We start from the raw sequence: 144,179 nt of genomic DNA on the forward strand, positions 1-144,179 counted from the left end.
AAAATACTTAATACTTCAAATACTTTAAGTAAAAGTACACAAAAAACTAATTAAGTACAGTTTCGTGAGTACATGTACAGTAATTTATTACTTTCCACCTCTGGTTTAGTTTGATTTCATTTGTAACAAAAAGCTTTTTGAACTTTTATTCCAGCTAGTTGTCTTATAATCTTTGCTACACCTAAACAATTCAACACGACTGTAATCAACCCCAGTCAACTCTACTGTAAATCTGGCTGTAATGTGACAATAGAAACATATTTACCTTTCAGAATGACAATTCGAAAGAAAGAAAGTTGTTGAAAGTTGTTTTCTTCACGTCCTGCTGTTTACACCTGGAAATTAATATTTTACACACATATCTTGAAAATAAAGTGTTAATGCCGATATCTGTCATTAAAGACTAATTACACAGGGAAAACTCCTACCGTTTTGCGCCTCCTCTTTGGCACACGGCATCCCCGCACCCAAGGCAGAGTCCTGATTGGTCAATCCTTCACGTGATCAGGTGTTGGATAAAACATGAAGCTTTAAAGTGTACAGCAAGTACAGCAATGTTGAAACAACTTTTAAAAAGCATAGCTGTATAATTTTTTTTTTAAATATTGCTTTGGTAAACCTTCCAAACTATTAGAAAATATCTTACTTTCGACTTTGTCCATTAATATTCAATTAATACTTATAAAATTATTTATTTTACAGAATCACAAAATCATATTTAATGCTTCGCAAACCAAAGACAACACACAAATAAAAATAAAGTGACATTTTGTTTATTTTTATTAGACAGAGATTTGTTTATGGAGCTGTATACGTTTTCTTCAAATTGATCTTTTGGCGTTAGGACCGGGAAAACATTTGACCCAACCTTCCGTGTTTTTAGTGCCATCTACAGGAAATACGACGGTACTGTCTGGGTAGATTTCAGACCGGGGGTTGGAATTAGGCACAACACCGGCAGTGTCAGTAAATATATACTTAGTATCCCATCGGTTTTAAAAGTCTCTGTTTTCAGAATAAAATTTTCTCTTCGCCATTGTGAGGGGCTTCACAATAACTGTACAATAGGGTTAAATACATCAACAGAAGCTCGACTTGATAGACGCTGGAATGTTCTCAGGAAGTCTAGCGTTCGGTAAGGCAGCTGAAGCGCTGCATTATGGGATCTGTAGTTTGTGTTATCAGCGCATCATATCGCCGGGCCATTAATACCAATAATAATAGATCTCTATAAAATCATCTCGCGGGCCGGATATAATTGTATGTCGGGTCAGATTTGACACTGAGTTTGACACCCCTGATCTATGTGAAGACACTGATCATGATGATTTATCACAATAATTATCAACAATGATTTAACAAGGTAGGAAACAGCTATTTTTTAGAAAAGGCTCGCGGGCACCTCTGGTGGTCACCTGATTCACACCATCATGGTCTAAAATAAATAATGATCTGTGCATACTGGAATCTATTTAAATTAAAACAGAACATACATGTGATCAACCGTGTTGCAATATATATTGCTTTATAATATATCTACATAAATATTAGGTAGAAGATATTTGATGTACAACCATTAATAACAACCACCTGAAATGTCTAAAACTACACCTTACCTACTGAGCTATCAGATGGCATGGCTACTTTTCCATACTTCAACACCATGCAACTCATATTAAAAGTAGGCCAAAAAAGCCTTTCAAAAAAAATAAAAAATAAATAAAGCAATCTTTTAAACAGGTCTCGTTAATTAACAAATCAATTTATAGTTTAATGTAACAAAGTAGACAAACTATTATATTTCAAAAGACAAAAAAAAGAATACTATGCCGATGTTGGGGCATGAACCCACAACCGTGTGGGGACCTGCTGACCAGTAAACCTACACCTTACCCACTAAGCTATCAGATCTGACTTGTGCATGCAGTCAATAAGCCTAATGATCCAGCATGGCTTCTTTTCCATACTTCAACACTATGTAACTCATTAAAAGCAGGCCAAAAAAGTCTTTCAAAAAAGACAAATACGTAAAGCAATCTTCAAAACAGGTCTCGTTAATTAACAAATTGATTTACAGTTTAATGTCACAAAGTAAATAAACTTATATTTCAAAAGAGAAATAAAAATTTAACCTCGGCGAAGCTGGGGCTTGAACCTATAACCTTGTGGGGACCTGCTGACCAGTAAACCTACACCTTACCCACTTTGCTACCAGATAAGACAGGTGCATGCAGTCAATAAGCCTAATGAACCAGCATGGCTTCTTTTCCATACTTAAACACTATGTAACTCATTAAAAGTTGGCCAAAAAAGTCTTTCTAAAAAGACAAATACATAAAGCAATCTTTAAAACAGGTCTTGTTAATTAACACATCGATTTACAATTTAATGTCACAAAGTAAATAAACTATTACATTTCAAAAGAGAAATGAAAGTTTTACCTGGGCAATGCTGGGGCTTGAACCTATAACCTTGTGGGGACCTGCTGACCAGTAAACCTACACCTTACCCACTTTGCTACCAGATAAGACAGGTGCATGCAGTCAATAAGCCTAATGAACCAGCATGGCTTCTTTTCCATACTTAAACACTATGTAACTCATTAAAAGTTGGCCAAAAAAGTCTTTCTAAAAAGACAAATACATAAAGCAATCTTTAAAACAGGTCTTGTTAATTAACACATCGATTTACAATTTAATGTCACAAAGTAAATAAACTATTACATTTCAAAAGAGAAATGAAAGTTTTACCTGGGCAATGCTGGGGCTTGAACACACAATCTTGGAGGGACCTGCTGACCAGTAAACCTAAGCCTTACCCACTGAGCTACCAGATCTGTCTTGAGCAACCAGTCAATAAGCCTAATGAACCAGCATGGCTTCTTTTCCATACATCAAAAACAAGTCTTTCAAAAAAGACAAAAAAATAAAGCAATCTTTAAAACAGGTCTCTCTAATTAACAAATCGATTTACAGTTCAATGTCACAAAGTAGACAAACTATTATATTTCAAAAGAGAAACAAAAAATTACCACGCCAATGTTGGGGCTTGAACCCACAACCTTGTGGGGACCTGCTGACCAGTAAACCTACGCTTTACCCACTGAGCCATAAGATCTGTCTTATGAACGCAGTCAATAAGCCTAATGAACCAGCATGGCTTCTTTTCTATACTTCAACACTATGTAACTCATATTAAAAGTAGGCCAAACAAGTTTTTAAAAAAAGACAAATAAATAAAGCAATCTTTTTAACAGGTCTTTCTAATTAACAAATCGATTTACAGATTAATATCACAAAGTAGACAAACTATTTTATTTAAAAAAAATTAAAAAACTACCACACCAATGCTGGGGCTTGAACCCACAACTATGTGGGGACCTGCTGATCAGAAACCCTATGCTTTCCCCACTGAGATATCAGATCTGTCTTGTACAAGCAGTCAATAAGCCTAATGAACCAGCATGGCTTCTTTTCCATACTTCAACACTATGTAACTCATATTAAAAGTAGGCCAAACAAGTTTTAAAAAAAAAGACAAATAAATAAAGCAATCTTTCAAACAGGTCTCCCTAATTAACAAATCTATTTACAGTTTAATATCACACAGCAGACAAACTATTATATTTAATTAAAAAAAAAAAGAAAAAGTACTACCATGCCAATGCTGGGGCTTGAACCCACAACCTTGTGGGGACCTGCTGACCAGTAAACCTACGCTTTACCCACTGAGCTATAAGATCTGTCTTATGAAGGCAGTCAATAAGCCTAATGAACCAGCATGGCTTCTTTTCTATACTTCAACACTATGTAACTCATATTAAAAGTAGGCCAAACAAGTTTTTAAAAAAAGACAAATAAATAAAGCAATCTTTTTAACAGGTCTCTCTAATTAACAAATCGATTTACAGATTAATATCACAAAGTAGACAAACTATTTTATTTAAAAAAAATTAAAAAAGTACCACACCAATGCTGGGGGTTGAACCCACAACTATGTGGGGACCTGCTGACCAGAAACCCTATGCTTTCCCCACTGAGCTATCAGATCTGTCTGATGCAAGCAGTCAATAAGCCTAATGAACCAGCATGGCTTCTTTTCCATACTTCAACACTATGTAACTCATATTAAAAGTAGGCCAAACAAGTTTTAAAAAAGACAAATAAATAAAGCAATCTTTTAACAGGTCTCTCTAATTAACAAATCGATTTACAGATTAATATCACAAAGTAGACAAACTATTTTATTTAAAAAAATTAAAAAGTACCACACCAATGCTGGGGTTGAACCCACAACTATGTGGGGACCTGCTGACCAGAAACCCTATGCTTTCCCCACTGAGCTATCAGATCTGTCTGATGCAAGCAGTCAATAAGCCTAATGAACCAAAATGGCTTCTTTTCCATACTTCAACACTATGTAACTCATATTAAAAGTAGGCCAAACAAGTCTTTCAAAAAAGACAAAGAAATAAAGCAATCTTTTAAACAGGTCTCTTTAATTAACAAATAGATTTACAGTTTAATTTTACAAAGTAGACAAACTATTAGATTTCAAAAGAAAATTAAAAATTTTACTTGGCAATGGCTGGGATTGAACCACAACCTTGTGGGGACCTGCTGATCGATAAACCAACACCTTACCACTGAGCTATCTTTTCTCCCTTGTGCAAGCAGTCAATGGGCCTAATGAACCAAAATGGCTTCTTTTCCTGTACTTCAACACCATGTACCTCAGAAGTAGGCCAAACAAGTCTTTCAAAAAAGACAAATAAATAAAGCAATCTTTTAAACAGGTCTCCCTAATTAACAAATCTATTTACAGTTTAATATCACAAAGCAGACAAACTATTATATTTAATAAAAAAAAAAAAAAGTACTACCATGCCAATGCTGGGGCTTGCACCCACAACCTTATGGGGACCTACTGACCAGTAAACCTATGCTTCACCCAATGAGCTATCAGATCTGTCTTGTGCAAGCAGTCAATAAGCCTAATGAACCAGCATGGCTATTAAAAGTAGGCCAAACAAGTTTAAAAAAAAAAAGACAAATAAATAAAGCAATCTTTCAAACAGGTCTCCCTAATTAACAAATCTATTTACAGTTTAATATCACACAGCAGACAAACTATTATATTTAATTAAAAAAAAAAAGAAAAAGTACTACCATGCCAATGCTGGGGCTTGAACCCACAACCTTGTGGGGACCTGCTGAACAGAAACCCTATGCTTTACCCACTGTGCTGTGAGATCTGCCTTCTGCAACCAGTCAATAAGCCTAATGAACCAGCATGGCTTCTTTTCCATACTTCAACACTATGTAACTCTTATTAAAAGTAGGCCAAACAAGTTTAAAAAAAAAAGACAAATAAATAAAGCAATCTTTCAAACAGGTCTCCCTAATTAACAAATCTATTTACAGTTTAATATCACAAAGCAGACAAACTATTATATTTAATAAAAAAAATAAAAATAAATAAAAATAAATGGTACAATGCCAAAGCTGGGGCTTGAACCCACAACCTTGTGGGGACCTGCTGACCAGTAAACCTATGCTTTAACCACTGAGCTATCAGATCAGTCTTGTACAAGCAGTCAATAAGCCTAATGAACCAGCATGGCTATTAAAAGTAGGCCAAACAAGTTTTAAAAAAAAAGACAAATAAATAAAGCAATCATTTAAACAGGTCTCTCTCATTAACAAATCGATTTACATATTAATATCACAAAGTACACAAACAATTATATTAAAAAATAAAAATAAAAATACTACCATGCCAATGCTGGGGCTTGAACCCACAACCAAGTGGGGACCTGCTGAACAGAAACCCTATGCTTTACCCACTGATCTATCAGATCTCCCTTGTGAAAGCAGTCAATAAGCCTAATGAACCAGCATGGCTTCTTTTCCATACTTCAACACTATGTAACTCATATTAAAAGTAGGCCAAACAAGTTTAAAAAAAAAAGACAAATAAATAAAGCAATCTTTCAAACAGGTCTCCCTAATTAAATAGAATAAATGCACTGAGCTATCAGATCTGCCTTGTGCAAGCAGTCAATAATTAAAAGTATTAAAAGTAGGCCAAACAAGTTTAAAAAAAAAGACAAATAAATAAAGCAATCTTTCAAACAGGTTTCTCTAATTAACAAATCGATTTACAGATTAATATCACAAAGTAGACAAACTATTATATTTAAAAATAAATAAATAAATGCTACAATGCCAAAGCTGGGGCTTGAACCCAGAACCTTGTGGGGACCTTCTGACCAGTAAACCTATGCTTTAGCCACTGAGCTATCAGATCTGTCTTGTACAAGCAGTCAATAAGCCTAATGAACCAGCATGGTTTCTTTTCCATACTTCAACACTATGTAACTCATATTAAAAGTAGGCCAAACAAGTTAAAAAAAGAGAATTAAATAAAGCAATCTTTCAAACAGGTCTCTTTAATTAACAAATCGATTTACATATTAATATCACAAAGTAGACAAACTATTATATTTAAAAATAAAAATAACAATACTACCATGCCAACGCTGGGGCTTGAACCAACAACCAAGTGGGGACCTGCTGAACAGAAACCCTATGCTTTACCCACTGAGCTATCAGATCTGCCTTGTGCAAGCAGTCAATAAGCCTAATGAACCAGCATGGCTTCTTTTCCATACTTCAACACTATGTAACTCATATTAAAAGTAGGCCAAACAAGTTAAAAAAAAAAGACAAATAAATAAAGCAATCTTTCAAACAGGTCTCCCTAATTAACAAATCGATTTACATATTAATATCACAAAGTAGACAAACAATTATATTAAAAAATAAAAATAAAAATACTACCATGCCAATGCTGGGGCTTGAACCCACAACCAAGTGGGGACCTGCTGAACAGAAACCCTATGCTTTACCCACTGATCTATCAGATCTCCCTTGTGAAAGCAGTCAATAAGCCTAATGAACCAGCATGGCTTCTTTTCCATACTTCAACACTATGTAACTCATATTAAAAGTAGGCCAAACAAGTTTAAAAAAAAAAGACAAATAAATAAAGCAATCTTTCAAACAGGTCTCCCTAATTAAATAGAATAAATGCACTGAGCTATCAGATCTGCCTTGTGCAAGCAGTCAATAATTAAAAGTATTAAAAGTAGGCCAAACAAGTTTAAAAAAAAAGACAAATAAATAAAGCAATCTTTCAAACAGGTTTCTCTAATTAACAAATCGATTTACAGATTAATATCACAAAGTAGACAAACTATTATATTTAAAAAATAAATAAATAAATGCTACAATGCCAAAGCTGGGGCTTGAACCCAGAACCTTGTGGGGACCTTCTGACCAGTAAACCTATGCTTTAGCCACTGAGCTATCAGATCTGTCTTGTACAAGCAGTCAATAAGCCTAATGAACCAGCATGGTTTCTTTTCCATACTTCAACACTATGTAACTCATATTAAAAGTAGGCCAAACAAGTTAAAAAAAAAAGAGAATTAAATAAAGCAATCTTTCAAACAGGTCTCTCTAATTAACAAATCGATTTACATATTAATATCACAAAGTACACAAACAATTATATTTAAAAATAAAAATAACAATACTACCATGCCAACGCTGGGGCTTGAACCAACAACCAAGTGGGGACCTGCTGAACAGAAACCCTATGCTTTACCCACTGAGCTATCAGATCTGCCTTGTGCAAGCAGTCAATAAGCCTAATGAACCAGCATGGCTTCTTTTCCATACTTCAACACTATGTAACTCATATTAAAAGTAGGCCAAACAAGTTAAAAAAAAAAGACAAATAAATAAAGCAATCTTTCAAACAGGTCTCTCTAATTAACAAATCGATTTACATATTAATATCACAAAGTACACAAACAATTATATTAAAAAATAAAAATAAAAATACTACCATGCCAATGCTGGGGCTTGAACCCACAACCAAGTGGGGACCTGCTGAACAGAAACCCTATGCTTTACCCACTGAGCTATCAGATCTGCCTTGTTCAAGCAGTCAATAAGCCTAATTAACCAGCATGGCTTCTTTTCCATACTTCAACACTATGTAACTCATTAAAAGTAGACCAAACAAGTTTTTAAAAAAAAGACAAATAAATAAAGCAATCTTTTAAACAGGTCTCCCTAATTACAAATCTATTTACAGTTTAATATCACAAAGCAGACAAACTATTATATTTAATTAAAAAAAAAAAAAAAAAAAAAAAAAGGACTATCATGCCAATACTGGGGCTTGAACCCAAAACCTTGGGGGGACCTGCTGACTAGTAAACCTATGCTTTACCCACTGAGCTATCAGATCTGTCTTGGGCAAGCACTCAATAAGCCTAATGAACCAGCATGGGTTCTTTTCCATACTTCAGCACTATGTAACTCATTAAAAGTAGGCCAAGCAAGTTTAAAAAAAAAAGACAAATAAATAAAGCAATCTTTCAAACAGGTTTCTCTAATTAACAAATAGATTTACAGATTAATATCACAAAGTAGACAAACTATTACATTTCCAAAAAAAATAAATAAATGCTACAATGCCAAAGCTGGGGCTTGAACCAACAACCTTGTGGAGACCTGCTGGCCAGTAAACCTATGCTTTAACCACTGAGCTATCAGATCTGTTTTGTGCAAGCAGGCAATAAGCCTAATGAACCAGCATGGCTTCTTTTCCATACTTCAACACTATGTAACTCATATTAAAAGTAGGCCAAACAAGTTTTTAAAAAAAAGACAAATAAATAAAGTAATCTTTTAAACAGGTCTCCCTAATGAACAAATCTATTTACAGTTTAATATCACAAAGCAGACAAACTATTATATTTAATTAAAAAAAAAAAAAAGTACTACCATGCCAATGCTGGGGCTTGAACCCACAACCAAGTGGGGACCTGCTGAACAGAAACCCTATGCTTTACCCACTGAGCTGTCAGATCTGCCTTCTGCAGCCAGTCAATAAGCCTAATGAACCAGCATGGCTTCTTTTCCATACTTCAACACTATGTAACTCTTATTAAAAAATAGGCCAAACAAGTTTAAAAAAAAAAGACAAATAAATAAAGCAATCTTTCAAACAGGTCTCCCTAATTAACAAATCTATTTACAGTTTAATATCACAAAGCAGACAAACTATTATATTTAATAAAAAAATTAAAAATAAATAAAAATAAATGGTACAATGCCAAAGCTGGGGCTTGAACCCACAACCTTGTGGGGACCTGCTGACCAGTAAACCTATGCTTTAACCACTGAGCTATCAGATCAGTCTTGTACAAGCAGTCAATAAGCCTAATGAACCAGCATGGCTATTAAAAGTAGGCCAAACAAGTTTAAAAAAAAAAGACAAATAAATAAAGCAATCTTTCAAACAGGTCTCCCTAATTAAATAGAATAAATGCACTGAGCTATCAGACCTGCCTTGTGCAAGGAGTCAATAATTAAAAGTATTAAAAGTAGGCCAAACAAGTTTAAAAAAAAAGACAAATAAATAAAGCAATCTTTCAAACAGGTTTCTCTAATTAACAAATCGATTTAAAGATTAATATCACAAAGTAGACAAACTATTAAATTTAAAAAATAAATAAAGTAATGCTACGATGCCAAAGATGGGGCTTGAACCCACAACCTTGTGGGGACCTGCTGAACAGTAAACCTATGCTTTAACCACTGAGCTATCAGATCTGTCTTGTGCAAGCAGTCAATAAGCCTAATGAACCAGCATGGCTTCGTTTCCATATTTCAACACTGTGTAACTCATATTAAAAGTAGGCCAAACAAGTAAAAAAAAAAAGACAAATAAATAAAGCAATCTTTTAAACAGGTCTCTCTCATTAACAAATCGATTTACATATTAATATCACAAAGTACACAAACAATTATATTAAAAAATAAAAATAAAAATACTACCATGCCAATGCTGGGGCTTGAACCCAACAACCAAGTGGGGACCTGCTGAACAGAAACCCTATGCTTTACCCACTGATCTGTCAGATCTCCCTTGTGCAAGCAGTCAATAAGCCTAATTAACCAGCATGGCTTCTTTTCCATACTTCAACACTATGTAACTCATATTAAAAGTAGGCCAAACAAGTTTTTAAAAAAAAGACAAATAAATAAAGCAATCTTTCAAACAGGTCTCCCTAATTAAATAGAATAAATGCACTGAGCTATCAGATCTGCCTTGTGCAAGCAGTCAATAATGAAAAGTATTAAAAGTAGGCCAAACAAGTTTAAAAAAAAGACAAATAAATAAAGCAATCTTTCAAACAGGTTTCTCTAATTAACAAATCGATTTACAGATTAATATCACAAAGTAGACAAACTATTATATTTAAAAAATAAATAAATAAATGCTACAATGCCAAAGCTGGGGCTTGAACCCACAACCTTGTGGGGACCTTCTGACCAGTAAACCTATGCTTTAGCCACTGAGCTATCAGATCTGTCTTGTACAAGCAGTCAATAAGCCTAATGAACCAGCATGGTTTCTTTTCCATACTTCAACACTATGTAACTCATATTAAAAGTAGGCCAAACAAGTTAAAAAAAAAAGAGAATTAAATAAAGCAATCTTTCAAACAGGTCTCTCTAATTAACAAATCGATTTACATATTAATATCACAAAGTACACAAACAATTATATTTAAAAATAAAAATAACAACACTACCATGCCAACGCTGGGGCTTGAACCAACAACCAAGTGGGGACCTGCTGAACAGAAACCCTATGCTTTACCCACTGAGCTATCAGATCTGCCTTGTGCAAGCAGTCAATAAGCCTAATGAACCAGCATGGCTTCTTTTCCATACTTCAACACTATGTAACTCATATTAAAAGTAGGCCAAACAAGTTAAAAAAAAAAGACAAATAAATAAAGCAATCTTTCAAACAGGTCTCCCTAATTAACAAATCTATTTACATATTAATATCACAAAGTACACAAACAATTATATTAAAAAATAAAAATAAAAATACTACCATGCCAATGATGGGGCTTGAACCAACAACCAAGCGGGGACCTGCTGAACAGAAACCCTATGCTTTACCCACTGAGGTATCAGATCTGGCTTGTACAAGCAGTCAATAAGCCTAATTAACCAGCATGGCTTCTTTTCCATACTTCAACACTATGTAACTCATTAAAAGTAGACCAAACAAGTTTTTAAAAAAAAGACAAATAAATAAAGCAATCTTTTAAACAGGTCTCCCTAATTACAAATCTATTTACAGTTTAATATCACAAAGCAGACAAACTATTATAATCAATTAATTAAAAAAAAAAGAAATGCTACGATGCCAAAGCTGGGGCTTGAACCCACAACCTTGTGGGGACCTGCTGAACAGAAACCCTATGCTTTACCCACTGAGCTATCAGATCTGGCTTGTACAAGCAGTCAATAAGCCTAATTAACCAGCATGGCTTCTTTTCCATACTTCAACACTATGTAACTCATTAAAAGTAGACCAAACAAGTTTTTAAAAAAAAGACAAATAAATAAAGCAATCTTTTAAACAGGTCTCCCTAATTACAAATCTATTTACAGTTTAATATCACAAAGCAGACAAACTATTATAATCAATTAATTAAAAAAAAAAAAAAAAAAAAAAAAAGGACTATCATGCCAATGCTGGGGCTTGAACCCAAAACCTTGGGGGGACCTGCTGACTAGTAAACCTATGCTTTACCCACTGAGCTATCAGATCTGTCTTGGGCAAGCAGTCAATAAGCCTAATGAACCAGCATGGGTTCTTTTCCATACTTCAACACTATGTAACTCATATTAAAAGTAGGCCAAGCAAGTTTAAAAAAAAAAGACCAATAAATAAAGCAATCTTTCAAACAAGTCTCCCTAATTAACAAATCTATTTACAGTTTAATATCACAAAGCAGACAAACAATTATATTAAAAAAATAAAAATAAAAATACTACCATGGCAAAGCTGGGGCTTGAACCAACAACCAAGTTGGGACCTGCTGAACAGAAAGCCTATGCTTTACCCACTGAGCTATCAGATCTGCCTTGGGCAAGCAGTCAATAAGCCTAATGAACCAGCATGGCTTCTTTTCCATACTTCAACACTATGTCACTCATATTAAAAGTAGGCCAAACAAGTTTAAAAAAAAAAGACAAATAAATAAAGCAATCTTTCAAAAAGGTTTCTCTAATTAACAAATCGATTTACAGATTAATATCACAAAGTAGACAAACTATTATATTTCCAAAAAAAATAAAAAATGCTATGATGCCAAAGCTGGGGCTTGAACCCACGACCTTGTGGGGACCTGCTGACCAGTAAACCTATGCTTTAACCACTGAGCTATCAGATCTGTCTTATGAAGGCAGTCAATAAGCCTAATGAACCAGCATGGCTTCTTTTCCATACTTCAACACTATGTAACTCATATTAAAAGTAGGCCAAACAAGTTAAAAAAAAAAAGACAAATAAATAAAGCAATCTTTTAAACAGGTCTCCCTAATTAACAAATCTATTTACAGTTTAATATTACAAAGCAGACAAACTATTATATTTAATTAAAAAAAAAAGTACTGCCATACCAATGCTGGGGCTTGCACCCACAACCTTGTGGGGACCTGCTGACCAGTAAACCTATGCTTCACCCAATGAGCTATCGGATCTGTCTTAAGCAAGCAGTCAATAAGCCTAATGAACCAGCATGGCTTCTTTTCCATACTTCAACACTATGTCACTCATATTAAAAGTAGGCCAAACAAGTTTAAAAAAAAAAGACAAATAAATAAAGCAATCTTTCAAACAGGTTTCTCTAATTAACAAATCGATTTACAGATTAATATCACAAAGTAGACAAACTATTATATTTCCAAAAAAAATAAAAAATGCTACAATGCCAAAGCTGGGGCTTGAACCCACAACCTTGTGGGGACCTGCTGACCAGTAAACCTATGCTTTAACCACTGAGCTATCAGATCTGTCTTGCGCAAGCAGTCAATAAGCCTAATGAACCAGCATGGCTTCTTTTCCATACTTCAACACTATGTAACTCATATTAAAAGTAGGCCAAACAAGTTAAAAAAAAAAAGACAAATAAATAAAGCAATCTTTTAAACAGGTCTTTTAATTAACAAATAGATTTACAGTTTAATATTACAAAGTAGACAAACTATTATATTTAATTAAAAAAAAAAGTACTGCCATACCAATGCTGGGACTTGCACCCACAACCTTGTGGGGACCTGCTGACCAGTAAACCTATGCTTCACCCAATGAGCTATCGGATCTGTCTTAAGCAAGCAGTCAATAAGCCTAATGAACCAGCATGGCTTCTTTTCCATACTTCAACACTATGTAACTCATATTAAAAATAGTCCAAACAAGTTAAAAAAAAAAAAGACAAATAAATAAAGCAATCTTTTAAACAGGTCTCCCTAATTAACAAATCTATTTACAGTTTAATATTACACAAGCAGACAAACTATTATATTTAATTAAAAAAAAAAAAAAAAAAAAGTACTACAATGCCAATGCAGGGGCTTGAACCCACAACCTTGTGGGGACCTGCTTGACCAGTAAACCTATGCTTTACCCACTGAGCTATCAGATCTGTCTTGAGCAAGCAGTCAATAAGCCTAATGAACCAGCATGGCTTCTTTTCCATACTTCAACACTATGTAACTCATATTAAAAATAGTCCAAACAAGTTAAAAAAAAAAAAGACAAATAAATAAAGCAATCTTTTAAACAGGTCTCCTAATTAACAAATCTAGATTTACAGTTTAATATTACACAAGCAGACAAACTATTATATTTAATTAAAAAAAAAAAAAAGTACTACCATGCCAATGCTGGGGCTTGAACCCACAACCTTGTGGGGACCTGCTTGACCAGTAAACCTATGCTTTACCCACTGAGCTATCAGATCTGTCTTGAGCAAGCAGTCAATAAGCCTAATGAACCAGCATGGCTTCATTTCCATACTTCAACACTATGTAACTCATATTAAAAGTAGGCCAAACAAGTTTAAAAAAAAAAGACAAATAAATAAAGCAATCTTTCAAACAGGTTTCTCTAATTAACAAATCGATTTACAGGTTAATATCACAAAGTAGACAAACTATTATATTTCCAAAAAAAAAAAAAAAATCCTACGATGCCAAAGCTGGGGCTTGAACCCACAACCTTGTGTGGACCTGCTGACCAGTAAAACTATGCTTTAACCACTGAGCTATCAGATCTGTCTGATGAACGCAGTCAATAAGCCTAATGAACCAGCATGGCTTCTTTTCCACACTTCAATACTATGTAACTCATATTAAAAGTAGGCCAAACAAGTTTTTAAAAAAAGACAAATAAATAAAGCAATCTTTTTAACAGGTCTCTCTAATTAACAAATCGATTTACAGATTAATATCACAAAGTAGACAAACTATTTTATTTAAAAAAAATTAAAAAACTACCACACCAATGCTGGGGGTTGAACCCACAACTATGTGGGGACCTGCTGACCAGAAACCCTATGCTTTCCCCACTGAGCTATCAGATCTGTCTGGTGCAAGCAGTCAATAAGCCTAATGAACCAGCATGGCTTCTTTTCCATACTTCAACACTATGTAACTCATATTAAAAGTAGGCCAAACAAGTTTTTAAAAAAAAGACAAATAAATAAAGCAATCTTTCAAACAGGTCTCCCTAATTAACAAATCTATTTACAGTTTAATATCACAAAGCAGACAAACTATTATATTTAATAAAATAAAAAAAAAAGTACTACTATGCCAATGATGGGGCTTGAACCCACAACCTTGTGGGGACCTGCTGACCAGTAAACCGATGCTTTACCCACTGAGCTATCAGATCTGTCTTGTGCAAGCAGTCAATAAGCCTAATAACCCAGCATAGCTTGTTTTCCATGCCTCAACACTATGTGACTCATATTAAAAGTAGGCAAAACTAGTTTAAAAAAAAAGACAAATAAATAAAGCAATCTTTCAAACAGGTCTCCCTAATTAACAAATCTATTTACAGTTTAATATCACAAAGCAGACAAACTATTATATTTAATAAAAAAAAAAAGAAAAAGTACTACCATGCCAACGCTGGGGCTTGAACCCATAACCTTGTGGGGACCTGCTGACCAGTAAACCTACACTTTACCCACTGAGCTATAAGATCTGTCTTATGAACGCAGTCAATACGCCTAATGAACCAGCATGGCTTCTTTTCCACACTTCAATACTATGTAACTCATATTAAAAGTAGGGCAAACAAGTTTTTAAAAAAAGACAAATAAATAAAGCAATCTTTTAAACAGTTCTCCCTAATTAACAAATCTATTTACAGATTAATATCACAAAGTAGACAAACTATCATATTTAAAAAATAAATAAATAAATGCTACGATGCCAAAGCTGGGGCTTGAACCAACAACCTTGTGGGGACCTGCTGGCCAGTAAACCTACACTTTACCCACTGAGCTATAAGATCTGTCTTATGAACGCAGTCAATACGCCTAATGAACCAGCATGGCTTCTTTTCCACAATTCAATACTATGTAACTCATATTAAAAGTAGGCCAAACACGTTTTTAAAAAAAGACAAATAAATAAAGTAATCTTTTAAACAGGTCTCCCTAATGAACAAATCTATTTACAGTTTAATATCACAAAGCAGACAAACTATTATATTTAATTAAAAAAAAAAAAAAGTACTACCATGCCAATGCTGGGGCTTGAACCCACAACCAAGTGGGGACCTGCTGAACAGAAACCCTATGCTTTACCCACTGAGCTGTCAGATCTGCCTTCTGCAACCAGTCAATAAGCCTAATGAACCAGCATGGCTTCTTTTCCATACTTCAACACTATGTAACTCTTATTAAAAGTAGGCCAAACAAGTTAAAAAAAAAAAGACAAATAAATAAAGCAATCTTTCAAACAGGTCTCCCTAATTAACAAATCTATTTACAGTTTAATATCACAAAGCAGACAAACTATTATATTTAATAAAAAAATTAAAAATAAATAAAATAAATGGTACAATGCCAAAGCTGGGGCTTGAACCCACAACCAAGTGGGGACCTGCTGACCAGTAAACCTATGCTTTACCCACTGAGCTGTCAGATCTGCCTTCTGCAACCAGTCAATAAGCCTAATGAACCAGCATGGCTTCTTTTCCATACTTCAACACTATGTAACTCTTATTAAAAGTAGGCCAAACAAGTTAAAAAAAAAAGACAAATAAATAAAGCAATCTTTCAAACAGGTCTCCCTAATTAACAAATCTATTTACAGTTTAATATCACAAAGCAGACAAACTATTATATTTAATAAAAAAATTAAAAATAAATAAAAATAAATGGTACAATGCCAAAGCTGGGGCTTGAACCCACAACCTTGTGGGGACCTGCTGACCAGTAAACCTATGCTTTAACCACTGAGCTATCAGATCAGTCTTGTACAAGCAGTCAATAAGCCTAATGAACCAGCATGGCTATTAAAAGTAGGCCAAACAAGTTTAAAAAAAAAAGACAAATAAATAAAGCAATCTTTCAAACAGGTCTCCCTAATTAAATAGAATAAATGCACTGAGCTATCAGACCTGTCTTGTGCAAGCAGTCAATAAGCCTAATGAACCAGCATGGCTTCTTTTCCATATTTCAACACTGTGTAACTCATATTAAAAGTAGGCCAAACAAGTAAAAAAAAAAAGACAAATAAATAAAGCAATCTTTTAAACAGGTCTCTCTCATTAACAAATCGATTTACATATTAATATCACAAAGTACACAAACAATTATATTAAAAAATAAAAATAAAAATACGACCATACCAATGCTGGGGCTTGAAACCACAACCAAGTGGGGACCGGCTGAACAGAAACCCGATGCTTTACCCACTGATCTGTCAGATCTCCCTTGTGCAAGCAGTCAATAAGCCTAATGAACCAGCATGGCTTCTTTTCCATACTTCAACACTATGTAACTCATATTAAAAGTAGGCCAAACAAGTTTAAAAAAAAAAGACAAATAAATAAAGCAATCTTTCAAACAGGTCTCCCTAATTAAATAGAATAAATGCACTGAGCTATCAGATCTGCCTTGTGCAAGCAGTCAATAATTAAAAGTATTAAAAGTAGGCCAAACAAGTTTAAAAAAAAAGACAAATAAATAAAGCAATCTTTCAAACAGGTTTCTCTAATTAACAAATCGATTTAAAGATTAATATCACAAAGTAGACAAACTATTATATTTAAACAATAAATAAATAAATGCTACAATGCCAAAGCTGGGGCTTGAACCCACAACCTTGTGGGGACCTTCTGACCAGTAAACCTATGCTTTAGCCACTGAGCTATCAGATCTGTCTTGTACAAGCAGTCAATAAGCCTAATGAACCAGCATGGTTTCTTTTCCATACTTCAACACTATGTAACTCATATTAAAAGTAGGCCAAACAAGTTAAAAAAAAAGAGAATTGAATAAAGCAATCTTTCAAACAGGTCTCTCTAATTAACAAATCGATTTACATATTAATATCACAAAGTACACAAACAATTATATTTAAAAATAAAAATAACAATACTACCATGCCAACGCTGGGGTTTGAACCCACAACCAAGTGGGGACCTGCTGAACAGAAACCCTATGCTTTAGCCACTGAGCTATCAGATCTGCCTTGTGCAAGCAGTCAATAAGCCTAATGAACCAGCATGGCTTCTTTTCCATACTTCAACACTATGTAACTCATATTAAAAGTAGGCCAAACAAGTTAAAAAAAAAAGACAAATAAATAAAGCAATCTTTCAAACAGGTCTCTCTAATTAACAAATCGATTTACAGATTAATATCACAAAGTACACAAACAATTATATTAAAAAATAAAAATAAAAATACTACCATGCCAATGCTGGGGCTTGAACCCACAACCTTGTGGGGACCTGCTGAACAGAAACCCTATGCTTTACCCACTGAGTTATCAGATCTGGCTTGTACAAGCAGTCAATAAGCCTAATTAACCAGCATGGCTTCTTTTCCATACTTCAACACTATGTAACTCATATTAAAAGTAGGCCAAACAAGTCTTTAAAAAAAAGACAAATAAATAAAGCAATCTTTCAAAAAAGTCTCTCTAATTAACAAATCGATTTACAGATTAATATCACAAAGTAGACAAACTATTATATTTCCAAAAAAAAAAAAAAATGCTACGAGGCCAATGCTGGGGCTTGAACCCACAACCAAGTGGGGACCTGCTGAACAGAAACCCTATGCTTTACCCACTGAGCTATCTGATCTGCCGTGCGCAAGCAGTCAATAAGCCTAATGAACCAGCATGGCTTCTTTTCCATACTTCAACACTATGTAACTCATATTAAAAGTAGGCCAAACAAGTTTAAAAAAAAAAGACTAATAAATAAAGCAGTCCTTCAAACAGGTTTCTCTAATTAACAAATCGATTTACAGATTAATATCACAAAGTAGACAAACTATTATATTTCCAAAAAAAATAAAAAATGCTACGATGCCAAAGCTGGGGCTTGAACCCACAAACTTGTGGGGAACTGCTGACAAGTAAACCTATGCTTTAACCACTGACCTATCAGATCTGTCTTGTGCAAGCAGTCAATAAGCCTAATGAACCAGCATGGCTTCTTTTCCATACTTCAACACTATGTAACTCATATTAAAAGTAGGCCAAACAAGTTAAAAAAAAAAAAGACAAATAAATAAAGCAATCTTTTAAACAGGTCTACCTAATTAACAAATCTATTTACAGTTTAATATTACAAAGCAGACAAACTATTATATTTAATTAAAAAAAAAAAAAAAAAAAAAAGGACTACCATGACAATGCTGGGGCTTGAACCCACAACCTTGTGGGGACCTGCTGACCAGTAAACCTATGCTTTACCCACTGAGCTATCAGATCTGTCGTCAGCAAGCAGTCAATAAGCCTAATGAACCAGCATGGCTTCTTTTCCATACTTCAACACTATGTAACTCATATTAAAAGTAGGCCAAACAAGTAAAAAAAATAAAGACAAATAAATAAAGCAATCTTTCAAACAGGTCTCTCTAATTAACAAATCGATTTACATATTAATATCACAAAGTACACAAACAATTATATTAAAAAATAAAAACACTACCATGCCAATGCTGGGGCTTGAACCCACAACCTTGTGGGGACCTGCTGACCAGTAAACCTATGCGTTAACCACTGAGCTATCAGATCTGCATTGTACAAGCAGTCAATACGCCTAATGAACCAGCATGGCTTCTTTTCAATACTTCAACACTATGTAACTCATATTAAAAGTAGGCCAAACAAGTTAAAAAAAAAAGACAAATAAATAAAGCAATCTTTCAAACAGGTCTCTGTAATTAACAAATCGATTTACATATTAATATCACAAAGTACACAAACAATTATATTAAAAAATAAAAATAAAAATACTACCATGCCAATGGTGGGGCTTGAACCCACAACCAAGTGGGGACCTGCTGAACAGAAACCCTATGCTTTACCCACTGAGCTATCAGATCTGCCTTGGGCAAGCAGTCAATAAGCCTAATGAACCAGCATGGGTTCTTTTCCATACTTCAACACTATGTAACTCATAGAAAAGTAGGCCAAACAAGTTTTTAAAAAAAAGACAAATAAATAAAGCAATCTTTCAAACAGGTTTCTCTAATTAACAAATCGATTTACAGATTAATATCACAAAGTAGACAAACTATTATATTTCCAAAAAAAATAAAAAATGCTACGATGCCAAAGCTGGGGCTTGAACCCACAACCTTGTGGGGACCTGCTGATCAGTAAACCTATGCTTTACCCACTGAGCTATCAGATCTGTTTTGGGCAAGCAGTCAATAAGCCTAATGAACCAGCATGGCTTCTTTTCCATACTTCAACACTATGTAACTCATATTAAAAGTAGGCCAAACAAGTTTTTTAAAAAAAAGACAAATAAATAAAGCAATCTTTCAAACAGGTTTCTCTAATTAACAAATCGATTTACAGATTAATATCACAAAGTAGACAAACTATTATATTTCCAAAAAAAAAAAAAAATGCTACAATGCCAAAGCTGGGGGTTGAACCCACAACGTTGTGGGGACCTGCTGACCCTTAAACCTATGCTTTACCCACTGAGCTATCACATATGTCTTGAGCAAACAGTCAATAAGCCTAATGAACCAGCATGGCTTCTTTTCCATACTTCAACACTATGTAACTCATAGAAAAGTAGGCCGAACAAGTTTTTAAAAAAAAGACAAATAAATAAAGCAATCTTTCAAACAGGTTTCTCTAATTAACAAATCGATTTACAGATTAATATCACAAAGTAGACAAACTATTATATTTCCAAAAAAAAAAAAAATTGCTACGATGCCAAAGCTGGGGCTTGAATCCACAACCTTGTGGGGACCTGCTGAGCTGTAAACCTATGCTTTAACCATTGAGCTATCAGATCCGTCTTGTACAAGCAGTCAATAAGCCTAATGAACCAGCATGGCTTCTTTTCAATACTTCAACACTATGTAACTCATATTAAAAGTAGGCCAACCAAGTTAAAAAAAAAAGACAAATAAATAAAGCAATATTTCAAACAGGTCTCTGTAATTAACAAATCGATTTACATATTAATATCACAAAGTACACAAACAATTATATAAAAAAAAAAAAAGTACTACCATGCCAATGCAGGGGCTTGAACCCACAAGCTTGTGGGGACCTGCTGACCAGTAAACCTATGCTTTACCATTGAGCTATCAGATCTGTCTTGATCAAGCAGTCAATAAGCCTAATGAACCAGCATGGCTTCTTTTCCATACTTCAACACTATGTAACTCATATTAAAAGTAGGCCAAACAAGTTAAAAAAAAAAAGACAAATAAATAAAGCAATCTTTCAAACAGGTTTCTCTAATTAACAAATCGATTTACAGATTAATATCACAAAGTAGACAAACTATTATATTTCCAAAAAAAATAAAAGATGCTACGATGCCAAAGCTGGGGCTTGAACCCACAACCTTGTGGGGACCTGCTGACCAGTAAACCTATGCTTTAACCACTGAGCTATAAGAACTGTCTTGTACGAGCAGTCAATAAGCCTAATGAACCAGCATGGCTTCTTTTCCATACTTCAACACTATGTAACTCATTAAAAGTAGGCCAAACAAGTTAAAAAAAAAAGACAAATAAATAAAGCAATCTTTCAAACAGGTCTCTGTAATTAACAAATCGATTTACATATTAATATCACAAAGCAGACAAACTATTATATTTAATTAAAAAAAAAAAAAAAAAAAGTACTACCATGCCAATGCAGGGGCTTGAACCCACAACCTTGTGGGGACCTGCTGACCAGTAAACCTATGCTTTAACCACTGAGCTATCAGATCTGTCTTATACAAGCAGTCAATAAGCCTAATGAACCAGCATGCCTTCTTTTCCATACTTCAACACTATGTAACTCATATTAAAAGTAGGCCAAAAAAGTAAAAAAAAAAAAAAGAGAAATAAATAAAGCAATTTTTCAAACAGGTCTCTGTAATTAACAAATCGATTTACATATTAATATCACAAAGTACACAAACAATTATATTAAAAAATAAAAATAAAAATACTAACATGCCAATGCTGGGGGTTGAACCCACAACCTTGGGGGGACCTGCTGAAAAGAAACCCTATGCTTTACCCACTGAGCTATCAGATCTGCCTTGTGCAAGCAGTCAATAAGCCTAATGAACCAGCATGGCTTCTTTTCCATACTTCAACACTATGTAACATATTAAAAGTAGGCCAAACAAGTTTTTAAAAAAAAGACAAATAAATAAAGCAATCTTTCAAACAGGTTTCTCTAATTAACAAATCGATTTACAGATTAATATCACAAAGTAGACAAACTATTATATTTCCAAAAAAAATAAAAAATGCTACGATGCCAAAGCTGGGGCTTGAACCCACAATCTTGTGGGGACCTGCTGACCAGTAAAACTATGCTTTAACCACTGAGCTATCAGATCTGTCTGCTGCAAGCAGTCAATAAGCCTAATGAACCAGCATGGCTTCTTTTCCATACTTCAACACTAACTCATATTAAAAGTAGGCCAAACAAGTTAAAAAAAAAAGACAAATAAATAAAGCAATCTTTCAAACAAGTCTCTCTAATTAACAAATCGATTTACAGATTAATATCACAAAGTAGACAAACTATTATATTTCCAAAAAAAAAAAAAAATGCTACGAGGCCAATGCTGGGGCTTGAACCCACAACCAAGTGGGGACCTGCTGAATAGAAACCCTATGCTTTACCCACTGAGCTATCTGATCTGCCGTGAGCAAGCAGTCAATAAGCCTAATGAACCAGCATGGCTTCTTTTCCATACTTCAACACTATGTAACTCATATTAAAAGTAGGCCAAACAAGTTTTTAAAAAAAAAGACAAATAAATAAAGCAATCTTTCAAACAGGTTTCTCTAATTAACAAATCAATTTACAGATTAATATCACAAAGTAGACAAACTATTAAATTTCCAAAAAAAATAAAAAATGCTACAATGCCAAAGCTGGGGCTTGAACCCACAACCTTGTGGGGACCTACTGACCAGTAAACCTATGCTTTACCCACTGAGCTATCACATCTGTCTTGAGCAAGCAGTCAATAAGCCTAATGAACCAGCATGGCTTCTTTTCCATACTTCAACACTATGTAACTCATAGAAAAGTAGGCGAACAAGTTTTTAAAAAAAAGACAAATAAATAAAGCAATCTTTCAAACAGGTTTCTCTAATTAACAAATCGATTTACAGATTAATATCACAAAGTAGACAAACTATTATATTTCCAAAAAAAAAAAAAAATGCTACGATGCCAAAGCTGGGGCTTGAACCCACAACCTTGTGGGGACCTGCTGACCAGTAAACCTATGCTTTAACCACTGAGCTATCAGATCTGTCTTATGCAAGCAGTCAATAAGCCTAATGAACCAGCATAGCTTCTTTTCCATACTTCAACACTATGTAACTCATATTAAAAGTAGGCCAAACAAGTTAAAAAAAAAAGACAAATAAATAAAGCAATCTTTCAAACAAGTCTCTAATTAACAAATCGATTTACATATTAATATCACAAAGTACACAAACAATTATATTAAAAAAAAAAAAGTACTACCATGCCAATGCAGGGGCTTGAACCCACAAGCTTGTGGGGACCTGCTGACCAGTAAACCTATGCTTTACCACTGAGCTATCAGATCTGTCTTGAGCAAGCAGTCAATAAGCCTAATGAACCAGCATGGCTTCTTTTCCATACTTCAACACTATGTAACTCATATTAAAAGTAGGCCAAACAAGTTAAAAAAAAAAAGACAAATAAATAAAGCAATCTTTTAAACAGGTCTCCCTAATTAACAAATCTATTTACAGTTTAATATTACAAAGCAGACAAACTATTATATTTAATTAAAAAAAAAAAAAAAAAAAAAGGACTACCATGCCAATGCTGGGGCTTGAACCCACAACCAAGTGGGGACCTGCTGAATAGAAACCCTATGCTTTACCCACTGAGCTATCTGATCTGCCGTGAGCAAGCAGTCAATAAGCCTAATGAACCAGCATGGCTTCTTTTCCATACTTCAACACTATGTAACTCATATTAAAAGTAGGCCAAACAAGTTTAAAAAAAAAGACAAATAAATAAAGCAATCTTTCAAACAGGTTTCTCTAATTAACAAATCAATTTACAGATTAATATCACAAAGTAGACAAACTATTATATTAAAAAAAAAAAAAAAATAAAAATGCTACAATGCCAAAGCTGGGGCTTGAACCCACAACCTTGTGGGGACCTGCTGACCAGTAAACCTATGCTTTACCCACTGAGCTATCAGATCTGTCTTGTGCAAGCAGTCAATAAGCCTAATGAACCAGCATGGCTTCTTTTCCATACTTCAACACTATGTAACTCATAGAAAAGTAGGCCAACAAGTTTTTAAAAAAAGACAAATAAATAAAGCAATCTTTCAAACAGGTTTCTCTAATTAACAAATCAATTTACAGATTAATATCACAAAGTAGACAAACTATTAAATTTCCAAAAAAAATAAAAAATGCTACAATGCCAAAGCTGGGGCTTGAACCCACAACCTTGTGGGGACCTACTGACCAGTAAACCTATGCTTTACCCACTGAGCTATCACATCTGTCTTGAGCAAGCAGTCAATAAGCCTAATGAACCAGCATGGCTTCTTTTCCATACTTCAACACTATGTAACTCATAGAAAAGTAGGCCGAACAAGTTTTTAAAAAAAAGACAAATAAATAAAGCAATCTTTCAAACAGGTTTCTCTAATTAACAAATCGATTTACAGATTAATATCACAAAGTAGACAAACTATTATATTTCCAAAAAAAAAAAAAAAATGCTACGATGCCAAAGCTGGGGCTTGAACCCACAACCTTGTGGGGACCTGCTGACCTGTAAACCTATGCTTTAACCACTGAGCTATCAGATCTGTCTTATGCAAGCAGTCAATAAGCCTAATGAACCAGCATAGCTTCTTTTCCATACTTCAACACTATGTAACTCATATTAAAAGTAGGCCAAACAAGTTAAAAAAAAAAGACAAATAAATAAAGCAATCTTTCAAACAAGTCTCTCTAATTAACAAATCGATTTACATATTAATATCACAAAGTACACAAACAATTATATTAAAAAAAAGTACTACCATGCCAATGCAGGGGCTTGAACCCACAAGCTTGTGGGGACCTGCTGACCAGTAAACCTATGCTTTACCACTGAGCTATCAGATCTGTCTTGAGCAAGCAGTCAATAAGCCTAATGAACCAGCATGGCTTCTTTTCCATACTTCAACACTATGTAACTCATATTAAAAGTAGGCCAAACAAGTTAAAAAAAAAAAGACAAATAAATAAAGCAATCTTTTAAACAGGTCTACCTAATTAACAAATCTATTTACAGTTTAATATTACAAAGCAGACAAACTATTATATTTAATTAAAAAAAAAAAAAAAAAAAAAGGACTACCATGCCAATGCTGGGGCTTGAACCCACAACCTTGTGGGGACCTGCTGACCAGTAAACCTATGCTTTACCCACTGCGCTATCAGATCTGTCTTGAGCAAGCAGTCAATAAGCCTAATGAACCAGCATGGCTTCTTTTCCATACTTCAACACTATGTAACTCATATTAAAAGTAGGCCAAACAAGTTAAAAAAAAAAGACAAATAAATAAAGCAATCTTTCAAACAGCTCTCTCTAATTAACAAATCGATTTACATATTAATATCACAAAGAACACAAACAATTATATTAAAAAATAAAAACACTACCATGCCAATGCTGGGGCTTGAACCCACAACCTTGTGGGGACCTGCTGACCAGTAAACCTATGCTTTAACCACTGAGCTATCAGATCTGTCTTGTACAAGCAGTCAATAAGCCTAATGAACCAGCATGGCTTCTTTTCCATACTTCAACACTATGTAACTCATATTAAAAGTAGGCCAAACAAGTAAAAAAAAAAAGAGAAATAAATAAAGCAATCTTTCAAACAGGTCTCTCTAATTAACAAATCGATTTACATATTAATATCACAAAGTACACAAACAATTATATTAAAAAAAAAAAAAAAAAATACTACCCGGCCAATGCTGGGGCTTGAACCAACAACCAAGTGGGGACCTGCTGAACAGAAACCCTATGCTTTACCCACTGAGCTATCAGATCAGCCTTGCGCAAGCAGTCGATAAGCCTAATGAACCAGCATGGCTTCTTTTCCATACTTCAACACTATGTAATCATATTAAAAGTAGGCCAAACAAGTAAAAAAAAAAAGACAAATAAATAAAGCAATCTTTTAAACAGGTCTCCCTAATTAACAAATCTATTTACAGTTTAATATCACAAAGCAGACAAACTATTATATTTAATAAAAAAAAAAAAAAGTACTACCATGCCAATGCTGGGGCTTGCACTCACAACCTTGTGGGGACCTGCTGACCAGTAAACCTATGCTTCACCCAATGAGCTATCAGATCTGTCTTGTGCAAGCAGTCAATAAGCCTAATGAACCAGCATTGCTTTTTTTCCATACTTCAACACTATGTAACTCATATTAAAAGTAGGCCAAACAAGTTTTAAAAAAAAGACAAATAAATAAAGCAATCTTTCAAACAGGTTTCTCTAATTAACAAATCGATTTACAGATTAATATTACAAAGTAGACAAACTATTATATTTAAAAAATAAATTAATTAATGCTACGATGCCAAAGCTGGGGCTTGAAACAACAACCTTGTGGGGACCTGCTGAACAGTAAACCTATGCTATAACCACTGAGCTATCAGATCTGTCTTGTGCAAGCAGTCAATAAGCCTAATGAACCAGCATGGCTTCTTTTCCATACTTCAACACTATGTAACTCATATTAAAAGTAGGCCAACAAGTTTTTAAAAAAAAGACAAATAAATAAAGCAATCTTTTAAACAGGTTTCTCTAATTAACAAATCGATTTACAGATTAATATCACAAAGTAGACAAACTATTATATTTCCAAAAAAAATAAAAAATGCTACGATGCCAAAGCTGGGGCTTGAACCCACAACCTTGTGGGGACCTGCTGACCAGTAAACCTATGCTTTACCCACTGAGCTATCAGATCTGTCTTGTGTAAGCAGTCAATAAGCCTAATGAACCAGCATGGCTTCTTTTCCATACTTCAACACTATGTAACTCATATTAAAAGTAGGCCAAACAAGTTTTTAAAAAAAAGACAAATAAATAAAGCAATCTTTCAAACAGGTCTCTCTAATTAACAAATCGATTTACATATTAATATCACAAAGTACACAAACAATTATATTAAAAAATAAAAAGTACTACCATGCCAATGCTGGGGGTTGAACCCACAACCTTGTGGGGACCTTCTGAACAGAAACCCTATGCTTTACCCACTGAGCTATCAGATCTGCCTTGTGCAAGCAGTCAATAAGCCTAATGAACCAGCATGGCTTCTTTTCCATACTTCAACACTATGTAACTCATATTTAAAGTAGGCCAAACAAGTTAAAAAAAAAAGACAAATAAATAAAGCAATCTTTTAAACAGGTCTCCCTAATTAACAAATCTATTTACAGTTTAATATCACAAAGCAGACAAACTATTATATTTAATTAAAAAAATTTTTTAAAAAAAAGTACTACCATGCCAATGCTGGGGCTTGAACCCACAACCTTGTGGGGACCTGCTGACCAGTAAACCTATGCTTTACCCACTGAGCTATCAGATCTGTCTTGAGCAAGCAATCAATAAGCCTAATGAACCAGCATGGCTTCTTTTCCATACTTCAACACTATGTAACTCATATTAAAAGTAGGCCAAACAAGTTTTAAAAAAAAAGATAAATAAATAAATAAAGCAATCTTTCAAACAGGTCTCTCTAATTAACAAATCGATTTACATATTAATATCACAAAGTACACAAACAATTATATTAAAAAATAAAAATAAAAATACTACCATGCCAATGCTGGGGCTTGAACCCACAACCAAGTGGGGACTTGCTGAACAGAAACCCTATGCTTTACCCACTCAGCTATCAGATCTGTCTTGTGCAAGTAGTCAATAATCCTAATGAACCAGCATGGCTTCTTTTCCATACTTCAACACTATGTAACTCATATTAAAAGTAGGCAAAACAAGTTTTAAAAAAAAAGACAAATAAATAAAGCAATCTTTCAAACAGGTCTCTGTAATTAACAAATCTATTTACAGTTTAATATCACAAAGCAGACAAACTATTATATTTAATAAAAAAAATAATAAATAAATAAAAATCAATGCTACGATGCCAAAACCGGGGCTTGAACCCACAACTTTGCGGGGACCTGCTGACCAGTAAACCTATGCTTTAACCCCTGAGCTATCAGATCTGTCATGTGCAAGCAGTCAATAAGCCTAATGAACCAGCATGGCTTCTTTTCCATACTTCAACACTATGTAACTCATATTAAAAGTAGGCCAAACAAGTAAAAAAAAAAAAGACAAATAAATAAAGCAATCTTTCAAACAGGTCTCTCTAATTAACAAATCGATTTACATATTAATATCACAAAGTACACAAACAATTATATTAAAAAATTAAAATTAAAATACTACCATACCAATGCTGGGGCTTGAACCCACAACCTTGGGGGGACCTGCTGACCAGTAAACCTATGCTTTACCCACTGAGCTAACAGATCTGTCTTGGGCAAGCAGTCAATAAGCCTAATGAACCAGCATGGCTTCTTTTCCATACTTCAACACTATGTAACATATTAAAAGTAGGCCAAACAAGTTTAAAAAAAAAGACAAATAAATAAAGCAATCTTTCAAACAAGTCTCTCTAATTAACAAATCGATTTACATATTAATATCACAAAGTACACAAACAATTATATTAAAAAATAAAAATAAAAACACTACCATGCCAATGCTGGGGCTTGAACCCACAACCAAGTGGGGACCCGCTGAACAGAAACCCTATGCTTTACCCACTGAGCTATCAGACCTGCCTTGTGCAAGCAGTCAATAAGCCTAATGAACCAGCATGGCTTCTTTTCCATACTTCAACACTATGTAACTCATATTAAAAGTAGGCCAAACAAGTTTTAAAAAAAAAGACAAATAAATAAAGCAATCTTTTAAACAGGTCTCCCTAATTAACAAATCTATTTACAGTTTAATATCACAAAGCAGACAAACTATTATATTTAATAAAAAAAATAATAAAAATAAAAACACTACCATGCCAATGCTGGGGCTTGAACCCACAACCAAGTTGGGACCTGCTGACCAGTAAACCTATGCTTTAACCACTGAGCTATCAGATCTGTCTTGCGCATCCGTGTAGTATTTATTTAATATCAGTGTGTATTTCTGTCTGTTTCAAACGGTTTTAAACAGCAATTTAAGTGATGAAAGTCTTTCAAATGCCCAAATATGTCTAGAGTCTTCAGTTTAGAGCAGAAAATGAAAAATCAGCATGAAGCCAAAAAGGTTGTCATAGCTATCGTACCATCTTCAACTTACAATATTTTTTACTTTCAATGGAGTCGTCGTAGCATACTTCCATCGTAAGTGGGGGACTTAACACCATTTGTATATATTAGAGTAAAATATCAAAAAGATAATCCAGTAGAGTTAAAATAGCAGCTGCCAATTTTAGGTACAACGATTGTATATTATCAGGACCTGGTGGTTTGTTAAACATTTTTTTCGAAGTTTATTAGTGATCTGTTGAAAGTAAACTCTTTGTGAACTCTTTGTTTTATGTATGCAGAAAGGCTCAGCCAGAAAGTGAAAAAGTGTATTATCATTTAATTATCATGAGTTAATAAAATTATAATAAATTACTACTAATAATAATAATGCTATATTTCATTAACCAAATTACATTAAAGTATTTTTTAACCTAAATTGATAATTAATGAATGTAGATTCCCCTGGCATACAACAGTCCATGCGAAATTAGGATTGAAAGACCTGGAGTTGGCAACCTCTTTTTGATTAATTTCCTATTGCCATTAATAATGAGTGTTTGAATATAGACAGATCCACAATAAATTACATTAAGGGCTTCAGTTTTTAAAGGTCAATTATATTCAAATTATTTAATGCATTTTCATGTAATCTAACAAAAATAATTTGCTTAGTAATAACATAATTTGTGGCTCAGTGTACCCTGAAGTTTCATTCCGGTGCATCAACAATAAATGTACTTAATTATGTTAATTTTATCAATTAATATACATTTATAAGTAAATAGTATAATAATCTATTGTGTAATATACATTACATTTATATTTTATCATTGACCGATAGATGGCGCTAGAGAGTGGGAAGGACGTGACACAAACTTCCAGAACAATGTAACAGTGGGGTCGGCAATACTGCGTGTGACCTCTCGGGGCACATAGATTACACAGTCACACAGATTTTGTCTTGAAAATGGACCCCATGGGGTCTTCAGAGAAAACCTCACTGGGCATGTCTAGACACGGTCTGGAAGGTGCTTGTATGGCTTTGTGGCGGGGACCCACGGAGGCATGGGTCCCCATGAGTCAGTTTACATTCAGGTCGAAGTCCCCACCGGGAAAGGAGAACAAGAACACACACACACACACGCACACACACGCACGCGCGCACACACACACACACACACACACACACACACACACAGGGATAATTTAGAGCAACCACAAGGAGCTGCATTGGGACAACGTGCCAAAGTCTGCATAAACAAAAAAGTGTGGGAGGTGACAAAATACATGCACTCCTGTTCCAGTACTTGAGTGCAGGGTTCTTACAGTACTTGTTTAGTATAATTAAATTCTGCTTTTAGGGGTTTTTTTTGTTTGTTTTTGGGTTTTTTTCATGAAACAAAGGTTTAATCCATGTAAACAGTAAACCAATCAAAAGACATTCGTTTTGATTCAAACTAAATAAATAACAAAAATAAAAATGTTTCCTAGCAAAAGTATACATTTCAACAAACAAATATTTAGCCATTATATCACTGACACAGTACAGTGGATGTATTAGTCTCACAAGATCTGGTGCATTATAGGGCCAAAATGGTTCTTGACACCTGACTAAAAGACGGTTGTGTGCAGCTTGAACATCCCACTTTAGACTTAGTTGCATCATTTCCTATTATAATAAGATTTACTCTACTACGAAAGCTTTTCCATTAATATTCAAGTGTGGCTGTGCAAATTTGCTCTCATTCAGCTACAAGATCATAAAAGAGGTCAGTGGCATTCAGTGTTTCATTCCATTTAATTCCAGAGGTGTTCAGTCGGGTGGAGGTCAGGGCTTTTTAAAGGCCACCTGAGTTCTTACACTTTAGCATGGGCACACTATGTTTTCATAGATCTCACTTTGTACACATGGGCATTTCATGCTGCAACATGTTTGTTCATATAAGTTCCAGTAAAGTAAAATTGTGCTACAGCATTGGAGAAGATGGTCATCATTGGTGTGATGGTCAGGTGTTAAAACACTTATTTGGCCATATAGAGATAATATAGACTCGGTTTTAGATGCTACAAAGGAAATTATGCAAGCAAAATATTGTACAACGTACAAAAGCATGTACATGAACCAATTAAACCGTCATTTCAATGTCCAAAGTAACTGTTTTGAAAAATATCAATGTCTAAAATCTAAAATATCTATAAAATACCTGCATAGTTAGATAACACAATGGTTAGTTAACACAATTATTATAAAAATTATATAATTAATTATATAATTATATATTTTAATTATTAAAGAATTAATTGTAGACATGTAAAATGTAATTTATAAAGTATTTAAGCAGTTGCTTACCAAGTGACTGACTTGTGTGTATATGTACTGAAATATTAAACAAAAAAATCTAAATCAAACAAAATTATGATAAGGTATTTATTTAAGCCCATTAAAATAATGCAGTGGCGTTTTACTCTTCAGAATTTAGGCTTCAGGAAAAAAAAAACAAGCACACTGAGCTTTGGCAGTAAAGTGGGTTTTTTTTTTACATTTCTTAAAAAACTTCTTGTTAATATAAAAACTACAGCTGTACCTGGTGTTCAGTGGCCATTTCAGTGACAGTAAGGCTGTTACACAAGAGAGGAGCACTATAGCTGAGTGCACTAAACTATGACGCTGCATTATTGCACACATGAGAAAATGACACTTTTATAACCGTTGAGTCAAATTATTCTGCCCTACATCCAAACAAATCAACATAATACAGAAACAGCAACCTTCATTTACCACCAGTATAATAACAGTTGATAGGTTTCTAATGATAAATAACAAATAGGGCAATTCAAACAATTGTTATTCATTCTTCGCTTTGACATTCTTCACGATCAAATACAGAACCTGACAGAACAGATAACATATTGCACTATAGTCCTTTAAGCATAACACAGCAGAGTGCAGCTTAACCCTAAAATATGAGTGCTAAATGCCTTACATCAATCCATTATAAAATGTAATAGAAATGTGCATTAGTGTTACTTTCATCTAAAGAATTTGTACCATTTAAAAGTCAAGAACCTTCTCAATTAGCATTCTGTGAACTTGCCATCTCTCAGTAGTGATTCATAAACATGTGTATTAAAAAGAGACATTGCTGCTTTGGTTACGTCAGTGTCCTGTTTGTTGGCACATGGGGTCTCAGCATGATAATGTAGGCGTGATCTCCAAAGAGCTACATCCTTTAGATGTCCTTAGCTGGAAGCTTGGTGAAATGTCTATGCGCTACAAAGACTGACCCAACAGCTTAGATTTCACACAGAAGAAGAAAAAAAAACACTTTTTGACACCAGTTGTTTCTTCATCTTGTGTTAGCCAACTTGCCACTAAGAAAGAAAATACACAGAAAGATTATGCAAATGAATCTAAACTACACACGTGGCTAAAGGTTTAAAGTTCAAATGAGATTTACCCGAAGTCCACCGCCTCCGGATGTTGACGTGCTCATAGCCTGTTTTTCTATCTCTTCTTGTTTCTTCTTTTTCCTTTCCACCGCTTCTGGGTTCTTGATGCCTCGGTGTGTGCTCTAAAAGCAGAAAAAAAGCCTTTTAGTTAGAGGGGAACCTCAGGCTAAAGTTTGGATTGAAATAAATATTTTTCTAAAAATATTATGTGAACTATGTAATATAACTGCATTTTATAAATAAAAAAAGCGTAAAGTATCATGTTATATAAGCTGGTGCGTATGTGTACTGTGCTCATCAAAGGCATGCTGAGAATGTGGGATGACACATGGAGATGAAAGTGAGCCTTTGTTTTGTGGGCAAGTAAAACTTGAGAAACGTGTGGTTAAAAGTAATTGCTCTGTTATCAGACTTGTTCACATCCAGTATAGAAAGTGTGACGCTGAATGAATACTCAGCGGATAAACTGTAGAGGTAAAAACAATGGTACTGTACTTACCGCGCTGCTTTAGCAGCTCGACGAGCTTTGAGTGCTGATGAAACTCTCTAAAGGGCCCACAGTGTATATGAGGTATATGAGGGGCAAACCAGCATCAATTTCAAGCCTTCTAATAAAATGTAATTGATGGAATGAACTGATATTATTTTTTTTTATTCTTTGAGTTGCGATAAAGGCATCAAATCAGAAAGACAAAAATGATGGTGCAGGTTTGATCCTCCATCCTTCATATAACAAATATCACTACATAGAATTATACGACCAATAATGCTCCCAGATTAAATGAGATGTCAGAAAGCCTGGATGTTGAGTTATTGTGAGCGACTTATTTTCAGCATGAACAGAAACGTCACGTCGGAAGCTCAAAAAATTCAACCGAAAAGAAATGTCCTTAAAAATGACAAGAGTCTCAGAGTAAAAGCAGGATCAAAAGATCAATAATCTGCTCTGTACTCAGAAAGCTGAAAGTAAATCTACTTTGCTACATCACACAAAAAAAAAATGAATTAGAAATAAGGCCATTACCTCTTTCTGTCGCTTCTCTGCTGCTTCTGCTAGCTGTCTCCTTTTTGTTTCCTGCACATAAAATTGAAAGGCGCATGAAGATGCCAAATAAATATTATTACACATTTCACTGTATGGAGAAGCAAACATGGGTGTGTCTGGGTCATTAAGGAAATTCACACACAAATACTGTTTGACTCCATGCTACCTACATTTTCTTAAGAAGCTATGGAAATCAGGTCTGATGCAAATACTGTAACAAACCCACATGACTACACCACAGAATGCAAAATTTTCACTAATACTAAAGAAAAATGTAAAATCATTAATGAATATACTGCAAATGTAAAGCAGGGGTCTCCAAATATTTGGTGCTGCACAGACAGAATAAACACTTTTTAGTTTTCCATTTTATTGATTTCCTATTGAATTTAATTAATTTTTACTTGTATAGCGCTCTTAACAATAAACATTGTCTCAAAGCAGCTTTACACAGGTAATGTGGTAATAAAAATTAATAAGATGTTCTTTAAAAGTGTAAGTTTGTCCCTAATGAGACGGTGGCGACTGTGGCAAGGAAAAACTCCCTGAGATGCCACAAGAAAGAAACCTTGAGAGGAACCAGACTCAGGAGGGAACCCATCCTCATCTGGGTTGCACGGAATGTCTGTTTATTACAGCTAAACCATGTCGAGATGTGCAGTGACTGTGATCAGAAGCAAACTGTGGTCCTGAGTGAGTATAGCAGACTGTTGACATTAACTACAGTCCAAATCCATCCTCAAAGCTCCTGTACAATTTCCTATTGAAAAAAAAGACCACTTTTTACTTGTGCAAATTTCCCTGCATTGTGTCAAATGCATTTCTTTTCTATGCCTCATTAAATTAAGCTCCAACTGATTTATTTTATTTTTAATATATATATGTAATTAAATTATATAACATGTATAATAGTAAAATAATATGCCCCATACACATACATACATACATACATATATAATATATACACACACACACACACACACACACACACACATAAATATATGTATAAATAATGTGTGTGAACGACAGACAAAAATTGTGTATATAAGATCTGATTTTCTCACAGGATCAGGATCAGGAGTTACCACGACGTCGTCCGCAGCTCCACCCAGGCAGGGCAAACACATCCCCATACTGCAGCCGGCAGCCGAGACAGTCACAGCACGGCGACAAAAAGTTTTCAACAACCACCAGGATTATTGACAACACTTATCAAAACACCGTCTATCAACAACCACTACTGCAATGCGTCAACTGTCTCTAAAAACACATTTCTCTGTACAGAAGTGTCTGGGAGTGCTAGTTTACTGAACTCTACACAGAGCCTGGCTGAGCTAATGTAAACACTACAGCTAGCGAACACATTCCACTACGAGACTACAAATTCCAACCAAACCTCTTCTTCATACGATCAGACATCTGGATTAAAAAACAGTATCCGACCTTAATTATATTGCCTGCATGCACTAATCTGGAATAAATTGAAAGCCGACAAGAAACAGGTTGGGATTATCAGATGTCAGGATGTCGCTGGTTACTGCAGTCCCGTTATAGTCAGACAGCGCCTCTGCTCGGTTACTCAGCAGCGCCACGCAGCGGCATGGAAGAGCAGGAGCTGCTTTCTAACATAAACATACCTTGAACCACACCCTCCCTGTACCCTGCACTACTCTGAGAGTAGCCATGTCAGGCAAGCATTCTCCAGTGCACTCAGGAAATGCAACCATGATCTATATAGGACTAGTGTTACACAAGACCATTCAGACACAAGGATTGTTCATGTTAACAACATTCATCTTTAAACAGTTTTTTTTTTCATATTTTCTTGGTGTAACTGATTAATGCTAAACTTTATAAAATAGGAAAGGACATTACTCATAATCTTACATTCCAGTTATGCTATGTCATGTTTCTGTAAAGTTTATTTCACCCAGTTAGTCTTTCTCACTTTGATGTTTTGGCTGACTTTTTGGGTTGTGCCATCTTAGCAATCTTTATAAAGACTGGTCTAAGTGCAAATTCCCATTATGTAAGAAACCACTCTTTTTTTCCAGTATGCCTCTGGCATGGACCACTATATTGTTAGAAGTCTGCTTGTCCCATAGAGTCTTTTTAAGTGTGTAAGACAGTGTGGTTTCAGATTATGTCCTGAGTGAAATGAGATGTCACTGATTACAAAGTCAGAGGTAAACTCAGATGAAATTATCCAAAGATTACAGCAGGGAGTCAAGAAAAACATCTACTTAGAGATAAAGCCTTTTCCAGTAGGTGTTAACGAAAAATGAATAATTGTGCAAGAAACCATAGTCAAATGGTCAGGTCTTCCTAAACCTTCAGATCTGCTAGTTCACAAATTGCTCACTGGGTGGCGATAGCAGCTTTAAATGGCAAAAATAAATAGAAGAAGAAGAAAAAGACGAAGACAGAAGAAGATAAAAGCTAAAGCAGGCGTCGTCTGTAGGGTTTCAGAAAAAGCAGATAAATTGTACATGACTGAAGACCTGCTGACATTACTAATCTAATCGAGCATAAGTAAAGAAGATATCTTCACAGAGCTGGTGTTGTCTTCATACCTATTCTCTCTACTCCGGGCTTCTGGAGTGTGGTAGGTTCACTTCAGTTAAATCACTGTGGTTTAGCTGTAGCCAAAGAGATTCTGTCATTCGTGTCATGTCTTGATGCACCAACAACCACGACATGGGAAAACAAAATCTTTCATGCACTTAGTATTTTACAGTAGTTACTAGAAAAGAACAAAATGGAAACAGAGCAGTGGTTTGAGCATTACTCGCTTTCTAACAGAGATCAGCAACCACCTGGAAATGCTCTAAAATTCTCAGAATTGTTGATCATAAACACACTTCACTGTTATATAAACTGATATAACGTCAACTACTGTACACAGACGGATACTAGCGATGAACTCGCAGTTCATGACCGCTAAAGCTTGAGACGTTTTACTATTTTAAGTAGAAAACTAGAAGAAAGCCATGGGAAGTCTGTAAGCCATTCTGTTTTTTTGTTCATGTTATTGTAGTGCATTAAAATCATCTTGTGATCAATATGATGCCCCCAAAAACAAAAACGTCATGTCCTGTTTTTCACTATATGGCAGATTTAACCACTTCAACATTAAATCTAATAAACATGAATGTCCATTTTGGTGTGTTAATTTGCTTTTTCTCTTTCTTTTGTCTTCCTCTGGATCTGAGTGCAGAGCAGATGGATGTGATCCGGTGTTTGCGCTCTCTCCTGGACCTCCATGTTCAGCTTCAGAGAGCTGTAGCCCTTCAGGGAGAGATCCAGGCACAGTTTCTTGCTCAGCTTTTACATCCAGACAATTTGAGCCCACAACAGCTGCCTCTGCCACAGCTGGACTTGACCGGAGATGATCTGGAGCTTTCCCTGTCTGTTTTTGAACGGGCTCTGGATGAAAGCAAACTCCCGAAGAGGCAGTGGGGTTCAAGGCTGGCAAAGCTTCTCTGTGTGAAGACATCTGATGAGGAAGATCATGAGCTGAGTTATGAAGCTGTGAAGACAGACGTGAGAAGGCAGGCATGTTCGTTGGAGTATCAGCGGTGGAGGGACTTTAACAAGGTCCGGTATGATCCTCACAGGGGCCTGCGGGAGCTTAAAGTTGGGGTGGAGGAAGCAGCAAAGAAATGGCTTCAGCCTGAAAGGTGCAGCTCTGAGGAAGTGGTGAGAAAAGTGGCCCTGCAGAAATTCCTCTCACTTCTCCCACCAGATGCGATCGAGAGGACAAGCGAGGAGCAGCCACAAAACATGGAGGAGGCTGCCATCATGGCAGCATCTTTCTTGGAAAATAACAGGGCTGACAGAGACAGAGACGAGCAACTTGATGATGCACATACTGAGCATGGCTACTCAAGGTAAGACACTGTCTGTATCGTACAGTGTGCTACAGAAGGGTACATTATTAAGGCCCTTTTTTCTCAACTACCATGTAGCCTGTCCCTCAATTTAACATTGCTAAATATGCTTAATATATTGGTAAAAAGAATAACGTAACATGTACAGATAATTAATGTAAAATATACAAAAACCTGTTTTTGATATTTGTTTAAAATATTTTCTTAATCAGTATGTGGTTACTAGTCATTATCCTATAACCTCCAGGAAACTCTGCATACAATACAAGTATTGTTTTGTTTATCTTGTGGGTAAAAACAAACATGTACTTGACTGGAATACAGGCAGTTCAGGATCTTGAATGCTGTACTGGTGTATCTTACCCTGTCCAGTATTTGTGTGTCTCTGTGTGTGTTTAGGGTGAAGGTGGGGATGTATTTAAATATGAATGTCCTTGACATATGACCTAAATTAATTTCAGGGATTATATTAACTCAGATGAGCCGAAGAAGTTGGATCCAGAACCAGTCTTCCCGTCTGACAGCAACAGCCTTGAAGTTACAGTTGGAGATGAGCATTTTGAAGAGGAAGAGTTTTCTGAAGCCATGCTTTCCCCATCAATGGTCGACATAAAGCCAGTCCTTAATACTGAAGGAACCCCTTTCATTACAAATGATTCTGAAGTTCTGTCTCATGGACCCTGCTATAGTGGTGAATCTAATAAGTCTTTACCAAGGCGAGCTAATAAGAATGGGAATATAAACACAGGAACAAAATTTAAACGTGTACTTGATTGCCCAGACTGTGGTAGCAAGTTCAAGAGGTTTGACTACCTAAGAAAGCACATATGTACTCCTGGGCAAAGTCTGGGGTGCCAACACTGCGATCTGCGCTTCCCCTCTCTCTCCCAGCTAACTAACCATCTCCGTGTCCATCGGAAAATGTTACACTGTCCTGAGTGCAACAAGGCTTTCAGAGACCGCTTCAATCTCCGCTGCCACCAGCGCACACACACAGGTATGTTAGAGATGCAACAGACACTGTGGTCTAATGCATTCGTAGATGATCTCATCGATTGATTTTCACATGATTCTTTTTAGTAGTAAATATGCAAACAATACCTGAAATGAAGCTATAATCATTATGTATATCATTATGTTGTCCCTGACAATGTGGCAGTTTTTATTCTTATTATGACTGTTCAAAATAAACACAATGATAAATGCTGCACTATTCTAGACACTCAGCATTCTAAACAGCTCTTGGCTTCCTCTGGCAGGTGAGCGCCCTCATATCTGCTCTGACTGCGGCTCTGCGTTTGCTCAGGAACGAGGGCTACAGGAGCATCGCAACATCCACACCGGCGAGAGACCCTTCCAGTGCCCAGTGTGTAGGAAAGGCTTCAGTCACAGCCGCACCCTTGCCAAACACGTTGTTGTCCATTCAGAAGCGAGGCCGTACATGTGCTCAGACTGTGGCAGAGCTTTTAAAATTAAAGACAACTTGCATCAGCATCAGAAGAAAATGCATCCTGGCAAATACTCGTGAACACACCCTGTAGCTAAAAAGACTGTTTACAAGCAAAGATGGTACAATATAGAGTTTATACTTTTAGGGATGTTTATGACTTCTCTATTCAAATACATTGAGGGGAAATAAGTATTTGGACAATTTTTTTTTATTTAATTTTTTTTTTTATTTACTGCCAGTGCATATATCAAATTTGCAAGCATAATGTTTTTTAATTATAAAAGAAAGTATGTTTTTGGAAACATATTCAAAGTTAAGTTCCAAAATGGAAGTGTATAGGGGGAAAAGTCTATCAGAATTTGGCCACTATAAATTATTAATGTTAGTACTTTGCTGCAAAGCTTTTGTTAGGGATTAAAGCTTAGGATCATCTGCGCTATAAAGTGCGTTTTTGCAGCTATGTAGTTTAATTTTGGCCCATTACTGTTGCCAAATTGCCTTCGATTCCTCAGTTATGAAGATCTTTTTGACTGACTTTTAAAATCCTTTGATGCATTTTCAAAATCCTCCATTAATAATGTTGGGAGCTGCAAGCCCCTTCACCTTCTTTTGAAAGGGGTTGAAGTCATCTTTTGGCTGTATCGGGTTTGCCTTATTGAAATGTTAATCTACCCAGATTTGGGTGAATGTGGTTAATATGTCTATTGGCTTTTAATTTGTTACAGTGTGCTGTTCATGTATTCTTCAAAGGCATGCCATTCCCAATACCAATTGTTAAGAAGGTACAGTAACACTGGCATTGCATGTCAAATTATAGTGGACGTGTCCATTTTTTAGTCTTTTAAACAAGGCAAATCGCCTGAATACATATTCCCATTCGCTATACACTCAAAGGTACTGAAATTATTATACTACAACTGCTACAAATAAATAGTTATTTTCATCTTAAAAAAATTCCCTGGTGTAAATGCCCATTCTTAGATCAAATCAACACTCCTACTTTAAATAAGACTACATCATAGTTATGTAGCTTTATATCACTGTCATTAATTATTTAACAAAAATAATTGCTGTATGAAAATGAACCTCTTTGCTCTAAACATTTTAAACTGTAGTTGTGTGTTTTATTAATGTAGCTATAGCAGTTATGTAGCTCATCTGATTGCGTTTGTTTGAGCAGCTGCCAGACATGCACTTACTTTCAAACACCACTTAGAAAATTAATCCACTTTGGTGAAATTTAATTTTTTGTTTTTTTTGTTTTGTTTTTTTTTAAACCAGGATTGAAGAACAGTAAGAATTTTCTATATATTCAGGCACCGGTATTGCCAAATTACATTTGTGAACACATTGGTCTAAAGGAAATAAAATTGGAGTAATATAAACAAGGGAATATTAATTTGATCTGGTAAATTGTGCTGCTATTAAGCTTTAATAAATTGTAGTGCAAATCTTGTTACAAAAAAATGTTTTGAATTGTGTCTCAGTTAAAAAAAATACAAATTTCAGCTTGTAAAAGCGCTAGGCCATCTTTTTGATGATGGACAAATAACCTATATAATGCAAACTTGCTTTTACAAACATTTTTGGTTTAATGAAATGCTTTATTATTTAGCAAAAACCTGTTTGAATGTTGATATATATTTTCTTTATTTATAGTCATTGTTAGTTTTGTTCACTGCCATATTCTGTTTTATTTCAGCCCAAAGTAAGAAGATTTCATAGGTGTTCGTTTTCTACACACTTTATTTGCAAACTCTAGAATGACACCTCTGCCTTATTTATACTTGTGTTCCTGCATTTGGTTCATTCACTAAAGCAGTAATTGTGGGTATTTTTGCAGTCGGAGTGTGCGGAAGGCCCTGAAGATCAATGTCGGTGTAGTTAATGATAATAATACTTGGAAAACTGCTACGTTTTTATGGTTGTTACCCAGTACCCTCTCTACAAAAGTCGTCTCAATGGTGTGTTCAGTGGCATCTAGTTTTGGTAGCTAAACATTATTTAAGATCATGCTGTACTGGGAAGGTGTAATAGCTTAAAGCTGTACAATTAGAAATGTAAATTGAAAACCGAAGAAACATACACTTTTAAAACTTTGATTGAACAAAAGATTGGAAAGGGTTTTTTTTTTTGTTTTTTTTAAAGAAGTACACCACCATATATATATATATATATATTTATATGAGAGAGAGGCATTTGACGGAAGTTTACTCAAGTTATTCCAAGCACAGGATTAACCTGCATGTTATGGGCATTGATTAAAGTGCAAATTTCTAACCAACACGCGTGCTACAACATGCAACATAGTTTTTTTTTTTTATAATTAGATATGCAGTAAAGGGTCATTATATACATTAACGGTGATTAATATCCAGAGGTTTTACCATCTGACCAGTTCTTTAAGAGTCCACGGTCTCCCCCTAATTCATAATCATCCCAACACGCGCTCTCGCAGGCCATGCAGAACAAAATCTCACTAGAAAAACAGTGACTAAAAAAACCCACTTGTTTCTGTATCACTGCTGCACAGCTGTGCAAGCTGCCGTCCTCATACGTCATACACCGCTGGAAAGGCGCGAGACACGTGCAGCCTCCGCGCGATGGAGTTGCAGCGGCTTCACGCACAGAGCTCCTCATCCCGCACAGCCAACACACAGTGCAGGACATTTCATCTACACACGCAGGATGGAGTGCACCTCGAGCACAAGAGAAGACCGCAACTTTCTGGTAAATCACTTATCCGTCCTCTGAGAAAGTGGTTAGTTTGCTTGTAGTGATAAGTGAATGAATAAGATCTATAATTTACCTTCTTGCTATTGTTCCTTGCAACTTTCAATTAATTTAAGGAAAGCCTGAAATATGGCAAACTAACTTTGTATTCTATGCAAACGAGTATGCATAGATGAAAAAGAAAGTTGTTGACTGATGGGAATGATTTCCAACTGTAACTTTTATAGCACTACATGCAAATCCAAACGTGTCAGACAGCAGAAGAGTTCGTCTGATACACTGTCACTTGGCACCATGCATCCTTGTCTTGGCTTATACATCCCTTTGTTGCATAATGCAGCTATTCCTATCACTGTGACATGTTATGAGTCAGACCCCTGTCACAAACTTGGTCTAATTATTACCTAATAGAAGGTCCGTGTGGAACGTTACAGAGAAGCGACAGCTCTGTGTCTCAGTTCTTTCAAGTGACAGCATGGACTTGTCATAGTATTCATTTAAACAAGTGTTTGGCTTTGTTCTGATAACCAGTCACAGTACTTAGTGTAACTAAAAAAGGCAGAAAGGGGGTAAATTAATACACAGACTAAAAATGTTTGTATAAAGCTGATGGAACATAAAAGAACAGAAAAAGAATGTTAGATTTCTATTGCTACATGACTTACATCTTCTCTAAGAATAAAATTAATATTAATAAGATTAAAACATTTCAATGATTACATTATTAAGCAATTGTAATACAAACTGTGTGTATGAGTGTGTAGTGTGTTAGGCATTCTGAACAGTTTTTTCATGATTAGTGGATTATTGGAGCTTTGTTTGATCTGTTGAAACATGTTTGCTTTTTTCTATATGCTTCATGCTGAGATACTTATGAAGTGTTTTTCTGTGGAATGTTAAGTGGACTGAGATGGTGTTTTGTATGAAATAATAATGTGCAAAATGTTGTTTCTGGATTGCTCTTTATATATCTGATGAGTTCATCTTATTCTGACCTGTTTGTTCATTTTAAGGTTTGTCTAATTGAGGACATCTAAGCTTATTAGGATGCTGGTGTAATAATACTAGTTTGTGACTATCAAACTAGAAAATAGAAGCACCCAGAGTGGCATTACTTCGCAAGTGATGCCTTCTCATACTATATCTTGATGTATTCTGTCTAATAACGTGAAAAGACCAGGCCATGGTGAACATGCAGCATAACCAGTAAAGAATATTGAGGATTATGCCAGTTATGGAATAGTATTCCAAGGTTCTTGCTATAAATGCTACACTCAATAGCGCTTCATACATTACCAAGGAGAATATATATGTATATATTGTATATATTTAGGATAGATGCTGAGGGGATGTCTTGTGTTGATGCTTGCAGGAATGAATTATCCATGTCCAAGTAAAGTGAAGCCTTCATTGGAATGTTTGAACATTGACTCAGTCAGCATTAGACTCAAACTTAGTCATCTCAACAAAGTGGTTTAACTTTTATACATCCCCAACAAAGACATAAAGGAGAGCAAAAGTAAATTCAGCACTCAGCAGTTAATATTCAGACATTTAATGTCTAATTTAATGTGTGTGCATATTAGCTACTGAAAGCTACTTGCCTATTAATGTTGTCTTGTTGTTTGGCATAAGGGGGCAACATTAATGGCATGTCCAAGGTTTTAGATGTGGTTGGGTATCACCTATTATTCAGCAATTTTACCTTTATGAAATAAGGCTATTATTTTGGTTTGATTTATTAATGCATTCTTTTTGGTTGTGGTTGCTTTTTCTATGTTATACAGGGGACATGGTGGGGAATACATTCATTACAAAATTATTATTATTTTTTTATAAACCTGATATGATTTATTAAGACATTGTGAATTGCATTGCACTCGTGTGACCTGGGCTAGTGTTGGGGTAAAGATTAATTTAAAGTTAATCATGCCACCCATTTGGTCACTCTGATGTATGACTTAGTAGATGAGCCAGACCAGACCATCAGGAAGAGATACATTAGAGCCTGTTTTCCTTTCCTACAACTTCTGATGATGCTGCACCATCTGAATAATACATGCCATGAAGATGATTAGAAGAATCTAACTACATATTTTAAACTAAGTTGTAGATAAATCACTGTGCCATGACAGGAGGAGGAAGTGAGTGGTGATGATCGATTATTATTAGCTAAAAGAGGTTGTCCAGTTTATAGGACAGAAAATAATTATACATACATTGAATATAACCTAAATTATTTTAGTATTTTTGAGAGGACTTGGTAAGAAACTGTTAAGCAATTGATTAGCTTCCAAAATTTGTAAACAATCTGGCCTCAGACTTAGACAAGCTTTTAATGTGTCTTTGTTGATTGTTTTGTTGTCCTGGAAAGCTGATATGATAATGCGGTAAATATTTCAGCAGTGGAAAAGCTCCTAGTGTGTTATTAATTCATGTTATCATTGAATGATCAAGGGAATGTTGTTGATTTAAAGCAGGGTGCCTGCTCTACTCCATTAGTGTCATTTAACAGACGGAGAAGGAGATCCTTTTCCTTATTAAACATAGATGAGGCTTGTAAGAGGAGCCTAGCTTTGGAGAATCACTGACCATAACATTTGCTTTAGTGAAATGATCTAAAATGCTGACATAGGCACTTCTGCAACTACATCATATGTTTAAAAAATATTACTGATAATGAAAAGTTCAGTCAGAACTCAGCAAAGTCTTCCCTGTGTTACAGCAGAATGAAGCTGATCTCCGGCATATTTCACACTTAGGAAGTGAAACTACAACAGTCATACATCCAATTAGGATAAGGTGGCATTGCTAATTACCTGCCAATCATGTGTTCTGTTTTGTAGCTGCCATTCTTGCAGAAACATCCAATCTTGCACCAAAATTGCTGACTTTACCTTTAAAACCCATGGTATTTTCTCTGTCTTCGTGTATTGATTTTCAGAGTGTGATGATAATTGCACGGCAGTAATGTATTTCTCTCAGAATCCTCTCCGGCCCAGCAGGGTTATTCCTGGATGGACTGTAGCATAAGTAGGTGTAAGTGTGTCTCACACTGCCTCTGTGGCAGCTGCACTGGAAATTGGTTATCTGCCTTCTAGCACAGCTCTGTCCAACTGAGAATGTAGTTCCAAGGACAACTGAAATATACAGAATTTACTAGTATAAGGCACTTTTGGATACTTTTAGGTGCAATTTTACATTTACAATACAGCAAGCTACTAAAATAAACTATTTACAGTATTTAAAATCATTATGTTAATAATGGCCACAGTTTACATGCTGATATAATTTATATTACAGGAAACATAGAGCAATGATGTACTGACTAAGAGTGGTCTCTTTAGGGTCTGTGGGCTGATATGAGCTCAGGGTGGAGCACTGCAGGATCATTTCCTCATCAGTTTTCACTAGGTTGTCCTGTGTCCTCCTAAATTTTTGGTAGATGGAAGAAACACAAAATTACCCTAGGTGTCAATAAGTGCATATAAAGTGCCGTCTTGAGTGGATTGAATTCCTGACTCATGCCAACTGTTACCCGGGGCAGGCTCCAGACATACCACAACCCTGACCACAATAAAGTTGTTGCAGGAGATGAGTGAATTACATGCACTTCTTTCTACTTACGACATATTTATATCCTTGTAAATGGGCAAATTAATTCCAAGCTAAAGTCTTTAGAGTGTACAAGCAAAGACTTCTCATCATTGTAACACCACCAATGGTGTAAAAAGGAATTGTGTGGAAGCCTTTGAGGTAAAGTGGAGCTTTGTGCTCTCATCACAAGGTGGCAGTATTAGCGCAGTAACACACAGTTCACTGCAGTAAAATTCATACTACCTACATGTCAAAACAAACTGCAGAAGCCAAACGTTCAAATGTGCATGTTATGGTGATAATGTAGGCCAGTGTAGCAGAACGTGCTCTAAAAAAACAGGAGAAACAGATGGTTCGATTTAGGGTTGTGGATATCATAGAATTAAAGAAACAAAGTAAAGAGGAGATAAATATAGCGCTTAGATACATATCAAAAAAGAGATACATATATAATACATGTGATTGTATTAATTATGAACACTGCATTCATCCTGTCCTTTTCTCTCTCAAGTACTATCCTTTTCTTTCTCACCCTTTCTCTGATTTTTACACACCCCTCCTCTCTCTGTGATGATGGTATGTGGCCATTTGGTGCTGCATTGCCTACATGATTTAAGAAAATGACACCTATGTTCATAAGGTCTGCCATGATAGTGTTGTGATGTACGTGGTAATGTGCTGCCCAGTTTACACAGGCCTCTGACATTGAATTATGTGTTTGACTCTTTTCACACTACCTACTGCCCAGGCTTGATATCTGTTTTTCTCACTAGTCAACTCCATTTTGACTGTTCATTCAATTCATTTGTTTAACTCCATAAAGCAATCACATTAGCCCCTAAAACCAAGGACTGTAAAAGCTCATTTTAAGGATGGTTTGCATGCAGAATCAAGTTGATGCCAAATAAATACTGAAAGGGATAAATGTAAGGGACTGTGGAAGAGAGTAATGCAGGCCAAGAGAGTAAAGAGAGAAATTGGTGTAGCAAAAAAAGCAGTTTAAACTCTATTCATGTGTGTGATTACCACTTACAAGACTTTGTTCCCTTAACAAAAAAACTGAAAACCTGTTACGGAAAACTTCTTATAATTATCTTCTTCTTCTTCTTCTTCTCCTTCTTCTTCTTCTTCTTCTTCTTCTTCTTCTTCTTCTTCTCCTTCTTCTTCTTCTTCTTCTTCTCCTTCTTCTTCTTCTTCTTCTTCTTCTTCTCCTTCTTCTGCTTCTTCTTTCGGCTTCTCCCATTAGGGGTCGCCACAGCGGATCATCCGTCTCCATACCCCTCTGTCCTCTACATCTGCCTCTTTCAACCCAACTACCTGCATGTCTTCCCTCACCACATCCATAAACCTCCTCCTTGGCCTTCCTCTTTTCCTCCTTCCTGGCAGCTCCATCCTCAGCATTCTCCGATATACCCCATGTCCCTCCTCTAAACTTCTTATAATTATAAAATCTTATATTGGACTCCAAATGTAGTCAGCCAAGATAAAATAAAATATAATATAAAAAAAATATTTAAAAAATATATACCAATATATAATACAATTTAAAAACCTCAACATTTGTAACATTTACTCTTTCTAGTTCTTTCTGTGAATTTTGGTGCCATCAGATGGATGCACTTTAATGTAAAGGTGTCTACAAACACAGTCACAGATACTTCATCAGGGGAAGTATACATTTTATAGGTTTTAATGTTTATAGTAACAACTAATCAAGTTAAGTCAAGAAGCTTTTATTGTCATTTCAACCATATAAAGCTGACACAGTACACAGACAATGTTTCTTCAAAACCCTGATGCTACATAAAACAACACAGAGCTACATCAAACTACATAGAGCTACATAACAGAAACAGAGCTAAGGACTAAGTACATTTAAGTTGCCCTCGTCCAATAAAGTGCATTGTGTGCAAACTAGTGCAAACAGTGCAAGAAAAAATACAATACAGGACAGTGTGGGATATATATACCAAACACATAATAGCACAGACCAGTAAAACTACTGTATAATACGTTATACAGTGCAATGTGCAAAAGAGGAAGATAAATGAGTGTATTGTAAACATAAACACAATGTTGTGCAAAAACAGCAAGAGCAGCAATCAATAGGTGTGCAAAACAGCATGTAAACAGTATAATATGATTATAATATAACATGGGTGGTGCTGAAGACATGGACATGTATGAATTGAAATGAGCATTGAGTGAGTTCAGGTTGTAACAGTTCAGTAACACACAGTTGAGTAAGTGTATGTGTGGGTTTGGTACAGTTCAGTTCTGTGGGTCTAATTCACAGGTACTTGTATGTAGACTATTACACAATATAATGTTCATAATAAACATATTACAACATGCTGTAAAGATTTCTATTAGCAATTAATAACAGTTTTTCCACCACAGGAGTCTTCATGGCAGATGAGTTTGTGTTTTTTAGGTTGCTCTGTAACATGACAAGCTGTGTTTTGTTATATTATCAGGAAGACGAGAAAACTAAGGCTGCTTAGTAAAATGTTTGTATTGGCGATAATATAAGGGATAACAGGAGCTAACCCATCTCGTGGATGTTCCACAAGACAAAATGGGTAATGTAAAAATTATATGTAATACTTATTTTTTTAATATAAAAAATAGGCCACTGGCAATTGGATGTATGTTTTCAAAGAAAAATAACTTGCCATTGATTGTTTTTATGTAACCTGATATAACAAATGTATTTGATAGCGTTTGTTTACATGAACATTAACGCTTATTTACATTATTGTTGTATACTGTACATGATATAATTGTTAATAGCACTTTTTTTGTCTTGCTTTATTTCACTTATTTTTAAGTATTTGGATTGGGAACAGGCACTCAGTCTCAAGCAGTTGAGGGTTCAGTATAGCTATAAAAACCTATCAATCATTTGATCTCACTGTACATTTTTTTACTGCCTGTGCCAGCACTGTGTATGATTTGTGACTTTACCAAGGGTCAGTTTTGGCTGCATGAGTGTTAAAAGGATAAAAATGCCTCTATATCTTGATATAGAAAGGTCTTGCAATACCATTACATGGTAGCCCATAAGTCAAAACCACTCAACCATGTCATTAAAAGAAGACTCAGCACCTGTGTGACTTGCATTTTCTGATCAGCAAATCAGAAAACTACACAGCATTGGAAAGAAAAATATATTTGTGTCTGCAGGAGTGTGGATTGAAGTCCAGAAGTGGGTATACAGTGAGATGCCATTTTTGGTGATTGAAAAAAGCTATAGTTATAAGTTAATATAAGTTATAAAGACAGAGTAATGGAACCTTTGCTATGATGATTAATAACAAGTGCACTGTTGTTCAGAGGTGCTGGCAATTTGTTCTTGGCTGAGCTTGTGTAGCTAAACAAAGGAATGGCAATCACTAAAACTCACTAAAAGCAGGAGCTGTCAAGTTTTTGCATCTAGGAAACACATCAAATATATATATATATATATATATATATATATATATATATATATATATATATATATATATATATATATATATAAAACCAACACATTTGCAGCCCAAAGGTATTTCAGAGACATAATTTAACAAATCATTAGGCAAGTGTGGTCTGGGTTTATTTACTGGAACATTTGAACTTTTGGGGTTATGCTTAATGGGCTCTTGGAGGTCTCTGGACCATAAAGTTAAGATCTGCCAATACTGTGGAGCATTCAGCTCGAGCGTGCACCGTGACTTTGTGCGTGTTTGGTAAGGACTGGAAAATGTTGGCCAGTTGGAAACTGGTCCCTTGCTGGAAATCTCTATAGAGACACTCGCTCATTACTGAAAGCTGATGCTGAGCTCGGAGTAAATGATATGACGCAAACTATGCTTCGGTGTCCCCTACATCCGCTCTCATTTTTCTCCTGACACTGGTCAAATACACCAGGGCCGCTCGGCTTTTCGTCACGGCGCAGTGGAGAGGAGAGGAGAGGACAGGACAGGACAGGAGAGGAGAGAACGGAGGAGGAATCCTGTCCTGGCCACACATTAGCTTTAACGTAGCGGAAAAACCCGAGTCCTTCTCACACATTACGAGTGGATTTGGTGAACCGGGTCGACTTTTTGTTCCCCGGTTCGTTTCTATGACAACAACCACGGCTCGACAAGAGTTCGGTGCGTGACGGTTTGCGCACGGTTTGCGCAGTTCGGTGTAAGGGGGTTGGGTAGGCGGAAACACCCACGGCATATCCCACCAACCATCCATCCTTCCTTCCTTCAGCCCGATGTATACACCTTCTATTTACGAGTGCGGACTTTTCTCCAACCTCTGGGAACTCAACGGGACGCCACTATGGTGCATCATTCCGGATCCATACAGTCCTTTAAGCAGCAAAAGGGTTGGTATTAGTGTACTTGGTGCTTTCCATCTCTCTCTCTCTCTCTCTCTCTCTCTCTCTCTGTGTGTGTGTGTGTGTGTGTGTGTGTGTGTGTGTGTGTGTGAGAGAGAGAGAGAGAGAGAGAGAGAGAGAGATTGAGCGCGTGAACTCCGTGTCTGTTTGTGACGCACGTCGCTTTTCCCACCGCAGAGCTGTTTATCAGGTGTGAGAATAAAAATGTATAATAGACTTGCAGAATAGAATTTCTGTCATAAAACACATTAGAGCCTCACTTCAGAGGTCCTGCTGCTATATAGAACTCTCTGTGTGTGTGTGTGTGTGTGTGTGTGTGTGTGAGTGAGAGTGAGAGAGTGAGTAAGTGGCGTTTTGACAGTGCTTGAGTGTTTCCATGAAGAACATTTCTCTGCGCTCTCCAGTGTAATAACTGGTGCTGGCGCAGTATCACGGTGCAGATTTGTGCTCCTACTGAGTTTCTGTGTTATAGTTTGCTTCTTCTCATTCCCTTTCTACTTTCTACTTCATTTGCACAGTGAAATAGAAATGCACACCCCCAGAAATAAATATATGTACATATGCTTGTCTTGGGGTGGTAACATCTAGGGTTAATTATTGTACAAAAAAATGGAGGTGTATGTAGTGTATAGTCAAGATAATTCGCCTGATGATCCTAGTAGAGAAGCAGTGGATCAATTTGAAGAGCATAATTAGACCACTGATGTAATAATGTATCTAATAAAAAGGTACACCCCATGCAAAACAAGCTTACCAAAGGCACAAAAGATTTTCCAGTCACATGGAAAGCTACAATTTGGAACCTTTTTTACTGTTTGTCTCTTGACCCTGTATATTGTAAATTCCACTGAAATTTTGGTTGTATACAACAAGAACTGTACTGTAATTGAGTGAAATATATGACAAACTTTGTGAGAGATAAAACACCTGGTTCTTACTCAGTTGCTGTAACAATGGTATACACATAGTCATGCAGGTTTGGGGTAGTCTTCAGTATAGAGTAAATGTAGGTTTTAAATCTAATTACTGTATAGACTATATATGTAAAAGTTAACGTTTGTTTACTAATCTGATTGAACAAGGGCATCGCAAAAATTCTAATATTAAGTCGAACCGCACTGGGGCATTTCACTGTATCGCTCTGCTTGTCCACAATTTTCCAGTTCCACAAAAACATTACTGTAAAAATAAGCAAAATTATCAGTTAACATGGTAAACAATACATATTTTTAAAGAATATAACTGTTGGCATAGAATATGACAGCTCATAAAATGAAGATGAAGAGGAAGACTGGATTCATCAGATGCACAACAAACAGCAAGCTTGCCAGCTAGCCACACAAACTTGGACTTACAAGAACCCCACATCTTACTTTTACTGTTGATGCCTACTGTCCCTAGCTTTACTGGCTGCAAAAGTAGAGCAATAAATTCAGTGTGCAGATTCTGACGGCTCAGAATCTGCTGCTCTAACCCATGTCACACTGCATTTGAGACTCGCCTTAGTGTTTATTGATCAGTGTCAGTGGCAGACACATCATGGTATTTATAGTGCCACTCTACACTATTCTGCTGTCCCAGAACAGACATTCCTCTATCATTGCTGTCCGGTATTGATAGGCACGTATGTACCTAGCTAATTCCAGAGTTTAATTCAGTGAACTGATGACCCTGTGGTTAATTATTTAGGGCTTTGCTGAGGCAGAAGACTGAAATGCAGACACTGAATGGAGCTGCGGCTACGATGGGTCCGTTTCTCTGACAGCTGCTCCTTAATGGAGAATAATATGTACTCTGTTCATGTTTATGTTACAGAATGATGAATGTTCTGCATAATAGGCAAAAAGAGCTGTAATGCTAAATAAGAGGTTCTTTTGTATGTTCCTGACAAGTTTATGGTGATTTTGGTGAACTGTTATTTTATCGCAAGAAAAAAAGCTGTGTCCTGGAAGCTGAAGAGCTGATGAGTAATGAAGCAGTGGATGGCCGACAGCAATCTCTGTAAGGCAGTTGTCTAGAGAGAAATGCAGGAAAGTGTCATATATTCTGAACCGTCTTATCCTAAAAGATGTAATTGCAAAGACAGGAAATTGCCACTGACTCTCTTTTCTCTTGATGGGGTTTTGACTCACAAGCAGCAGTTTAAAAGAAACAAACAGTGCACTGCATTCTATTAAAAGAACACCTCTGATCTTAGAGCTGGATAACAGTGCAAGCGAATATAGGATTTAGTAACATTTTGCTTCTGGTTGTGGTGAAAAAGGTGTGTGTGTGTGTGTGTGTGTGTGTTTGTGAGGGAAAATCTTTTAGTGAGTTGGGACAAGCATGATGAATCTGAGAGCAGTGAACGAGAGAAACTCAAAGGTTGGTGCGGCAGAGAAAAAATCAGGATGAAATGTGATTGGAATTTTTTAATTGTAGCTGCATACTTCAGCATATTAATCTGAGCAGAATGTAATATACTTCAAGGCAACACCTCAGCATGGACTAAAATCATAATGTTATTGTTTTATGTATTTTGAGAATGTTTAATTAACTGTGCAAAGCTGCTGGGTATAATGTAACAAGATAATGAAAATCAGATTTCACACACTGATTTCACTAGCAACATAAAGTTTGGTCACAGCAAAAAAATCAGTAGCAGTCTGACAAAATGCTCTAAAAACAATATCAACAATATGGAAAACAGAAGTAAACCATGCTAAAATTCTTTAAATCGTTATCAAAATACAATCTCATGCTATTTTCAACTAAAACCTTGATATAAGTTAGTACTATAGGTGTTTTACAATTGCACTGCTTGAACAGCAAATGTCCCAGTCTGTGCAATCCATAGAGGTAAAATATATAAATAGGTAGCACACTAAACCCAATAGCTCCAGATTACAATAACCAAAATGCATAATAGGTGTCTGCTAACTTTCAAATGACATTGTCCTTTTGCTGCTGGCAGCTACACTGCCCAAGATTGAAATCACAAAATTCTGAGCTCTATTTTCACCCTAGGCACTGCTGGTCGATTCTTTTTAATCTCAAATAAAAAATATTTTTATGGAGATTTTATACACATTATTTATACCATATGGTGACACTTTAAAATATGTAATACAGTTTGAATGTTTATATCGATGTTTTATATATTTAGTTTAATACAGATAAAATGCACATTGGTTTACAATGGTTATATTAAAAAGTCTTTATAGTTATTTATATATTTGTAATATTTATTTAAAAAGTTTGTTCTCAACAGTGTAGTGTTGCACCCCTATGTTAGTACAGCAGCTGTGCTTTAAAACCAGTGGCTCAGTTGCTCAGAAGCTTGCTCAGACACCTCTTTGTACCTTGGGTGATGGTGGGTCAAGTTAAGATGTGCTAGAGGCTCGAATTAAGTGGTGTGAGATAAGTCCCTCAAAGTACATGTTTTATTTTTGGCTTTGTAGACAAGTATCAGTGTTTTAATGATTGCTGACCACATTCTGGCATTTGTGGGACACCAATAAGAGTTGGCATGAGCAAAAATGCATGCTCTTCATGCTGTGCTCATGAGGGATGACTAGGGGAATACAGGAATTGGGCCAAGAGGTTGGAAATGTTCAGGGACGATTAGGACAAATGATAGCTTGACTGATCTAGTAGCTGACTAGGGTCAGGACTTGTGGAATGTGCCTTTTTAAAGCTATATTTGGTAGACGCTTTTGGGTCACTCCGGGCAAGAAAGAGTAATATCTTATTCTACACATTTATTCTACAAACCCCATCATGAGAGAATCTATCTACACATCATATTTAAGAATTTTAGAAAGGATGGAGAGAAGTGATTCTGGTCAGCAGCTGCAGTCTAGTGTGAGCTTTTAATAAAAAAAAAAAAATAGTTATAAGTCTATGACCTATGGATTGATGAATTGTGCAGATGAATCTTGAATATCACTAATGAAGGTGAGTGAATGGCATCAGATCAACCAATAATCAACTAGTTATCTAAAACAGGTCAAAGGTGAATCTTGTGAACCTTCATTTGGAGACAGAGCAAAACACATAATTACAATTTCTGAACTAAGAAACAAATCACCTGTTTAGTAAAGTCAAAGTGTAAATCCTGTCCAGTCTCTTGCAATCAATATAAATCAAATATGTCATCAAATAAATGAATTTGTGCTGCTGAAATTCATAGATGCCGTACAGAAGGAAGGCAAATTTTGTGCATTTTCAGTCACTGTAATCCAAACTGTAGTTTATATCAAGAAATCCTGAAACTGTGCACCATCATACTGACAACATGAGTAAACATTTTGATGATTTTGTTTGTGAACAATGACAAAGGGACTTTTCATTTTGATGGAAATGACACGTTCATTGACATAAATACTTTTGCAAGAAATCCAATGTTTTGTGCTGTTTGTACAAACTGTTTTGAGAATGCACTTACTGGTTTGCAAATATTAAGGATGATACGAGAAATGCTCTAAAGCAACTGAGAAAAACTGTAATAGATTATAATTGGAGTAGTGAATCATGTGAGACAAAGAGACAATGTGCAAACATATTCCTTGATTATAAAATTAACTGTTGTTGCAGTCCTCATACTGCATGACTCACAGACATTGCTGATAATAACCACACCAAGATATGAAGCCAACATCACCAGCAGCACTGTGAAAAGCATGACATAAAAACAACATACTTAATGTAGGATGAGGATACAAGATGTAACAATTTTATCGGTTGACTGATGGAAGTTAACTGATAACAGCAGTTTCCACAAATCATAATATGTTGGGTGAGGTGACAATGGGAATGAGATTGTGCAGAGGGTAGATGTGATTTTGTCATTTCCTCAGTTGTGAGTTTCAACGTGTGCATGTGCATATGTGTGTTCAACAGCACTGCCTCAATCACAGGCCAGCCACCTGTCCACTTACATAACACACAGATGGGGGTGAGTTTATATTGTGAGCTGACTGAATATTGAAAATATGGCACTACTTCAGGTGTTTATTTAAATCAGGCTCAAAGAAGAAAAGGGATCATGACATACCTAAATTAGATTTTGATTAGGGGGTGCTTCAGTGAATGTTTTATAGTATGTTTCTCATGTATGTATTGATAATGAGAAGAGCAACAATTTCCCTCAACTTTCCTGAATGCATAAAAGGGAGAATGTTAAAATGTTTTTGGCTTCACAGATGCAAATGCTAAAATTCTAATTTATGACAATGTGCTTTTCTCTTTCTAAATATATTTTTATTACTGGTTCCATTTATGGACAGAAATTTCCATGTTAAAAATTTTGCACTTGAGCCTAAAATACAAGATTCATAAAATCATTCAAAATCTAAAATCAAAGCTATCGCTGAAAGAAAATCTTTCCAGACTATATTTTATTAAATAATTCCTTTCAATTTTACGTGTTGGGTGCTTTGACATGGTTGCGTAATACCTTGATACCAGAAATTTTATATTTTTTTATCATGCTGTGGGATAGCAGCTATCTTTGGCTTTCAATGTTATGCAAATATTGTAGGACACTGTTCTGTGTGCTAGTCTAAATTGGTCTGCATCACAATGATCAAAGCACAAAGGGGGATAAAGGAAGAGATAAAAGAGGAACTGATAACATAATTAAATGAGATGTGAACGGCAAGGATAGAATCTGAACCAAATAAGAGAATATTTGAGTACATTTGACCTGGATTGGAAAGGGCATTGTGAGATGAGAAAAGATAAACAGGCCAGGGTCAAGAGCATAGACATAGAGAGACGATCTTGATTAATCTGTCTCACTAATGCAACAGTATGACAAGGCCGATGAGAGTAATTCCTTTATGTATTCGGGCATGGAGAAAGTGCCATCTGTTACCAACACCATTCTCTACCACAGATCTTCATGCGACACATGATGGACAGCTGTCATCATGCATTCAGAGGCTTTTACTTACTTTAATTAATTTTCAAGTAATTGGTCGAAACATCACCATTCGCACACAGAGCTTTGTGTGTATGAAAACATCCATTTCCATCAAGTCAGATCGTAATTTAAGATGATCTTAGAGTATAATGAAAAAGAACACCCTGAGTTTATATACAAATAATGCAAATAATATTTCATTCATCATATAGTAATGTAAAGTGTATTGTGGCTTGTATAGACAAATATACAGAGATTTATTAAATTCAGATACAATTGTGCGGAGAAAAAGAAGCAAATGACTAAGGAGAGAGAGAGAGAGAGAGAGAGAGAGAGAGAGAGAGAGAGAGAGAGATGCATAATTAGCATAGTAATTACCCCATTGTCATGCTTCTCCAAGATTTCATGCTGTGGGAAAGTCAGTTTGTATTTTTACCGACAGGAGAGAAAAGGTCTGAGGAAGGTCTTTGAGTTTTTACATTATACATTAATGTGTTTGCTTTGCATGTGTTTGTACATGTGCCATCCATCATACCAACATATTTTGTCTCTGGTTTTAACAGAATATAAATGTAAAGGGGCAATAAGTTTAAAGGTGTTCTCTGTGTCAAAAGCTTAGAGTGAGGAGTAGTGATTTAAAACTTGGAAACTTTAAGATACTTTATCTTTTTTTAAGCAGTATGTACAAATTGTTCAGATCTGCTTTCTAGTTTTATGATGATTTAAATTATGTTAGTGGGGCAGGTGTGTATAAAGCCCTGGTGGCTCTAAAAGAAGACAGATGAATAATGTAAAGCCTGGAGACTTTACAAGACAAGATTGTAGCAGTGGAACCCACTGACCTAATTTTTCTTTCATTGCATTCACTCTCACATCATATTCTCAAGAAGTATATGTTCCCAAGGGCAGTCTAGACTTTTTTTTTGCTTTAACACATTTGAGTTAAATACATTTTCAGCAGTGAATGCTAAAATAAGTGAACAATTTTATTAGCCATTAGCATTTTTCATACGGGGGATTTGATTTATTTCCTAATAATCCAGGTTTAGATCAAAGTCCACAGCCTACAGCAAGATTACAAGATTGCACATTAGATTAATTAGTAATTTTATATATTATTTTTGTTCTTATTATAAATCTGTTTCAATTAGTAAAAACATGATTGCATAAAAATGTGACCACCAAAGTGACTTTGTGTTGCCTTTGGTTTTTGATTCCTGCACATTGTCTAAAAATAGGAAAATGTCTCCAGGATTAAAATGCAAAATGTCAGATTCATCCCATCCAATGTGCAAAAATCCAGAGTAAATTAACTAAAGGATAATTCATTTTAAGTTTAAATAGTAATAAATTGTCATTTTAATTCAAAAAGATTTTTTTAAATTAAATACATTTTATATTTAATTGATGAACAAAATGCAACATAACATACCATTATAAATACAAATATAATATAAAATAATGTTTATAACCTACATTATGTTTAAAAAAATATATCATTTATATTATAAATAAAAAAACACAGAATCTCTCTAAACAAATGATGACACTTTTTATTGTTTTATCTTTGAAATACATGTAAATATATTATATGTGGCAAACCCACTGTTTTTTTCAGTGAGTGTTCCTTTTTTTTTTTTTTTTTGCCTTACACTATATACATATGGCCTTTGCAAACATTAAATGAATGTATGTGTGATTTGTTCCTTCCTGAAAATCCTTACTGTGGATTAAAGATGGCAGACCTGATCTTGAAGATGGTTTCCCTAAGAAAAAAAATCGAATAAAATAACGAGATACAGTACAAAGCTTGCCAAGATTTAATAGCTTCTTTGACTTTCCTTCCACACAAAACTGGTGCAGTTTTGATTCTGGTGATTGCTCTTTTGTGAAGGGTAATCGATTGAGGTCTCATTTCGGTGCTGAAACCACAAGAGGATACAGTAGAGCCCTCCCAGGCACTGTAAACACACACTCACCAAACAAAATGATAAATCCCCACACCCACATGCACCACCATTTACCATAATTTTCGGACTATAAGCCGAACCCACTGAATTTGACAAAGATTTTTATTTTGAACATAAATAAGCCGCACCTGTCTATAAGTGCCAGCTTAAATTGCCCACACTGAAAATAATGTGTAAAACTAAAACTTTACACAGGCTTTAAAGAAAGACAGTGACTGTAACACTGCGTGTATCTATACAGTAGCCTACCATTGTCATTGTTTACTGTCTTCCTCCTTCCTTTCACAACAATTTATCTCGGGAGTTTTTCTTTTGGCATCGTCATGCATTTAAAAATCACCATCGGTGAAGTTTTTCTCCCAATGCCGTGCAGCTCAGAACACAGGTGAAGTGCGTTTTTTAATGCCCGGTTGTTTTCAGCGTGATGAATGATTCGCATTTCCTGTTGACGGTCCGAGTCCGAAACGTCAGAGGAACCTCATCCATATTTATGATGTGGTGCGGCCTGATTCAGTGGGAGCGTGTCTGATTTAATATAAAAAATTTCATTGGTTAACCTGAATCCGTTCGGCAATTTCATTGGTCTAATGTTATGGGGCTCAGTTTTTTGTCTTGAAGTTTGTGAAACCGGGAAAAAAACGCTTCGTTGTTTAAGCCGTGGGGTTCAAAGCGTGGGAAAAAAGTAGCGGCTTATAGTCCGGAAAATACAGTATTTATTTACATAGCTAAGATTTTTTCCAATCATTGTACATTTGTTCCTAGCAACCATGTTATTTATTCAATAATTGAAAATAGTCCCCAGGAAGCTTTTTCCTTGTTACTCCAGCAACTGCAGGCTTGAACTACAGTGAGTAATTATTTTCCTTTTTCTGGTGCTTATGTTGCAGGGGTTTCCCTAGTTAGGAGAGGGAGGGGAGGAGGGAGAGACAGAGAAATGTTTGCATGAGAAAGAGTCTGCATGAGAAAATGAGAGCGAAATCAATCGAGCTGTTCTCTGGAAGGTCACTATAAGGAGAATTCCACAATACAAAAGTAGCCATAAAGAGGAAAACAGGTATAATGTTCACCATTAGTTTAAAAGTTTGACTTTTAATCTCTTGTATTAAATCAAATATATGAGAATCCAATTAAACCAAATTAATCCTAATTAAACTCCAAACATTAACATACTATTAGTCTTTTGTATTAGACTTTAATACACAAAAAAATGACTCTGACTTCATTATGTCCTGTTAGAATGACCTTGAAGGAGGTTTTGATTTTTGTGCATGTTGTGTTGTGGATTAATTTTTAATTGCATCCGGCGCCATTAGCTTCTCATCATTTTGTCAGTTGGGACACCAGCTCACAGATGCTGCCCCAGTTTCTCTTGGGTATAGCAACACATAAGGGGTTTGGTCATGAATCAGAGCTTTTCCACAACATCTTCATTATCTGGACAATCTAAGGGTGAGATGGTATCTGCAAAAGCAAACTGTCTCTCCTTACATTTAGCCATGTAATAATCTATAACCATTTGCAATTAATGATATGTGCAGTAGGTGGTAATAAAACAGATTTACAACTCTTGCTGTATCTATTTCTGCAGGCATGCACAACAGTATCAGTGAAATCCTGAAGGAGAAGAACCTGAAGCCGTCTCGTCGCAGTCTGCCCTGTCTAGCTCAAAGTCAAACACATCCTCACAACCTCAGCCACTTCCTCTCTGTGCCTCTGAATCCGGAGCCCAAAGCAAACACAAACACCCACAGTGTTCAAGCCTCATGTACACACATCACCCCTCCATCTACAGGTGCTGTAATATGTGTATGCATTCACTATTGCTGCTATACTCTTGATATGTACACCCATATAATAATTTTTCTAGTTGCGTCATCTCCGCCTACTATCTCTACCTGTCTACTTGAGAATATATCACTTCAGACACATGAATATAAAACAAATATAAATACTGAATAGTGAATTTTTCTTATTTCCTCCAAAGCTGTTTGAGTGGCATGTAACTACTATAAATGTTCTGGATAGAAAATTAGTTAGATAAATCTATTGTCTCAAAATCAGCCTTTGCAGACACAAACAAAAGCCCCTTTACAGCATCATCAATAAATACCCACATTCCATTATAGCAACATGCTCTGCTGGGACAGAATCTCAATCTCTCTTTTTTACACACACATATTCTCTCACTCTCCTTTGGTGTCTTTCTCCCTCTTACACGCACACTGCTGGTTAACCAAGATGCATTAGCCTGGTGCTCATGCGCTTCACAGTTAAAACACAATTATAGTTTGACATTCATTACAGTTGTTTCATAAATAAATACATCATTAATAACAAATCTATCCATTAATTTTATTTATGTATTAGGTATAATGTCATTTATACATAATATCTTACAGCTTTTTAGTTAATGTTTGTTAGCCAAATACTCCTCTTATTGCTAACTGTTTAGAAGAATAGTTTTGTCATATGTCATATGCCAAATGCCAAATGATATACATTTAAAAAATCCAATTTATTTTCAAATGAATTACAACAGCACATTACTGTTTTTTTTGTTTTTTTCACATACACTAGTACAGATCCTTTCATGCTGTGTTGTGTGTTCACTTTATTAAAAGTGAATACAAGTCTGGGTTTATCTGGATTTCACTCAAACTTATGAATCTGATATATAGTGTGATTGTATTGTTTTGACAATATACCACACATTAATTAGCAAGCCTAACAGTTGCTAGCAGTGATTATTATGTAGTCGGATTCCAGAATGATAACAACAAAGCTACATATTAAGACTAATCAAAAACAAAATCACAAGACTAATTAATACAGTATTCTCCCTGGTGCAGAGGCCACTCACTGGTTCAAACCCCTAGAATCCTACAATCTCACTAAAAAGTTTTTGCCATCAAATATAACTGGATACAGTAATTGTATTCTCGAAAGGCACACTGAGTCTGAGTGTCTAAAAATAGAGGATGTAACTGTGTGAGGGATTCCATACCAAATCAGGGTTGGTTCGGAAATGCTATACTGCAAAATACAGCATTCTGACTATTGATCTATAGTACAGATTTGAGGCCTTGTTATCTGATGCCCAGGGACAGTATTCAGAGTAGATTTCAGACTGTCAGCACTCAATACATATAACATTTAAATGCACAGAGGATGTGCTAATACTATTTTATAAGTTACATAATAATAAGGCTTTGTTTGTTGTTTTTAATGTTTAATGTAAATTTCTATTAGATTTTAGAGCTTACCATCTTCAAATTCAAAAGACCTCAGATTACATTTGACAGCAAAGTGAAACTTGCAGTTTTCTTACTGTTTCTGCATTTTCTATCCTTGAATTTTTATACAATAAAAAGCCACTGGTATAAGTCTAGTCTATCTGATGCAGCCATTCTGTATCAGTTATTTTTCTATTCATTTTGCGTATTCTGAAAAATCTTTTTGTATATGTGTATGTGTATGGCATGTTTCTGAAAACCAGTAACGTTCTCAATGGCAACTTTGAATATAGCAATTCAACCGTTTTTACTCCCTAGTTTATTCACATATAAATCTTACCTTATTATTTTAAAGTCAATTCAGTTAAAATCTGTAATTTAAAAAGGAGTCAGTGAACCTGTAACACAAACTGGGACAGAATTACAATTGGAACTGCATATTGATTTAGTTAGTGCAAGGCTGTGAAATAAATTGGTTAAACTAGAATGAGCTGTATAGGGTAGTCAAGGGCATTTAATAACGTTGCTGTTGCACTGAAAGTGTTTAGTGGATCCTCGAGGCTTCACAACATTATTCACAATATGCTGCTTTAAATGATATCTCATTGGAACATTTCTGACTTTATAATAATTGTAATCAATAGCATATACAATCTAACATTTTTACAGTATGACTGGTATTTATATGGGTTTTGTGCTAGTTTCTCATTCACATTATTAGTGCCATTTTTACTGATAAACATAATATTCATTGTCATGTTCAATGATGTCTTAGAGTCTCATCTTTTGCTGTGCTGCTGTTTGGAGCTGTGCTAGCAGTACAGAGTTAAATATTAGTTACAGATGATCTCTTTCCACTTCATCATGGCCAGGAGCAGGCAGCTTTAAATGACACAGAGATGCTTGGGAAAGTTGTGATGTTTACAAGAGCTCTCTGTTAACTCTTCTGTGCATGCAGAATAATAGTGTTTGAGGACACAAAGCAGGCAAAAACATGATGATTTGAACAAATTAGCATTGTGTTTTTATGCCTGCGTTTTCTCTCAGCGCTGCGAGCTCCTGCAATTTGCAGTGGTACTATAATTAGATACAGAAAACTGCTGAGTACTAAAATGCATTCAAAATTAAAATGCAATAAATATACTGTATATACATATATATATATATATATATATATATATATATATATATATATATATATATATATATATATATATATATATATATATTCATCTAACAATGGATTGTTAACCTTCTCTCTCTCTCTGTCTCTCTCTCACTCATTCTTTTTTCTTTTTCGCTCTTTTTCTCTGTTAGTAGATGTTAGCAATGGCCAGTATGTAGAGGAGATGGAGACAGCAGTGTATGAGTCTAGAACAGATGAGTCGCTGCTCATCCAGCAGAAACCTACAACGAGAGGCAAGCTGGAGGCACGTACTGACTCTGTGCGGGTATAGTGCTCTTTCTCTCATACTACTTATAATCCTGCCCAACGAATTCAGCTTCTCCAACAACACAGCTATACAGTGCATTTTTAGTGTACATAAAGATTTGTGCTTAAAGTGCATTAATGTCCTGTATGTTCAACCTTACTGTGCACATATTAGTACACTGGAACCTTCAAATAATAGCTGACAAAACTCATAATAGTTTAAAAATGCTTAAACAATAGTTAAATATTGTGATACATATAAAAACGTAACTATTTTATTTTAACTTTAGCATAAATGTTAAAAGTCTTTGTTTTGTGAAAAAGCTGAGAGACCTTCTCCTAACAATGTGACATTTTTGCAATGCAGCACTAGAAGGAGTTTCTTGTTTTCCACTTCTGATTATTGAGCTTCCTTGCATTCTTTACAGCCAACATGTTTCTGACCCATTGTGGGCTTCTGGAGCTTTTGCAGTCTGCCGTGTAGGCTGCAAGTTGTAAAACACTGGGAAGCCCGGTTCATAAACAGATTTTTGTCATTTTGCCTGAAGGTATTTTTTTATGCCTCCAGTACTAGATGGTTGAGACATTATGTTTTTTGGCTTGCATTCAACCATCCATATATCTTTTTATCCTCTTGACAAGCTGTCTGTCTTTTTGAGATTCTCATCAGCACATTATTTGAAGGATAAGCGGTTTAATGTTTTTTAGGATTTGTATGAAATAATCATTGTAACTTTCAAAATCTGATTACATCTGATTATATTTTGGAATTGGTCATACTGTATCAATGTCAAATGTCGGAAAATGTTCTTCAACTCCTTGAGGTATGTTTTGAGGCATATTTTGGGGTTAATAAGAAAACAATGCTTGTTGGGGAAAGAGGCATCCCTGTTGACAATACTTGATCAATAAATATTTACATATTTATTGGAACTCACTGTTCTAAAGAATTTTCCTTTGTGCAAATATATATTCTCATTTTCAGGGAATGAATCCTGTGAATGCCAAAGGGCTTTTATTTAGAGATGGCAAGAAACGAATTGACTACATTCTGGTGTATAAGAAGTCTAGTCCTCAGGTTGAGAAGAGATGCACTTTTGAGAGGAATCTACGTGCAGAGGGACTAATGCTGGAGAAAGAGGTACAATATGATATTTTTACATTAGATAATAACAACACTACTACTAATAATAATGATTTTCCAAGAAGCAGCCTAAAGGGTGAAAAATGTGTGACATAAAAAAGGTTCATACATGACAAATAGATAAAGAGTCGATGTGACTTGCAATAAGAATGGAATGTGCAAAAAAAAAAAAAAAAAAACATTCATAAAATGTACTAAATTAACAAGCAAACTAAAACAAATTTGAACAGTTTCTTCCTCTGCCATAAACATAAATTGTTTTATCTGCCATAAACAGAAATCTCCTTAAATATTTTAGCTGTTCTTAAATCAAAGTACTGCAGCAAATCACAACTTTGTGCTAACAGTTTATGAAAGAACCACACATGGCTGGAAAGGTCAGATCTCCCAATACATTTGTCCATTTAGTGTACATTAGTTTATTAGTTTAGTGTTTACTAGGAGCTCATATTAGTAGCAGCATGTACCCACACTAGTCACAGTAGTATACTGATGTAAACAGTAGACACACACCTGCAGAAAACTGGGTCGCCACTTCTTGAGCTAAATAAGGACCTGCAGGTCTACACAGCAACAGCCTTCATTTTCAGTAGATTCTCCTGGAACATGCATCCTTGTTGTGTTTTTTCTGTTTTGTGATCATTTTCATAATTAAAAGTGTTCTCAAGCATAAAAGTAAAAAAAAAAATGCAGAGATTAGAACTGCTCAACCTGAATCACTCATTACGATTGATAATTGAAAGAAACCTGGATCACAGGTTTCTGAATGTGGATTTAGAATATACATTACTAATACACTAATATCACTTTGTGTGTTTATTTTACTACGTTTGTCTGATCACTGAAAATTTGGAACCAGAGAGAAAATATTATGCTGAGATATGTTTCAGTTTAGTGAAAAGCTGGAGAGGCTTTTGACAAGCTTTTCTTTAAAGGCCTAAAGAAGGAGCAGGAGAGTGAAAATGTTAAGATGTTACTCAGATAGGAAATGCAAGTGAGTTACATGCAGCTGCTCTATTTTTGCCCAGTGAGTTGGGGATATGGCAGCGCAATATTTTCATCAAATATTCCTGCTCATGCTCTAGTACTCTTCCACATCTATTGAAATAATCACATTTGCTTTAAATAGATTCTATTCTTTTATCAGGGACTCTATTAGAGAACAGGGGACTAGATGCATTTTTTCTCTTTCAGCCCTCCTTAACCAACAACGACATAATGTTCGTAAAGATACATGCTCAATGGGACACGCTGTGTAAATATGCAGAGCAAATGAACATCAGAATGCCTTTCAGGTACAGGTCAGAGGCATTTTTATGTTTTTTCTTTGTCTTTGCCTTGGTTTAAAATGTATATTGTTGTTTCTCAGGAATTATTTTAAGCCTAATTCAGCATTTAATGTGTTCTGATTCATAGAAAAAAGTGCTACTTAGACTGGAAAAAAAAGACAATGGGAAGGTATGTTTTGGTTGTAAACTAAATTGCTTTGTAAATTCTTAAGCAAGCTGTAACTCTGTCTATCAGTGATTCATCTACATGCTGATCTGCACCTATGGATAGAACAGTGCAGCATAATGACTGTGTAGGTTATGGAGAGTTTGTTTCAGATATCATTATTTTAGACCACTGTGACCACCTCTGAGTTAATCGTTTTAAATGGATTATAGGAGAATAAATCCCTGGAGGTTTCGGTCTGTCTCTGAAAATGATTGTTTAATAGAGGCTCATTTGATGTGTTTAGTGAAATAATAAGCATATAATAAATATGTTAGTAGGTAAACTTTTTAAATATGGAGTATTTTTAGAATATTACAGAAAACCTTTTAATTAGTGAAAAATATTTGTGGAGAAAGAAGCCTTCAGATCCCCAAAAGTCAAACACAGGCAGAATAATAAGAAAGTGCTGCCATCTCTTAAAACTGAATTAGGTCATGTAAGGTTTTCTAGTCCAGAATTTACAGTTTGTCTCTACTGTTCCATTTCTTGGAACCCCAGTTGCATGTACTAGACTTTACTTCCCTCATTTAAAATTCTTAAATTTCTTTTCATTCTGTCTCTTACTATCTCTATTTCTTTGTCTTCTTTTCTTTATTGCCTTTCTATTGCTCTTTCTTTCTATAGTCGATTTAATTTGAGATGCCATCAAATAAAGAATTGGCTGCCTAGGAACCCGATGAAGCTGGATAAGGAGGCCTTGCCTGAGCTGGAGGAGACAGATTGCTACACTGCCCCATTCAGCAGGGCCAGAATGCATCAGTGAGCCTATTTTGCATCACTTAGACTCTCAATAAACGCTTATACTTTTGCTGTGCCCCTTCTGATGGTCTCTGTGGGGCCTAATTCAGGGCAGGCTTAAGCTTTCACTATGGTCATTTTGTAACAGCATAACTGGGCTTTCCAGAGAATATGTGAAATGTGGTGAATTTTGCAAGTTTAATAATTTAAGTGCTTTCAAAGCTTGTAGTTACATCAGTATGAAACGAGAGCTGCCAAAATCCATTCTCTTTCCATTTACCAGAAAGTAACCAGCACTGTATTTAGATAAGTATTGACATCACTGCTATGATGCTCTATAGTGTGCAAGTAGCTCTATTTATGCCTGATGTTAAATCTCGCCATCCTAATGCATGGAATTCCCCTGGGCAGTGAGAGGGAAGCGATGCTTAAATTATTTTTGTCTGTTTGTAATACAAAATATTAAAGCCTGACAGAAGCCTCAGAGATCAGACAGTAATAATATGTGAGAGCTGGTCTAGTCTGGGCACTTATACAGAATGAGGAGGCAATTAAATTAAATGAACAGTGTTATTCAGAGCTTTCATGATCCCTTCAAACTCATTATGAGTTAATGATGTTACAGAATATGCATGCATGAGTATATTTATGTGTCTACACTGTACATAAAATGTGAATTTACTGGTATTCTGGACAATTATATATCATTCAGAATGTTTACAGAATGTTATTTTTTTTGTAAAATCAATGCATCCTGAGATGCATGGTGGCAAGTATGTCAACAGATAACGTTTCATTTTAATCAGCAGTGATGACAAGATGCTCTTTGTACCATCTCCAGTCATTATGTTTGTAGTGAAATTAATTACTAAAATGTATATATCTATTGATATATCTAATAGGGAATTGTTACATTAGGGAAGTCTTATCCTGTGCCAAATGTGGTAATGTTTTGGGAGGTATAGAAGATGAACAGAAAAACTAATATAAAACTGGCCCTTATTGTTTCAATAGCTGTCTTAACATATCCTTACTTCATTTCTGTCTTTTTTCCTCTTTCTCTGTTTAACTTAAATAATAAATGAAGCGGTTAATGTCCCACATACTGTTTGTGCTTTCAGGAATGCATGTCTGTGTACACAGAGAGATTTCATAGCTGTAATATTTAAATGCAATCATTTGTAAGCTATCTGTCTGTTTCTGCTAAATGATTCTAATTGAAATATCAGTATATGCTGTCAGGCAGGGGCATAATAGTTCCACTGTCAGTAGATTTTCTGCAACAATATGCAGATTGAATGTCTTTTGTTTTTATGAGTAGCTCAAAACAAGTACAACCTCATAACAGCTTGTTTTTATGCTTGGTATGAAAATGACAGCAGCGGAATTGTTATACATTTCTATTTCGTTCTTGTAGTTTTACCATCAACAACAGAGATTCCTTCTTCTCAAACTCCACCAGAAGCAGAATAGTGCACCATGTATTGCAGCGCACCAAGTATGAGGACGGCAAGTCAAAGATGGGTAAGTCACAGATATATCTCTGAAACAGATCTGGATATACAATTCTCATTAACCTTCACTGCAGCATTTTCTTGTTCCCTGTACAAGAATGCATTACAAAGTTGATTTTCTTTTTTAAGCAGCACAATATTGGCAGCATGGTAATAACGGTAATAACATTTAGCTTAGTGGTTAATTGAAGTGCATTTGTTCTGTGATAAAAAGAAATCTGATTGGTCAGAGGGTGTTGAACAGCATTTAGTCTATTCTATGAATGTTTATATTAATTTCTAAATTATTTAGGTTAAGCTAATGCTATTTAATACTTGTAACTTATTTATTTAAAACTGAAATGCAGATGCATAAAAATCTGATCACTTCCTACATGCATTTTATGGTCTTTTTTAAATTTAGGAAATACTGTAACTTACTCAGTATGTGCCTTTCTTGCATGTTTGTGACTGACATGTTTTGATTAAAGGTCCAAGGATATCACTGACAGATTTTCTTGGGATTATTATAAGACCCTCCTCTCAGCTTTAGACTAGATCAGAATGACCAAAAAGCTGGAAATCCTTCACAAATCCGTGTGCTTGAAAGCTACATGCCAATTTCACATTATGCACACTTGCTATTTTGTGCAAGTAGGGCTTTATAAACAGGGTTTTTATGAACATCGTATGGGAAGTAAAAAGCTATTCCTTATATAACCTGGGATTTTTAGGAATATTTAAACATGCATTTAGTGGCAAGATAATATTGCAATCTAGTCACTAGTCACAGGGCTGAATATTATATGCTGCTATAGTGCACTGTCATCCACGGCAGGAGCCATAGCAGCAGTTTGAAATGAGAGTCAGCATCCATTATCTCCATTTGGTAGAAAGTGATTAGCACTTTGTATAGCAACTTTATTTATTAAATTTTTTTGCTTTCCCAGAATTTTTTTTAATTTATAGTTTCAGCCTGGAAGTGAAAAGGATCTAATGGGGATTATATGTTATGAATCGGCACAAAATAGTACAGACTACTGAAGTAAGGAAAAACTGTTTAGCGTTAACAAAATTATTTTGTGCAGATTCACAATACTTTACAAAAAACCTAATTGAATTGATTCCAGAATGGAATAAGCTTAGTGGCATATGTTTGCAGAATATTGTCCCTCACTGGTGTACAGATTTACTTGCACTTTACTTTTTCTCACAGAGTGTTTTGACAGAGGAAGTACAGTTATACTCACTTAAAAGAGGATTTCACCTAGAACTGTAAATTTACAGCATTTTAGATTGATCGATTGATTGATGGAGTTGATTGAGTGGTCGATCAATAAATTGATTGGTTGATTTGGGGAAATTTGAACATTTTCCTATCAAATGAACCTTTCAGGAGCCACATTTCTACGAGCGTAAATTATTTCTCCTGCTGTGCCAAATAAATTTTTTTTTAATAAGCATTTAAATTTTTTTTAAAACAGGGTACAATATTATGTTAGTTGTATTGTCATTGTTTTTTTTTTTATGTTTCCCTGTTAGAGGTACAGCACATTTAGGCAACTTTAATCCTGAAAACTTTCATTTTAAAATAATGCTAAGTACAGTGTGTGAGCAAAGGCACAATAACAAGCCATTATTTTTATTAGTTGTTGACTACTACTATTATTAGTTATTGACTAATCTTTGTTGTTCCTATAGATTTCTAGCTGAACATTCTCTGTTAACTGAAATGTTTTTAGTAAAGAGTCTGAGCCTACTGAGCCTGCTGGATTGCATGATGGTGACATGCTTAAAGACAAGTTGAGTAATGTTTTATTTACAAAATTTGGGTTGTTTCAGTCATTATTGCATCTATGAACAACAGTATTTCAGCAATAATACTGACCATATTGAAATGGTACATCCCTACACTCTAAAAGAGATGTTGCCTCCTATGATTTGAGTAAATATATAAATTGTAAACTTTGGTATGAGTGCTATTTCCTAACACACTGACACCTGAATCCATGCAGGGCTGCAGTATCTACAGGTATTTTTTCCAATCATGTAACAGCACACTTCATCTCCGAAATTAGGTTCCCTGCTTTGATATGAGAGCTTATTAGTGTAAACGTTTGTTGTTCAAAGCTGGATCATATTCCTGAAGATGTCATAACCTCGTTGAGTAATAATGCTTTAACATACATGTTTGTATCTGATAACAGTGATTATATTATTATGTTTCGGAGACTGTATACCTTCAGCGAAGCAATCTTCATCTTTTTGAATAATGTTTGAAGTTTTAAATTACAGCTGCTTAAAAATTTACACCTGTGTCTCTTTGTAATAAGGTATCAACCGGTTACTTGGCAATAGTACATATGAGGCTGCATTCCCCCCTCATGAGGTGAGCTCAGAATAATATAATTGTATAGTGTAAATACAAAAACTTATATGTAATATGTAATATAATGTAATATGTAATATTTTAAGCATTGTTTTGTTTCAGGGCAGTTATAAGAGCCGACACCCAATAAAGACCCACGGGGCTCAGAACCACAGGCACCTGCTCTATGAGCGATGGGCACGCTGGGGCATCTGGTACAAATACCAGCCTTTAGACCTCATACGGTAAACAGTACACACTGCTACTGTTCACATTACAAGCCCATATAATTGCCACTTTAAGTAAGAGCATCCTGAGGTAAACAGTAAGGCAGACACATACAGCTGTTTAGACAGAGCCAGTTATATAGTTATACAGTTTGTGATGTTTAGACTGTTCATTCATAAACTTCTAAAATCACAAATTCAATTCAGATGATGTGATTAAGTTAGGCTTTTTGCAACAGTTTAACTTGCAAAAAATTTAAAAAGTGTAACTTGCAAAAGGTATCTCTGATTCCTGTGTTCACCTCAGTCTCTTGTTTGTCTGCTTGAATTTTTTTTTTCTCTCTAAAATGTTTTCAAATGCTTAGTGAACACCACTGTGAAAACTTACTCTTAACCTACAGTTATTTTTTCTTTTCTGTTTGCTGCCTATATTTTAGCAAATAGTTATACAAAAATATGTGAAAAAATATGTATGTCGGTTCTCCAGTATAATACTTACTTAGATCTGAATAAATGCATTTATATTATAATTAAAAATAAAACATGGTCAAAATAACTGTTGTAGAAAAAATCACTAAAGTAGCATTTTATGCCAAGAAGACATATATTGACATTCTCAGCTACCATTTATTTTTTTAGGTATCTGCTGAATAATCATTTTGGTCACCTGCCAATTCCCACACACCAGTCTGCTCTCACCTATCATACAGCTACCAACTGGGAAGGATAAAGGTTAACATATGCACATACAAGAGAAGCCTGCAAACAATTTATTTTGGTTTTGGCTCCTAGACACAATGGCTCTGACTTTTATCTCCTGACTATAGGGCAAAATTTCACTGTTGTGCCTTTTGGGAGCACCAATTACACACTAACACTCAAAATGTAAAAATGTGCTCTACATCCTTGACATACAGATCAACAGGCCAGATTCCTTTTAAAATTTGTGGTGGGTTTGGTGGGCTTTCACATAGTCATCTAACATCAGTTACTATGGAAAACTTGTGTTTATATTTGCTTTATATTCTTGTCTCCTTCTCTCTCTCTCTCTCTCTCTCTCTCTCTCTCTCTCTCTCTCTCTCTCTCTCTTTCTTTCTCTCAGGCGTTACTTTGGGGAAAAGATCGGCCTTTATTTTGCATGGCTTGGTTGGTACACAGGTATGTTGATCCCGGCAGCACTGGTTGGTCTTTTTGTCTTCCTCTATGGCCTCTTCACCATGGACTCCAGCCAAGTGAGGTCAGTCCCTCCAGACTCTGTCATCAGTCTAGCCCCAGACCTCAAATCACCATGACCAGAATTTGGTTTAACATTCATTAATAAAAAGTTAAAAGGCTTCAGAGACTATAAACTAGAAATATGGCTTGTTTGTAGCAAGAGTTACATCAGAGGCCAATAAGCTATTTTAAAACTGTGCTGAGACATGTGTTCTCTTTGTATCTACAGTAAAGAGATCTGTGAGGCCAATACCACCATCATGTGCCCCATGTGTGAAGTGAACTGCAGCGCCTGGAAACTCAGTGACAGCTGTGTCTATGCAAAGGTATTCATAATAGCTGCCACCTGTAAGTCACACACAAAAAAAAAAAACATAACATACACATAATATTTAATTAAATTATATGGACAATATAAGACATGAGGCATTAAAATGAACTGTTTATTTTCATACTGCTAAATATAAATCTGAATTGCTATCGGACAGGCTAAATAGCATTTAATATTATTAGCATAATATGATGATTATGATCTTTTATTGAGCAGGTAAAAGAGATTTAAGTTTTGGTATGCAAATGTTCTAGTTCATTTAAAATGCTTTTGCATAATATTTACAATGATTTTATCATTTTTACGGGTTTATGTTAAGACAGCGTGAGTCATCAAAGTGTGCATTTTAATTCTTTTCACAGTCCATTCCCTTGTGTTTTGGTCCCAAAGTGCAAACTGGTCTGGGAGATCTATCTATCTAGTCTAGGGAGTATTCATTACTGTTTAATTAGTTGCCAAAAATAGACTAGAAACTAAATTGAAACATTTATTTAAATGACTCTTATACTGAGTGTTTATTGATTCAGCATTAACCATGACTTTTCTGATTTTTTTTTCTAATCTATAGGTGACTCATCTGTTTGATAATGGAGGAACGGTTTTCTTTGCCATTTTCATGGCAATATGGGGTATGTGGAGTTTCTTTTTTTCTTTCTTTCTTTTACTTTCTTTCTTTCTTTCTTTCTTTCTTTCTTTCTTTCTTTCTTTCTTTCTTTCTTTTTTTAACTTATTCCTATGAAAAAAATTTCAAGTGCAAGTAAAGACATATCAGAGAAAATAAAATTCTTCTGCCAGGATATTACCATTAATTCTCTCACTGCAGTTACCTGTTGCTATGTCCCAATCTGTTCTAGTTCATTTCTGTCTTTCTTATTTTTTTATTTTAATTTTTTCCAGAATGTCAGCATTAACAGTTTATTTTCATGTCTGAATATAACATATACAGTAGATTGAGGAACTTTTTAGAGCTGCATGAAGCATTAGTAAGAAATCAGTGAAATTCTAAGAGTTAATCACCTCTTGTATAAATGGATAAATCAATAGAAGGATCAATGTTATAGTGTCCGTCTGTTGTTGTGCATCATCTAATTGTTGATGCAGTTTGAAGAGTATTTGATGCTAATGAAGCTTTGTGCTGGAGACAAAAGCAAACCACTCAGAACCAGAAGCTGTCAGGCAAAGCGCTCTCTTTGGGTATCTGAGTGAGTTTTCTGCAAAAAAAAAACTATAGCCCAGTCGCAGCACTACATTCTGTACCTCTCTCCTGAGCTTAGGATAGAATAAGGAACCCTGGAGCGGTGATACAGCAACACTACCCACTTTGCCACCTGGTAATTATTGTAGAAGAAATTCAGTTGCAAATAAATTAGGTACATGAATATTCTATAATATAGAATATAGAATATTAACATATCAGTCAATTAAAAATAGCACCTTTTTTTGGCCTGATAAATGCAATTCCATTTGAATTCATTTTAACACCTGCTACAATACAGATTTGATTCAAATATACAGCACATCTAAAGACTGATGTACACGTTTTGAACAGCATTTAAGATATAAAAGCATAGCATTTGAAACACCTTTAAATATAACAAGAGCATAAGACCTTACAATAAATATACAGGTTGTCAAGCTTCTAAAGTGTGAAGAGCAAATAAACAAATAGATAACCAGTGTAATCAGTAGTAAGGACGATGTTGTTCTGCTATATTGTATAACACACTGAGTCGGCTCCTGTTCTGCAGTGAGTGGGTGTGTAATAGGGGCCTCACAGTTTGTTGTTGCATGTAGGAGTCCAGTGTGGGTTTCTGAGCAGGATACTAGTGAAGACAGAACTTGCAGGTGTAAGAAACCTGACAGCTCGAGAGTTGGAAGTGTTCTTTAGTCTGAATGTCTTGGTTCCTTTGTACTACAAACTACAGAGGCTGTGGCTGAGAGGTGCAGGTCCTAAAAAAGCAGAAGTCTTGTGTGAGAGCTGAGAAGCTCAAGAAGTTGATTGACATTATTCTTTAATGCTTTCTCTCACACAATTTCATTAGTAGAATCTGCACTTACAACTACATCAAACCCTGCCTATCTGTACTTAACAACGAACATACCTGGGTTTTGTAGCCATTAACATTTTTGCATGATGGGTGGTGTATTTTCTATATAAGTAGTTAAGCATTATTTATGAGGATGGATTCATTGCATCCATTTAAAGAATAATAGTTTTTGAATATATAAAAACAACAGAGCAGCACCAAATATATGTAATTATTAAATAAATATAAATGTGAGTTGGGTGATTTCTTTTTTATATATAATGCCAGTTCTCTTTAGATAGTATGCCTTTTTTATGGGCTTTTCTTTTTTTGCCCCTATAGCCACAGTCTTCCTTGAGTTCTGGAAAAGAAGGAGAGCAGAATTGACTTATGACTGGGATTTAATTGATTGGGAGGAAGAAGAGGTGAGACTCATCTGACATTGTCCAAACAGATTATTATTTAAAAACACTAAGCTTCATTTGCCAAGGCTAATATGAGACAGGTCCATACTTTTTGTCCATTTAACCTAAAACACTATTAGAGGAATAGCAGCTTTGCTGAGTTGAGTGACAATAACTAATCAATTTTGATTAAGCAAAGTATTTGGCCAATATGTGTGCTGTTTGTTGTGTTTCTTTTAGTGTAAATCCTGTGTCATGGTGTGTTCAGTGAGTGTGCTTCCTATCGATATCATGTCATGCTCGGTGCATGCTCTGCTGTTGGCTGAGGTTACCACACATTAATCATGTAGTTATTGCATGTGAAATCATTTGATGATATGCAGGTTGTTGTTTGCTATTAGGCCTTATACATACTTAATGCGCAAACAGTGTCTGGACATATTCAGTGTCTGGGTTCAGACCATAGATATATACTAGAGATATAGATACATATTACTCTATTAGAGATCTTCTTGGCTGAGTAAGGCCCCATACATATTTATTTTTTTATTTGTAAAAAACATTTAAGATAATATCATCAGATATTTGAAACATATATTATATGGTCAAATTATTTACACTAAATACACTCTATAACACTCTACAACAGTTACTTTATTTCTTTAGTTGTCCTACTTGCTTATGAGGTTTTTTCATGTAAATTAACAAATGAAAGTAACTATTTAATAGTTTTTAAAGAAGATTAGTCAGCAAAAATCTCTTTATGTGAGTCAGTACAGTAAATGCATCAGCTGAGTTTTTACTTTTTAAAACTTAATAAAATGAAACTTGTAAAAAATGTCTTGCCTCAACACTTTTGCTGTGGGAAACCATATCGTATTTCTTCTTATCGGTTTATTTTTTCAAAAGTGTGCTTACATTTCATCCATAGACACACTTTTTATATTGTGCAGACTCTGTAGACTCTGTAGCAGTACAGCAGCAATTTGGCTTTATATTGCTCTGTATATTATGATTACATTAGCCATCTATGTCTGTTATATGTATGTCTATGTTTCAGACTCATTGGCACCATTTTTACTCAAGACAGACCCTCCATGGTTGTTTTTGATGGTGTCTTCAGAGATGTTTAATTGCCACGCTGTTGAATTAGCCTCTTAGCAAAAATGTTGTAGCCAATTAATGTATATGTTGGGACAGCAAGGCTCCTTATACAAATGATATAAGAGCCTTGTCATCATCATTAACTTTGTCTTCCTGGGACAGGTTGCCAGATCCAGTGAAAACAAATGATGATGCTAAGATATATGTGTGTAGAATAATAATGCATTGTGTATTTAGTATGGATGTAAGAATATTGTGAATGTGATATCTTTAAATGTAACATGTCTGTTTTGAGAAGGAGGAGCTACGTCCCCAGTTTGAAGCAAAATACTCAAGGAAGGAGAGAGTGAACCCCATCTCAGGAAAACCAGAACCTTTCCAGCCATTTAGTGACAAACTCAGTCGCCTCATGGTCTCGGTGTCAGGGATCTTTTTTATGGTAGGCCATTTTCTTAATTTAGAGAACACCTTCTGTGCAGTTTAGAATTTTTATTAACTTCAACTAGTTTTAATACAATCTAGTAATATTGATAGTGCAGTCAAATAGTCTGTAATAATATTATATACTTTTTGCAAGTCTGTAATATCTTGATATAATGTCTAATGAACTTAATTATATTATGATACTTTATGTGAAATAAAACTATATTAAGTAGTTGATACTACACCCTAGTGGACTACGACAGCAATTTCTAAAAGCCACAGATGACTATCTCCCCCTGCTGGCTATTGTATGTTGCGCAAGTGGCTACTCCATGAACAAAAATTATCATTTGCTCTCCCTAAAGATTTATTTACCAAATATTAGCCTAGCATACATTCCCCATTCTCATGTTTTCCACAGTGTCCTCCTCATATTAATGCAATAAATTTTACCACCTAACTGTCTCTACATTTCAGATCTCCCTGGTGCTGACAGCAGTGTTTGCTGTGGTGGTTTTCCGGCTCATTGCTATGGAGAAATTTGCCTCCTTCCAGTGGGAGTTTGTTAAAAAGAACTGGCAGTTTGCCACCTCTGGCACTGGAGTCTGCATCAACTTCATGATTATCATGTCTCTCAATGTGGTCAGCCCCTGCTTTCTACTTTTTCAGTATTGAAAATGTTTAGCACTGTCAGTAGATTTGCAGCACCAGATGGAAAGATTACTGTCAACATTTGCTTAGGAATCTCTCTCTCTCTCTCTCTCTCTCTCTCTCTCTCTCTCTCTCTCTCTCTCTCTATCCGTAAAGTTTTTTTTTTTTTGTAGAATAAAAAAAAAAAGATTTCCTAATATATGTTCACATAGTGTTACGGATTTCTTTGTCGTTTGTTAAATGATGAATCATATAAAGATAAAGAATATTCATAATAAAAACCCCATCATATGTGATTATAACTGCATTGACAGAAAAATAGCATCAAGTTTACCAGACATTTTGCAATGACCTACAGCTAATTTCCTTAGAAAACCACATGCCTATATACAGTATAAATAGCGTATCTTTAAACAGTCATTCCTCCTCCAAATTTTTCTGTTTAAGTAATAAGAAATGTAAATTGTCATAGTACTGGGAAACCGCAAAGCTTTGTGTCCTGAGGGTCTTTCCTTTATTGGAGAAGGAGTAAATACATGTCTCCTCACAGGCTGCACTATATCAAGAGTTGCATACATTTTTAAGAACTTTATATTGAGCATCAACCATACAAGTCACTATTAAAGATCTTGTCCAAAAGGCAAATTATGAATTGGATTTATTGTTTTTCTGTTTACTTCTCAACACAGTATTATTTTGAATTACCTATTTTATTAGATTTTTTACAGAATTGTATATAAATGTATAATTTCTAGACAGCTATTATCTGAAAAAAAAGATACAGCTGTATTAATGTTTGCATTACCCTTAATTGCAAGAAGGAAAAATAAGAATAAAGGCAAATTCACTAAATTCACTTCTGATGAAAGAACATTTGTAACATGTGTAACATCTGATTAATTTTGTTTTCTTATGCATTAAATGTATTTACATTCTCTCAGTCCTGAAGTGATGCAAACTTTTATACTCAGCTATAAAGTTTAATGAATCATGTGGAGTATTTCTTTGCTACTGTTTCTTGTGAAGCTGATTTTCTCACCATTCTAAGAAAGTCACTTGTTCTAATGGTTTTGAACAAATTCTCTTTGCCCTGCTAGGTTTACGAGAAAGTGGCCTATCTGTTAACAAATCTAGGTAAGTTTTAAATATCAGTTTGTTCAAGGCTTTCTTGGTAATGGAATGTTAATCCTCAAGGTTTAAAAGAGGGGAGGGCTTGGATTCCTGAAAGGCATTCTCACTTGGACGTGTTGATTTTAGCTTCAGATCCTGCTCAGGGTGGGGGTTTCTCTAATGTCTTACATATGCCAGCAAAGAACCGTACAATAACAAAGTCATGGTCCTCTGGTTTGTGTTTCAGAACACCCACGGACCGAGTCCGAGTGGGAGAACAGCTTTGCCCTCAAGATGTTTCTCTTCCAGTTTGTCAACCTGAACAGCTCCACCTTCTACATTGCTTTCTTTCTAGGAAGGTGATTAAATTGTGATTCTCTAATATTGGGTTTGTTTTAAGCATTGTTTTAGCATTTGATGCATTCCAGAGGGCCTGAAATAGTTCTCAATAAATAATTAATTGTATGTTTAATCTTTTCTTTATTTTTCCCATATTAAAGCATTTGAGAAAACTAAGTTTATTTCATTTCTTCACTGCTATTAAGCTTTATGATTTTGTCTCCCTGTGAAATGTTCCAGGTTGTTTATTTGCTTATGTGAGAGCAGTTTTTCTGTTTTTCATTATCATGGAATGATTATGCAGTGCAGCCAATTGAATTTCAGAGATGAATTTCAGTGTGTGTATGTGTGTTTGTGTTTATGTGTTCACAGGTTTGCAGGCAGGCCCGGAGATTATAATAAGCTGTTTAACCGCTGGAGAATGGAGGAGGTGAGTGAGGCTGAGCTGAGCCAGGCTGCAATAGTTCTTCCACACGGCAGCACCATCAGTGTCCTCACAAAACACCACTGAATCACTGTCACCACAGTGCTGGTTGCTCTAAGCGCATGCTGATGCACATTATCAAATCAGGCTCCTTCATAATCAACATAAACTAAAGAGAGTTCCCCTCAACAGAGGATAATTGCCTCCTCATATGGATTCTGTCACCATAGTGTCTTTTTGCTTTGGCTCTTTGTAATTGCTCGGAAACTCCTTGGGCCTCAATGATTTAATGGCCACCGAGCAAACTTCCCAAAAGCATAAATAATTATGTTGTTGTTTTAGGAATTTCCAGCCGACATTAAAATCTATCCGTAATGTTTACTGCAGCTTTGTTACATGACAGATTTGTGCTGATATGTTTAACGTGTTTATGTTGTTGGTTTTGTGTTTCATTCTCAGTGCCATCCTAGTGGCTGTCTGATTGATTTATGTTTGCAAATGGGAGTGATCATGGTGTTAAAACAGATCTGGAATAACTTCATGGAACTGGGCTACCCGTGAGTATTGTGTTTGACTAGAGGTTTTGCTTTTGTTTTGCCTTGTTTTTGTTAAAAGTGTTTTGTTTGTACAATTATTGAAGTTGAATTTTATTTTTCAGCTTTTAAATAATAGGTTTAGTTTGGTGGGGCACAGCAGCAGTGTGTCTGAGCAGTGATAGGATGCAGGAAGGGAGTGTGTTTTCAGTTCCAGGTTTCATGGTTGAATGAATTTTGCTTCTTGCTATAGTTCGGAAAGCAAATGGCCACGTCATCACATACTGTACAGTCAAACTACTGTACAGCACTGCTCTCCTGCAGTGTCCTGGCAGGACTGGGATATATAATCTATTATGATTAGAGACTATATAAAAAATAATAAATGCAGATATTTCCAGCTCCTATAATCCATATAATATTAAGGATCTGGGCTATGATTGTGAACATTGCTGTTTGTTAGTTTATTAACTGACTGTATTTACATATGTATTAAAAAAAAAAAAAGGTTCAGGAAGTAAAAATGTAATGAGGGTATATCCAAAACTAAGAAGTGTACAGCTTAGAAAGGTAAAGCTAAATCTGTTTATATAAAAGTGGTTGGAGCCGGGTAAAAAAAAAAAGATATGATCAAACCAGTTATTATTTATATATATTTATGTAACATTTAGAAATGGAGAATGAAGTTAACACAAACTTTATTTTTAATTACTAATATTCTAAGTAATATTCAGGATAATGGATATTAAGGGACTTGTTTATTAAGATACAAAATAAAAAGCTCTTAATTGCACATGCAATCAGATACACTGTGAGCACATACAGAAGCAGTGTTACTGGTGGTGTACATGCAGGGTGCAGGATTTGCTTGCACCAGTTTTTCTCAGTAGCTTCAATGAAACTGTAGTTTAAAATATTGCAGTGATTAAAGATTAAATTACATACAAAATTTGTCAGGTTTAGGCATTTACCGTATACTGCATTTTGTTACTTCAGACTGTTACAGAACTGGTGGTCTCGGCGGAAGATGAGGCGAGCAGGAGAACAAAATAACGTAGAAAACAAAGAACAGCTGCCTCAGTGGGACAAAGACTGGAATCTGCAACCCATGAATGCTCATGGCCTGGTGGATGAGTACCTAGAAATGGGTGAGTGCTGCAGAAAAACTGTCTTACACACTGCATCCATAAATAAGCTATTAACAGCTTTTGTAAAACATTAGAAATCTCTGGAACGAAGCACTTGGTGTTGTTTAACATGTAACTCTGATAAATGTTATGATTATTTAAACAATTGGTCTCATTTGTAAATGTTTTAATAAAGCTGTATGTAATTGTCATGCATCACACACAAAATGCCATAAGGAACTAAACATCCCTGCCAGATGTGCAAATGTTTTGGTAATGCTGATTGATGTTAAACTTGTCTATGTGTGTTGATAAATACAATCTGTAAAGTCCAAAACATGTGCACAGCTCATTTACATTTAATCACGCACATCAAACTACAGAGGGGAAAAGCTTTCAGTGAGATAAAAGCATGAAATTATCGACAAAGAGAAAGAAATAGTGAATGTTTTCAGAAGACAAAGTGGTAGTTATTTTGCTTAATGTCCATACCAAAATGTGAATAAACCCGTCTATACAAATTAGAATAAGACTAAATATTTGGAATTTTTTTTCAAACTAACAGGTTAGTGAATACACCACTGTAAATATACAGACAAACCATTTACAAATGAATTTGTTAATATCCAGTTAAATGAGGCCCAGTGGTCAAACAGTGCTGTTATAATCACATGGCAACTCTGTGCAGTGCTTCAGTTTGGTTTTACCACCATCTTTGTGGCGGCTTTTCCTCTGGCTCCTCTGCTGGCTCTGCTCAACAATATCATCGAGATCAGGCTGGATGCATACAAATTTGTGACACAGTGGAGGAGACCCATGCCAGCCAGAGCTACTGATATTGGTCAGTTTGTTCAGCCTCCCTGTCAAGATTGTGACTACAGCATCAAAAAAAGCTCAGTTTGTCTGATTTTACTATATGCAACAATTTATAGTTGGAAATAAACAGAAACTGTAAGATGGCAGGTGTCATTCTTTAGTATTATAATAGGCCTATTTTGGTTTAATATTATTGTAATGATGCCTTTACATTCAGGTAGATTAAATTTTTTCTGAGCAAGAATTCAGAAGTATATATTAGCCAGTTAGTGTGAAGAAATGTTAAGTTTTCATACCTGAGTTTATTTGATTTTTTCTTTTCTCTAAAGAAAATTTTGGCAGTAATTTATGAGATGTTTGCATCACAAGATGGTAAATATTAAAGATATTTAGTGCAACAGTTGGATTTGGCATGCATGCATGTTCAGTTAATGCATAATTTATTTATTCATCTTCAGTCATTGTTTTATCCTTGTCAAGGTGATGCAGATACAGAGCACACATTATTTCAGTAAAAGAAGAATTCATCCTGGAAGGAACATCAGTCCATTGCAGGGCACCCTGCACACCTATTCACTTCTAGGGGCAATTTAGCTTTGCCAATTTACCTACTACCTACTACTACTGTTTTTTGCACAGTAGGGGGAAACTGGAGAACCTGGAGCTGTCTCACAGATCTTTGATCCAAGGTGTTATCCTGAGTTCAGGTTACTCCCTGTGTGGAGTTTTGCATGTTCTTCCTGTGTCTTTATTGGTTTCCTCCTGATTTTCTAGTTTTCTCCTATTACCCAAAAACATGCTGGTAGGACATGGTAAACTGGTTACTGTAAATTACTGTGTGTGTGTGTGTGTGTGTGTGTGTGTGTGTGTGTGTGTGTGTGTGTGTGTGTGCATACATGGTGCCCTGTGATGGACTGGTGTCTTGTCTGGGATGTATTTTCACTTCATGCCCTGTGATCCACTGCACCCTGCACCAGAATAAATCAGTCAATGGAGATGAAGGAATGAATAAATAATATTAGGGTCATATTAAAAAAAAATCCTTCCCTAAAAGCATCATAACAATGATAGTGTATGGGGCAAAAAGAAATGGCCACAGATTAAGATTTTTATAGTGTAATGCATTTGAGGGGAAAAGGCTTTATTATATATTACTTGTATGGTTGTTCTGAGAAAAAAATGCGCTCCTAATTATGTTTGAAAACAAGCTTATTAAAGTGTTTTTTGTGTAAATTTTTTGCTCAGTTTTATGCTTTTTGTCGGTATAGCCATAAGATCTGAGCAGTCTTTCTTCTCTGCTTAGGAATCTGGCATGGTATCCTGGAGGGCATTGGTGTGGTGGCCGTTATTACCAATGCCTTTGTAATTGCCATCACATCTGACTACATACCTAGGTTTGTCTACGCCTTCAAATATGGGCCCTGTGTGGACAAGGGCTACCAGCATGAGAAGTAAGGATATGCCTTTAGCCTGTTTTTTTGCATATAACATATATTATAAATTCAGACAGCTGTTGAAGTAAAGAAAATACTCAAATAGATACATTTTTTGAAATAAGGAAAGCTTCTTGATAACATGAATATACAGTATATATATTGTGTGTGTGCTTGTGTGCTTGTGTGTGTGAGTGCAGATGCCTGAGAGGATATATGAACAGTAGTCTGTCTGTGTTTGACATGGGAGAGCCAAAGAATGGAAGTCAGTATGAAACACGATATTGCAGGTACGAATATAAGTCTAATCTCTAAAAAAAAACAAGTGCACTGTATGTGCATAATTCGGTGCTTGAGCTTTCTGCTCATCTCTGCAGGTATCGGGACTATAGAGCCCCTCCATGGAGCTCACAGCCCTATGAGTTCACCCTGCAGTTCTGGCATGTTCTCGCTGCCAGACTGGCCTTCATCATTGTCTTTGAGGTAGGTCAAATATTTACGAAAAAATTTTACTTTGTATTTCAAACACACAGCCGTGTCCATATGTGATTGTGTTCTGTTCATGCTGTCCTCAGCACCTGGTGTTTGGCATCAAGACCTTCATTGCTCATCTGATCCCAGACATGCCTAAAGACCTGTGTGAGCGTATGCGCAGGGAAAAGTACCTCATGCAGGAGATGATGTATGAAGCAGAGCTGGAGCACCTGCAGAAGGAGAGAAAGAAAAATGGCAAGCGTTATCACCACGAGTGGCCTTAGCTATGCCTAGCAGATGGACATATCATATGCGCATCCATGCACACACTAAAATAAATAACCATTAAAAGACCACACATAAATACAAAAACAGTGGACAACTTTGAAGAAAGTGCAAATCATTTGCATTTATTCATGCATGCATGTCCATGCTGCAGCTTTGGATGGCTAAGCTCTACTGACCAAACCCTCAACACATGCTACCCACTTTGATTGCTGGGTTCTTTGCTGGTGAATCGAAGATTGAGGCTCAAGTTCTTAGAAAAACTGTTGGTCTTGAGTGGACAGTCCTGATCTGCACCAAAGAGCTCCTTCCATGACTCTTGCCTGAAGCCTTCCTGTCTGGCTTAATATCAGAGTACAGGATGAGATTTTGCTATTATCCTCTCTTATGCCGCTCCTGCTGTATTTTGCCTCTTCTGGCTTTGCTATTTTCTGAACTGTCTCTTGTTTGTCTATTTGTTTTTCAAAAGGTAACAGGATGCAATTGTATTGTTTACTATGCAGATGAAGGACATTGGAGTTTGTCCTTAATGTTCACACTTTCGTCACTCTCCATAGCTCCTTTTCTCTCTATTTATTGCTATTTTTCTCTTTTTCTCTTGCAGCTTGAAACTGCAGTCAATTATATGCTATCTAACTCTCTTTTTTTTTTTTTCAGTAAAGTGCAGTTTGGCCTTTGTGTTCATGCTTGTTTTTTTTTTAAGAACAAGGCTTGGCTTTTTCCTTTTTGCTGTTCATCATTAATTCACAACTACTCTACAAAGAAAAGTAACTTTTCAGGTAATGTGGATACCAATTTATGCAAAAATACAACAAATTGATATTAACATCATGTACCATCTTAACATAGCATGCAGATTCAACATTCTCAATCAAAAAATAAGGTTTGCTTTATCTTAATGTTTTGTAGATTTATTTGAAATTAATCATTGTTTTTTTTATTCTGTCCCTTGTCTTGCAATAGGACATGTGTGTACGCTAATAAGCAGATCCCTTGTGTTTTATTGCTTATGGGCTGTTGACCGGGACTGTGTTTTGCTGTGTGCTGACTGGAGATTCAGAATGTTTTTGTATAAGATGTGGTTTGTATGCCTGCAGTGGACCATGATTCATTCGTGTGTATCTCCACATGCCTGGTTCTGCATCAAATGGAGTAGAGTAATAGATTTTTTTAGGTTTTTGTCATGATTAGTAGATTGTGAAGAGGTCAGATGTACAGCAGAAGCAAATATTGTCTATAGCATTAGGAATTAGTAGCATTTGATGGAATGCTACATAAACACACATTTTTTTATTTTATTTGTCATGCCATCTATGAAATTTTTAAACTGCAGTACGTAATATACCCCTTGTGTTCATGCCAAATGCCCATTTTTTTTAGTAAAGTTTAAATATACTAAAAATGCTTGTTTTAAAGACAAAACCGTAGATTTTTAGTTAATCTTTGCTCTTTTAAACATGAAAATTTGTAATTCTACATTTATTTTATTGACTTTATTGTGTTCTTGTTTATATTTCACATTATGTGCAGTTTTTTTCATCTTTTGAAAAAAAGATTACAAAAAATATTGAATTATCAAATATCAATTGCCCCTAACTGCTTTGTACAAAAATATAACATAACAAATAGGTCAGTTCACTCTACATTACATTACCACTATGGATTATTTACCTCATATCTGATTACACATGCCTGATGGTAAGAACATCTCCAGGCATGAGAAGTGCTTTAGTGTGTGTTTACTAATCCCCCAAAGAAACAGATTCATCCAGGTCTAGTCATTTCAGTATTGTCAAAAATATTATCAACTGTCTTAGCTGCCTGTACTGTAGTGTCTAAATAGTAATTTTTTTTTTTGCAATGTATCTGACAGAACACATGGGTTCATTATGTTTCTGCTATATACAGTGCAGTTTTATATGTATATCTGTATGTAAGAGACTAAGAGAAAGCAAACACGTGTGTCTTATAATGAAAGCTGCTGTCACATATCTCTTTATTTGCCAGACCCTATGGTGAAGTATCTGTTCTCATCAGGCCCATGCCACCTTTTACTAGTGAAACCAAATTTATATAATTTTACCTACCTTATAATTAGACATTAATCTGTGTACGTGAGTACATAATTTTGCATTTTTGCATCAACATACCGTATAAGGCATATACATACATCACTCTGAAATAAAGGAGCACTTTAAAAGCATGGATCATTTCACGGTACCTCTACAAACAGCACAAGACAGTAAGAAGTCTCTGCAGAAAAAAAAAAAAAGTATGGCAATTATAAATGTTACTATAAATATTATTGTTTTAAAGTCCATTTATTTATTTGTTTGTTCGTTTGATAATTTATTAATTCATTTATAATTAGTTGATTTGTGATGGCAGTAATACACAGAGTGTACAGTGCTCTTGATTTCAGGTGACAAATAACTGGTACATTTGCCTAAAATCTAGTGTGAGATTTGTAACATGTCGTACTCTCACCATGATGTATTTGGTAATCTATGCATGATCTCAGCCATGAAGCCTGCATCTGTCTGGTGTTCTATTGAGAAACACGTGTGTGTGTGTTTTGGTGCACTTTTTCTGTGGAGTCTGCATGGAGTGCAATTCTTAGTCGAAGATTATCTGATCTGTGATCAGTTTGTTGTTTAAGTGCACAACTGTCAGTCATGTTCACTCTCTATTAGACCATCTTACAGTGGAATTGGCCTAGTCATCTAAGTAATGGTTTCCAGCAGTCTGGCAATGAATTATCTGACACTGTTTTCTGTTACTTGCTGATGAAACAATATTGTACCTTAAATAGGCTCGACTGTGTACAAAATGTCCATATTGAAGAAACCTGACACAGGCACACACAACAACAATGAGTTGCAACACAGTAAATAAAGCATGCAATACATGGTCCATATTTAAAATATATTTTCTTCTTAAGGAGCACTTGTTATTTGGACAAACTTTAGTTGAGTAAAATAAAACTGGAGTGCAGTTCATGTATCATATAAAATGCAATGGCTATGACTTGATATTTCACACTGCATAGAGAAAATAATGACTAGTGAAATTTGAAATCCATTATGCATTAGTAAGATATGCACAATTGCAATGACTAATGATGGGTAAATCATCAGGCAACATGTGCTTACTCAATGAGTTAACAGGATTAGGTATATAATCACCTGCTGACCTCACCCCATCAGATGAGCTGGTGATGACCAGTAAGGATCCCAATATGTACCATACAGAATGTTTCAGTACAATAGCACATTCAGTGCATCCTGATTTGTACTTGATAAATATGGTGACATAAACAATATCAGCAATGTGTTTTGTTTACACCATCCCTGTTTACATGTAAAAATAAAAATAAAAAATACTATGAAAATTGTAAAAAAAAAAAAGAAAGAAAGAAAGAAAGAAAAAAACAATCAAAAGAATATGTTTGGATATCACTCTTTTCTGTAATAAATCATTGACTGTATCTTTTAACTAGCATGATTGGTGTTTTTTTTCCTTTTATGAAATAACATTTGTTTTGCTTTGTAGATTACATAATGTAAAGTATTTTTCTAAACAGATTTTTCAAGGTTACAATTTTTTTGACAAAACATGGCTATCTTTGTCTGGGACAAAACCTGCGTTCATGTATGCCTCATCATTTATCTTGTTATTCAGATTGCTTCCATTTATTTCATTTTTCTGATCTGGATTATTCTCCCATGCTGCTCCAAAATCTGCAACATTCAAGTCCTGAAAAAAGGAGCAATGGAAGAGTTAGTTCTTCAAAGTGTACATGCTCTGTTCTCTTTTATCTGTGTACATCAGGCATCTCACCACTCTGTCCTCTGCCCTCTGTCCTGCATGGTTGACACCACACCAGCACATGGTCTTGTATTTCTCTGAACAAAAGCAGAACAAGTTACACACTGGCCGGATCAGCCCAGGCTTCACGTCCTGTGGCTTAGTGGGGCCTGCGAACAGACAATGAAGTCTCAAGTCTTAAATGCTTCAATTAATTGTTATTAAATATAATATACATCTTTGATGTAACTATGTAACTTACCTGTTATCAATGTGATAAGCAGACCTCCTATAACTGTGGCAAGAAAACCCACTGTACTGAAGTATAGATAGGACATGGAGTACCAGTACTCAGCCAGCACAGATCTGCACATGATATGGGAGAGCAGAGATTGATTTGACATATTATTGATAATAGTGTCTCTTGTTATGACTTTTGTATTTGGCTAGCATTGTATTATTTTATTTGAAGGATCACTAGGGTGTAGCTTTTTTTCCTATATACAATAATCTCTTTTCATGGCTCTGAAATTATTTCATATAGCAATTTATAGGTTTCACTGTACTAAGGAATTTTTTTCTCTGAAATCAATTATGTATTTCAAGGGGCAATAAGCATTTAAAAATAGGCGACAATATATTTCAATTTACGGAACATTTGCAGTACAACAGACATGAGAGAAGGTTTCACCAACTCTTTTCAGATGCCATTTTATTTACCTTTGCAACATCGGAGACTAATGTGTCATGACTATGTTTCTAAAGGTCTATTGTTATTTGAACAAGAAAAAACTATAATCATTATGCATAAAACATATCAATTTACAAAGGCAAATTAATTTATTAAATACAATAAATTCCTTTGGCTAAAGAATTCATGAAAGCAAATTAAGTAAATGTGTTTTTCCATTCTTTTTTTATTGTTTTCACAGACAAGCATCAACATTCTTGATAGAGTGTTGGAGGAAAGATGTAGGAGTATTCATTTAATGGGTTTTGGTTGGCATATTTATCACTTTACAGCTCTTGCCTTTTAAGCATGTTGTAAATAGTAGAATAGTACAGTAGAAGTATAATGTACTATACCCTGTGTATGAGCTGACTGTCTGAGTAACTGCTGTAGCTGTGATGTTCACTAGGTTACAGGTGTCTGTGCTCAGAGGCAGGGCATGGGTGCTGTTGGGAAAAGCAGGGTGAATGAAGGCTCCCACTCCCACCCAGAAGGACACAGAAATGCCCAGTATCAGACCTCCAACAGCCCCCTGAAGGCAGATCACATAACAAAGCATGGTACAATTAACTACAGATACTCAGCAATTACCCCATGTACCCTTGTAAAAAAAATAATTTGGTTAAGTAGAGGTTTGCTTTGACCATAGTGTTTGTGAAAGGGAAGAAAATTCCTAAAGAGAAGAGACCAAGCGTCGGCCCTCCGCACATGCCATGAATGCTGAGAGCAGCCTAGAGCAGAGAAAAGCAGACATTACTCTGGTTAAAGGATTAAATGAGCAAAAATAAAATCTGCTTACTCAAAAGTCTTTTCATGAATTTTTCCATCTGGACTGTATCCTGATAAGTTTTTAACTACATGCATAATGTTGTATTTAGTGTTTATATTTAGCCAGTTTGACATCCAACACTCAGAAAAATTGTGCTAAATTGCACTTATCTTTGTTGCAGGGCTGGCACACTGAAAGGTATTTCTTATGTACCTTTAATTTTACCCTGTCAAGCTTTACCATTTAAAAAAATGCCCAAACTAATTAAGGTCCATTTACTCTATGTATTTAAATAGTTTTACAGATATTATGTCAAAAGTTCCATGTAAAATATACAAATTAAAGATGTAGAATTGATGGTACTATCCCAGCAAAACTGCTGAAACATTGTTTCTGAGGAAACAAATTCATCACAATAGCTCTTTCTGTAAACAAAAACTTTCCAGAACCTTCTGCAAAATAATACCCCACAAGACCACTTGATCTGTCACATGACCGTTATATATCTCACTCACAGAACATCCAGGCACACAAACCTATTCTCAATTACTGACTCACAAGAAATACACACCAGCATCTGTTTATAGTAAAATATTGCCTCTCGCTAATATCTAGTGATGTTTCTTAGCCTCAACTATTTGCGTGCACAATGCTGTTTTATTTCTGTAGAGAAGAATTAAGTATTAATGGTGTATGTGTTGTATGGGGTTTTGATCGTTAAATGTGGCATGTCTCTAATTGTCTGAATTAGTTTGTGTGGTAAAAATCTACTATTTTGCAAATGCATTTACACATTTATATAAGTAAAGGAAAACTTATCCTGATCATAAGATAAAAAAAATTAAATAAATTAAAATGACATTAAATTAAATGTTTTGATACAACCAATGCAGTTTTTGTTGCTGTAAACAAAAGCAATGTGTGATCGTGCCTTTTCACCTGCACAATTGGCCCCATGTGTGATGCTGCTACTGCCATGCTGGTACAGATCACTCCAAATAACACACCTGCATGAGCAAACACAATCTATTTTAGTGTCGCAAATGTTATTAGAGTTTACTTTCCTATTGTAAATCTGTTTTATATACTGCTGGAACAATAATTAGACTCTTCACCACTAAGGTAATATGATCAGTCCTGTATCTTTAATTGCTTTTCCAGGAGAGTGTCATATAGCTGTAAACCATATAATTTATACGCCAGTTAAAAAAATTAAAATGAGCTACTCCAGACACTTTTATGATCTATACGTATCGCCACACAGTTTGTCACTGCTAAAGCAGATAGAAAATATGTGATTTGAATGTCATGCTTAAACTTACACAAGGCTTTGCTTATCCACATAGCTGCTTTGTTAGAGAGGTTTCTGAAACATTGACTCACAAAGTCCTCATACGTCACTGTGGCCAGAGCGTTGATACTGGCAGCCACTGTGCTGAAACCAACCAACAGCAGGAACTCATTTCTCTTTTAACGATAAAGAATGCAATGGAATTTGATGTCTTAGTTAAAATAGAGTTCAGACATGCTATCACAAGCCACAGCTCTTTGTTTAACCCATAAAGTGCTATAGTGATAGTGATGTTGGAAACAATATAAAAAAAAGATGTAAGGTCAGCTGCCAATTTACCTGAGGGTCCCACTAAAAGCACAAGCCACATACAGCCCAGGCAAACCTGGAAAGTTGCCCGATACTTCTAGTACAAAATATGGCATAAGCTGTGAAAATGTGCACAGTTATGTTTACAACTGTTTACTGCTACAATCAGGCATAATTATGTCAAATTTTTAATTCAAGCATTAAAGAGACATTGTCACCTGATCAGGAGCTGACACAAAGCCAGCTGACCAGGGGTCACAACCAGAGTAGAAGGAGTACATGATGAGTCCTGAGACCACGCCACAGAATAGAATCAACAAGAGACCCAGCAGATTTAGATATAGAGCACTGACAGGAATAAAAGAGAAAAAAAATCCAGTGGCATTTATCAAACTATTTAATATATTTGGTATCCTTTTATTTTATTTTACATTACTTTTTATTAATTCATTATTTTTCCTAGTTTATTTTCTCTTATTTAGTGAGCCAAATTCACTGGGATTTTTTTGTTGCACCTCTAAGGAACCAGGGTACCTCTTACTTTATTATTTTAACCATAGAAGAACTGACCTGCGAGCATGGGTCTCTGTCTTACAGGAAATACAGCGTTGGATGGTGGACTGGTTTACACCGTAGATGCCCAGCCATGTAAACATGCCGCCAACAGAGACTGTCCAGAATGTGTGTCGTCTCAGAGGACTGAGGTCAAAGCTAGAAAAAATCAGTACACACATTAGGCCTGAGAAATTTTGGAATCAAATTGTTGTTTTGAAGCGTTTCTCAGATTAGAAATGAAATACTATGCAATCAAATAAATAAATTTGTGCTGCTAAAAATCTTTTCTTTTATACAGAAGAAATTCAGCCTTGTGTGCAGCCTAGTTTATATTAAGAAATGCTGAAACTGTGCAGCATCATTCTGACAACATGACAAACATTTTGATGATCTTGTTTGTGAATAAAGACAAAAGGACTTTCTATTCTAATGGCAATGAGATGTTCATTGACACAAATACTTACTTTTGAGAGATTAACTAATTAATTTGCAAGAAATCCAATGAATTGTGTTGCTTATACAAATTGTTTTGAGAAATGCACATGGTTTGCAAATATTAAGGATGATTTGAGAAATGCTTCAAAGCAACTGAGAAAAACTGTGAACACAATTTTCACAGATAAATTGCAATTTTTCAATTTACTATGTATTTATAGTATTATTCATTGTTTTTTTATCCATAAGTTAACTTGCATTAAAATATAAAACATATATAAATGTTGAACACATACAGATTTTGAACACAATTTCCCACTACTGCTTGTAAGACTAGTTGATATACATACTCAAATGCATTTAGTCTCTGTCCATTCTTTGCTGTCTCCCATACTGCACTGATTCCTCCACTTTTATTTGTACCTTGTACCAGCACAGAAAGAAAACCAGCCACCATCACCACCATCTGGAAGGCATCGGACCAAACTACAGCCTTTAGTCCTCCCTGTAACACATACAGACATAAAAAAACAGCTGTGATCTGCTGGTTTTAATGTTCATCTTAGCAGAACGTCGGGTGTTTTCTTTAAAAAGACTACTAAATTGTGCCGCTAACAGCTCCACCTACTCACCAGTGTGCAGTAGAACGTGCAGACAATTCCAGTAGCAAATATGGATCCCCATAGATTAAAACCTGTCACTAGGGGTAGTGTGTTTAGAACATAGGTTGATAGATAGACGGACAGACGGACAGACAGACAGACAGACAGACAGACAGACAGACAGACAGACAGATAGAGTATACAGTGTATGTTAGTGCTGTAAAGTCTACATCTTACCTTGATTCAGAGCTAAAGCTGGAGCATAAACCACTACTCCTGTGTACAAAATCTGTAAGATGTCAAAACACAAAGTGACCAAATCTGGTCATTAAATTAAATAAATTATTGTTACTTTTTCATAAGCAAACCATTTTTTTACTCACGGTTTGCACTGTGTAAATGACAGTAGCAGCGATACGGACTATCTTGGAGAAGCGTAGCTCGAGATACTGTAAGAAAGATGATTTACATTATTTTCTAATTTAAAAGAAGAATTTAAAATATAAAATATATATTACTGACAAAAGAATTGAGTCAATAGTAAAATCTCTGAAATATATTTTAATGAATTTCAAAATATTTGGTATGCTATAAAATGTTTTTGCTAAAATGACAGTGTACACTTGAGTTTGCGCTTTTTTTTATATATTTATATTATCTATAATTTATTTATTTTTATTTTTTTGCCAAATCCATTAATATGTTGTCTGAACACATGCTTCAATATAAAAGTTTGTGCATGTTGAAAGTTTAACCTTTGTATAAGCAGGTAACAGTCAATATCACAATTTGCTTTAAATGTAAATAGGAAGATAGAAATGGTGCAGCATTTATATTACAGTTTTTCTCAGTTGCTTTGGAGCATTTCTCGAATTCTTCTTAATATTTGCAAACCAGTAAGTGCATTCTCAAAACAATGTGTACAAACAGCAAAACACATTGGATTTTTTTACAAAAGCCTGTACTTTTCTTAAAATCCTTAGTTTATATCTCAGCAGTAAGTATTGATCCATCAAAATGAAAGTCCCTTTGTCATTGTTTACAAACAAGATCGTCCAAATGTTTAGTCATGTTGTCAGTATGACGCTGCACAGTTTTAGTATTTACTGATGTAAACTACGGTTTGGATTACATGCACAAGGCTGAATTTCTTCTGTACGGCATTTATGAATTTCAGCAGCAAAAATGTATTTTGTTTGCATATTTGATTTATATTGATTTCAAGAGACCGGACAGGATTCACATTTTTTCTGTACTATATAAGTGTTTATTTGTTTCTTGGTTGTTCATCCATTTTTTAAATTTATAATACTTTGTTTTGCTCTGTTGCCAAATGAAGGCTCACAAGATTCACCTTTTGACCTGTTTTAGAGAACCAGTTAGTCATTGGTTTATCTGATGCCGCTCACTTGCCTTCATTAGTGAAATTCAAGATTTTTCTGCACAATTCATCAATTCAAGAAACATTTCCCAAGAAAAAGTTTAACAGAAATTTAAGCATGACAGATGATGACAACTGTTTTAACCATTTTACATTCTATTACTTATACAATAAACTGATGCTTATATGTTTGGGGGTTAAGACTATTTAGGTGAAACTAGTAAAATATATTTTGATCAACATGACATAAACAACTGATAATGTAGGAAACAGCAGTCAATTGTACACAATAGATTAAATGAATGTACTAAAGCATTTGCAATTTGTTAAAAGCAACAAGAATTGCTTTTATGGTGTGCACAAGTGATTAAAGTATGTGGAGATTGAACAAGCAGTTTTGAGAATGTCATTACTGATCTGAGAAATGCTCTAAAGCAACTGAGAAAAACTGTAAATATTACACTTAAATATTCAATGTTTTAAATATTTTCTTTTTTTTTTTTTATATAGTACCTCATATGTGCTGGTGATACCTGACCGGTAGAACACAGGGAGAAAGAGCTCTGCTGTGAAGACCACCATCAATATGTAGGCAATGCCAAATATAATAAATGCAGCTCCAAAGCGGTATACATCTGAGGGAGTTCCAATAACAGTCACTGCTGACATGAAGCTGGCTGTGAGAGAGAGTGCCACTGGAACACAGGTCAACTGCCGTCCACCAACCAAGAATTCGTTCGATGAAACCTTTTTCCTTTCCTTTATGGCAAAGAAGACTCCAATGCCAGAAGATACCACAAACAGGCAAGCAAACACCACATAGTCCAAAGTTTGGAACATTACCACACCATTGTTTGGATGTCCCATTGTAGGTCTGTGATAATATACAGTATTAAATTATTATAATAAGATTAGAAAATATGCTATATCTATGTGCACAGAAGCCTCTCTTTTGTCTATGTTTGGGACACTATGATCTCTTTGTGAATGATTTTTCTTGAAGGATGTTTTTGGTACGTTAAAAACTGCTGAGAGCAGACACCAAAGTGCAAATTGCATGAAGAACACATTAACCATTAACTTGTTTTCATTTTTTTATAAAGGCTTAATATTGAGATCTTATCAAGTCAAATATATTTCGAAAGCTAATTTCTTGTATGTAATATTTGACTTCACTGTTGTCACTACAGATAAAATAAATTAAACTAGTCATTAAAGAATTTGTGTTTATGATCAGTGGAGTATTGGTTTATTCTTATCACTTTTCAATTAATTGGTAATGTTTCATAGTGACCTTTTGTAAATGTTTTCACAGAATCCACTACTCATTGTTATTTCTGCCACTGAAACTACTGGGGATGGTTTTATTTAGTGCATACCAATGAATACAAATTATATGGAGGTAACACAATAAATCATATGACTTTATATTTAGCATTTGTTCTTTTGTTCAGTTATGTTTCTCACTCCAATCTCTATAATGGTTAGTTTGTTTAGATTTTTGCGGTAATTTGGAAGTGTACATAATTTAAAATTTGTTTGAGTTTAGCATTCTAACTCACTTTGACCTAATTGCATTTTAGGCATAGCATTTTCATCGCCTGCCATTTAAATTTAGCATTCATGTAGTGCTCTACAAACTATTAGTATTTTTCTATACAGTTGATTTTGTAATCTCATACTGAGGCCTTATATGATTTCTATACCTTACTTAGATATTTTCTTTAAAATGTAACTTTCCACCAGCACTTTCCAGCTTTCAAAGATAATCTACCATATTGTCCAGCTCAGCTTGTGTTCTGGGGGTCCCTGGACAAAGTGTTATTGAAGAGTTGGCGGTTTTGATGCTGTTTTCCCCAATCTGTCACACAGTCATTTAGGTTTGTTGCTGACACTTCCTTTTAGATACCCTACATTTTGTGGTGTTTGGTCTCCCCGGGCCAGTTTATACCCAAGACTCCCTTGTACTTTAGTAAATAATGTCACCTGAACACTGTGCCTAAAGCCTCTGCAGTGTTCATAATGACCATCATGCTCACACTGATCATTATCAATTTACAGTCAATTATATCCCCATTTTTTATCAGTTTTCTCTCACATGGAGATTGATTTCCTTGTTACTCTATCCTTGGACTTTCTCATTAGGAATTAGAATCCAGATTTCTGTAATGGTGCCTTGTCTGCAGTTGGAAGTACTTTAGAGTTAAAACTGAATGTAATAGCTGGTCACACTAAACTGGATTTATCTAGCAGGTGTTTAACACGGCTTATTCAATGTCCAATTAGTGAGTCCTTAACAGCATTTTCAATAAGGTTAAGGTTTTACTTGTGGATAATAGTGAGAATGTATTGAGACGTGGATTTATTGTGTGGGAGCATGAATCTGTGGAGTGGCAGTAAAATGAGAGAGAGAGAGAGAGAGAGAGAGAGAGAGGTGGGGATTAGGGGTGTGTGTGTGCTGTAATATGAGAGGAATATGGGAGTGAAAGGCTTTGGAGTTCACACTGCCATCACATCACTCTCTGCTCAGCACGCGGCGGTAACGATGCTGCCTGTGTTCCAGCCGCTCGCTTTAGCCCTGCTCTCACTGCCTGTTTGTAGCGCAGTGTATTCTGGCCCACTTCAGGCCGAGATATCGAACGGCACCTTTCACCACTTCTTCGTTCCCGACGGCGACTACGAGGAGACTGAGGACCCGGAGAAATGCCAGATGCTGTTTAAATGGCTGGACCGCGCGCCGTGTTTAGCGGAAGAGGACCGGGATTCGGTTATCCGCGACGACTTCATCATCATCAAGCAACAGGTCGAGGACTCGGCTCGAGTTCTGGAGAGTCTCGGAAGAACTGTCTTATACGACCTGGATGGAGAGGATACGTACAGCAAGTACCTGAGGAAAGAGATCGATCAAATAACTGAGGCTTTTGCCGGTGTCGAGAAATCCCTCGTGGAGCTCGAGGTGAAATTCAAGCAAGGTCAGGAGTCGGAGCAGAAAGAGGAGCAGGAGTTCACTAAAACCCTGCTGAAGCCCATGCAGAGTGTGAGGAGCTCCCTGCAGGAGACAATGGACATCTCCTCTGGCCTCAAGGACAAACACGAGCTCATCTCACTCATCATTCGCAGCCATGGCACCAGGTTAAACCGACTTAAAAACGAGTACTTGAACATTTAGATTGATTTAAGAAATAATTTTTTATCCTAGTCATTTAAGCTGCTTTAGACACTAAAAGGTTTGAAGTGATAGTGTGTCATTTTTATAAAAATCTTAACTCAAATAGGAAAGTACAAATATATGGGTTGGGCGGATGTTTCTGAAGACACCTCAGGAAAACGATGTATCTGAACATTGTTAAGGAAGTGACTATCCAAAAAGTCATGAACTGTGGAGACTAAATGGCACTGTGATACCTTGATTTACTGGCTTGTTGAGTTATTGTCATTTAAAATATGTTTACTTGCAACGATTTTGTGTTTTCTGTTATGTTTATAATACGTTTGATTCGTAATCATTACATAACTTTACCAAACAAAACCTGGCAGTGTGGTAAGACGGAGTTTTGTCCGATTCACATATACGGTGTGTTTATTTGACCCAAAGAGGTCGTTCGGGATTTTATTTTACAGAATAAGCTAAGGAGCAGAACCAGTGGTGCTCAGGAAGCTGGTGTAGAGAGAAGGTATTTCCTGTGCCATAGAAAAGTAGCTTCTCCCATTACACCACATGGAGGAATAATCAAACAGAGTAATGTAAAGAAAGTGACCCGTTTTTCCCTTTCCCTTGACCTCAGCAGAGTCTAGACAGTTTCCTCCAGCAAACGCCTCTGCTATGGGATGGTTAACCTGCTGGAATAATCTTCACCCTTTTACTTTAATCAAAACTTCATGCTCATTCCAGACTAAACACCATAATGATGTGCACATGCCCTTGTGCCTATCCATGTTAACGTCAGGAAGTATCGAAGCATTTCCTGCTATGTTATTCTCAAAAAATATCTGGTTGAATCTAGAAGGAAGATGGAATTGCTGACAGCATAAAGTCAGCAGATTTGGTTTTTATTCACCGGCATCTTAAGTCTGTCCATCTGGATGTAATTTCTGGTTGCGGAACAGAAGAAAATGAATATGGTAAATAATGTGCTTACATGCTTTAAAAGAAAAGGGAACAGCAGAAGAAAAATTTACTATAAATGTGATATATAGTCTTTAATAATGTTTCTCAAGGGTTCTCTGGATGGTTAAGGGTTAAGGGCATCTACTGTGAGCAATCACTGACTAGGAAGAAATATACAGTATGACACGTACAAAGTTGTCTAATCCTTCTGTTTTTAAATTGTTTGATAAATCAAGTCTACAACAAACAGTAGTTATGGTGGAGTGATTTTAAATGCTAAATGTCATATGATTTGTTAAACATAGCCAAATATTTAAAAACTTAATATAGATTTTTGTTTTTACATCTATTTCATTTGTCTATATTTGCTCTAACTAGCTCTAACTATATGTCTAGATGTTTATTATTATGTGGTTATATTTTGCAAAACCCTGAAGCACTATTCCTGGAAAGAGACAGAGGTACCTCTGTGTGTCTGTGTCTGCATAACTGTATGATGTTTGTCAGAAAGAGAGAGGGTACATGTATAAATATCGTGTGTGTGTGTGTGTGTGTGTGAGAGAGAGAGAGAGAGAGAGAGAGAGAGAGAGAGAGAGAGAGAGAGAAAGAGACAGTCAGCATTCTCAGTATCTTGCTGGTACGCACCAGCCGGTGCTCATCATAACAGCGCCAAAGCGACTCTATAAACATACACCCACACACATTCACAACAAACGACTCCAGCTACCTCAAGATGAACTGCTAAATGTTCTTTTCTTCACTTTTTATATCTCCATATATCTTTCTAAATTTTCTCAGGTGAATAAATCTCTTTTTAAACATATGTGATCTGATTAGAGATTATAACTGTCATTTATAATAATATTTTATCAGGGTAATAGTTTTTTCTTGTATAATAATCACTGATATACTCTACAATACAGAAAGAAAAACTGCTGATGTACATAATTTCACACTGATATTTTTTTAGCATGCACTAATCCTCTGTGTTGGTGTCTTTTCCAAGTTAGTGGCATGACAGTGAGTTGAAATAGGGCTCTGCTGCTGTGTCATGCACAGATATGGGAGAGGAAACATCCTGTGCATGCAAGTGCCACTGAGCCTAGGCTCTGTATAGACCACAATCTGGGACTGGGGCCTGAAGGGATAAAGCCCAAGTACACACTAGAAAAAATGGAGCAGAACCTCCCACATAAAAAGTCATATCATGCTGGAACAGAAGAGGAATTGTTTAGAGAGATAAAACACCACAGTAACTGTTGATAGTGAGAAAGTAGGAACACCCAACTCAGCTGAAATCAAGAATGAGGGACAAAAGCGAGCTTGTGAGGAAATCTTGAGAAGCTAAGAAGCGTGATTCTGATTTCCTCTTGTTCCATGTGTTTGCCTCACCTCAAAGCCTTTCTCCCCCAGAGGACCCTCATTCAAACACACTCCACCATCCAGCACTTCACAGTGCAACCCCCCATTCACACATATACTGTATCAGCACAACCCCAACACTCCCAACACTCGCATGACTACTAAATGTCAGCAATAAAGTTTAAAATATTGGAATATGATTCCTAATGGATATTTTTACTTAAACAACACTTGTTTAATGTCATTTTAATTGAATTTGGCAGAAAAGTATATGGGAGTAGGGGGTATACTGAGACTCCATTGTGGTGAAAAGCATTTTAACAGAGCACCAGTATGAGCATTATATAAGAAGTTTCCTCTGTGTTTTGACGGATGTTTATAATAAATTTGCGCTCTGAGGTCTCAGAGCCAGAAGAGAAGCCAAAGAAAATAAAATGCATGTTTGAGAGTGTTTACCTACAGTACTTACTCAGATCTGACAGCTCTGATACTGTAGCATTGTTATTTATTACTAGTGACCAGGTCAAAAGAGGAGAGGCTTGTTGGGTTTTTACTATTGTCTGGTTTGCTATGTGCTAAAGTGACTGATAAAAATGAATGCACTCACATTTCCCGAGTAACAAAAAACACACCCCATAAAAAACAAACACTGTTTATGGAAATGCAATGATTTACAGTAAATCTCAACCTTCGCTGTTGTGTCACGGACAACTGTCACTGCAAAACAAACAACTGTGAAATGCCAGAACTTGTTTTACAACCACTTTCTCAAGCAAAATTTAAAGCATACTGGGGTAGATATAGGTCATCTGGACATAGACAGATTTTATCTTGAAATAATCAAAATCCAAATATAAATCTCTCACTTATGTCCATTCTTTGCTTTGATGTAAATAGAGAATCATTGAATAGCTACATAAGCACATTTCCTAGAATTAGAATAGCCTTTTCCCCAGTAGAACAGTAGTTTGAATCTCTCTCACCTGTGTATTTTAACCATTTGTTTAAATATATTTTGAGCATATATATTAATATATTAAAAATAGTTTTATCATTGTTTTGTCTGCCATATGTGTAGTTTATGTGTGATAACTATATACAGAAATTACGTACACAAAGAGCAACTATTGAGTCAGTAGGTAAGATTTGATTTAAAGATCCTAAAGAATGTGTGTTAAATTGCATAAAAACAATACACAAATGTTTTGAACATTGCATGGGATTTACAAAGAATAATTGAAATTAATAACTTAATGGTGGCCACTTTTTGATTGATGTAGTACATTCTGATGTCACAGCCTCTTTTCCAACGTGTCAATACAGACATACACACAGGTTTTCAAAAATGTGTAGAATGTGTAAAATATTTTGTTGTGTTAACTGAATGTGAGAGTCATGGTCTCTTCATGCCTTGTGTATAGGAGAGTGCGTACCTAAAATATGTGATTGTAATCTAAGCACATGAAGAAAGTTAATTAATGTCTAGTTTCAAAAGCAAAATAGGACAAATTGTGCCCTAATATGTGATTCTGTAATCTTAACAAGTCATGTCAAGTCAAGTCAAGTCAAGAAGCTTTTATTGTCATTTCAGCCATATATAGCTGACCCAGTACACAGTTCCTCTAGAACCCTGGTGCTACATTAAACAACATAAAGCTACATAACAGAAAGCACAGAGCTAAGGACTAGTAAGTGTCCTCGCCACATAAAGTGCATTGTGTGCAACCTGGTGCAAACAGTACAAGACAGACAGTGCAAGACAACATATGACAGTGTAAGACAACACATGACAGTATAGGACAAATACACAAAACACAAAATAGCACCGCCAGTAAACCTACTGTATATTACACAGTGCAGTGTGTAAAAGAGAACTAAGTACAGGAGTGTACCTTGTAATTAATCAAAATGTAAACAAAATGGTTTGTGCAAAAAAGCAATAGCAGCAGTCAAAAAGATGTGCCAAAGAACCATGTAAACAGTTTGTAGTAATGAAGTGATATAATATGGGTGGTGCTGAAGACATGGACTTGTAAAGTGAGTACGATTGTGTGTTGAGTCCGGGTTGTACAGATCAGTCACACAGTTGAGTGTGTGTGCATGAGTTTTAGTTCAGTTCTGTGTTGAGAAGCCTGATGGCTTAAGGGAAAGAAACTGTTGCACAGTCTGGATGTGGCGGCCCGAATGCTTCGGAAACGCTTTCCTGATGGCAGGAGGGTGAAGAGTGTGTGAGGGGTGTGTGGGGTCATCCACAATGCTGTTGGCTTTGCAGATGCAGTGTGTGGTGTAAATGTCTGTGATAGAGGGGAGAGAGACTCCGATGATCTTCTCAGCTGTCCTCATTATCCTCTGTAGGGTCTTGCAATCTGAGACGGTGCAGTTCCCAAACCAGGCAGTGGTGCAGCTGCTCAAGATGCTCTCAGTGGTCCCTCTGTAGAACGTGGTTAGGATGGGGGGAGGGAGATGGGCTTTTCTCAGCCTTCTCAGGAATTAGAGACGCTTCTGGGCTTTCTTGATGATGGAGCTGGTGTTGAGTGACCAAGTGAAGTTCTCTGCCAGATGAACACCAGGGAATTTGGTGCTCTTGATGATCTCCACGGAGGATCCATTGATGATCAGTGGAGAATGGTAGCTCTGTCCTCTTTTGAAGTCAACAACCATCTCTTTTTTTTTGCCAATGTTCAGAGACATTGTTGCTGATGAGACCCACCACAATCGTGTCATCGGGGAACTTGATGATGTGAATCGAGCTGTGCATTGCTGCAGCAGAGTGAACAGCAGTAGACTGAGCACACAGCCCTGAGGTGCCCCAGTGCTTAGTGTGGTGGTGCTGAAAATGTTGTTTCCAATCCGGACTGACTAAGGTCTTCCAGTCAGGAAGTCCATGATCAGGTTACAAAGGGAGGTGTTCAGGCCCAGTAGGCTCAGCTTCTCAATCAGGTGCTAATGGATGATTGTGTTTAATGCTGAGCTAAAGTCTAAGAACAGCATTCATACAAATAAGTCCATTTTGTCCATGTGGGTGAGGGCCAGATAAAGGGTCGTGGAGATGGCATCGTTGGACGATACGCAAACTGCATGGGGTCCAGTGACGGTGGAAGCTGGGTCTTGATGTGTCTCATGACAAGCCTTTCAAAGCACTTCATCACGATGGGTTCTTCGGCACAGGAATGATAGTCGTCGCCTTGAGGCACGTAGGAACAACGGCACTGCTCAGGGAGATGTTGAAGATGTCGGTGAAGACATCCACTAGCCAATAGACAGATTTTTTTTTAAAGGTGTATCTTAAAAAAAAAGAAAAAGAAAGAAAGAAAGAAACCAATGAAATGCTGTTTAACATGATACAATTGGTAAATATAAAAAAAAAGGCAATTTTTGTTAAACAGTGAAACAAAGTTCTGTTGTAAAGCTAAAAAACATAATATGAATGCAATGTTTGATCCCATGTTATTGTGTAGCTTTGTTTTCCACTTGATTGTCTGGGTTTCCTCTGGATACTCTTGTTTCGTTCCACTGCCCAAAAATATGTTTTGGCTTCCCTAATTTGCCACAGGTGTGTTTAGGGTGCTCTGTGATATATTGGCATCACATCCAGTATGTATTCCTGCATCAAGCCCAGTGTTCCTGCGATGAGCTCCAGATCCACAGCAACCCTGACCGGGCTAAAGATGTTACTGAAGTACACAGTGTAGATAGTGTGTAAATGAAAATAAATAAATAAATAAATTCAACACTACCAGTAATTGAGGTGCAAACATTCCATAAATATTTTATATGAAAGCATTTATGCTGCTGTGCTACTTAATAATTAATGATTGAAAACAAAATATTTTTGACGAGATAACGAGCCAAAATCTTTCTAATCCTATTTATTATTTAAACCTAGTGAATGGTATAAATTTTTTTTTATCTGGTGGTTAATAGATCATGTACATTTATAACTTCGGAAGAGCTTCAATCCTATTATGGACACAATCTTTTTAACCAGTCACAGAAAATAATCAGTTTATTGTGGGATTCAGGGTTTCTGTTTTATATTGATTGTTTCACAATAACCCCAGCCTTGGTCAGATGCATGTTGTGTCAGTTTCTTGGCCACACACTCTTGTCGGGGTTCCAATCTGTGGTAAAGTTGAAGGGTAGTGAAAAGGCTCAAGCAGTGGCCGCCATCTTCCAGCTGTTTGAAGAGGGAGCACATGTGGACTTTTTTACAAGGACAAAAATACATAGAAAGAGCTGGTTGCAAAGCACATACTTGGTTGTCCGAAATATTTAAAAGCTTTGTAAAGCACATTTAACTGAGATCCCACTCTATCCATATTACCATAAAAGTTTATTCACCATTGTAAATGTCCCTCCCATTTTTCTGTCACATATTTTATTTCAATTTTTTATGAACCCCCTTTAAGTTTTTTTGGGATTTCTATTCTTTCATATTCATATGGTCTTTCATATTGGGACATCATATATTTTTCTTACAGATGTACAAGGACACAATATGTGCTCGATTCATGGTTTGGCATTTATCTTTTTTAACAATTGTACATTTCTTGTTTACAGGATTACATCATTCTCTTCATGATGACAACAAATGGATGATTTTGTTCATTTTTATTAGATAAAAGTCTTGATAAATCTTGTCAAAACAATTCTCCTCTTTTCAAATGCCTATAATACTGCTTTCAATCCCTTTAAATGTTCTTTCATACAAGCCATTTTAAGTCTGTGATATATAGACACACACTGTATCAAGATAAAGGTTCACCTTCACAAAGTTATTTTCCTTCTGTGTTTTTGTACTCTTGCTCTCATTCTGCATTTTTTGCCATAAAGTTGCTGAAACCACAAATGAAATAACATGTACAGGAAGACACTTGAAATAGTGTTTCTTTTGTTTGTTGTTTCTTTTCCTCTTTTCTACGCAGCAGGCAATGCCAAAGACACGCCAAGACATAACATTTTACCTAACTAAAAAATTTCAGATTCTTTAGGGAGAAGAAATAAAGCAATGGGAAGAAGGACAGAAAGACACAAAGTAGCAAAAGACAGAGTAAAAGAGAAGGGAAAGGCAGAACAAAGGAATGAGGGGAGGGAGGGGGAGGGAGAGAGAGAGAGAGAGAGAGAGAGAGAGAGAGAGAGAGAGAGAGAGAGAGAGAGAGAGAGAGAGGATTATTATGTTAACAGAAAAACATTTAGAATAGAAGACAATCCCAATGACAGATTTCGGGACTGGATATTGTTCTCAGTTTGTGCTCTTTTCTTTTTTTTTTTTATTAATTTCTCGCCAAACACATGGCAGGTTCATTTTTTGTTTCTTCCATATTTTTCCTTTGTTTATTTTCACTGCTCATCATCCTTAAAAACTTTCCCAGGCTGTTATGATTTGAGTTGCACAGGAGCCTGGTGTGACTCATAGAGAATGTATTCATTGTAAAAGTGTGTGCAAGGGCAAGCGTGCTTAGCTGTGTTTGTGTGTGTGTGTGTGTGTGTGTGTGTGTGTGTGTGTATGTCTGCATGTCCTTCTATGAAATTAAATCCTTCAGTCTGTCTTTCCATGACATACATGCACATGATTGGATAGGTTGTGTCTGGCATCCTGTGGTACGTATTTATATGGGTTATGTACTCATTTGTGTGTGTGTGTGTGTGTGTGTGTGTGTGTGTGTGTGTGTGTGTGTGTGTGTGTGTGTGTGTGTGTGTGTCAAGTCCATCAAACCATGCCATTCTCCTGCCGTGGTTTGTGTACAGTTGTGGTTTGAGGGCTGTGAAGAGATGGAGCCAGTGTGCAGAGGAATCCTGCTAGCAGTGTGAGGCCCAGGCCACCCCAGGCACTGAACATGGACCAGCCATAGCCATGACTGATGTCTTCAGGCAGCCTGTACAGTTGGCGTGGGTAGCGAGACAGCTCAAAGTTAATCCCAGCCACACATGTGCAGAGAGAGATGATACAGCAGGTTCCTGAGAGGTCAGAGACACAGAGATGGAAAACAGAGGAAAGGTATGCATTTTGTGCTAAGGGGTCACTACAGTACAGTGTATAATTTGCATTATAATTATTGACAGCTTTACAAATGATGTCCCATCAGTCTAGGTTTTAAAGTTAAAAGCAGTAATATGTATATATCAATTAACACAAGAAAGCCATTTTTAATTAATCTGGAGCTGCCAATTCCAGTTATTGTTTTTGGTCAGTATGTACTAGAAATTTCTGAGCTAATACAGCTAATCTAATACTATTTTAGGTACCTGCTGCATAGCAGGTGTGAATGAGAATAAGTGACAAGCACGTCAACCACACAATGCATCGTGTTGGCCATTTAATTTCAGTTAATAGATACAAAGAGGATTGTAATTTACCAGATTTTAAACTGCTTCCCAGAAGGTAGTAATTACAGAGTCACCGGAACATCATCGTTACACTACAATAGGTTTGCTTCCCTATGTTGCTTTTTGTGTTTTATTTTTACTTGTAATGTTCTGCCACCTAGTGGAGCAGTGGAGCATTGATGTAAACAGAACTCACCTCCCATTAGGAAGAGCAGACCTGCTACATACTGCATCAGCTCGTTGTGTTTACAGCAGCCTAGTACGCCAATGATCCAGCCAAACAGGATGATGGAAACAGCCATGCCTATAAACCCTGCAGTCATCCTCTGCAAATCTGCAGTGACATGTTTACAAGAGAGAAGTTCAGCTGTAAGACTTTTACATGATTGGTTTTCGAAGCAAAAAAGCACTTTATCTGATTTTCCAGCTCAGTAGGAATCTTATCATTGTCCTCATATTTTACACTTTTTCTGAATGAAACAGACAAAAGAATATAAAAAAGGTTCTGCAGATTCATTAAAACAATTGTGTACAATCTGTTGCCAGCATCACATCAGCACTATTTCCCTTTGAGGAAAAAGTACAATTTCTCCCTTTTCTATGGTCCTATTTTTAGATTCTTCAGTTGTCTGTGCTTGAGCAGGCATGAAATCAGCCAGGAGGAATGAGCACTGTGAATGGCTGTGGTTAGCAGGAGGAGTGAGAAGTCTCTCCTTCTATTTCATTTCAGAAAAGCCAAGAGTTCTCAGTCAGCTGTTCTTCTGATTTATGTGACTGCATTAGCTGGCCCTGGTCTAGCCAATCAGCCAAATGCCATGGGAGATAACTTACGGAGAGCGTGCCACTCATCTTGCCGAATTGTCTTTGTAATATTCACTGGGAGACTGCGTGGAATATTCGCGGAGGAATAATAATATTTCACTGGTGTACAGCGCTGGAGCAAACCTGTGAACAGAAACATATTGATCTTAAGAAACTATGCATTAGTATTCAGCATGGGCAGGTGCAGTAGAGAGATCTAGCAATTGTTGTTTTTAACCTACAGTTTCATTTTAACTCCTGATGTGGTTTTCTGTAATCCTAACCTTAAAGCAGTACCTCGAATATACTAGATTAGCGGTAGAGTTCATAAGTCTTTATTTAGTATGCTAAACTTTAATCAAGAGGTTTTAATTAGACCCAAAGTAATATGACTGAAACTGATCTAAAGAATGAAGTATAATTGCTCAGTTTTTACACAGTTTTGTTCATCAAGTAAAGACAGTTTTTGGACCAGTTTTTTGGAACTGAAGTCTTAATCTTCTAAAAGTTTTTAACTAATGGAGAACTCGGTCCTAGAAGGTCCAGTGTGTGCATATGTGTGTGTGCGTGCGTGCGTGTGTGTGTGTGTATTATCTATGTGTTTTACACTGTAAATGACTCTGAATTAATTATATGGAAACGTTTGAAAATATATATGCCTTATAATGGCCTAATTTAAGTGCATGCATTTATGATAAAAGAAAGTCAAAGGGTTCAAAAGCTTGATCACTCACAATGTACATGCTCATGCTCTTCTGGATTTAATAGCATCTTCTCTCCTCAAGTTTAAACCACATGAACTCAATATGCAATGCAATTCTCTGCGTTCTCTGCCTAGTCGATTTTTAGAATTGTTAAAAACAGTGTAGTGCCAGTGTGATGAAAGATGAAGCTGATTAACCGTGAAGCTGTGGTTGCTCTAACTGCATAGATCAGCACCTTGGATAGCGCCAGAGCTCCGTAAAGCCCTGAACACACTATTTATTTATCTTTTCGCAGAAAACGAACCTGTGTTTAATTTACAACCGAAAGAGTGGTCTAGCATTTATAATGTTGAACTACCACTAACTGTGTAGGCTTACTGTATTCAGTTTATGTAAATTATGTAGGCGTTGATTTAACACTGGAGCTTTTGCAGGTGTACCTTTGGCCTAATTGTATCACCTCTCCTGTGGTTGTGATTTCCAGTCCCATGTTAATAAGCTGCCTGATCCCTATCGGGACTGGTGTACTGTCATGGACCGATGCACTAATGGTGGCCTTCAATGCCCATCCCAGCAGATCTCACCTTTGAAGATGAGCTCATCGTTCTCCTGGTCGAAGCCTTCTCTATGGCATTTCCGCCACAGGCCCGTGGCCGTCGAGTTATACCTGCGACTGCAGCGCGACTCCATGGCCGAGGAGGGCGGCAGCAGATCGCGCCTCGCTCTCAGGATCGCTCCCCCACGCTCAGGCCGCTGGGGCAACATGCGGAGCGGTAGGTTCTGACTGGAAATGTAGATGTAACCTGGGTCAGTTCGCTTGCCCGCGTATTTCTTGCAGCGCTCGCGGTGGCGGCGGGCGTCCGTCTCGTACCAGTAGTCCGTGCTCATGGCTACAGCGAGCAGCGCCAGCGCGCAGAAGGCCAGCAGCAGCCCGCACGCCGTCAGCACACGCATGGTCGCCATATTTCCAGGAAAGATGCGCGCCGCGCGCTTAAAATCCACCGAGCATCATCTTCAGCAGCGCGCCCACCACCAAGTCCAGCGTAGCCCATATCATCTTAAATCAGCCATAGCGGGGGCAGCTGAACCTGTGTGCGCACGGATCCTGCAGGTCTAGACAGACATGTTGTTTTTCCTTCTCAGCGGTGCTGCTCGCTGTATGGGAAAATCATGATTGGAGAGAGAGCCAATGCGGCGAGTGGAGACTGCTGATGAAAGCGCGTGCGATTCGTCAGAGCATCAGGACGTTCAGTGCACACACAAACACTACGGTTCCCTCTGTCTGAATTCATCACCATCATTTGTAAGATACAATTTGCAACTGAAATGACACGCAAGAAACAGAATCCATATTCTGATGAAAATCTTTTCCTATCTAGAACGGATCCTATTTCCTGCAGCATCACTCGAGCTACCAAGCTTTTTTTCTATCCGAGCTCAGGAATAAACTGCACATATGGATAATTGCACGCATCATTAAGACCTGGTATATCTTTCTGTGAGCAGATGGAGTGGGTGGGTGGGTGGGGATTAAGGGATTCCCCAAGGCGTGATCTGTGTACTTTGGCTCTCTTTCTCCATTTTCCCTTGTTTGTTTTCGCCCTTTCTGTCCTCTCCCATTTATACTGGGTTGTTTTTTTTTCCCTTTTCTTGTTACCAATAAAAAGAAGTCTATATTACCTGGTGTTTGAAAGATTTTTAAGCATGTAAATCATTTAATGAAGGATTATAAATAATTACATCATCAGTTTGACTAGGACACTAATCTAAATGTATCTAAAAAAATTACTATAGAAAAACTCATATTGAAATAATACTAATTACCTTATTTGGCCAGCGGATGGAGACAAAACAGACTCCACACAGCTGTGTGAAATACTTTATCCACTCTGGCATGTGATATACTGGATCTCTATTCTTAAATCATGATTCATGTGACTATGCTTCCCGACATACCTATAAAATCTCTTTACCATCTATTACTGTAATACTGGCCCCAGAGCTTCCTAAATTTTATAGTATGAATTTGTTTTAATTACATTGTTGGCATCATACTGTAATTTTTTGGTCCTTTTCCAGCTGTATGTGTTACTACAAACAATAGAGCATTTAATACAAGAGAAGCAAAGAAAATCCACAGTTTCAGAATGCTCAATTCATCAAATGTTGACGGACGGACGGACGGACGGACGGACAGACAGACAGACAGACAGACAGACAGACAGACAGACAGATAGATAGATAGATAGATAGATAGATAGATAGATAGATAGATGGGCCCAGCTGCTTACTAAAAGTTTGAATGTTTGGATTTCACTAAGTAGAATAGAATGATGGCTGTCATCTAGAAGTTTTAGAAGACTCTCTCAACAAATGAAAGTCATCAGAATAATTTGCAGGGAGCAGTTTGCATGAATATAAAGAAGTCTGGGGTTACTGGAGTTAAGACTGGTCATAGATGTGTCCTCCCAACTTGTTTGACACTGTTTTACTATTTAGAAATTGTACTTTTAAAAGCAGTAGCACGTCTAGTGCATAGACACATCACTCTTCCATAAAAATAAAAATAAACACTTCTGTTTCATATTACACATATTATGCATCTACAATCTTTCTGCTTCTTTTTTTTTTTCCATCAGGGAAGCCAGTGCTTCTGGAGACTGGACTGTTTTGAGTGCATGGATGGATGAGATGGATGGTGGGGGAGTGTGCAGGCTATGAACTTCTCATACCTGAAGCTGTGTGTAATATGTCTTAGTGCTGTGTGGTTACAGTTGGTCACAGACTCTGGGCTGACAGGAAGCTTGTCTACTGAGATAAAGACAAAGACATCCAACTGTCAATCAAGTCCCAGGCCTGCAGTACTTGACTTCTGGTCTTAGACTTCAAATTCTGTCTAAGTAAATGTAAATCTATGTGTGTGTGTGTGTGTGTGTGTGTGTGTGTGTGTGTGTGTGTGTGTGTGTGTGTAAAAGCTGTACAGGCAGGTGGATGAGGGGCTGAGTGAATTCTTTTCTCTTTTGCTAGATGAGCTAAACTAAGAAAACAGTTACAGTGAGGATGGAGCTCTTCTGGTCTGTTGTGCAACATAGACAGTCAGGGTGAACAGATGTAACGGACTTCCTGTGCTGCCAAAAAATACTCTGCAACACACTGTTGGGAAAACACGAAAGCGCACACATACACACCAATATGACTTTTAAAAATAGATTTAAATTATCAGTCAGGTAGTCAGACAACATCAAACTGCCATTTGACTTCCACATAACCGTTAATGTAGACACATGAATTAATAGAGAATGTAAACACAAGAAAATAGTTTGATTGTTTTATGGGAACAAATGTTGGTTAGTGATTACAGCAGAAAAATCTCGGAGCTGGAGATTATCTACCACAGATATTTACATATACATGCTGACCAGGGGAAATGAATCTGAAAGCTCCCGACTTCTGCATTTTTTTTTTACCACATATGTGTGTGTGTGTGTGTGTGTGTGTGTGTGTGTGTGTGTGTGTCTGTGTGTGTGTGTGTGTGTGTGTGTGTGAAGGCTTGAGAGCTAATAAAATTCTGCTACTGTTTTTTCCTAATTGTACACATATAGTTCGACTTTAAATAGAATTTTTAAGACCGTTGAGACTGGTGTTTATGATCTTTTGACTCTAAATACCTTAAATGTCATACACTTCAGCTAACATAAATGAATTCTTAGTGTTGAAAAAAAGCTACAGGTTATTCATTTGTGTGTTGTAGCTTTCGATCTGTTATTAGTGTATGCAATGTAAATGAGCATTAAATGGGATTTTAAATGTATTTAAATAACATATAAGTTCTTGCTTTTTTTTTTCTCAATTAATTACAGATATATTTCACATATGTAACCGAGGCTGTGGATGATAATAAACTCACTAAACAACAATGGAAGCACCAAACAGATCTAAAAAGGGGTCTATGAAATCCCCTTTATGGAATGGTCTTGTGTGCTGCAACAGGAGCTACTTCCTCAAACCTACTGACAACAGTGGGACGCTTTGATTAAAAAAAGGAACAAGAATCTTTTGGAACTTCACTTTCGGTTAACCCTGATGTTTGTGACACTCTCAGGCACATAAAATGAATTATATCTAACAAAAAAATTTCCCTTGCGTTTATTGGGTTAGTATTTTTGCAAACAAAGGGTCTTCCTGTAGACTGTAGGATAAAATATTTCCAATTTCCAAATAATCATACCTGTAACGCTGTAATTTCCATGCATACATAGATGTCTGGAAATCCATTTCAGACATCTTTCACAGTATTGATCTTTTCATGACACTAAGTCTCATGGCAAAAACTTGAACTTTTCTACAGCAAATTAACTTTTAGGGGGGGTACATTTAAGTGCATTTTATATTAAGGACACATTTTTAAAGCGTGAAACATTCAGTGTTTAGAAGATTAAGAAGAACTTCAAAAGACTGTAAAATCTAAAATAATTGGTAATATGTATATTATAAAGTATCAATGGAAATAAAAGAAAGAAAATTTAATCTGGCAAATGGCAAGCAAGTAGAAAGAAAGTAGAATCAGGTCAATAGCAAATCTGTGACTGGATTGGCTGCTCTGAAGTGATAGAACTATGGAGTGAACTACAATTCTTCACAGGCACCATCCTTCTGACATGATCAAAATCAGGAACTGTCAGTGCAGAGTGAAGAGCCAGTAAGGGGCAATAAAGTGCAGACCTCTAGAGGCATTTGTCACCATTTCACTTTCTTTTCTTTATTTGTAGTGTAACAGTTGAGTGGAAAAAATATATTTTTTCTACTTTTGTTCCTTATGTAACAGTAAAGTATAATTGGAGCTGTATGTTTGAGAAGATTTTACATTACAGAATGGAGGGTTGTGTCATTTCATCAGTAAGTATATGCTTGTATTGTCACGAGTGTAGAGTAAAAATCTGTGGCACTCAATACTTATACTGAATAGTAACATCATGTATTTGGTACTGATTATATTAATAAATTGCAATGAAGAAAGCGTGTACGTGTAAGGTTTAATTAAGAGCTTATTTATAATAGAGTACATATTAATTATTATTATTTTAAATAGTAGTAGCAGTAGTACTATTATTACAGTCATTATTATTATACTGAATTTAAATACATTCATGCATGTTTTTGCACATTTTTATAATAAAATATTCTCTGTTTCTCAAAAATTCAGTCATCAGACGAAATCGTTGCATATGATCAAGTTTTCCGACCGCCGCAATATGATATTTACCCATACATAACCAGTGATCCAGATGGTCACATAGGTAAGTAAAACAATTTCTTTAAGCTTTATATTCTGTTTGTTGTCTTTTTTGTTAATTGTTTTGGGCAATAGAATGATGCAAATGCTTTTAAAGAACTAGATAAATTGTGATTCTGATTAAGTAACATAAAAAACATAGCTGTCAGCATTATAAATTCTTTATTAATTAATTATAAGTTTTAAAACATTTTAGCAAAATACATTAAACCTGTTTCAATTCTAACTAGAGTAAACAGTTCTTTATTAATATATCATTTAAAAAAGGGCAGATTTTTTTTGGTCCAAAACCTATTGAGCGATTTAGTAAAAATGTTGATAAAATGTGTTTCTAAATGTGGATTATTAATTTCAATCATTTAATAAACAAACAAAAAGAACAAAGAACAATTATTAAGTGTTCAGGAAATAGTTTACGGCTTTGCAATAGTGCACAAATTTGTGCTAATTTTGTGAGTTGTAGTCAATTTCCACTGCGGCTACAATCTGATACAAGCACCTCCTAATGCTTAACAAGTCAAGTGAACTGATTTTAGCCAATATTATAAAAACACATTAAGAAAAAAAATTTACTTGCAATTATTTTAAATAGACAACCTATCAATCTAGCGAAAATTATAAAATCTATGTTTGTTCCATCTGGGTGTTCAACATAACTGCAGCTACCATTTCTGTCACTTTTTAAACCAAGGCAATATATTAACATTGTGCACTGTGTATAATTTCCAGATCCACCTGTTTCGTTTGCTGCCCCAGTAACTGTTCATGCTTTACTTGGCAAGTAATGATGTTAGATTTCCTAACGGCAGAGGTTAAAGACGGCAACAATCTCCTCTAAATCTAAACAGATTTGCTCTTAATCTTAGATCATACTTCTCCTTTACTCATTACTTTCATCATATTAGAAAATTTACATACATTTATAGCGAGTATCCATTACATTACTCTGAGCCTACTGGATATGATATTTAGTGATAAGATATATAACATGATTTTCTCACAATGATTTAGTAGTCAGTACATATTCTAAACTAAACACAACACTAAACACAACTAGTTGTAGTATCTAACATTTTACAAATCTTTCTAGGTACAAAACAACTGGACAGCAACTGCAATCTCTTCATAATCTTAACAAATGTAAAAATGTTGAAGCCCTGCAAATAAATGTTCTGGTTTATAACACAATTACTGTTACCATTATTAAATGTGCTAAATATCTTTTAATTTGTTGATGTTGTCTTTTGTACTGTTTTATATCTAAGAGACTAATAGCAAACATTTTGTCTTCACTAAGAATACGTTGAAAACTTGCTTTCTTTCCCTCTTCCAGAGAGTGGATGGGACTACCACACTGATCACCCTCACCAAAGTGAGCTGGAGGTCCCATCAAGTAGTCACTTCACTGAACTACATCCTGCCACCTACTACTATAGTGATATGGAGTCTTACCACCCGTCTCTGGATTCAGGCCTGGGGGCTTTTGTGCCTGTCACACCTCAGGTTTGTACTAAAACAGTTATTAATGACACTGCATGCTATACAGTGCTTTCTTATATTATGTATGTGTGTATGGATACATTAAGGGCCAGATGAAGTGTTTGAAAATTCCTAGTCCTTGGGGCAGTATTCAGCAGTCTGGTTATTTCCCTGCTCAAACACGTGATTTAACTAACTACTATGTTCAAGTTCAAGTCACCAAAGTGTCAAAACCTTACACTTCCAAAATGTAGGAACCCCTTTTCCAGGAATAGGTATGTTATTGGAAACTGGTTTATGTACAGGAACTGTACTACATAATAAAAATATATTTAAATCTTTTTTTTATAAAATTGTTTAACCTTTTGTGTTTTCATATTTTGCCCTGTAGTGAAAGAGAGAAAGAGCTTCAGTATGCAATTGGCAGTTTACTGCAATGCATCTATGTAGTCCCTTTGCAAGTCAATCCTAAATGTAGGATTAAGGTCCACAATAAACACATTATGATGCACTGAACATTAGGTATAAGAGTTAAGCTAAAGTTAATTAATGAGTCATTAAGAGGTGGGTAAATAAACATAATGGGGCTGAAGGAGATGAGCACGAGGCAGGATGTTACAGAGGCCATCTGCACTGAGAACCACTGAAACACTCCAGTCACACGGACTGATTGCTCAACACGGTCTTTTCCTGACTGAAGACTGCGGCCACTGCCATGATTCAATCAGGGGCATGCTAAGCACGCACACACGCGCGCACACACACACACACACACACACACACACACACACACACACACACACACACACACAAAACACGAATGGTTAAACCTTACATTCTTTTAACACAAGAGCTTATTTTAACTGTGGATTCATTAAACGTGTATAATACAATAATTTTATACAAACTTTAAGTTAACAGATATTATACATATGACCAACAACCACAACACATTTCAACAATATGAATATATTTCTTCGCAGTTACTTGCAAGAAAACATAAAAGCCATAAAAATTAAAAAAAGAAAAAATTAAAATGATACATAAGTGACTGCTAAATGTTTCATGCCTCTTTTCTCTGACACAATAGCTTTAGTAGTTCCTCTTTCATTGTAAGGTAATTCTGTGGTTTCCGAGTATACGACTGCTGTTTCAAAATTGTGTCAACTTAGCATGTTTCTTGTCCATAGCACAATAAACACTGACAAAACAGTATAGCTTGCCTAATAAAATGGTCACAGTTTGAGATTAGTAGTTACAAAGTAAAAAGCGATTTTAAAAAAATTATAGTATTTTACAAATCTTATTTGTTGTAGGTGCCAATTAGCTAGTGGCCGAATTTGTATTGGTAGAAAAAGAACAGACTCATTTGCATCAAGGTTTATTTTCTAGAATCTCCCTATTGCACCATACAATACATAGCTATTAACATTACTTCTAACTAGGAAATAACTACACTATGCTTTCTCTCTCACAGATTACTGCCTAGCTCTGGAGTTAAGTTATGGAGTATTGAGTTATCATGTTTTAGCTGAGCAAGGCTGCTTTAACACTTTTTCTTTTTTTTTTTTGAAGATAAAAGTGCTGCTAAAGGCTTTTGTGCAGATTTAAGAAAAAAAGGGGTTCTGCACACTGTCGAGACTGGCAGTGTAGTAATTTTGTATAAGAGATTAAATTTAAAAGCTTAACCCAGTAGCCTGGGTCAGCATCCTCATCCTCATCCTCATCCAAAGCCTGCTGAGTTAAATCACACCTTGCTGGATTGACTCATATTGGACCCAGTACTAGATTTTTTATAGATCTAAATTGTTATTCTTAAGCCAGCGTTTTTTAAAGTGCAGACAATTTTTCTTGAAAGAATACAAGGAAGCCTAGTCTAAACACTGTTTGTACATTGACTGATTTTCTATAGTATTCCAAAAATATTTTGCTTAATTTTTTAATTTAAATTTCTGCTTTGGCTCAGCAAAAAAAAAAAAAAAAAGACACTGATTTAGACAAAGCAATCAATGAATATTGTTTTTTCCCCACAGTTTGCTTATGTCTCCCACCCACTGTATCAACGCTCTCCTCCTGCCCACTGCAGTACAGACGATGAGGATGCAGGGCCACGTAGTCCACCATTTGAGGTGTCTGAGGGAGAAGAGGACCATGAGACACTCCTTGCTAGCACATCCACTGGCATAACAGGTAAAGAGAAACTGAATGCATAAAAGCCAGGTAACATTCCACTGTGGCTCATTTCATATATTATGCGGATAAGAAAATCATGGTAAAACTTTAACACAGAGGGTGCTGTTTTCCAAACTCTTTGTGATGCCGGTTGTAACCGGGTCAATAGTGGCTCAGTGCTTGAACCTCTGGACAGGTAATATTAGGGCTGTGAGTTTAAGCCCTTGGCATTGCCAAGCTGCCACTGTTAAATCCTTGACCAAGAATAATAGAATTGTTTCTGCTCTAGAGCTGTTGATTAATGGTTGACTCTGCTCTGTTATCATCTTTGTAACAGCTTGACAAAGAAAACAACAGTAGTCACCCTGTAATAGTGAAATTAAGGCTACATTCTTTTAAAAAGCCGTGCTAAAGGTCTTACCAGCTAATAGTGCAGCAGTTTGAAATATTCCATAGACGATGATTAAATATTCCATATACATTTGTGCAAAGTGATTTTGTTGTTAGGCACACAACTCATGTGTCATGTTTGGCCATGCATTACTTCTGGCAGTTTTGCACAAAATGACCTGACCCCTCTTACTAAAGATGTGCACAGGAGAGCAAATTGTTTCTTGTACTGTTTCTAAGCCTTGCATAACTCAATTTAATCACATAACTGGCAGCACAGTAAACCTCAGGAAAACCCTGACTCACACATAGCAGTAGGAAGTAAATAGCAGTGAAAGAACAGTGTAGGTGTTTCATGTAATTTTTGTAAAAAGACTGAACCTCCTGGGACACTGAAAAGGGAATGTAGGAAGTTTAGGCAGAATTTCCCCAACAACCAATGATGAAATTCCTCATTTAAAAACTAAAGGCTACAGTGCATTGGTTTCTACACCAATCTTCCCTACACATGCCATCATTACTTTTTTTCCCTTGATCACATGGTATTATAATCTCTGCTATTGTCTTCACTTGTTTTGTTGGAGTTCACATGGAATTTACACCATTTTGTTACTGACAATTTGAGTTTTACAGAGTTGATAAACAGAGTTTATCATAAACATGTAGGAAATTATAATGAAACTATTAATTAGCTATTTGTACTTTAAATATAATAAAGTGTTACAAAGGTTAGAAAATCAGAATATGATGGCTATATTGGTAAATGCATATATAATCACCCAGCTCTAAAGAAAAATAAATGAAGTATAAAAGTGTGGTGAGAAGGTGGAAAGCTACCATGCCCCTTGAACACTGTTTTATATGTCTTGTTTTTTTTTTATTCTGGTCCTTCAGGCAACAAAAGAAAAATGCGTCTTTATCAGTTCCTTCTGGAGCTGCTTAGAGATGGGGATATGAAAGACTGCATTTGGTGGGTGGACAGAGAAAGAGGCACCTTTCAGTTCTCTTCCAAACACAAGGAGATACTGGCTAGCCGCTGGGGCCAGCAGAAGGGCAACCGCAAGAGAATGACCTATCAGAAGATGGCTAGAGCCCTCCGTAACTACGGCAAAACAGGGGAGGTCAAAAAAGTCAAGAAGAAATTAACATACCAGTTCAGTAGTGAGGTGCTGAGGAAAATGTTAACAGAGAAAAAATATCTCTGAGGGAGGATTCGCTCCATGACCACAGAGGCAGGGCTTTTTTTCCCCCCCTCAATATTTTCTCAGGGACTCCACATACACTATATCTAGGACACTTGTAGGCATTGGGTGTTTTAGGGTATTGCTTCCTTCTGCACTCAACCATGGAAACTAAAATATCTTTGATAATGATTGAAAGTATGACTAGTTCCACGAATCTGAAAGGCCTAATGGTTTCTTTATGAAATGGGAAACTACTGTTAATAGCAGATAAAGGTCTCTGTGTGGATTAGGGAACTTGAGTGTGTACTGTCCCCTACAGGCTTAACATTTACATTGCACAAACATAATCCATAATAATCCTGACAATTTCTTACTGTCATCAAAAATGCTTACACAGAAATAATAACAGAACATACTATATGTAAAAGTTTTATTTATATTTTTAAATAATGACATATAAATTCCAAATGTAATGGCTGTGTAGGTGGTTTGCTGGCATTCGAAATGGAAGAAGGAATCTTATTATAATTAAAATATATATGAACATTTACTGTCACTTGTGTATAAATGTATCGTTTTTGAGAATTCTTTACAACAGAAGTGTGTGTACACGGATTGTATTTCTAAACCATCAAGAATACTGAGACTTGTTAGATTACTGGACTGTTTCAAAAATTATACAAACCAAAATTACAGTACATCTTTTAAGAAATGAAGGAGATTAAGAGAGTGAATAACACGTTTGAGAAAAAAAAAGGACACTTGTGTGACACTTGAGTATGGTTTTGAAAAATCACAGTCCTCCATAGAAGTTTGTTGATTCAATTATAGGTAGTCTGTTACAAAAAAGAGGTAGAGAAACCAGCACTGCCGTTAGGCAAAGCTGAAATACTCCTGCTGAATAAAGAAATAAAAAACTAACTGAAGAAAACTGTCTAGTCACACATTAAATGGCTTTTTTTTTTTATCCCAACTAAAGCAATCTTTTCACATTCAGCAAAACTCACTCAAGAAAATAGAACAGATCTCTTCTTAAATTCATTAAAGTGTTAGCTATGTACAGAGTAATTAAGGCCTGCTGGATTGTGTGTAGTCACTCTGTGTACATAGGGTATGTAGGTTTTGATTTGTTCAGCTGAATCTTGTTAATAGTGTGTCTGCTTTAGGTTTAAGGTGTGTTTAGCCCCGAAGGCAGAAGAATGTTGCTGCTGATTTTTTTTTTTACTTTAATGATGCAGGGTCCAGAAAGATCTTGAAAGTTTCACAGCTGCATTATTAGTTGTTGGCTGCATCTGCCTGTCTCAGCCAGGTCATACTCCTCCTCTGTGGTTTCTTTAGTTGCAGCTCTGAAGGCAAGCACACACACATACACACACACCATTAAAAAACACAAAATATAAAAATATATCAAATATATGCTGCTGTTTTTAAAATCTTTCTACAAATATTCAATATACTGAGAGTATCAGAAAGATTTGCGCTTTCTGAAATATAAGACGTTATTTGCTAGTTTCAGGCAATATTTATGTAACATTATGTAATGCTAAGCTAGACTACACACTCTGTAATGCAATTTTAGAACCAGTACAAACATTATGTAACAACAATACCTGGTATATTGAAAAACAAGTTTTTTAGTACACAGTGTATCCTGAAATTTCAAGATAATATGAATATTAAGCATGCTAAAATCAGGTTTACCGAATATAGCGTGGTTCAGTCTTGCCCAAAATCACATCCTTATCCAGCTCCACAGATACAATATCTGACTCCGGGACTTCAAACATGGGCTCCAACAGTAGCGTCTCCTAACAAGCACAACATGGTACAGTCATGATAATCTGACTGAAGACAGCTGGAAGGAAAATGGAAAGAGTATGTGTGCGTGTTGTGTACCATAATGGATCTGAGGCCTCTGGCTCCAGTCCTCCTCTCAAGAGCCAGTCTGGCAATGGCGCTGAGTGCATCTGAAGTTACGTTCAGCTCACACTGAAACATAGGGTATCAGACATCATGGCTTATATAACAGACCACAAAAACAGACTTCAGGTTGATGGTTAGATATAGGTCTTCTATCTCTATATCTGATACAGTCATAGAAAAGTGCACCTTCACATTCCCAACCCCATTTAAACATGGTAAGGTTATGACATATACACTTACTGAACACTCTAGCAGCAAAAAAGCATAAAATAATGCAGATACATGTCTTTAGGTTCAGTTAAAATTCAAATAAATAAAATAAAAAAACAGGGTTATTTGTGTGATCTCAGAGACTTTGTTCATTTACATGTTGAAAACAGCCCATGGAAATTGTCCCATAACACTGCTTAGCTTAGCCTTTAAACAGAAAAATGTGTGTTTTTGTTTGTGCCTGTGTAAGTGAGAGAATAAGAGAAATGCAGAAAAAAAAGATCACCTTATCCATGCTGAAGAGGGCCTGGAACTGAGGCACTACAGCGTTCCTGGGCTCAGTGAGAATCTGCACTAGTGCTTGCTCGTCCAGACTATGCAAAGGCACTACAATGGGCAGACGACCTACAAACTCAGGTATCATGCCAAACTCAATGAGGTCATGTGCCTCTACATGTCTCAGGAGCTGATCCTTCTCCTCCATCTCAGCCACCACATCCAGCTCACTACCTGAGCTATTGGCCAGGTCAGCTGCTGCTGCTGCACGACGTCCCTTCCCCATGTTAGAGGGTGAGCCAAATCCAAGGTACTGCACACAAAGTCATAAACAAGGGTCATGGAAAGGCCACAATTGTGGCAGTTAACTTCAACACAGTGCTGAAATTGATAACTGAACCCTTACTTTTTCATTTTTCCTGCGGCTAATGATTCGGTCAAGCCCGTTGAAGGCTCCTGATGCCACAAACAGGATGTTGGTTGTGTCCACCTGTACAGTTTCTCCTCGCAACTTCCTGCTGTTCTTTTCTGGAACATTCACAATGGTGCCCTCCAGGAGCTTCAACAAACCCTAAGCATAAGTAACAGTTTAAGGTTAAGGGCAGAATCATCAGTGATACATTAACAAGGATTAACAATGAAAGTGTATATTTTTATTGCATCTATTATGGGTGTGGATTATTGGTCTCAGACAAAAAATAGAAACACAGTGTTGGTGCTTAAAATTTTTCTATTCAGTGTGACAGAAGACCAGCTTCACTGACTAGGACTGTTTTTCCACTAGCTAGCTAATACTTACACATCAACACAAACTATAGATTATTTAGCCCAAACTGAATGTAATATATATTTACAGTTGTGGAACAATATCCTCCTGGACAGGAGAAAACATTCTTTAAAAGGATAATAATTCATTTACAGCCATTAGCTTGAGCTGGACTAAAGGATTTAAAAGCCTGGCGTATACATTATAACAATGGAATAGAGTAAGTGTACAGCACTTTATGGCTGGATAAGCACCATATTATTTATCACGGTTCTGAGTGTTTCAGTTACTGGAACGTGTGATGAATTCCCAAAACATGCAACAGCCCTTGTACAGTAATGCGTCACCAAAGTGTGAAAAACAGGTTTTCTGTCCTCACACTTCAGTGAACTGCAGGTCATTGTGCTGTGTATTAACTACATGAATATTACATGGGCATCCATGGAAATAAAGACCCTATAAATATGTATTACAGTAAATATAATAGACCAAACGTTTAAAATTACACACTTGTTGGACACCTTCCCTCCTACGTCTCTGAGCTGGTGTATTCCTGGAACACTGCCGATCTTGTCCACCTCATCCAGAAACACTATTCCTGTGGGGAGACACAAGAGTGTGTGAAAGTGTGAGCATGTTCAAAATAATCACCAAACATTTTTAAATGAGCACAAGTTATTTAAAATATTTAAACTTTATAAGTCCTTCAGCGAGACCATGACTTAGCACTATTTCTTATTAACCATGCACTATTTAAATTTTTATCTCACATTTTTTTACTTTAATTTCTCCTTAATGTCTAACAAAAAGAGCAAGATAAAATCACAGTTATGATGAACTATCATATCTCATTTCTCTATGTATGGATTTGCTAACAAACACTACACCAAACATGCTTGAAGTTTGATATGGTTGGAATAAATGTTTGGTTTAAAAACACCCACCTTGCTGGGCTTTCTCCACTGAGTAATTGGCATCTTGCAGCAGCTTCGCAATTACTGACTCGATATCCTCACCTACATAGCCTGCCTGGGTCAGTGTGGTACAGTCACAGATGGCAAAGGGAACATCCAAACACCGTGCCAGAGTCTGCGCTAAAAGTGTTTTACCTGGAGCGCAAAGTATAAATAATGTTTAAAATAAACCAATTAAAAATCTTGTAGAACTACACTATCATTCAACTTTCTCAGTCGCTTCTACTAAATTATACACACATCGTAATTGCCATTACTTAAACAGATTTCCTAAAAAGTATTGCCATAAGCTTTATGCAATTATAGCTACAGAACATATAACTGAAGAAAGAAGCCTAGACTCAGTCTGGATAGACTTCTTGCCAGCACTGACTTCAGCAGCTCTAGATTTAATAGAACTCCACTTAAAACACTAGATTCTCTAAAAATAAGATATTTTGTTTGATCCGCACCTGATCCAGTAGGGCCTAGCAGCACAATGTTACTCTTCTCCAGTTTGATGTTAGCATGGGTAGAGTCCAGCACCTCACCTCCTCTTTTTTCTGGCACAGCTTTTTGAGTGACCTGCTGTTGAACGGATGCACCGAGAGCACTGCCATGCGGGCTGATCCCAGTGATCTGGAGCAGCTCTGAAAATAAACCAGTCTATACTTCAGTTTGAGGAAGACACTAAACATATGAACTGAATATCAAAACTGTGCCACTGCGTCTGAGCCATCAACTATAGTAATTTTTTCTCACAAACCAAATAACTTAAAACAGATAAGAATGCTGCAAAGTCTATTTACACTCTGCTATGGGGGAAAAATGTGTTTAAATTAATGTATTTTTTTTTTAGCGATAGAAGTGCATAAACAAACGTGTGTAAATTAGAGACCACAACGGATCAAACCAGTGGCTTCAAACTGTAAATCTTCCCTGGCCACTTCAGTATATTTAAAAATGTATCTCTCATATATATTATATTTTAAAATTAAAACTAATTTTTTAACTTAATAGATTTTTTTAAATTTTACCTATTTACCATTCTATGATTTAACAGCAATAAACTAGGCCTTGAAATTAAGACAGAATGTTTTCCAAGAACAAATGGTATAACAGAAATGATTATAAATTAGGTATAAACAATTACATATATGCACTAATAGTAATATTTAATACATTGATTTAATTTATTTTACTTTTAAAAGAAAAAAATAAAAGAAACTCATCAGAAACATGCATTTTTTCTCTTTCTGTTTGAATGTTACTCAGGAGGTAGGTACACTCTATGGACAAAAGTATTAGGACACCTGAACTTTCCTGCCATATATGGTTCTTCTCCAAAATGTTACCACAAAGCTGGAGGTACACAATTGTATAGGATGTCTTTGAATGCCGTATAATAAAATTGTGTGTTCACTTTAACTTGGAAACCCAAACCTGTTCCAGCATGGCTCCATGAAAATTTGGAGAGGAAGATCTTAAGTGGCCTGCTATAGAGCTCTGATCTCAACCCTACTGAACACCTTTGGGATGAATTGGAACCCTGACTGCACCCCAGGCCTCCTCACCTCATCTACATATAGTACCTGAGTTTACTATCATCCTTGTGGCTGATGAACACAAATGTCCACAAGCACACTCCAAAATCTTGTGAAACATCTTCAAATAATAGTGGAGGGAGTTTTAAGAGCAAATTGGGACTAAATGTGGAATGCAATGCTCAAAAAAGTGCATAAAAATTAGCTATTTTATGGGAATGTTATTAATATGCCATTGATTTGATATTGATGGCACCAGTCAACCAATCTGATCACTGCTACTACTACTGTCCACCTATGTTTATTTAAATCATGTAAATAAAAAATAATTTTATTTTTATGTATTTTTTCAGACACACAAAAATGCACTCACTTGTAAATCTGTATTCATCTTCCCGCCTTCTCATTTCCAGCTCTAGAGAAATAAAAAATGACTTGTTATTGTGACAGCTACTGTAAAAAAATAATAACAATAATAACAATAATAAAAACGAAAAAATACAAAACTGGGAGTCACACTGGAAGTGGGACAACTAATAAGAAGTGCACTAAAAACTGAAATGTGTACAAGCTGCTGGTGACATCAAATCACTGGTTAAAGGTTATAAGATTGAGCTGTATTAGTTGTAGCATCATTCTCTATTCAGTCTTTATTCAATGTGTACACTATAAATGAACAATATTATATTTGATAAAAACAAGATGGTCCCTTAAAATTAAGCTGATGCACTAACCCTGGGGAATGAAAGAGATCTGCTTCTCAGTCCCTATTTGTCCACTTGGAAGGTTGTTGAAGATCCGTTTGTAGTGGTTATACACTGCAACTGACAGCACCTTTTTTGCATATGACTGGCCAACAACATAATTATCGAGGTAGGCATAGATCTGTAGTAAATCAACACAAACAACTAGCTTAGCTTTTATCCGTACTGGTCTCCATGTAGCAGATTTAATATTTTGTGTAATTTGGGTCTTACCTTTTTGGGGGGTGGGGGAGGTTTCTGGGCAGAAGCTGTTTTAACTGATTCAGCAGCAGATTCTGCCTCCTTATTCAGACCCATCCGAGAGTCACTTTCAGAAAGCACCACAAAGAAGTGATGACACCTTTCACATTTCACAAAACGTGTGAATGCTGAAGCAGAAAAAAACAGAATGCATACAGCGTCATGTTATTTGTTTAAATGTAAAAAAAAATTACTAAAATTGTGGTAGCTTTAACACATAGCTAACCATAGCTAGACTTACACACAAACGTCTCCACATGAGTGCATGTGTATCCACATCTGGGGCAACGTAGCTGACTTCCTCCTTTGCCTGAGCTTCCTGAGCCCATAGATCTCTTCCCAAATGTGTCTGTTGCACCGTTCTGCTCAAATAATTTACATTAATAAACCATCTGACCCTCAAATCCAAACTTAAAATTGTGTGCATTTTTACAAATGGAAAATAATACAATCAGGAAAACTTGAAAAACGTACAGGCAAATCTATATGCTTAGAAACCTATGCTGTTAATACTCGGTGCTAAAACAAAAAAGTACCTTTCCGACATCTTTGGAGCCGTCTTTTGGAGTGTTTTCCTTTGAGGCAAAACACACAACACTCTCTGAGAACAGTCTGACTTGCACTGCAGAGAGTAGATAGGCTTTATATCTTGCTGGCCTTCTAAGAGCATAGAGTTTAATGTGTGAGCATGGAAACCCTGCAAGTGCAAACAAATTAAGTATTATTTCAAATGTAATGGAAATAAAATCAGAACATAATTTTTTTATTATTATTTTTTTTTTAAGGCCTAAAAAACAGTTTACTTTTCTATAAGAGGTCCCTAAGTATGCATAAAACTCAAAGGGTTCTGATCATGTGGACAAACATTCCTGTCTTTATATATACTGAGAGTGCTTATTCATGATCATGATTTATTTTGTCCAAACAGTACCAAGTGGTTTATTATATGGAAATGAATGCACAGCCATTTCAAGATCCGCTCAAGTGTGATTATTAATGCACTACTACACTACTTACCCATAGGAAAACAACCTTTATGACATAATTGAATAGGTTTGAACCTACAAATCAATGTACATTTTTATCTTTAACAATAATGCATATTTAGCAGCTGTTTAAGACGTTATTGAGAACACACCCAGTGGGTTTGACACATTACGTTTCACACTTATAGCACAAAATGGGTTTTAATGTTGCCCACACACCTTTGTGTGCTGAACTGACGAGTCGGTTCACAGCAGATCTATACGTACAGAAGGACATCTTCTGGGTCAAGAAATGTAGAAAAGCTTTATAAGAGAAAAAAAAATAAAATGAATATAAGGGTAGATTTACACACTTGAACGCCACCTGCTGCCGAGGAGCTGAAAGAGGATCGTACTCTCTACTGCCAAAACAACGAGCAACAACAAAACAAACAGTCAAAAAAAAAAAACTACTGCTACTGATACACATGCAGTAAACTTACAGCTACTTTAGAAACAAATGCATATTTTGTAATCCTACAAAACAATTAAATGAAGTAAATGAAATACTTCAGTCAAAGTTACTTACAGAAAGAAAGAAAACGATGTCAGAGTTCACATCAGACCCTGACAGTGACACTGACAGCTCGCCTCCAGCGGATCAACTACAATTAAACTAGAATAAAAGAACAACTGTGCAGTTTATAAAGAATTTCATGTCGAGTTTGACAGTGCTGAAAAACTCCAAGAGTAAGCAGTTGAGTAATTTGTTCCTCAGCCTGAGATTATGTAACAGTGAGTGAAAGTGTCCCAGCACCAAACCTGTTTTTCTCCCTCCGATATCAATAAACACAACACTCGGCGTTTCTTCTTCGTCTGGTTTGTAAAAACAGAGACCTCGTGCATCGTGGCGCCCCCTTTCGGAGACTATTATATCACTTTGTGCACACGGATAAACTCCAGGTCACTTTAATATGGACACCTGTACCCTGTTCATGCATGCGGTGAGGGGCGTAGATTACGTGTCCCCCGCACTTTTTTATAAAAAGTAAATTCGTCCCCCTCACTTTTTAGCGGAGAGTGTGTGTTCACGACATGTTGAGGTTTTAATGGAGCAATGTATACAAATGCAGAGTGATTTAAAATCCAAAGAGATAAGATAGTCTATACATGACATTCACTCACTCACACACACTCACTCAAATGTGTGTTACCGAACTGTACAACCTGAACTAAACACAATCATCACTCATCTCGATCCACTCCACCACCATTTATCTATTTATTATTATTTATACTCGCACCTTGTATTACAGTAGAATGTTTACATGCTGTCTTTGCACCTCCTTGCTGATGTTTTTTTGCACTATATTGTTCTGTTATGTTTGTACTCTCTCCTGGGTATAGTTTTTACATTTCTCCTTAAACAGTACTGTATAATCAAGTATACAGTAGGTTTACTAGTCGGCGCTATACTTGTTTTTTTGTCTTGTCTTGTCTTGTGTTGTCTGTCTGTACTGTTTTTTGTTTGCACTGTTTGCACCAGGTTGCACTGGATGCACTTTATGTTTGTGTTGTTTAGTGTAGCACCAGGGTTCCGGAGGAACGTTGTTTCGCTTTTACTGTGTACCACTGTGTATAGTAAAAATGACAATAAAAGCCTCTTGACACGCTTGACACGTATCCATGGCAATCAGTCCCTCACTTGTCACGTCATCATCACGCGCAACAGTACTGTAGCTCGAGTCGCATCCGCGGTCCCGCGCGCGATCCAACATTCGGTTGCGATGAGCTCAAAGCGGCAAAAAACCTCTTCACTCCTTTTTTTTTTTTTTTTTTTAAACAAAAAAGTCACGCAGTGGAAGTTGCATATTGCATCCGAATTGTGTTGCACAATGTTTAGTAGCTCTGCCTGTTGCTCTTGTTGAATAATTAGCAAGTTTTAAAGAATTATAAGGAAAAATAGCTGCTTGGACAAACGTTCACTTTTTTCTGTGTATTTTCCTTAAACTCGTTTATAACGTCTTGTTGTTTTAAGTGTGTTATCAAAACCCTTCAAATAAGAATAAAGATAATGTTGAAGTGAGATTTTACAGCATGTGTAACTCTGTGTCAGTATGTACACAGAGAGACGAGGACGACGAATAGTAACATTAAAGATGTGATTTTAATAATAAGGAGCAGGTAAATCACACATACATACAATGTAGTAAAGACGATAACCGACAATGAGTGAAGACAGTGGTGATGAGTATAAATAGAGTCCGGGTGAACAGACAGGTGAAGACGGGAAACAAACATGGTGGATGACGGGGTGCAAAGGATGATGGGTAATGTAGTCCAATGAATGAGGGTAGCTCACAGGGAAACGTTACAGTATGCTGATAGGAACTATCTTTATTTTATGGGGTGCTCTTTCATTATTGCACTAATTGTACGTTTTGGCAGTTTTAAGTAGCTTTATATATTGAGATATATGTTTGTTTTAACACTGCATAAAAAGCTACTACTTTTAAACAAACCAGCCAGGAAGCTTAAAAGAAGCTAAACACTAAATGTTTATTTCATCTCATTGTATAATTGATATTGGGTCTTGACATGTTTGTCAGTTGAGTTCAATACATATTTTCTTTCAATAGTTTGTTTTGAATTACTTGTTTTATTCCTGAAACATGGACTGTAGAAAAGAACAAAATAAAGTATTATTTGAATGTGCAAGTATCCATTACTGTGTGCCATGTACTGTGCATACACAAAATACAATTTGAAATATGTAAACAATATACACTTAGTACCATTATAAGGACATTTTTGTACTTATACTCAAAAAGGAGTACACATTACTACCTTAGAGTACCAATGTGTACCTTAATGTACAACTATACATTTTGGGGGTAAATAAGGTACAAAGATGTCCTTTTAAGGGTACTGTCCCAGTGGCAAGCTGTTTTATTTCTTTCTTTCTGTTTTATAATCATAAAGCATATAAAGCAAAAAAAAATTATGTTTAAAAATAAAACCTGTCAATTACGCAAGGGTTAACTGAAAAAAAACAAAACAAAAAAAACAGGTAACACTAGTAACCCCCAATTTTGAAATGATGGCTACGCCCCTGCATGCGATTATGTGGTCTATTGGCTGTTGTAACACATCAGCCTCGGCGCTGTGCGTATTGTTGTGCGTTCTGAGTTGTAAAGAGTGTTTTTCTAATTTTTCTAAACTTCCTTTAAGTTCAAACCAGTCCAACCATTTACTCCTGACCAGGGGCCCCACTAGGGTTTCTGTACCCAGTGGCTAATTTATTTATAAAAAGGACCAATCCCCCAATTATCTAATCTAATCTAATCCCTCCACGCCATTCTCGTGTTTTCTTATTCACCTGAAGTGACGAGTCAGAACCTCTGAGCTGATCTGTGAAGTACCGCGTTTCTAAATCCTGTGAATGTTTTAAGTGGACACGCACATACTCGGTACCAAGTGGGCATTCATCGTAGTGTGCTTCCTAACAGATTATTGTGCAAAGAAGCAATTTAAATACCAAAACCACCATGGGGTTTTGTTAAACCCCCTGTGTGTCCAGGACCCTTGGAATCGTACTAATCGTACTAATATATATATATATATATATATATATATATATATATATATATATATATATATATATATATATATATATATATATATATATATATATAATTTTTTTATTTTTTATTTTCTTGCCTTCATGAGGCTACATTGCTACTTGATAAATAAGGCTGCCAGTACAGAGGCCACCAGAGACAAGAAACATAAAGAGCACAGCGATAAAGATGCAGGTGGCACAATTGGAACAAGACACTGATCCAGATTTTGAATCACTTGCCTATATTTAGCCTTATCTTGTAATGCAATTTATGGACTTGTCAAAAATAAAAGCAGAATTATTGAAGCTGGTATAAAATAAACTAAAGAACTCCCCCAAAGACTGTTTTTCAGTACCAACTGGCTATGCTGTAAAATATGTCAGTTTTGATTTGAGGACACAAAAGCAGACTACAACAATACACTTCTATAAGGTCTGCAAGAATATCTTGAGATCCTAGCAGAAGAATGCACAACTAAATATAGAAGAGGAATATCATTTATGACAAAAATAAAAGTTTTTTTTCTTAACAAAACAATAGCAGTACAAACCTGGGTGGCATGCACATTCATATTTAAGTAAAAAAAAAAAAAAACAGTACAGTACATTCAATAATTCAATACAGAGTTCAGGACTCTAAATTCTCCATCTTTGTCTTTTTTGGTTATTTAACACGCAGGTCTAGTTACAATCCCTTTGTGAAATTATTTGTGCCAAAGTGTAAGCAAATCTCTACAATCTTAAAAAAAGTGTGTGTAGAGAGGCTTGGGCTTGTCCCACTGGGTGACTTCTTAAAAGGTACTATGCAACCCCATACAACAGAGCTCCCTTATCACAGAGTCCTAAGTTTAGGGAGCAAAAAACCCTTGAGGGACCCTTAGAGATGTAGGAGGAGGATGCAATAAAGTTATCAGCACATTGGAGCAAAACATTTTGATAGACATTAAGTATTACATACATGATATACTTTTAAATATAATATATATAGTATTTTGTTTAAATGTATATTATAGTGTTTGTATATAAATATATAGCCTTTACTCAAGGCAACAAACATTATAATGCACCATAAACATTACAGTAACATAGATGTTTCAGTCATATACTGCTGTAATTCTTTAGACCATATTTCCTACGTTCATACCATTCTTAAAGACACCATAGTTTAGAATGGAATCACAAGCTTAAGATATATATAAGTTATCAAATATTTCATGACAGCTTGACTATTCTATAACCACTGTCACAATTCTCCAGCAACCTGATCAATGAGATTTTAAAATACGTTTACAAGAACAATGTAAAATCATGCATATGTAGATACCAGTTTAAATGTTCTAAATGAACATTATAAAATATCATGCAAAAGAGACAATTTAGCTTTTATATGTTGGCTAAACAAAATAAAAATAAAAATTAGTGTACAAAGAGCTTTCCCTTCAACGTGCAGCATTTTAAACAAGTAATTCACATATGAGTCTTCCTTTCCTTTAAAAATAAAATTACTCAAATTCACAATTGGTGAACAATAACGTGGTAAATTACCCTAGTAATACGTTTAGCAGATGTGAAAATAAAGTTCAATCACAGGCCTCTTCTTGAATTTTGAATGCAATCTGCTCTCGCAACTCACAGTGCCTGTTCAGATCTTTTATTTCCTGAGGCAGGGTACTACTCCATATCATCAACACAGCATCCTTGTCTGTGTAACACACAGAAAGAGAAAGCAAAATTAATAAATGAAAAGCCCTTGTGAAACTAACAAACTCACTAAAATATTAATTTTCCCACAATGATCTCCTTACTTGACTGAGATTTGATCTTCTCTTGAGACACGTGAACACGTCTTCCCAACATCAGAATCCTACTTTTTTGGCCTTGGGTTCCTATAGTGGTTCAAGTAAAAGTTGTCTTGTATATTAGAAAGTTTTTTTACAATTTTAAGAAGTTAAGTGAAATCATAGTATGTAATTACACTATATTTAATCATTACATTTGTGAAAAGAAAAAATAAATCAAAGGATGAGTACCAATCAGCACTGAGGCCATAGTACGCACTGACTGGCAGTCAGTGCTGATAACCTGCAGTAGCTGACATGTAGCGAGATCCACCAGCAGGATGTGTCCAGATCCAGTTCCTATCCATAAAGTGCCATTAGGCTGAACCAGCAGAGCCTTCACATGAGCCCACAAAGACTCCATTTCTTTGGAACTGTCAGCACTCACTGCTTTGGCCTTCCTGTTTGGCAACAGCACAAGCAACAAACAATAATTATATAATATCCCAATTCTTAGGATGGTGATTATGATTACTATGTTAAAGATTACAGCCCGACAGCCTGGGTAATTCACTATAAATCACATATTACATACATGCATGTGTAAATTTTTTTTAACGTACCTGAGTAACTGCACACAGTCAATGAAGTCAATCATCTTCCCACTCTTCTTATCCCACACCTCCACACTGTGTCCTCTATTTTTGCTCAGGTACACATACTTGTCAACGACCAGCCGAGAGATACATGCCTCACTGCTGGAAGGACGCCGCTGACTAAAGTAAAACAAAGTAAGATTATCATAAAGTAGCTTCCATTTTTCCAAAATTTCAATTTCTAATTTTATTCGTCACATGCACATGCATAGAAAGTACGACATGTAGCGAAATTTCTTGAGAACCACTAAATAAAAAAAAAGTAATTTAAGAAATATATATTTATTTCCAGCAGTAAGGGAAGCTGTATGGATACTAACTAATGCAATGTGGATCTGGTGTCTATACTCTTAGAGATGTCATAGTCCACAGTTAGAGAGAGCACCCTGGTGCCACAGCCAGCCCACAGAGTGGTGTGATCCTGATAGTAGCCAGATGGAGCCAGACACATGAGGGGTGTGTTCGCATTCCCAACCTGCACAAGCTTAACTGGAGCACCATCAGCACACTGGGTTGTAAGAGACCAGAAAAATTTAGCTGTTAAAGGCTAAAAAAGTGGCACAAATATTTTAAAATATCATTCCTAATATTTTGTTAGGGAAGTATAAATATTTTCCCAACAAGAGAATGGATGAAAGTGAGCTTTAGGAAAAATACAGAATACCTTGAGAACTGAATCTTCATAGATAATAAGCATTCCGTTTGCTGTTCCCACTAACAGGTAGTTCTTTAAGCAGCTGATAAGAAAAATAGATCACATAATATGCAATAAAGTCTGAAATAAGAAGATATATATATATATATATATATATATATATATATATATATATATATATATATATATAACACCAGGCTATGACAGAAGATGTAATGCTGCACCTGCATTGAAAAGGTTTGTGAAAGTACAGTGAGGTTACTGCATCCTTTGCACTCTGTAAACAGTGCAAAACTGTTGTGTTTCTTGTGTCCATAACCACCAGAGAGCCACTCTGCGTTCCTGCAACTAACCAGTCGTGGACCTCGCCAGGCACTTTGACAGTCACCAGGCAGAGGACGGGGCTTTTGTCTATCTCCTGACAGACAAATCAACATACAAATATTATTAAAATTAGACTTAGTAAGCTTAATTTATCCTATGGAAAACACTTTTTCCATATTCAAGGTTACCCTTATTCATTAGTTAACAAGCTGAATATAATAAAATAAGACACTACTAAAGTGTGCTTAGCATTATAATAGCTATAGTTAAAATATATTACTGATCCTCATTACCTGCATAGATCGTTTCTCTGTCTCTACATCCACACCTGTGACAAAGCCACGCTTCTGGCTGCTACTTCCACCACCAATCCATATTTGAGCTCCAGCGCCACTATTTACACTTCCAGCCAAACCTCTGCTGGAACCAGTGGCAGTGAAACACTCACAGGAGAGCCCAGGTAGGGTCAGCTCACTAATCAAACACAACATCTTTCCTGAGTTCAGACAGTCAAACACCTACAATGGAACAGACAGACAGAGACAGACAAGCAGAAGTGACATACACACCCTGAAACCATCACTGAGCCCCGAGTAATGTAATCGACTTAGTCAATTACCTTTGCAGATGTGGGTCTGCTCCCTGGGTCCTCTCTCAGACACTCCTTCATTAGGTTCTGAAAGCCTGGCCAAGGTGAACATCTGTAGTGTTTCACTGGGTCTAAAAGGACGGTGACAAAGAGAGTTGTACTATTGTCAAGTAAGGATGCCAAATATCTAAAGCAAGTTATATTTTTATATGAATAATTTAAGATGAAAAAAGTAAACAGGTTTGATTTACCGAGTAGCTTTCCCTGAACAGCTATTTCATCAAACTCACTGGGGAACTTTAGACCATCTGATATTCTCTCTCCACAGGTCAAAAGGTCATATAGCAGCAGACCAAATGAATACACATCTGCTTGAACGTTATAAATTACATTACCACGGGCAACCTCTGGTGCTCTGAAGCCTGCAAGGTCCCACAGAGTAAGAAATTCAGCAATAATCATAGAAAAAGGCAGCAGAACTAAACTTTTGGTGAATTAAATATATTAATTGTAATATATAGTCATCTGTCCATTCTGGATAGAAACCTTTTCTACAGCATATAAAACCTGGTAAAATGTCAAATACGGGTTGGTTTTGTTCCCTTCTTTTTTCATGTGATGTGGTACCTGGAGTGCCTTCAGAGCTCTTGACACCCATACTGCAGCAGTACTGAGCGATTCCATAATCTGTGAGCTTAGCTATCATCTCTGAGTCAGTCTTAAGACTGAACAACAACACATTGTGAGGTTTCAGGTCCCGGTAGATTATCATAGAAGAGTGCAAATATCTGAATCAGAAACAGAAAAACATACCAAACACAGCATGTTAACTGCAATATTATTCACATCACTCCCTCCAACTGCAGTAATGTGTGCATATTTTCCAAAATAGATTTGGGAGTGGGCAACATGCCTACCTGAGACCATCAGCCACCTGTAGTGCAATCCTGTGCTGCAGTTTGCGATTAAGGCTGCAGTTCTCATGTTCAAACAATGAGTCGAGAGAACCGCAGGGTGCCAGTTCTATCACCAGCAGATGGGGGGAGCTTCCTGCAGCCAAAAGTTCCACAAGACTGGGATGGTGCAGTCTGCCTAATACAGCCAACTCCTGCAAAATCAACACACTACCTTGTAATTACTGTACATTTAAGGACTTCATTATATTAAATAGCATTTTTTTCACCAAGCGAATACATATTTATAATACAGTGAGGAAAATAATTAATTGATCCCTTGCTGATTTTGCCAATTTATACTGTTACAAAGAAATGAACAGTCTAGAATTGTCTACTCTAGAAAGGTCTACAGTTTTGTCCCTGGCGTCCTTTGACAGCTCTATGGTCTTGCCCATAGCGGTGGAAAGGTTTGAATGGAAGAGGTTGATTCTGTGACGGTTGTTGTTTATACACATAATGAGTTGATATTAGGAGTTCTTTACTAAAGGGACAGGACTAATTTGGGTCTGTGGAAGTCAGAATTCTTGCTAATTTGGTATGGGATCAAATACTTATTTCAATCAATCAAATACAAAGGAATTTAGCACCTTTCTTTAATAGTTTTTTTTCTTTTCTGGATTTTCAAAAATATCCTCTCTCTCTCTCTCTCTGTTAAAATATATGTACCATAAAGATTCTAGACTGTTCATTTCTTTGTAACAGGGTAAACTCACAAAATCAGCAGGGAATCAAATAATTATTTCCCCACTGTATATACACATACATACATACATACATACACACACACACATATGTATATATATATATATATATATATATATATATATATATATATATATATATATATATATATATATATATATATATTTTTTTTTTTTTATTAAATCCAAATGACCAGTCAATTAGTCCATAACTATTATAAGTTGGTAAAAGAAATTACTAGAACTTGGACAAACAGACAGGAAGTGCAATAGTTAAGTTAACTGTTATTGTGGACCAATTACTCAAATAATTACCTGTCTTATTAATCTATGGACATAAAGTTCAGATGCATGTTGGTTAAAAATCTTAACAGCGACATCTTCATTTTTGTATACTGCTCTGTACACTGAGCCAAAACCTCCATTTCCTAAAATCAGAAAAAAAGCAGACCATTACATTGAACAAGCTCCTCTAGCTTTGGTAAAATTCTTCTGCTAAAATACACTGCAAATAATTACATGCCACTAGTGACATGCTTATAGAAACTGGTGTCTACTGACCAAGCAAGTACTCTTTGGAGAGATCCATTTCTAGCTCCTCTGGGTCCAACATGATACTAGCTGGTTGATCACTCAGCAGCAAGTCAGGGCAGATCTGGGAGGTGGGGATTGTACAGTGAGGGTTCTCTGGGCTCACTAAGAGACCATCTGGAAACATTCAAAAAAGTACAAATAAAAAAGACATAGACTAAATGTGATTGAGGAATGAAACTAAGCAATTGACAGATGCAAATGACAGATTTTAATGGGTATGTTGGTGAGACCTTTATTAGTGTGTTTAAGAAGGTCCTGTAGCAGCATCTTGTTCCAGTCCTCTGTGTCATCAAAGCTGTATAATGCCCATCTCTTTAGCAATGTCTCTCCGTCCCCTTGTACATCGGTGTTGAGGAGGCCAGGAAACCATTCCTCCAGCACAGAGTCAATATGATCAACCACCTGGCCTAACAACACATGACCTACAGAACAGACAGTTCAGCTCCATCAAACATCACACATAAAAACTGTTTTATTTGGTGGTTTTGGGTTTCTTTGACAAATTTGACAATAAAAAAAAAATACCTTTTTAACAGATGATATTTCTTCAAAATGAAACATCTATTCATATTAATTTTAAATGATTAACCTAACAAAGTTAAGAATTATTGTCATAGCTAAGTAATAGCAGATGAAACCGAAGATGATATTTTCCAGTGTCAGAGTTACAAAAGCTTCATGATATGTTATCTGTAGCATCATTTTAAACAAAATAAAGGATGGAAAAGCTGTCATTTAAAAAATTCAAGTATTGAAATACTTGGAATTGGAATATTGGAATTCAAGTTGTGGAATGAATCTCATAAATCACTGATCAGCCTCAACATTGAACCCGGTGCAGAGCAGTAAAATAAAGAAGGAAGTAATAAGGCCCATATTACAGCTTCTTTTTATTAGATGCATACAATAAAATACTTCCCTTCTTTGGTGTATTTCATAATTATACCCTGTGAAAGTTTCAAGCTCTATCTCCAAAACCAAGCAATTGAGCAAAAACAAAAAGAACTATAACCATTCTGTATTAAACACCAATGATGTATCAAAGATGAATAACAATACATTTTATAGTACAGAGCTCTCTATAAAGCTAGAATTCCATATAAACACACCTTTACGGGAACAAGGCACAGTTATCCTAACAAAGCTTGCAGAGCTGTTCACATCTGAAAAGGCTTCCACTAGGTAGTATGCCTCAGCAGACCAGTTCAGGTATACCCCTGTCTTCCAGTAAATTCGATTTGGCCTCAAAGCGTTCTCTGTAGGCAAACATAGAAAAAAATAGAGTTTATAATATTAATACACTTTTTTTATTCATGCATCAAACACACCACCACTGAATTTTATTTCAGAAGCATTGCCTTTTCTGTTTATACCATTCTCTTGTTTTAATTGTTCTTGTTTGTTCTGGTTAGAAAGGTGTGTAACAGTCTTACTTCTACCCTGGAGCATGAAAGAGGAAACCTCCAGTAGCCGACTGATCAATCTGGACCAGAAGCCCATGGGAAAATAAGGCATCTCAAAGACCCTTACAATGATCTCTGAATTCTCACAGTGAGGAATCTCAATCATTGGCTTTTGATCAGTCAAGCTATACAAAAAAATGAGACACAGGACACATTTGAAATGTATTATGTTCTTAACATAAGATTTGAAACAATACATGCTGCGATTATTTCTAAACTCATCACGTCTCTGATACATCTTAACAAACTTTCTTTATAAAATCATAAATTATTTTTCCTTTGTGTTGACCTAAATCTTACTTTTCAGATATATTGTTTAATTCTTTTTTTGTTTATAGTACTCCTACACATGTACAATCCACCTATATTTGTATTTGAGATGCAGAAAATGGTCCGGGTTATAAAATGAAGAATGTCCAGGGCATAATACAAACCTGCCGTACACCAGGAGCTGCTCGTCGCCCAAGGGCATGGCGATTTGGAACTTCTCCAACAGTCTGAAGTAGTGAACGAGGTGATCTTTTGGGAAGCAGCAGCTCTCACTAAGAAATGTTTCCACAGTTGAGCGCTGCATCACCCCTCTAGAGCTCTTGCACAGACTCTTCTGAGTCAGAAGCTAGTAAAAAACACAAGCACAAAGATCACACCTCTATATATTTAGATGTGCTTATTTTATTGTGTGAATTTGAGGATGTATTTGTGTGTGACCTGTGAGATGGTTTTGCAGAGCCACTGGGGATAAATAAAATATAAGTCTTTGAGTTGCAATGCCGGGTCATCAAAGTGCAGCAGCACACCTGGGATTTCACACAGACAAGCACAGACACACAGACACTGAGTGAGTTATTAAGAATTATCTTGGCAGGGTAAGTAATATGAGCCTAAAAATCTAGTTAACAGTAGAAATATAACACAGAAGATAACACAGTATATATATATATATATATATATATATATATATATATATATATATATATATATATATATACACATACACACACAGTATACATCGGCCAGGCATAATATTATGACCACCTGTCTAATATTGAGTTGGTCCCACTTTTGCTCCCAAAACAGTCCTGACCCATTGAGCATTAAAAGCATTAGCAATTTGAGCTACACTAGCTTGTCTGTTGGATCGGACCACATGGGCCAGCCTTTGCTCCCCACGTGCATCAGTGTGCCTTGGCCAACCATGACCTTGTCATCGGTTCACCAATGTTCCTTTTTTGGACCACTTTTGATAGATAGTGACCACTGCAGTATATATATATATATATATATATATATATTAGGCCAGCAAAACAACTAATCGATAAAAATGCCGTTAGCGATTAGTTGGGCTGCTTAAGTTACGGGTTTGCGTGACGGCAAAATAAAACTGTCGGAGAATACAGGGTCCACCGGCAGCAAGAAAAGTCTTCCAAGGCATGGGAACAATTTATTTTATATTAATATTTTATAATGAACTCAACAAAGAAAACTAACCTACAAGTTATGCAAAGCGAGCTTGTGTGGCGTGGAAGTACCACAGTGATGCACAAGCACATGTAAAGAAAACACACTGGTGTCACTGGTGAAGGCGAAACATCAGCACGGTAAGCAAAAACGGTATAATCCGTATCATGTAAAAATGGTATAGTTTAATGAAGTGCTATAATTGCCATCTGCAATTATCATTAAAAACAATACAAATGTTGACTTGCACAAATTGCTTCACCTTGCACCTCCGCTCAAATGCTGTGGTTTTTTTTGCTTTGTTTTTTTTTTTTTACAGAAAGAAACAACCCAGCACAAAACAAATGCACTCCTCAACAAGCAGCCACTATAAGCTTGAAAAATGTCTAAATTAAAGATAGTTTAACTTAATATATGTACACTAAAGTACACTTCTATACATAATAATTTTAATTGTCGTTTTTATATTGGTATAGTAAGCAAAACATCAAATTAATGTTTTTTTCTTTCTTGTTTGTTTAATTAGTTAATCAAGAGAGAGAAATTAAACGTCTATTAAAATGCAGCCCTTATATAAATTATTATGGAATGTACTAGTTTAATATATAGGACAACGCAGTGTTTCTAAAACAGTGTAGCTCAATACAACGCATTACATTTAGTGCTACACAAGAACTCTATTAAGTGAATATTATTTTCTTTGGTGATCTCTCTAATTACATAATTATTTAATGTGTCTTCTTCTGTAAGAATGTGCACATCAAAGCAGACAAAAAATGAATGTGGAGAAATTCACAGTCTCACCAGTCTCACTGAGGAAGCGAACTGCATGAGCAAGTTCTCCCTCCTCCAGCAGTAGCTGGCTCTCCTTAATGAGCTGCAGGAGGCGTTGGTGTCTGAGGACAGGAAACTCAACAGGTACATGATTCCGCTCCTTCAGAATTCTCTTCTCCAGCTCAACATAACAATCCGGAACCAGCTGCCCCATCACTGGCTGTCCCTGGATCTGCAAAAAGGAAGTGTCAGGGAGCCACCAGTCACGCCGTCCTCCAATGCTTACACTCTCGTTCAGCCTCTCCCTCCTATGAATCCTACACCTGTCCTCCATTTACCCGTCCCCTTCACTCACGGTCCGATCTACAGGTTATGACCATAGATCATTCCAGGCTACCAACTGCTCTGTTCTATGTGCTTCCATGCTCCTGGCTAAGCTTCTAAGGAAGCACTCAGTTGTGTGCTATTTTGATAGTCACATCTCAAACTCTCGTGTTTGTATGTTTAGACAAATAAAAGACATTCTGTTTTACTGACAACTGGTCTATCCGTGACACAAAGTCTCTTATGTGGGGAAAAAAATTATAAAAAACATGTCTATTCAACCTTTTCAGTTTTATTTAACAAAGATTTACCTTAAAGCTACTGGCCTCTCTGGCAATGGCCTTCCGCAGTCTGATGATAGAGTCCGACTCCTCACAGGCACACAGCATGTAGCGCTCCCTAATGTTGAGGAAAAGCGGCTGGGACAAAATTTCCTCCTGAATCTTAAAAGCACATTCCTGTACTTGGCCATTTTCACATATGTCCAAATGAGTGCCAACTATAATCACAGGAGCGACAGGGGCAAGTTCCTATAGGTGCCAAATAGGAGAACAATGAAAGTGTCACAGAAAGAAAACCAGTAAATCATGTAACAATCATGGCAAAGATGAAGAAGTGTTCAGGTCAATATTATTAAACTAAATTCCAATAAAACTTCCCAGTCAGCACAACTGGTTCTATAATATTCAGGGAGATCTAACAATGTGCTCTCAAACTAATGATAATGAAAATGTAAGAAAAGCTTCAGACACAAAATCATCTAGTACTTTTGCAAAAAGTACTAGATGATTATACCTCACCAAAAACAACATGAATGGAGTAATAAACATATTCAAGGAGAATTTAATCTCATCTGCAAAAAACTGTATCAAAGGAGAAATAAATGTTTCAACCGCAGGAGTATCAACAAAATATTTGCATGATGATGTTATTGTATATTAAGGGCATTTGACATATGTTTTGAAAAGACTAACATTCAGATTTAAAAGCAAGTATACATTCTTTCAGACTGCTGAAAATGCTTACATAGTGAAAGTCAGGTCTTTGTCACAGTATTACATAATTGAATTGACATGTACATTTCTTAGATTGAACAAGTTTGAACTCACTTTGATATTGAAGAGCCAATCTCTGATAGTGTCCAGTTCACCAGCTCCTTTACTCAGGTCATACAGCACCAAGTAGAGCGCTCTAGAGCTCATGAATTGAGAATTAGAGCCACTGTTCTCCTCTCCCCCTAAACAACCACAATCCAATTATTTCGCTATAAACCTTTTCTGGATTTATAATTTTACTGAGACATATTACAACTGATAATCCAACCTGAGACCTCCCAAACATTCAAGACCATTTTTTTTCTATCACGGTCTCTGATGTGCCAGTCTATCACAGTGAAGATCGAAGAATGAGTGCCAAAGAACCATGAAGAACGCTTAAGTTTCATCAGCTGCTGGATCAGAGTGGTCTTCCCACTGCCTGTATTCCCTACCACTATTAACTTCATCCGGAAATATGGAACAGCCTTTTTCAAACGATGCTGAAAGTGTCTAATCAGACAAGGATACAAGGAGAGTTCAAAGCATAAGATTTCAAGCCCCAATTGTACAATTCAGAACAGAAAATGCAAATGTAAATCATGCAATACCGCTTATACATTTCAAGTGCTAACGTGGCAATTGTCTATAGGACAAAGAAAACCAGCAGCCGAACTTCCTAAGGATAAAGAAAAAAAAAAGAATTTCACAGACCTGACAATGTCTTTGGTCTTGTTACCGATGTGTTTGAGGTCCAGCTGAAGCTGCAGTCTGTCCAAGGGCAAATCCCACAGCCGAACTAGCTTACCTATCTCATCAGGAAAAGAGCGCAGACCACAGTTACCATTGACATCCAGAGAGGTCAACTCTTCCAGCAGCCCGATCTGAGGAGGAAGCTAACAACAAAAGCACAGGACAATAAGGGCTATGTGATGTTAGTAAACTTAGAACACATGATACAACTGCAAACTGAAACTGGAGGCTCTGATAATAAGTATTCCAAATCCTTTAGAAACATAAATGTGATCACCGCTTATTTTGTATTTTCATTCGAGCAAAAAGACATCAAACTGGGTGCTACCTCAGTGAGCTGGTTATCACTCAGATGCAGTTTCTCGAGATGGGTCCACTTATATACAGGTTCTTTGAGGTCCAGCACAGAGATCTGGTTTTCGCTGAATATCAATTCTCTTAAATTAGCACTAGTCCACGCAGCTGGACCTGGCAGAACCCTGATACTGTTACTCCTCATGTCCAGTGACTGCAAACTGTACATACAAAACATCAGTCAACCCTGTCCAGACCCTAAATATATTTGGAGTGAATAGGGGTACAGTATATAACATTTAAACAGTATGTATAAAAAATGTAGTTTAAATAAGTATATAGCACTTACTTTGGAAGATTGATAACTGTTTCAGGAACACTTTCAAAGTTGTTCTGGGATAATTTCAGGGTTCTTATTTTAGAAGGAAGTTGTAATAAACAACCTATAGAAAGATGTTTAATACTTAACAAAAGAAAGCAAGTTTAATTTACTGGAAGTTCCATTAGAAAGAAAAATGCTTACTAAGCTGGTTAATTGAGGCATTGAAAGTTTCCAGCTTGGAGCATGCAGACAATAAATCATCAGAGATTATTGTTAATTTATTCTTTGAAACATCAAACACCTTGATTTCAGGAAGACAGAGCGGAAGGGAGAGTTCTGAGATTTGATTCCTGAGAACAACAACAACACAAAAAACAAAAAAACACTAGTGATGACTGAAATAACAGAGAATAAAGCTGAAGTAAAACAAAAACATTTTCCTTCATACCCCTCCAGTGAGAGTTCTTCAAGTTTTTCCATGGTTTGGGTGAGTTTGTATGGAAAAACAGTAATGCGGTTGAAAGAAAGGTTCAGCTGGCAGAGCGAGGGGCAGCAAACACGTAGGTCCAAACAAAGCTCAGGACCGAGATCATTGTGTGACACATTCAGCATGCTTAATGATGGTAGGCTCAACAGTTCAGCAGGAAGGGATGGCAAATGGTTGTCTTGAAGATCTAACCTAGTCAGACTTTTCAAACTCTAAAGCATGTAAGAAATAATTGCAAAAGGTTACAGTTCTTCCCACAATGAAGTAAGAGACAATATAATTAAATCCTCACTACAATAGATCTAATCATGTTTCAATAAATAAAAAAAGAAAGAAAGAAAAATGGATACTAATGACTAATTAACATTAAACAGTACAAACAAATAAACTAACTGGATTATTATGCAATTATTAATGAGCAGAATGGTTTTGTCTTTGGAGAGTTAATAGGGTTCACTAGTGTGATTAAAAAACTATTACTATTGGGTAAATTAATGTCATAAGCACAGTACACCTAAATATGCAGAGTGAGAAAGTTAATGAACTTAGTTAACGCAAAAAATTGCCCACCTGACAGAGACCACTGGGAAATTCAGCTAGGCTGTTGTTGTTCAAATTCAGGCGTAGTAAATGCTCTAGCTGTTGTTGGACAGTATCATCCATCAAGCATGAGAGAGAGATTAGCTCATTGCCTGATAGATCCAGAAGTTTGATATGATCTCTGTCCACATTTGCCAGTGATCCCCTAGGAGAAGAACTCTCAGAAAACAGCAGTCCTGCAGATGTAAAAGAAGCACCCACTGACAGAACATCATTAATATTTATTATAAGCATTTAAATGAGTTTGGGTAGAGTTGTACCTCTTTGGATCTGGCCCTGCCTGCCTGAAAGTCTCTTTTTAAAGGAATCCTTGAGATCGGGGTCACCATTGCTTTTCTACAACAATTTATTCAAAAATGTAAATAAAGTATTACATATTTAAAAAATTTTAAATTACACAAGGTTTCAAATTCACCTCTGAAATGGCACATCTAGATCGCATCTGCTGTCTCATTTTAGAGAGCCCTCTCAATTCATCTGGTGAATCACAGTACATCCTCCCTGAAGCAGGACTATCACTTCCTAGTAAGGGGCAGCAGTAAAGGCTAATAACATCAGCTACATTACAATACACAAAAGCTTGCTGAAGTAAAATCTTTGACATTTACCATCACTTTCGATGTCTTCAAATGCTGAAAACACACTGTCATCCAGAGAGGTGTAAAAAGACTCATCACTCTCATCATCAGAGAAATATTCTGTAGTGTTCTGTGACACCAAAATACCAATTGGACTCCGCTTCTTCTGCATGGACTTTATTTGTTTTGCCAGCCATTTCCCTTTACCTATACACACACATACACACAAACACACACACACAGGAAAAAAAAGAGAAATTATAAAGCACATACTCATACATACAAAATCGACTGAAATACCTGCAGATATATTTTGATCTTTAATTAATTTATGCTAAATCTCTGAGCATGCACTGGTCAACAGGCAGACAACAGAAGTGGCAGAACAGCAAAAACTGTTGCTAAAAAATAATATGAAGAAAAAAAATTAATAACCACAAAGCTATTTAGATTGTTGCTTGAGGTCATAAGGTCACAGGATTTACCAGAGTCACGGTTTATATTAGCTGTTTAGTTTATTTATCATTCAGCTTGCAAGTTTGGAAACACTGCTCTGCATCAGTAGATAGTAGGCGATTTAAAAGATTTGAATACAATTTCAATTGTTTCTTAAATATATAATTAGATGGATTTTTTTTTAGCAAAAAAAAAACCTAAATGAAGAAATAAATAAATTATGGACACAATATTTATAAATGTCAATATTAATTTTATGTTATAATTATAATTAACAATGAAACTAACTGGTATTATTTTAACTGGTAGTGTCTGGTGTTAACTGGTATAGCAGGAGTGAGCTGGTAAGAAGTGAGAGAAGAATAAGAATGAGCTAAAAGTGTAAAAAAGAATGTAAAAGGAATAGTCTCAGTGTATATAAACATTTATAACACAAGGCACTTGAATATTTTGTAAATTTTGCTTTTTACTTACTGTTCCTCTTTTTTGCAGTAGGGGGAACTCTGTGCTCAGAGAGAAGTGCATTAAGCCATGCAGCCTCAAGATAGCCAAGCCTGAAGCCTCCCAAGCAGAGGGCGCTGCTGGTGTGGTCCAGACCAAGACGTGCCAACAGGAGGATGACTAGAGGACCGTCTCTCCTCTTCACACACACACTCAGAGCCCCACGCAACTGCTGCTCATGTACACCACTACTGACCAGCACCTCGACCAGAGCCAGTGGCCCGCCATTCTCACATACCTGTACACACACACAAACACATTATATACACCCACACCCACACACACATTTTATATATACACACACACACACACACACACACACACACACACACACACACACACACACAATTATTTATAATTTATGTATATATTTTCTTACAATAAAAATGTTTTTGTTTACTATTACTTTACATGAAAATATTCTAAATTTCTGTTTAGTAAATATTTGTAAAAGTTTCAGAGCTGATTAAAAATACAACATAAAGAATAAATCTCAGTCGATATGCATCAGTCATCAACATGAAGATACATGATGCTCTTTAAGGTCACCTGATATATGAGAGACTCTGTCTTGGTTTTTTTATTAACATCAGTTCCCAGCTGTATAAGACACTCGGCCATGACGACGTCACCCTCCTCACATGCCCTCTCCAGCATGCGATATTGGATCTCACTGTCCATCACCATCTTTGACAGACACAGACAGCTTAGCTTCTGTAGATGCCAAAGGAAAAGGAAACTGAGACATTAATATTTCATAAATGAAATAGCATTTATTACTGACCAGTTTTAAATAGTTAACAAGACATTTCAAATTCTCTTTTCTAGAAAGTGATTTCCATATTTTTAAGTGATTTCCATACTACATTTACAATTGTTTAATTGATACACAAAAGAATTGCATTTTCTCTGTAGCAATGTATATTGTGTGATTACTAAAAACTCACTCACAATGGCCCTATAAGGTCAAATGTGTAATATTTTGGTCACCCCGCAATTTCTATCCACAAGTTAATCTTATCGCCACTATCATATGACCAACCCATATGTTATGTCAGAGTGTATTGTTATATACTGGGAGAAAAGCAGGATCTTCTCTCTCCCTTCACAAACATAAGCATACTGTACAGAAGCCCTTGATTGGTTGCTCTGACTGACAGGAACAAGAGAGTTTTGCATCTCTGCCACCCAGAGAGCATGGCTCCTTTTGCCCCCAGCTACAGATGGCTGTGGCTCCTGACAACATTGGGAATACTTTACTGTTGCACCATCAGAATGCTTTTATTAAGGATAGAAGTACTTTTATAATTATGCTATATTAACACTGCTTATGTCTGATTGCACACAGATACAGATGTGTATGGATAAAAATGTAAATGCAACCAGACTCAACTGCTACTATTTGGATCCAGTGCTGAGCATTTAACGTAGCTACATTTCAACATATTTACTGATAGTCTCTTATTTTCTTCCTTTGTCCACATTGTCCTTTTGTTGTTCTTTTCTCATTATAGGGGAAACATTAAAATTTTAGTAATAATAGGTCTATAATGCTGCTGTAATATATATTAGGTAGACAAACATGGACTCACTAGACCATCTCTATGTGCAGAAGTGCTTTCCCTCA

The 144,179-nt window shown here is 36.1% G+C and overlaps 9 protein-coding genes across 22 annotated transcripts in view; 4 read left to right on the forward strand and 5 right to left on the reverse strand.

Moving 5' to 3' along the window:
* Positions 1 to 31,464: 31,464 nt before the first annotated feature.
* Positions 31,465 to 35,140, reverse strand: LOC124392147 (small VCP interacting protein). 3 transcript variants are annotated; one of them, XM_046858864.1, is made up of 6 exons: positions 34,989 to 35,140; positions 34,610 to 34,679; positions 33,525 to 33,575; positions 33,000 to 33,046; positions 32,509 to 32,622; positions 32,396 to 32,422 (listed from the first exon to the last, which is right to left on the reverse strand). In XM_046858864.1, exons 2-5 carry the CDS (start codon positions 34,676 to 34,678, stop codon positions 32,556 to 32,558), a joined length of 234 nt encoding a protein of 77 aa, XP_046714820.1. In that variant the 5' UTR covers position 34,679; positions 34,989 to 35,140; the 3' UTR covers positions 32,396 to 32,422; positions 32,509 to 32,555. The 3 variants fall into 3 exon arrangements, with proteins under 3 accessions (XP_046714819.1, XP_046714818.1, XP_046714820.1); XM_046858863.1 differs by lacking the exon at positions 33,000 to 33,046 and having other exon boundaries at positions 31,465 to 32,422; positions 34,989 to 35,126; XM_046858862.1 differs by lacking the exons at positions 33,000 to 33,046; positions 34,610 to 34,679; positions 34,989 to 35,140 and having other exon boundaries at positions 31,465 to 32,422; positions 33,525 to 34,022.
* An 821-nt stretch (positions 35,141 to 35,961) lies between these two features.
* Positions 35,962 to 39,083, forward strand: LOC124392142 (zinc finger protein 675-like). The gene is made up of 4 exons (XM_046858856.1): positions 35,962 to 36,150; positions 36,763 to 37,435; positions 37,897 to 38,432; positions 38,695 to 39,083. The coding sequence occupies exons 2-4, from the start codon at positions 36,768 to 36,770 to the stop codon at positions 38,961 to 38,963; spliced, it is 1,473 nt and encodes a 490-aa protein (XP_046714812.1). The 5' UTR covers positions 35,962 to 36,150; positions 36,763 to 36,767; the 3' UTR covers positions 38,964 to 39,083.
* A 10,318-nt stretch (positions 39,084 to 49,401) lies between these two features.
* On the forward strand, positions 49,402 to 83,611 carry ano3 (anoctamin 3). Of its 8 annotated transcripts, XR_006927111.1 has the most exons (28): positions 49,402 to 49,578; positions 59,054 to 59,257; positions 62,016 to 62,149; positions 63,116 to 63,271; positions 64,469 to 64,575; positions 64,691 to 64,732; positions 65,396 to 65,530; positions 66,927 to 67,033; positions 68,745 to 68,804; positions 69,336 to 69,391; positions 69,494 to 69,615; positions 70,700 to 70,834; positions 71,042 to 71,138; positions 71,712 to 71,772; positions 73,513 to 73,595; positions 74,977 to 75,117; positions 75,579 to 75,743; positions 76,850 to 76,886; positions 77,110 to 77,221; positions 77,574 to 77,631; positions 78,085 to 78,182; positions 79,155 to 79,306; positions 79,974 to 80,126; positions 81,405 to 81,552; positions 81,735 to 81,824; positions 81,912 to 82,017; positions 82,110 to 83,072; positions 83,257 to 83,611. XR_006927111.1 is itself a non-coding variant. In XM_046858841.1 (27 exons), the coding sequence occupies exons 1-27, from the start codon at positions 49,533 to 49,535 to the stop codon at positions 82,290 to 82,292; spliced, it is 2,988 nt and encodes a 995-aa protein (XP_046714797.1). In that variant the 5' UTR covers positions 49,402 to 49,532; the 3' UTR covers positions 82,293 to 83,611. The 8 variants fall into 8 exon arrangements, 7 of the variants coding, with proteins under 7 accessions (XP_046714797.1, XP_046714800.1, XP_046714798.1 ...); XM_046858841.1 differs by having other exon boundaries at positions 82,110 to 83,611; XM_046858844.1 differs by having other exon boundaries at positions 64,469 to 64,569; positions 82,110 to 83,611.
* A 1,593-nt stretch (positions 83,612 to 85,204) lies between these two features.
* slc5a12 (solute carrier family 5 member 12) lies at positions 85,205 to 93,156 on the reverse strand. The gene is made up of 15 exons (XM_046858854.1): positions 92,686 to 93,156; positions 91,175 to 91,240; positions 91,029 to 91,080; positions 90,822 to 90,889; positions 90,540 to 90,694; positions 89,770 to 89,910; positions 89,418 to 89,547; positions 89,230 to 89,318; positions 88,922 to 89,034; positions 88,539 to 88,606; positions 87,475 to 87,561; positions 87,187 to 87,362; positions 86,363 to 86,466; positions 86,134 to 86,270; positions 85,205 to 86,049 (listed from the first exon to the last, which is right to left on the reverse strand). The coding sequence occupies exons 1-15, from the start codon at positions 93,037 to 93,039 to the stop codon at positions 85,888 to 85,890; spliced, it is 1,902 nt and encodes a 633-aa protein (XP_046714810.1). The 5' UTR covers positions 93,040 to 93,156; the 3' UTR covers positions 85,205 to 85,887.
* A 1,477-nt stretch (positions 93,157 to 94,633) lies between these two features.
* On the forward strand, positions 94,634 to 95,633 carry fibina (fin bud initiation factor a). Its single transcript, XM_046858860.1, has one exon. The coding sequence runs from the start codon at positions 94,649 to 94,651 to the stop codon at positions 95,339 to 95,341; it is 693 nt and encodes a 230-aa protein (XP_046714816.1). The 5' UTR covers positions 94,634 to 94,648; the 3' UTR covers positions 95,342 to 95,633.
* Positions 95,634 to 102,886: 7,253 nt separating this feature from the next.
* On the reverse strand, positions 102,887 to 106,975 carry tmem276a (transmembrane protein 276a). The gene is made up of 4 exons (XM_046858859.1): positions 106,059 to 106,975; positions 104,801 to 104,914; positions 104,166 to 104,303; positions 102,887 to 103,600 (listed from the first exon to the last, which is right to left on the reverse strand). The coding sequence occupies exons 1-4, from the start codon at positions 106,435 to 106,437 to the stop codon at positions 103,353 to 103,355; spliced, it is 879 nt and encodes a 292-aa protein (XP_046714815.1). The 5' UTR covers positions 106,438 to 106,975; the 3' UTR covers positions 102,887 to 103,352.
* A 3,141-nt stretch (positions 106,976 to 110,116) lies between these two features.
* On the forward strand, positions 110,117 to 116,548 carry spi1a (Spi-1 proto-oncogene a). Its single transcript, XM_046859577.1, has 5 exons — positions 110,117 to 110,370; positions 110,678 to 110,771; positions 112,101 to 112,270; positions 114,280 to 114,436; positions 115,703 to 116,548. The coding sequence occupies exons 1-5, from the start codon at positions 110,320 to 110,322 to the stop codon at positions 116,011 to 116,013; spliced, it is 783 nt and encodes a 260-aa protein (XP_046715533.1). The 5' UTR covers positions 110,117 to 110,319; the 3' UTR covers positions 116,014 to 116,548.
* clpxb (caseinolytic mitochondrial matrix peptidase chaperone subunit Xb) lies at positions 116,406 to 124,521 on the reverse strand. The gene is given in 17 exon segments (XM_046859576.1): positions 116,406 to 117,338; positions 117,694 to 117,800; positions 117,889 to 117,981; positions 118,412 to 118,714; positions 118,808 to 118,972; positions 119,678 to 119,691; positions 119,694 to 119,765; positions 120,112 to 120,276; positions 120,594 to 120,770; positions 122,038 to 122,079; positions 122,399 to 122,549; positions 122,642 to 122,796; positions 122,910 to 123,030; positions 123,205 to 123,365; positions 123,874 to 123,957; positions 124,223 to 124,309; positions 124,456 to 124,521. Coding segments are annotated over 15 exon segments (1,869 nt in total). The 5' UTR covers positions 123,932 to 123,957; positions 124,223 to 124,309; positions 124,456 to 124,521; the 3' UTR covers positions 116,406 to 117,253.
* A 3,216-nt stretch (positions 124,522 to 127,737) lies between these two features.
* The window catches only part of lrrk2 (leucine-rich repeat kinase 2), a 26,372-nt gene continuing 9,930 nt past the window's right edge, over positions 127,738 to 144,179 (reverse strand). For 3 of the 5 annotated variants that reach the window (XM_046859231.1, XM_046859229.1, XM_046859233.1), the window contains exons 17-51: positions 144,145 to 144,179; positions 143,102 to 143,266; positions 142,526 to 142,790; positions 141,626 to 141,802; positions 141,433 to 141,539; positions 141,278 to 141,353; positions 140,988 to 141,193; positions 140,379 to 140,629; positions 140,132 to 140,280; positions 139,958 to 140,051; positions 139,643 to 139,829; positions 139,276 to 139,457; positions 138,851 to 139,074; positions 138,637 to 138,764; positions 137,839 to 138,057; positions 137,234 to 137,435; positions 135,680 to 135,768; positions 135,406 to 135,587; positions 134,942 to 135,096; positions 134,618 to 134,764; positions 133,739 to 133,930; positions 133,476 to 133,622; positions 133,230 to 133,342; positions 132,175 to 132,365; positions 131,885 to 132,045; positions 131,509 to 131,679; positions 131,288 to 131,388; positions 130,962 to 131,186; positions 130,569 to 130,762; positions 130,354 to 130,426; positions 130,010 to 130,197; positions 129,657 to 129,809; positions 129,286 to 129,494; positions 129,061 to 129,141; positions 127,738 to 128,957 (exon numbers count right to left, since the gene is read on the reverse strand). The exon at positions 144,145 to 144,179 is cut by the window's right edge and continues 94 nt beyond it. In XM_046859231.1, the coding sequence (XP_046715187.1) occupies positions 128,836 to 128,957; positions 129,061 to 129,141; positions 129,286 to 129,494; positions 129,657 to 129,809; positions 130,010 to 130,197; positions 130,354 to 130,426; positions 130,569 to 130,762; positions 130,962 to 131,186; positions 131,288 to 131,388; positions 131,509 to 131,679; positions 131,885 to 132,045; positions 132,175 to 132,365; positions 133,230 to 133,342; positions 133,476 to 133,622; positions 133,739 to 133,930; positions 134,618 to 134,764; positions 134,942 to 135,096; positions 135,406 to 135,587; positions 135,680 to 135,768; positions 137,234 to 137,435; positions 137,839 to 138,057; positions 138,637 to 138,764; positions 138,851 to 139,074; positions 139,276 to 139,457; positions 139,643 to 139,829; positions 139,958 to 140,051; positions 140,132 to 140,280; positions 140,379 to 140,629; positions 140,988 to 141,193; positions 141,278 to 141,353; positions 141,433 to 141,539; positions 141,626 to 141,802; positions 142,526 to 142,790; positions 143,102 to 143,266; positions 144,145 to 144,179 (5,561 nt within the window). In that variant the 3' untranslated portion in view covers positions 127,738 to 128,835. Of the gene's footprint in view, positions 128,958 to 129,060; positions 129,142 to 129,285; positions 129,495 to 129,656; positions 129,810 to 130,009; positions 130,198 to 130,353; positions 130,427 to 130,568; positions 130,763 to 130,961; positions 131,187 to 131,287; positions 131,389 to 131,508; positions 131,680 to 131,884; positions 132,046 to 132,174; positions 132,366 to 133,229; positions 133,343 to 133,475; positions 133,623 to 133,738; positions 133,931 to 134,617; positions 134,765 to 134,941; positions 135,097 to 135,405; positions 135,588 to 135,679; positions 135,769 to 137,233; positions 137,436 to 137,838; positions 138,058 to 138,636; positions 138,765 to 138,850; positions 139,075 to 139,275; positions 139,458 to 139,642; positions 139,830 to 139,957; positions 140,052 to 140,131; positions 140,281 to 140,378; positions 140,630 to 140,987; positions 141,194 to 141,277; positions 141,354 to 141,432; positions 141,540 to 141,625; positions 141,803 to 142,525; positions 142,791 to 143,101; positions 143,267 to 144,144 lie in introns of those variants that run through there. The other 2 variants (XM_046859230.1, XM_046859234.1) reach the window with 2 other exon arrangements.

Source organism: Silurus meridionalis, chromosome 10 (genome assembly GCF_014805685.1).
Source record: "Silurus meridionalis isolate SWU-2019-XX chromosome 10, ASM1480568v1, whole genome shotgun sequence".
In the NCBI taxonomy this organism is placed as follows: Eukaryota; Metazoa; Chordata; class Actinopteri; order Siluriformes; family Siluridae; genus Silurus; species Silurus meridionalis.

Coding starts and splice junctions, on each gene's coding strand:
- fibina (XM_046858860.1), top strand. CDS start 94,649: ATGGGAGTGAAAGGCTTTGGAGTTCACACTGCCATCACATCACTCTCT.
- tmem276a (XM_046858859.1), bottom strand. CDS start 106,437: ATGGCGACCATGCGTGTGCTGACGGCGTGCGGGCTGCTGCTGGCCTTC. Junction 104,915..106,058: donor CGATGAGCTCATCTTCAAAG/GTGAGATCTGCT, acceptor TTCTGTTCACAG/GTTTGCTCCAGCGCTGTACA. Junction 104,304..104,800: donor AGATGAGTGGCACGCTCTCC/GTAAGTTATCTC, acceptor ATGTCACTGCAG/ATTTGCAGAGGATGACTGCA.
- LOC124392142 (XM_046858856.1), top strand. CDS start 36,768: ATGGATGTGATCCGGTGTTTGCGCTCTCTCCTGGACCTCCATGTTCAG. Junction 37,436..37,896: donor ACTGAGCATGGCTACTCAAG/GTAAGACACTGT, acceptor AATTAATTTCAG/GGATTATATTAACTCAGATG. Junction 38,433..38,694: donor CCACCAGCGCACACACACAG/GTATGTTAGAGA, acceptor TTCCTCTGGCAG/GTGAGCGCCCTCATATCTGC.
- ano3 (XM_046858841.1), top strand. CDS start 49,533: ATGGTGCATCATTCCGGATCCATACAGTCCTTTAAGCAGCAAAAGG. Junction 69,392..69,493: donor CTGCATTCCCCCCTCATGAG/GTGAGCTCAGAA, acceptor GTTTTGTTTCAG/GGCAGTTATAAGAGCCGACA. Junction 78,183..79,154: donor TTCATGGAACTGGGCTACCC/GTGAGTATTGTG, acceptor TTGTTACTTCAG/ACTGTTACAGAACTGGTGGT.
- spi1a (XM_046859577.1), top strand. CDS start 110,320: ATGTTTGAGAAGATTTTACATTACAGAATGGAGGGTTGTGTCATTTCA. Junction 110,772..112,100: donor TGATCCAGATGGTCACATAG/GTAAGTAAAACA, acceptor TCCCTCTTCCAG/AGAGTGGATGGGACTACCAC. Junction 114,437..115,702: donor CACATCCACTGGCATAACAG/GTAAAGAGAAAC, acceptor CTGGTCCTTCAG/GCAACAAAAGAAAAATGCGT.
- LOC124392147 (XM_046858862.1), bottom strand. CDS start 33,653: ATGTTTGCTTCTCCATACAGTGAAATGTGTAATAATATTTATTTGGCA. Junction 32,623..33,524: donor CAGAGAAGCGACAGAAAGAG/GTAATGGCCTTA, acceptor TTCTGCTTTTAG/AGCACACACCGAGGCATCAA.
- slc5a12 (XM_046858854.1), bottom strand. CDS start 93,039: ATGGGACATCCAAACAATGGTGTGGTAATGTTCCAAACTTTGGACTAT. Junction 89,548..89,769: donor ACAGAGACCCATGCTCGCAG/GTCAGTTCTTCT, acceptor TATTCCTGTCAG/TGCTCTATATCTAAATCTGC. Junction 87,562..88,538: donor ACATGGGGCCAATTGTGCAG/GTGAAAAGGCAC, acceptor TCTCTGCTCTAG/GCTGCTCTCAGCATTCATGG.